At 58.6% G+C, this 132,177-nt stretch overlaps 5 protein-coding genes across 23 annotated transcripts; 1 reads left to right on the top strand and 4 right to left on the bottom strand.

The window, feature by feature from the left end:
* Positions 1-26,930: 26,930 nt before the first annotated feature.
* On the bottom strand, positions 26,931-77,649 carry RHPN1 (rhophilin Rho GTPase binding protein 1). 3 transcript variants are annotated; one of them, XM_066379624.1, is made up of 16 exons: positions 77,102-77,649; positions 75,531-76,030; positions 34,081-34,196; positions 33,488-33,616; positions 33,135-33,210; positions 32,463-32,540; positions 31,901-32,025; positions 31,394-31,560; positions 30,926-31,119; positions 30,307-30,463; positions 30,116-30,226; positions 29,569-29,763; positions 29,112-29,188; positions 28,777-28,923; positions 28,503-28,664; positions 26,931-28,107 (listed from the first exon to the last, which is right to left on the bottom strand). In XM_066379624.1, exons 3-16 carry the CDS (start codon positions 34,107-34,109, stop codon positions 27,949-27,951), a joined length of 1,806 nt encoding a protein of 601 aa, XP_066235721.1. In that variant the 5' UTR covers positions 34,110-34,196; positions 75,531-76,030; positions 77,102-77,649; the 3' UTR covers positions 26,931-27,948. The 3 variants fall into 3 exon arrangements, with proteins under 3 accessions (XP_066235721.1, XP_066235720.1, XP_066235719.1); XM_066379623.1 differs by having other exon boundaries at positions 76,547-77,619; XM_066379622.1 differs by lacking the exons at positions 75,531-76,030; positions 77,102-77,649 and adding an exon at positions 39,210-40,412.
* On the bottom strand, positions 70,587-89,206 carry LOC136401433 (zinc finger protein GLI4-like). Of its 5 annotated transcripts, XM_066379671.1 has the most exons (6): positions 88,053-88,275; positions 87,612-87,773; positions 85,417-85,618; positions 83,634-84,549; positions 82,935-82,938; positions 70,587-71,661 (listed from the first exon to the last, which is right to left on the bottom strand). In XM_066379671.1, the coding sequence occupies exons 1-6, from the start codon at positions 88,080-88,082 to the stop codon at positions 71,158-71,160; spliced, it is 1,818 nt and encodes a 605-aa protein (XP_066235768.1). In that variant the 5' UTR covers positions 88,083-88,275; the 3' UTR covers positions 70,587-71,157. The 5 variants fall into 5 exon arrangements, with proteins under 5 accessions (XP_066235768.1, XP_066235764.1, XP_066235765.1 ...); XM_066379667.1 differs by lacking the exons at positions 70,587-71,661; positions 82,935-82,938; positions 88,053-88,275 and adding exons at positions 88,297-88,439; positions 88,893-89,158 and having other exon boundaries at positions 83,513-84,549; positions 85,417-85,533; XM_066379668.1 differs by lacking the exons at positions 70,587-71,661; positions 82,935-82,938; positions 88,053-88,275 and adding an exon at positions 89,165-89,206 and having other exon boundaries at positions 83,513-84,549; positions 85,417-85,533.
* A 1,085-nt stretch (positions 89,207-90,291) lies between these two features.
* On the bottom strand, positions 90,292-101,025 carry ZFP41 (ZFP41 zinc finger protein). 9 transcript variants are annotated; one of them, XM_066379682.1, is made up of 5 exons: positions 100,467-101,006; positions 99,978-100,320; positions 96,309-97,641; positions 93,879-94,008; positions 90,292-92,358 (listed from the first exon to the last, which is right to left on the bottom strand). In XM_066379682.1, the coding sequence occupies exon 3, from the start codon at positions 97,458-97,460 to the stop codon at positions 96,864-96,866; it is 597 nt and encodes a 198-aa protein (XP_066235779.1). In that variant the 5' UTR covers positions 97,461-97,641; positions 99,978-100,320; positions 100,467-101,006; the 3' UTR covers positions 90,292-92,358; positions 93,879-94,008; positions 96,309-96,863. The 9 variants fall into 9 exon arrangements, 8 of the variants coding, with proteins under 8 accessions (XP_066235779.1, XP_066235780.1, XP_066235777.1 ...); XM_066379683.1 differs by having other exon boundaries at positions 99,978-100,295; XM_066379680.1 differs by having other exon boundaries at positions 96,309-97,615; positions 99,978-101,006.
* A 3,370-nt stretch (positions 101,026-104,395) lies between these two features.
* Positions 104,396-107,067, bottom strand: GPIHBP1 (glycosylphosphatidylinositol anchored high density lipoprotein binding protein 1). Its single transcript, XM_066379677.1, has 4 exons — positions 106,649-107,067; positions 105,921-106,073; positions 104,906-105,019; positions 104,396-104,801 (listed from the first exon to the last, which is right to left on the bottom strand). Exons 1-4 carry the CDS (start codon positions 106,770-106,772, stop codon positions 104,542-104,544), a joined length of 651 nt encoding a protein of 216 aa, XP_066235774.1. The 5' UTR covers positions 106,773-107,067; the 3' UTR covers positions 104,396-104,541.
* Positions 107,068-118,457: 11,390 nt separating this feature from the next.
* Positions 118,458-121,439, top strand: LOC136401442 (lymphocyte antigen 6H-like). 5 transcript variants are annotated; one of them, XM_066379695.1, is made up of 4 exons: positions 118,458-118,811; positions 119,386-119,483; positions 120,137-120,286; positions 120,547-121,439. In XM_066379695.1, exons 2-4 carry the CDS (start codon positions 119,417-119,419, stop codon positions 120,780-120,782), a joined length of 453 nt encoding a protein of 150 aa, XP_066235792.1. In that variant the 5' UTR covers positions 118,458-118,811; positions 119,386-119,416; the 3' UTR covers positions 120,783-121,439. The 5 variants fall into 5 exon arrangements, with proteins under 5 accessions (XP_066235792.1, XP_066235791.1, XP_066235793.1 ...); XM_066379694.1 differs by lacking the exon at positions 118,458-118,811 and adding an exon at positions 118,941-119,069; XM_066379696.1 differs by lacking the exon at positions 118,458-118,811 and adding an exon at positions 118,941-119,069 and having other exon boundaries at positions 119,356-119,483.
* Positions 121,440-132,177: the final 10,738 nt, after the last annotated feature.

Genomic DNA, 132,177 nt, shown 5'->3' with positions numbered 1-132,177 from the left:
AGGCCCAGGGCGACTCCACTGCCCCAGGCCCAGGACGAGGGTGGGTGACGACTGGACTCCACTGCCCAAGGCCCAGGATGAGGGTGGGTGATGACTGGACTCCACTGCCCCAGGCCCAGGTCCAGGGTGGGTGACCACTTAGGTCACTTTAAGAGAAGTTTTACCAAAAGGAGATCAGATTGATGGGGGAGGGGTACAGCTAGACAGTTTGGTAGGAGCAGACGTGGGAAGCAGGAAGGGAAGGGGGTCTCCTCAGCTAGGGTGGGGAGCAGAGGTCTGCAGTAAGGTGGCAAAGGCAGGGACGGGAGGGGCAGTGGTAGGTGACAGAGGGGTGAGGAGAGAGGACCCAGGGCCAGACTGCAGGACAGAGTGGGGCGGGGAAGGGCACGTGCCCCACACCCACACTCTGACCACTCCCTCAGGCTCACACTCCCACCACACACACGTCCGTCCGACCGTCCGTCCGTTCACACATCTTCACAGAGCGCGGGCACCAGCGGAGCAGCAACAAGCAATTCTCCGCTGGCGGGCTCAGCGCCTGCCTAATCCACGGTGACACCGCTCAGCTGCCGAGGGCTCCGGTTGTCACAGCCGATTAGCCTGCGGCCAGGAGGGCACGAGGCTGGGGGCGCAGGCAGGGCAATGGTGTGTGTGTGTGGGGGGGGGGGATGCCAGGCCTAGCGGAATCACACCCAGCGGGCACTGACGTGGGGGGGAAGGGGGAAGAAAGGGCCAGCCAGGGAGGTGGCCAGACCTTGGCCAGTCGCCATTCCGCGGGGAGCGCTCATCCTCCTCTTCCTTTTCCTCCTCTTCCATCCTTGCTCTTCTCCTCCTTTTCTCCCTCCTTCGTCCCCTCCTCCAGGAAGCCTCTGGGCTGGCAGACCCGGCACCCCCACCCTGGGAGGAGCAGTGGGCACAGCCCTGGAATCCTGCTCTAACGAAAAGCTTCTTCCCTGAGCTTCGCCAAGAACCCGCACTTCCCCGAGGCGCTCTGCTCTGGAGCCACAGCCGGGAGCAGGGGCTACAACCTGACCGCTTTCTTTCGGGAGGATCCCAGGGAGCCAGCCCCTCATCTCACCCCCGCCTTGGTTCAACCCTAGCTCTATCTTCACTGCCTGGGGACCCCAAAACGGCTGAAACCCCCATACCCTCAGGGGAACCCCATAGCTTGGGAGGCGACGGAGCAGGGATGTCCTGCGGGTGGGGGAGGGCCGCAGGGGCGTGTCTAACGTGGGCGGGGCTGCGTCGGGGAGTCGCGAGGCGCACGTGCCTGCCTGAGGGTTTTCTCCTTCCCGGTGGTTAAGGGTGCGGGCACGTGACTGACTGCTTTGCACGTGGCAGAGGGAGTCAAGAGGGGGCACTTCCAGATGTGTGTCTGGGTGTGTGAGACGCTCCGGCTGGGTTGCGGCAGGAGGCTCAACGCTGGGACGCTTACTCCGTCCAGGGAGTGAGAGCCATCCCCGCAGGGACGCGCTGGGGCACCGTGTGGGAAGAGGGCTGGTCGCAAGTTAAATGAGTAAATGATAGAGCGGGTCAGAGAGTAACGCAGGTACTGGAGAAAGGAGGAGGAGAAGGAGGGAGCAGGGGCAGGGGAGGTGCAGGGGAGGGAGGAGGGGCGGAGGGTGGAGACAGAGGGCTGACGGAGCAAGCGAGCCCCCTCCAGCAAGTGCCCAGGCGCAGGCTTGCACGGCCTGGCCCGAGTTGAGTGCAGGGGGAGGTTGGGTGAACGTGGTCGCAGGGGTTGGGGCGATGGTGGTAGGGGTGGAGGTAGACACTGGGGCAGATCTCGGGGCCCAGTGGGGGTGGGGACAGTCAGGAGCCTCTGCTTCTCTGCAGAAGATCAGAGGTGGAGCTGGAGCCCACTGCCCTTGTGTAGGGAGGGGCTGACCAGGCGGGGCCTGGATTTCTTCCTCCGTCCCCTGCCCTGTAGCTCAGTCCAGCCGGCAGCTTTCCCAGCTGGAGCAGGGGAGCTGTCGCAGGACCTGCTGCTGGGGCTCCTGGGCATGAATGGTGGACAACCCAGCAGGGAGCACTTGGATGCCCCAGGGCCTGGCCCCTCACCTGCTTGTTTCTACAGAGGGCAGGCCCTCTCGGGATCCCCTGACCACCCATCATCTCAGCCCTCTGGGCTCTGGGGGTGCCGCGGAAGCTGGGCCATCCTGTCAGCCTCATGTCCCCCTGCCCAGGCTGCTGGGCAGACACCAGGGCTAAAGGCTGGCCCCCACTCTAGCCTCAATCTCCTCATTGGTGGCCTGGGGTGTCATGAGCTTAAATTTGGCCCCAGAGCCTCCAACCCCTTGGTGACCAGCACCCCCTCCTTCACCCCACCAGCATCCCAGACTGGAGCAGAGGAGAGGCAGGAGGCTCATCTGGGAACTCCGAAGGGCACTGCTGTGAGTGCAGAGTGAGCAGAGGCCCGGCCCGGGGGCCAGGTTGGGTTGGGGGACAGCTCCCCAGCTCCTCAGGCTCCTGCGTCCCAGTCACCCCCCAACCCACACCAGTGAACAGGGGGTGTCGCTGTCTCCCCATTCTTTGTCCCCATTATGGGGACAATGGAAGAATAAGCACTTTTCTTTCTTCATTTCCCCGCTGTCTGCTAATATCATATTGATGATAATTTCTCTTTAATGGGCTATTTGCAGTAATTATGATGCACTGAGTGAGTAATTGTATCTGACTCCAGTGCCCACCACGAGGGGCGTGGGGGGGGGGCACGGGGCCTGCAGCCCTCTCAGCCCCAGTAGCTTTGCCCTCTGCCTGGGATTGACCCCCAGCCCATGAACCCTGGTGTAGGGGTCCTTCTCGGCTTCCCTCTGGGGAACACAGGCATCTGGAGCCAAGACTCTGGGCTCTCCTCAGCTTCCCAGAGCGGAGAGGGTGTCCTTCCAGGGCAGGGCCCCATAGCACCCCATCAGAGCCTGGGTGGGGCTGTACACCCAGGACAGAGCACCCTACCCTTCCCTTCAGGGGTGGTGCTCCCATCTGAATCTGACTTGGCCTCCATGATTCCCCAAAGGGCCTAGATCTTGTCATGGGGGCACCCTTCACAGGCTGTGCCTGGTGGGCCTCCATCTGTCCTGGGACATGAGCTCTACCAGCAGGGACTTCCAAGCCCCGTTCTGCTACATCCCAGCCTAGGCACACGGTGGGGAGCCTCCATCATTGCAGGGTCTTGCAAGGCAGACACCTGGGGACTGCTGCCCCGGCCTCAATGTTAGGGAGCCACTGCCAGCCCCTCAGACCCTTGTCAGAGACCCTCCTGGGACTCCTGCCTCCTCCCTCACCCCACCCAGTGTTGCCACCCTTCCCGCTCCCCATGCTTGTCTCTCCAGGTCCGTATAACACACCACGCCCAGACTCAGACCCTTGTCAGAGACCCTCCTGGGACCCCTGCCTCCTCCCTCACCCCACCCAGTGTTGCCACCCTTCCCGCTCCCCATGCTTGTCTCTCCAGGTCCGTATAACACACCACGCCCAGACTCAGCTGGGCAGAGGACACTGAGGTCTACTACCATAATTGGGCCCAACTGTGAGCCTGGGATGTTCTGCCTGAGTGGATGTCAGAGGTCAGGCAGAGGTCTGCCCTGAGGCTCTCCATGCAGATGGTGATGTCAGGCCAGGGGAGGAGACACAGGAACCCCGAGTCCATGAAACTCTGTTGAAAACCCCCAGCCCCAACAAACATCCTCCTAGTTCCCTGCCCTATCATCCCTAGACAAGGGAGCTTCCTTCAGACTCACCAGCCTGTGTTTAGGACACAGGCTACCCAGGTCTGTGAGGGGCATTCCCAGGTATAACCTCTTGTGTCTATCACTACCACCACCACCATCATCATCACCATCACCATCACCACCATCACCACTACCACCATCATCACCACCATCACCACCATCACCATCATCATCATCACCATCACCACCATCACCATCACCACTATCACCACCATCACCATCACCACTATCACCATCATCATCATCACCACCACCACCATCATCACCACCATCACCATCATCATCACCTCCACCACCACCATCATCATCATCATCATCACCATCACCACCATCATCACCACCATCATCATCACCATCATCACCATCACCACCATCAACATCACCACCATCATCACCACCATCACCACCATCACCACCATCATCATCACCATCATCACCATCACCATCACCACCACCACTATCACCACCATCACCATCACCATCATCACCATCATCACCATCACCATCACCACCATCACCACCATCACCACCATCATCATCACTATCACACCATCACCACCATCACCACCATCATCACCATCACCATCACCATCACCACCATCACCATCACCACCATCACCATCACCATCACCACCATCACCATCATCACCACCATCATCATCACCATCACCATCACCATCACCACCACCACCACCACCACCATCACCACCATCATCACCATCACCATCACCACCATCATCATCACCATCACCATCACCATCACCACCATCACCACCACCACCATCACCACCATCACCACCATCACCCCCATCACCACCATCACCATCACCACCATCGCCATCACCACCACCACCACCACCACCACCATCACCACCATCACCACCATCACCCCCATCACCACCATCACCATCACCACCATCAACATCACCACCACCACCACCATCACCACCATCATCACCATCATCACCATCATCACCACCATCACCATCATCACCATCACCACCATCAACATCACCACCACCACCACCACCATCACCACCATCATCACCTTCATCACCATCATCACCATCATCACCATTGCTATCACCATCATCACCATCATCACCACCATCACCATCACCACCACCGATATCATAAGTCACGACTTCTTGAATTTTTAAGAAACGCTAAGTGCCAAATAGGCTATTTTTGCCCAGGAAACAGGAAGCAGGGAGATGTCTCTGGGGTTTTCTCAGAGGGCCTCCTGCCTGGCCACTGTGGTTAGTGGTCAGGAAGAACGTTTAATGAGTTGAACAGCATGACCAGAGAGGTGTGGGGGGGGGTTGGCCAGAGCCAGAGGCTGCAGGGAGGAGCCTACTCCCTACAGAGACCCTGAGAGAAGAGGGCCAGGCAGGGGTGTGGCCTCCAGTCTGGAGGAGGGGGGTATCCAAGCCACACACCCACCCTGCCTGGGATCACTTCAGATGACTCCAGTCTGCAGGAAGGTGGCTACAAATAGAAACTTGGTGGCCAGAGGTGGACTGAGGAGAAATCACCTCAGTGGGCCTGGGGGGACTGGATGAGGATGAGGGAGTGCCCCCCACAGGGGAGAGGGTCTCCTGCCTGCCTCCCCTCTCTCTCCACTCATCCCGTGCCCCACCCCACTGCCATGGCCACATTCTCCTCATATGTCTTTTCTGGTCAATAAACTTTGTCTTGGGGGGGGCCTGGGGGTGTGGGATGATAGCCCTTCCCCACCCCCACAGAAACACTCTGTCATAATTAGGCACGTGCAGCCTAATTAAGCGAGTGGTCAGGATGCTAATTAGCGGCTTGATTGAGACTGGAGGAGGGTGAAGGGCAACCCTGGCAGCGAGCACGCCTCCCCCCGGGTCTGCTCTGCAGCCTCAGCCCCGTCCTGCTGGCTCTCTGGGGCTCCCCTGCTCACCCCGTGGTCCTCCTGGCCTTCTCTGCATCTCCGGGCCTCTCTGGCTTTACGGTTCCTCTCCTTGCACCCCCTGGCCCTGGCCTCATGGCCTCACTTGCCCATCTCTGACCACCTCAGACGCGATGGGCCCCTGGCCTCTCTGACTCCCCCTTCACATCCCTGCCCGAAGGACGGCCTACTCCCTTCCTGGGGAGCTCTGTGTCCTGGAGCCCCCAGACACTGGCCCTGGCCGTGAGGGCAGTGTGCTCACCCCTCCTGGCGGGACCCCTGGCTCTCCCCAGGGTTCTGGACCTTGGCTGTCCCTCCCTGGCTCCAAGCAGCCACAGAACAACGGGGGACTGGACACAGCGGCCTAACAGGCTGGTGGCTGTGGCCAGACCTCCACTCTGTTGGAGTCTGTCTCCTCTGAGTGACCCCTCCTCCACCGGGTGAGTAGAGGAGGTAGGCAGGAGAAAAGAAAAGCTGGGGGGAGGTGTGGTGGGAAAGGTTGGGGTCTGTCCTGAGACCTGCAACCATGTTCGTCCAGCCCACAATCCCTGGGTTTCATCCCAGCCAGGCCTGGGGTCATCCCGCTCCACCCCCAGGGTGCTGAGGGCCACACCCCTCCTTTTCCTGAAGGAGCTAGCAGGCAGGCAGGGGAGGAGGGGCCCCCGGCTTGGGGTAGCCACGCCCCCTCTCAACCTCGGTTTCCTCACCTGTCAGGTGCACAAATGAGAGGCCTTCCGCCAGGGCTGGGAACAGCAGCTGGTTCCTATAGTTCTGATCAGCCCGGCCCACCACGGGCACCGGCAAGGGACCAGGGCTGACTGGTGGTTGATCCTGACCTAGAAGACCCGACAGTGTGGCTCTACTTTGGGCTCCACGAGGAGGCAGCGCGCCCTCCCTTCCCTCCTGCTTCTCCCCTGGCCACGCTCCCTTTCGGGCCCCGGGGGCGTCTCCAGGGAGGAGCAGGCGCTCCGCATCCAGCCCCGGGGTGGGGGCGGCGGGACTGGGCGGGTTTTGGACGCAGGCTGGGCCTGGCTTGGCGCAGCTCCGCGGCCCACAGATGGCGGAGCGGTGTTTCAGGGGTAGGTTCCAGGGGTGTCAGACAGCGTCACCCCGGGGGCATCGCCGCCGAGGAAGTGTGCTGAGGCCCTGGGCTCTGCGCGCCAGGAGGGGCCGCGTGCCCGCTGCACCGCGCGGCTGGCTGGCAGGGGAGGTGACACGCCGAGCTGCCACCGCTTCCGGTGCCGGAGGCTGTCCCGACACGCGCGGGCCGTGGACGTGGGAACCGCGCGGGCGGGCACAGCTGTCTCCCGGGCGTCGGGGCCGCCAGTGCGCAGCCACTGGGTTCAGGGCTGGCACTGCCTGCCCCTCCGCCCGCTTGCGGACGCCGGGCCCTCCGGTCCATCGGTGTTCCCGCCGGCTGCGCCAGGATGGCGGGTTAGGGGCGGGCTTACGGGATGCATGCAGCAGCGGAGAGGCAAAGCCGGCACAGGCAGGACTGCAGGGGCCTCCCTAGGGAGGGGGCGGGAGCCTCAGGAGAGAGGTCCCCGGCACGGTGAGGGCTCTGGGGCCGCAGGGGCGGCAGCTCCCCAACCCTCAGAGGCAGCTGAACGCTTGTCTGGAGGCACCTGTGAGGCCCCGATCTGGGTGGTCGAGCTGAAGACCGAGAAGAAGGTGCAGGTGGGCAGCGGGCAGAGCAGAGCCTGGGCTGGGGTTCCCCGAACCCGGGGTCCACCTCCTGTAAGTCTTCCCTCCTGCCTCCTCCTCTCATGGGCGGTGAGCTGAGAGGCTTCTGCGAAGGGGAAGGTGGAAGGTGGAAGGTGGAAGGTGGAAGGTGGAAGGTGGAAGGAAGGTGGAAGGAAGGTGGAAGGAAGGTGGAAGGAAGGTGGAAGGTGGAAGGAACCAGTCCTTCCCCCAGAGACTGAAGGCCAGGTCAGCCTCCTGGGTCCCTGGGCTGGAGAGGACCCCCTGTCCTCCTGGCTGCAGTGAGTGGGCCCTGTGCTGAGTACCCTGGGCAAGGTGAAGGAGTGGGGGCAGGGACGTGGGGGATCCCTCGAATGCTGATGTCCCAGCTGGTCCTGGAGGGAGGAGGGGGCAGTGTCACTGTCACTGAGGGACAGCACTTGGGCCGCGCAGGAGCTGAGGGGTGCTGTGGCCAGGCGGAGTGAGGTCATCCAAGTCAGGCTGTAAGAAGGTTCTAGAGGGCTGTGGGCCTATGGGGCCTCATCCTGAGTCTGCTCCTGAGTGGGGTAACCTGTGGCCCTTGGCTGTGATGGGGACACCCTGGACAAGCCTCCTGGCAAGACAGCCCAGCCAGGAATGATCTGCTCATTTGAGTGGGGGCAGTTGTTAAATGCCCTGGAGGTAAGTGGCTGGTGTGCAGACTGAGGGGGCTGGAGGGGTGGGGGACCTGAAAAGGGGTCTGGGGTCTGGGCCAACACCCTTTTATTAACATAACTTAATTCAGCTCCAGCCCGCATTTCCATGTTTGCTCAAAGCAGTGAAATCAGCTCAATATGTTTCCCCAATCAAATCCGTTTGACCCAGTGGAATACATTTATCACGGATCACCCATCTGGCTGAGAAGGGCGGCTGGAGGAAGGGAGGGACCCACAGTCTGCAGCCTGGGCTTCTCGCCGGGTCCTGCCCGCCCGGAGGCTCTGGTTCTGTCGGAGTCCCAGCCCCGTGTGGTTCCTGAGGGGGGTCCTGGGACAGGCTTCCTTTCTGTGGAGGCCTGCACCCAGTGCCCCCGTGTGGTTCCTAAGGGGGGTCCTGGGACAGGCTTCCTTTCCGTGGAGGCCTGCACCCAGTGCCCCCGTGTGGTTCCTAAGGGGGGTCCTGGGACAGGCTTCCTTTCCGTGGAGGCCTGCACCCAGTGCCCCCGTGTGGTTCCTAAGGGGGGTCCTGGGACAGGCTTCCTTTCCGTGGAGGCCTGCACCCAGTGCCCCCCGTGTGGTTCCTGAGGGCGGTCCTGGGACAGGCTTCCTTTCCGTGGAGGCCTGCACCCAGTGCCCCCCGTGTGGTTCCTGAGGGCGGTCCTGGGACAGGCTTCCTTTCCGTGGAGGCCTGCACCCAGTGCCCCCCGTGTGGTTCCTGAGGGCGGTCCTGGGACAGGCTTCCTTTCCGTGGAGGCCTGCACCCAGTGCCCCCCGTGTGGTTCCTGAGGGCGGTCCTGGGACAGGCTTCCTTTCCGTGGAGGCCTGCACCCAGTGCCCCCCGTGTGGTTCCTGAGGGGGGTCCTGGGACAGGCTTCCTTTCTGTGGAGGCCTGCACCCAGTGCCCACCTCGGACCAGGAGGGGTTGGCGGGGTACAGCCTGCTGTCACCGGCCCCGGTGACACACGCTGCTCCACCCCAGGCCCAGGGGCAGGCCTGGGAATGTGCATGTTTACAAACACCCAGAGATCCCCCCCAGTGACTCTGATGGGGGACATTTGTCACCAGGACAGGCATGCAGGAGGCCAGACCTTGGGTGGGGTCGGAGGGGCAGGCTGGGATTGGAGAGCAGTGTTGGTCTTGCAGGAGGAGGCATCCACAGACAGACAGACGGATGACTGGGGATTCTGGACCAGGCGGGCCAGGCAGATGCTAGAACAGCCCAGAGGCCAAGAACCTGCCCAGAATAGGCCACTCAGGAGTTTGGGGAGAGATGTCCAGGGGCCAGGCTGATCATGTGACTGGGTTGCCAGGGCCTTGAGGAGGTGGAAGGACAGTGGCCAAGAGGGCAGGCTTCCAGATGTCTGTAATGACCTCCCAGATGACCTGCAGCCAGGGCAGAAAAGCCAGAGGCCAGCCCATGATCGGAGATGGCGGGGCCCTGGCCAGGTGATGGTGGGCCGTGCCCCCCACGGTGTCTGACCTCCCTCTCTTCTTCCTCCCCTGCTCTGGCCCTACATGACCCACCTGCTCCCTCACTCCCTTCCTGCACAGGCGTTGTAGGAAGTTATTCCTAACTGGTGGCCTGGGCCCTGCACCGGGAACTGGAGCTGTGGAGTTGGGTTTCAGGCCACTCTGCTGGCCATGAATAATGTAGCTGGCTGAGATTGGAAGGTGACCTCAGCCCACGGGCGGGGGCATCCCCAGAGCCTCCTGCCTGCCCACCAGGACACTGGGTTCCCAGCTCTGGTCCTGCCTGAGCCTCCAGCTGGCTACCCACCTGTACTCTGGCCTCTGCCTGGGCAGGCCCAGGGTGGGGCAGCTGGGGATTGGACACCCTTCTTCTACGTGGAGAGGTGGGAGCTTCCCTGGTGGGTCTCAAGGTCCTTGTGGCTTGTCCCTCCAGGGCACTGAGGAGCGGACAGGTCATCAGGATCTGCTGACACCTGAGATGTGTCATTCCCCTCCACCCAACCCCACCCCCGCCCCTAAAACACACACCAGCATGAAACTTCCAAAGTTGAGAAGATCCTTAAAGCTTGGGGACAGAGGTAGGTCACATATAAAGAAAAAACTAGAAAGGAGAGAGACATTACTCAGCCAACCCTCCAGGGTAGTGGAATCAAGACATTGCAGGGTGTACAAAATCGCCAAGGCTGCCTTCCGTGCACCCTCCCTGAGGAAGTGAGCAGACGACCTGAGAGACAGCCAGGAAGCGGGAAGACAAGGATTCCAGGAACGGGGACTCAGGTGAGGCCGGGGGAAGCAGCCACAGGACCGTGGCTGGTTGTCCTAGGACAGGGGACAGACAGACTGCAGATAGAAGGTCCAGAAGCAGGGGTCCGGGAAAGCCCACTTCACACTGCGGACATGGACTGTGGGACGACCGCCACAGAAGTCGGGGACAGAAGTCAGTGAGCTTCAGGGAGAGGAGGGAGGGAGAGACAGAGAGAGACAGAGAGACAGAAGGAGGGAGGAGAGACAGGAGCAGGGGGAGGGGTTGGGGAGAGGAGAGGGATGGACTCTGGGAACGGTGAGCCCTTGGACATCACAGCGCTCGGCTGTGGATGGAACGCACACTGTCGACATCACAGCGCTCGGCTGTGGACGGAACGCACACTGTCGACATCACAGCGCTCGGCTGTGGACGGAACGCACACTGTCGACATCACAGCGCTCGGCTGTGGATGGAACGCACACTGTCGACGTCACAGCGCTCGGCTGTGGACAGAACGCACACTGTCGACGTCACAGCGCTCGGCTGTGGACGGAACGCACACTGTCGACATCACAGCGCTCGGCTGTGGATGGGACGCACACTGTCGACGTCACAGTGCTGCAGATAGAACGCACACTGTTGACGTCACGGCGCTCGGCTGCGGATGGAACGCACCCTGTCGATGTCACGGCGCTCGGCTGTGGATAGAACGCACACTGTCGCGGCAACAACCAAGCACGACGGGGCGCGCCCATTGCTGACGATGAGGAGGAAGTGAGCAAACCAGGGGTGAGGGGCAGAGACTCCTGCTTGTGGGAGGAAGGTGACTGGGACCCACTCACGTTGAAAAAATCAACAGTCACGTGTGTAAGTTATTTAGAAATATGGCGGAAACACTGACAACACCGCATGCTGGCGAGGACGTGGAGCAACAGGGACTCTTGCTAATGGTTGGAACGCAAAGTGGCACAGTCACTTTGGGAGACAGTTTGGCTGTTTCTTACATGTTCTCACCAGACAATGCCGCAGTGTGCTCCTTGGTATTTACCCAAGGGAATCAGAGACTTATATGTCCACACACAATGCTCACGGATGTATATAGCAACTTTATTCATAATCGCCCAAACTAGGAAACGACCAAGATGTCCTTCGATAGGTGATGGATTAACGAACCAGTCCATGCAGATGGTGGAATGTTAGCACTAAAAAGAAAGCGCACCTGACCTGTGGTGGCGCAGTGGATTAAGCGTCGACCTGGAACACTGAGGTTGCTGGTTCAAAACCCCAGGCTTGCCTGGTCAAGGCACATATGGGAGTTGATGCTTCCTCTCCTCCCCCTTCTCTCTTTTTCTCTCCTTTCTAAAATGAGTAAATAATAAAAAGATATTAAAAAAAAAAAGAGTGAGAGAGAGCTGGCCCTGGCCAGTTGGCTCAGTTGGTTGGAGCATCATCCTGAGATGCCAAGGTTGTGGGTTCAATCCGCAGTCCGGGCACATATGGAAAGCGACCATTGAACGCACAACCGAATGGAAAAGCAAAAAAAGACACAGAGGAAACTTAAATGCATACAACTATTGTACATAAAAGAAGCCAATCTCAAAAGGCTACCTACTGTGTGAGTCCAATCAAATGACATTCTGGAAAAGCAAAACCTGGAAGTCAGAAACAGGGCTCGGGGCGGGGAGGAGGAATAGATAGGGCACCGAGGACTTCAGGGCAGTGAAACACGGTGGATACATGTTATCATACATTTGTCAAAACCCATGGAATGTACCACACCAAGAGTGACCCTAATGACAACTGTGGACTTCATGTATCAATATTGGCTCATCAGTGGTCACAAAACAATCACATTCACTCAAGGTGTTGGGGAGGGATTGAGATGGTATACGGACACAACCTTCTGTTCGTTTTCCTGTAAATATAAACTGCTTTAAAAAAACCTATTAGGCCCTGGCTGGTTGGCTCAGTGGTGGAGCGTCGGCCTGGCGTGCAGGAGTCCCAGGTTCGATTCCCGGCCGGGGCACACAGGAGAGGCACCCATCTGCTTCTCCACCCCTCCCCCTCTCCTTCCTCTCTGTCTCTCTCTTCCCCTCCTGCAGCCGAGGCTCCATTGGAGCAGAGTTGGCCCGGGCGCTGAGGATGGCTCTGTGGCCTCTGCCTCAGGCGCTAGAGTGGCTCTGGTCGCAACAGAGCGATGCCCCAGATGGGCAGAGCATCGCCCCCTGGTGGGCATGCCAGGTGGAGCCCGGTCGGGCGCATGCGGGATTCTGACTGCCTCCCCGTTTCTGGTTTCGGAAAAATACAAAAAAAAAAAAGAAAAAAAAAAGTTATTAATTTTATATATTTATCTGTAGCTATCAAAGGAAACAGACGATGGCTCTTCCCCCACCAGAAGGGAGGGAGAGAAGGGGGATCTCTGAGGAGCTGGGATTCACCTCGCCGACCCCAAGGGGACCCAACCCTTCTCCCAATCCCCAAGTCACAAGTGGGGACACAGGCAGCACGTAGGACCTCCCGGGGGGCTGGGGCTGGAGATGTGTCCCCCTCTGCTCTCTCCCTCTCCCGTCTCTGAATTTCTATCTGTGTCTCTGTCTCTCTTTTCTTCTCTCTCCCCATCCCCCCCTTTCTCTGTCTCCCTATCTCTTTCCCTGAGCCCTCTTCCCTTTCCCCACCCCTGGGTCGGGCTCCGTGACAAGCTGATCAATTGCTCATCATGGCTCGCAGGAGGTTCTAAGTCAAGTGTGGCATCTTAATCAGCGTCCCGGCTTTCCGGGGCGCATTGACTGCCGGCCCAGCCTGCTGCCTGTCTGCGGACAGATTGACTGGTCCCCTGGCCTCTGCCTGCCTGTGGGGCTCCTGACCAAGTCTGGTGGCAGAGGAGAAGACCTGGCAGGGGTTGGTGAGGGAGTGGGCTTGAAATGCAGCCCATGAGGACCCATCCAGCAGAAGCAGCACCTGTCAACACCCCTCTCCCATCTCAGGTCAGCCCCCCACCCCCAACAGCCACAGGGCTCTGCCTCCCTCACACCCATGTGATGTCCCTACAAAGGGCAGAATGCACCCATCACCCTGCTGACGCCTGGCTGTCCAGCCTGATGTCTGCCCACAGACACAGCCCACAGGTCAGATGTAGCCCACAGGTGCCTCCCCTGCACGGCAGACAAGCTCTTGCCTCAGGACATTTGCACATGCAGGTCCCGTGCAGTTTGTTCTCCACACTGGATTTCCACAGACAGAGGGAGGAGACAGCCCTTTAGCCCCCAGGGCTGTGGGGACACTCACTCTCCCGCCGGCCCGGAGGCAGAGGAGTCCCCGAGGCCTGCACCCTCCCAATCCGTCTTCACAGGCCCTCAGTGCTGCTCTCTGCTCAGGCTGACACAGGTGACTGCACTGGCCACCCACATGGCCAGGGGAGAGGCGGGCAGCCAGCTCTCAGGCCTGCCGCACCCCGTGGCAGGCCCCATCTCCCCACAGCACCTTCCCCTGCTACACTGACGACCTTTGTAACTGCACATTGATTCCTGGGGCCCCTGTCGCTGCCTCTGCACCACTGAGTAGGGGCCCAGGGAGCCTGTGGTCTGATGTCCCCCAGGACCCCATATTTTTGAGCCTCTGACCTGGCCGTACCTGAGTCAGACCCCTAGCCTGTGGGCAGCACCCCCCCCAGCTGTGAGGAAGGGTGCAGCCCTCAGAGGGCCACAGTAATGGTGGGGTTCAGGGTGAGACCCAGCAGCCTGGTCCCCTCCTCTGTCCCACAGCCTGCCCTGGGAGACCTATGCCCCCAGCAGAGATAGGCAGGCCCAAGGTCAGTGGCTGCATATTGACAGCATCTGTCCACCCCCAGGCTGACGGGAGAGGGAGGGGGAGACTCGGCTCGATAAGGCCCATCTTGTGAGACAATAAATTTGGCCATTGACCCAGCAAGCAGACATCGATAAATGAATGGTTAATATAAACATTGTCCTTCCCAAATGAATCAGGGCAGCAGTGTTGGGGCAACAGGGCAAGTGGGAGGTTGAAATATGGGGAGGAAGCTGGCAGGGGTCAGTGCTGGGCTCTGCTCAAGGTGGGGTGGGCTGGGGGTGCAGGGACAGGCAAGGGTCAGCGCTGGGCTTCGTTCAAGGTGGGGTGGGCTGGGGGTGCAGGGACAGGCAAGGGTCAGCGCTGGGCTCTGCTCAAGGTGGGGCGGGCTGGGGGTGCAGGGACAGGCAAGGGTCAGTGCTGGGCTCTGCTCAAGGTGGGGTGGGCTGGGGGTGCTGGGTCCCCTGGCACTTGGCAGGTGTTCAGAGGGCAGCTGGGTTCACCAGAGAAAAAACCCAGGCCCAGTGGCATTCACTTCCCAGGTCAACGGCAGCATGATTTCAGGGTGTCCCATGCTCACTTGGGGGAACACTTACGCTAAGAACGAGCCTTGCACCTGACCAGGCGGTGGCGCAGTGGATAGAGCATCAGACTGGGACATGGAGGACCCAGGTTCGAGACCCCGAGGTTGCCAGCTTGAGCACCAGCTCATCTGGTTTGAGCAAGGCTCACCAGCTTGAGCCCAAGGTCGCCGACTTGAGCAAGGGGTCACTCGGTCTGCTGTAGCCCCCCGGTCAAGGCACATATGAGAAATCAATGAATGAACAACTAAGGAGTCGCAACGAAGAATTGATGTTTCTCATCTCTCTCCCTTCCAGTCTGTCTGTCCCTCTCTCTGACTCTGTCTCTGCCACAAAAAACAAACAAACAAACAAACAAACAAACAAAAAACCGAGCCTTGCTTATCCCATTAGTGTCAGTTTCAGACACGGAGACTCTGGCGGGAAGGGGAGTCTTGAGACCAAGCATCCAGGCAGGGCCCCGGCCGCCTCAGCCACTACTCAGCCCACCAGCCTCCCCGAGTGAGGACCAGCAGGCCCGGGCATGGGCGCGCAGTGGGCGTGGTCCTGGAAGATCGTTGTCATAACTGTGATTGTTGTCATCACTTGGTGGCCCTCGCCTGTGTGGCCCCTGCTTCCCCACTGGGGAAGGGGAGGTTGCACACGGGAATTGACTGCTTCCTGGGGCTGGTGGACATTGGCCACTTTTGTGAAGGGGACCCTGTACAGTGGGGACCTGGTTACCTCCCTCCAGCAGCTGGGAGTTCCCAGTCCAGGGCTGGCACCGCCTAAGGAGAACCCTATAAATAAATCACAGCCTGCCGGGCAGTCTTAACCAGGGCAGCTGCTGCGCCTGCCAGGCCATCTCCTACACCCAGGGCCTGCCCACCGCCTCCGGGAAGACCAGCCCCTCCTCCCTGGCCTCCTCCCTCCTCCCCACGGCTCAGGCCAAGAAGGCCCGTGGCTGCACCCTGTCCCAGCCTCCTGGGATCTGACCGCCCTCCCATGCACCCTTGAGCCCAGGTGATGAGTGAACGGAGGCCCAGAACCAGAGCAGGGCCAGCCCCGGGCCCCCCTGGTGGGTGGGCCGTGGGGGTGTGTGCTGCTGACCAGCGGACCCTGGCTCCCCGTGGCCCAGGCACCCGCTCTGGCTGCCACCAGGGCTGGGCTGCGGTGCAGGGTGAGGTGTGGTGCTTGGGAAGCTGCCTCCTTTTTTTTTCTTTTTTACTATTTTATTTATTTATTCTGTTACAGTGCGGGAGGAGAGAAAAGTATCAACTCATAGTGGCTTCACTTTAGTTGTTCATTGCTTGCTTGACATTATGTGCCTTGACTGGGCAAGCTCAAGGTCTCGAACCAGCGACCTCAGCGTTCCAGGTTGATGCTCTATCCACTGCGCCACCACAGGTCAGGCAGGAGCCATCTGTTTTTGACATGCTCCTCAGTCTTCCATGATGTCCTTCCTGGGGTTCCTCAGTGGGGGCTGACCTCAGAGGCCCCCACCCCAGACCGAGGTGGAGAGGGCCGCCTGGTTGATGGGGACCTTGGATGCGGCCCCGCCCCAAGCTGGGCAGACAGACAGGAAAGTAGCTGTCACCACCTAATGGGCCCCATGACAGATAGGATGGGGGTGTTGGGGGAGCTTCCGATCTATCCTTGCCCTCAAGGAAGTACCGGAAGCAGGAAGAGGTCAGCACAGGGCTCTCGGGACCCAGGGCACAGAGCTCTGCCCCCAGCCCCGCTCCTGTGGTGCTTCCGGTGGCCCTGGAGGGAAGGAGGCGGTGGTGTAGTGTTGAGGTGGGCCTCTCCTGGCCTCACCGGGATGCTGAGCTCAGCGCCTCTGACCAAGGGCTTTAGGGACCATTAGAAACCCTCTCGGCCGCTGGCCGCCTGGAGACATCAATTTGCTGCTGGACTGTAGTTACCGCTGCCGCCTCCCTCCCCCGCCTCCTCCATCCACCCTCCACTCGTGGGGTCTCCTGGGGCTTCCCAGCCTCCCGGGGGGAGGCCTGCAGCTCTGACCTGCCTGGCCCTCCTTCCAAACCGCACAGACACGCACCACGTGTGGGCCAGCCTGGAGGATGAGCCAAGCCACTGACCGGGGAGGCCAGCCGCGGAGGACACAAGCTGTAGGATCCCACTGAGCGGGCTCCCTGAGTAGTCGAGCTCAGAGACAGGCCGTGAGGGCTGCCGGGGCAGGTGTTCTGTGGGGGCAGTTTCCCTTTGGATGGTGACAAGGTCCCAGAGCTGAGAGGTGGTGACGGCACAGCCATGTGACAGTGTTAGGCTGCTAAGACAGTGAATTTCCTGTTATGTGTATTTTACCACAATAAAAAATTTCAAAATCTAATTGTCCCATGTCCACGCGCTCAGGCCCTCTGCTCACCCCCGTCCATGGAGACCGGACTGAAAGTGCTTCACACCTTCCTTCTACCCCTGTCCTGCCAGGTCCTCCTTGGAGGACTGTCATGGGTGAGGTGGTCGGGACAGAGGGGCCCTGGCTGTGCAGGAGGGTGGGGACTCCAGGCCAGTCTGGGACTGTGGCTCCTAAAGAGCAGGCTCTCCCTGGCCCCAGACTCGGGGGCACTTGGGGAGCCAGTGCTGGAAGTTTAGAATGGACAGGCTGACTGTTAGCTGGATTCCTGGACTATGTGACTCAGCAGGCAAGACCCCCCATTCTGCTTTCGCCAGGGTGTCACCCGCAAGCTGGTGGCTACAGGGTGGGTGGAGGGTGTTCTCAGGGCTGAAGCTGGGACCTCGGCCCCTGCCAAGGCACTTGAGACCGACCTTCAGGGCCATTCAGCCCCACGCTGGCCACCCTGGGCGGCCGCAGCCCGGCAGGACAGGGCACAGGCGCAGGGGGCTGCTGACGTGCCGTGCGGGCGGGGCCCACAGGCAGGTGGAGGGTGGCCCTTGGAGGCCGGGCAGCGGCTGCCAGCCACGGAGGATTTAGGGGGCAGCTTGCTGCGCCATCGATCCACGGCGTCTCCTCCAAGGTGTATAAAACTGCTTGTTCTCCCAGTTAGAAAAATGGCCGCATTCCGGGATAATTGATTGATTTTCCTCTTTAGGAATATTCATGAACACCCCATTCCAAGAACAGGTAAATCTTCGTTTCCAAGCCAACTCAGCCCTGGGGTGGGGGTAGGGGGCCAGCTGGATGCAGCCCCCACACAGCCTCCCTCCAGGGCACAGAGCACGGGCCGTGCTGCCCTCATGGGGGTGGTCACCCACACAAGGCATGTGGGGGTAGAGGCTGGGCCTGCCCGTGGGGGGGTTCCCACTGAAACCCCCATAAAGTGCCCTGAACGGGGCTCAGAGGTGAGTATCTAGTCCACCAAGCCCTAGCTAGATGCTGTGTGACCCTGGACAGGACTCTAAACCTCTCTGGGCACTAAAACAAAAGCTCAGCCCAGCCCCACAGGCCTGAGAAGCTGTGTCAGTGTTCTAGGACGCCTCCCAGCTGCCCAAGCAACCTGCTGACGGCTATGCTGGCCCTGCCAGCCGCTCTTCTGTGGCCCCCGGGAATTGGCCCTCCTCTCTGCCTCTCTCCCCGCCCCTCTCCCTGCACCGGGCTGTTGCAAGCCTCTTCAGTGAGCCTAGAAAACTCCTAGTCATTCTTCGAAACCCTTTGTAGTGTGCCCCTTCCCAGGCAGAACCGTGCCTCTCCTTGGGGTGAGCCTGTCTGGTCCCTGTGCACGGAGCCCTGGAGGCCATACTTGTCACTACGTGGCCACCCTCTCTCCCCCAGCGCAGCCCACGGGGGTGGGGCACCTTCTAAACACACACCTGGTGTCCCGGCTCCTCCCTGAGGACAGACCAGGTGTCTCCAGAGGGGTCGGTAAACCAGCCCCAAGAGTGTTGACTTGTTATCTTATGTATAAAGTATGTACCTGGCCAGCTGAACTAAACACCACGTAGGTTGTGGAGCACACACCCCCCTGGAAACCACGAAGTAGAGCGGGGAGGCCCAGCTCTCTCATCTCCCCACGCCTCTGCTTTGGAGTGGCCGGGACTTCAAGTTCCCGGAGTGGAGAGAACTTAAACGTCAGCCGTGGTCAAGCCTTGGGGCTGAAAGGGGAACTTCTCCCACTTGATCCACCACGCCCCCCGCGCCCCCATTCCTGGAGGAGTGCTGAGATGCTCCCGGGGAGTCAGGTCAGGCAGGAGTAGGGGCAAGGCCGGGGGCCAGGCGGGGGCTCCTGGGTCCTGCTCCCACCCCCCCAGAGCCCAGCACAGGGGAACCAGGATGTGAGAAGCCGCGGGGAGGAATGAGAGAGCTGAGGGCCAGAGGGGAGGGCGGCACGGTTCCGGAGGCTGGTACTAACTCAGGCTGCCCACCCCGGCGACCCCTGTCCGACTGTCCCGCTGCCCTGGCCATAACCCATTCCTCGCTGCCCCTGGTCAGAGGCCTTTCTCTGGTCCAGGAGTTTCTCCCGGGGCCATGTCCTGATTCTGAGGCCTTTCCAACTGACAGGCGGTGCCTTAGAGGTCAGAGGTCACTGTCCCAAAGGCCATGGAGGAGTTCTGGGAGTGAGCCGTGTTGGAGGCCCCTGGGGCAGCCTTGGGAGACCCACCCTCGTGGGCCCTGAAGGCCACTAGGGAGCCGGGTGGGGCCGTGAGGCGGGAGAGCCCCCAGCTGACCGCCCACCTCACTCTCAGCACGGCTTCAGGGCTTGGCCATCATCCTGCCAGGCTCCCTGGGGGCCGGGGGGCGGGGGCGGAGGACAGCACGGGGCCGGACGATCCACTATTGATGAGGAAGGACGGATGGGGCAGGCGGCCTGGGTCAGCAGATCCGCCCGGGGCTCAGGATGTGCCTGGCATTGATCGGACAGACGCTGGACTAGCCAGGCCCAGGGGGAGCGGGGGGCCGCCTGCCCAGCGTGGTCGGGGTGAGTGAGCTCAGATGTGGAGAAGCACACCCTCCCTGCCTCCAGCACGCTCTGCTCGGCCCATGCTGAGGGCTGGGGTCCCTGATGCTGCCCTGGGACGGTCCCAGTGGGCAGAGCTGAGGCCTGGCCCGCACAGGGGAGCCCAAGTTCCTCTGGCTGCAGCGGGCCAGCCTCCTGCCCCAGCAGGGGTCTCGGGATGCCTCTGGCACACGGTTCCTGCCGGGCGGAAGGACCCTCTCACCTCAGACACGGTGGGGATGGGGTCCTGACCCCTGCAAGCTGCTGAGCCGTTCTGAGGGTGTGGGAAGTTACAGACACAAAGGAGAGACAGGTGACCCCAAAGGAGACCATGACAATAGGGGTCCCAGTTACAGAGGGAGGGGGATGCCTACCCCACGGAGCAGGGCTGCAGAGAGGAGAGAGAACAGAGACGAGCTTGGGAGACACAGCCCAGGAGGGGGGAGCAGGGACCCCGAGACGCACCAGAGGCAGCGTGGGAAGTGGCACTGGCCCCAGGGGAGAGAGAGAGAGCAAGGCTGTGACTTGGGCCCCCCAACACTCCTGGACACCCCTCAGCAGCAGGACCAGATTCAGGTCACCTTGTGCTGGGCCCCACCCCGCCTCCTCGCCACCCACCTGGCTGCACCAGCCCGAGTGATTGACGGCTGGCAGCTGTCGCCCGCCAGATTGATGATCGGAAGCCGGCTGGCTTCATGGGGTCTGGGAAGCTTTGGAGCCCGGCGTCCAGCCAGGCCACCCGGAAAACCGCAGACCGCCTCGGCCCCCACCCACACCCACCCTCCTGCCCCCACCTGCACCGCTAATGAATTGGGATTTGATCCACAAGACCACAGCCCACCACAGCTGCGACTGTCTGGCTCCTGCAGGGGGGGCGAGGCGTGGGCCGCTGGAGCCGTGCCCTGAGCCCCCTGAGGGGACGGCCTCGCTGGGGAGCGAAAGCTGCCCGTTTCCCCTGTGCTCGTGGCCTGGGACAAAGTCACCCCTCTGGGCTGTGGCTCCCACTGCTGCACAGGTGGGGGGACCCTAAGCATGCCCCTTCCCGGTACCAGGGCTCCCCTCGGGCTGCCAGTACAGCAAGCCCAGCAAGTTAGTGGGGGGGGGTGCAGGGCTCCAGCCCCCCCCCCTCCGGCTCCAACCTGCCTCCTCCACCCCCCGCTGACCCCGGGACCTGGGGCTCTAAGCCACATCCTCCACCCACATCCTGGCATCTCCAGACCACCACAGCTCCTGCCCTAAACCCACTCCTGAGTTTCACTCCCTGTTCCCCCGCCCCCCACCCAGGACTCCCACCTCAGCCCTGGGTTCTGTTGGCCCCACTCCTGTGGGCCCTGCCTCCTTCCTGCCAGCCCCCAGCAGCCCACCTACTCCTGGGGGCAGGGGCTGGGATGGAGACCCCTCTGTCTAGGCAGCCAGCACCCAGCAGGGCAGGACTGCAGGAGAGGCTCTGGAGATGTACAATAAATGAGTGAAGGAATGAATGATTGAATAAATGAGGTGAGAAGACAGCCAGGAAAACTCGGGAAGGCGGCAGCTTTGGGAGTGATGCCTTCAGAAAAGAGCCCACTTATATATATATATTAAAAAAAAGGCTGTACGATGGGGCCACGGGACAGGGACACAGAGGGGACAGGGAACAGGCAGGGGAAGGGGTGGACCCCGGGGAGAGAGCTTCCAGAGTCAGCTGTCCTGCCAGAGTCCCGGCCTGAGGACACCTCTTGCGGAGCTGGGTGTCAAGGTGACAGGAGGGACACTGGTCTCGCCTCCCCGAGAGGGGCCAGCAGGAGAGGGGCTGCAGAGTTCTCCAGGGCCCATGCAGCTGTCAGGGCAGCAGAGTTTGAAGGCAGGATTCCAGGACAGAGGGGGAAAAAAGAGATTGCCAATTTGATAAAACAAAACAAAACAAATAAAAACAACTAGCATCCTTCCCAGCCATCGCAGGTCCCATGTCAGCACAGAGGGTCTGAAACAGCCCCTCCTGGACCTGGCTTCTACCTCTGAGAGCAGGGGTCCCCAAACTACGGCCCGCGGGCCACATGCGGCCCCCTGAGGCCATTTATCCGGCCCCCGCCGCACTTCTGGAAGGGGCACCTCTTTCATTGGTGGTCAGTGAGAGGAGCATAGTTCCCATTTAAACACTGGTCAGTTTGTTGATTTAAATTTACTTGTTCTTTATTTTAAATATTGTATTTGTTCCCGTTTTTTTTTTTTTACTTTTAAATAAGATATGTGCAGTGTGCATAGGGATTTGTTCATAGTTTTTTTTTATAGTCCGGCCCTCCAATGGTCTGAGGGACAGTGAACTGGCCCCCTGTGTAAAAAGTTTGGGGACCCCTGTCTTAGAGTGAGGGAGCCCCCTGGGCCAGTGCCTGACAGAGAGTACCAGGTCTCCTGCCTGTCCTGCATGCTGTGTGACATGGGACAGTGCGGGGCCTCCACCCAGACTTCTCCAGTGACGTGGGACAGTGCGGGGCCTCCACCCAGACTTCTCCACGGCTCTGCAGCCCAGCTGCTGTCCAGTTGGTGGGAAGGAAGGACAGGCATGCCCCAGGCTGTCACCACAGCTATGTACCCACGACCGCAGGTTCCCTTGTCACGCACACAGAACCCACCCTGCCCCCCGGCCAGCAACACAGTCACCCGCTGCACGGCCCCCGGCCACGCACCCACTGCCACGCTGCTACCCCTGGGACCGCCTTAGCCAACACCCCAGCCAGTCCCCCGCCCATGCAGCCATGGACATCACCACTGCCCACACTCCAGTGCCATGTCTCCAACCTGTCTACCCCAGCATCACCACACCACCGCCTCACCTGTCTACAGGGGCCCCGGGTCTGTGTGTTGGGGGTCAGTGGCTGACTCAGCCGGATGGTGGTGCAGGGCTGGGCCGCCGCCGCGGGGCCTGGGGTCAGGTGGCTGGATTCCAGGGGGGTGGGGGTGGCAGGTGTCAGTCTCAGAAGTAAACACTGTGGGGTGATGAATGGCCCGGCGGGAGGGGCCGGTATTTAACAGCAGCTGTGGATCTTGCGGCCCCGCCTGTAACTGGCGCATTATGAAGGCTAATGGATTTTTGAGGCCAGATTGATTTTTCATTAATTTGGTAAAAATCTTTTTCCTCTCCCCTATAATTCTGTCTTAAAACGCTCCCCCTGACAGCTCGATAAGTCACTCTTGCCTTAATGCACGTCTGGCTCAGCCATCCTGAGGCTGGGGGGAGGGAGGGAGGAGCCGGGGGTGGGGGAGGAGGGGCCGGCAGCCCTCCCCAGGTAAACACTGCATCATGCTTGCACCCTCTCCTCCCTCACCTCCAGGACCCCTGAAAACTGTACAACCTCAGGGACAGAGTCAGCAGCCAGAGACAAGGGAGAAACTGAGGCAGGGAGACCCCACTCCCCAGGGGTGGCCAGTCAAGGCCTTCTGCCTGACCCTAGAGGGGCTGACCTTGATTTCCAGCTGCCCAGGCCTCTGACCCAGCCTTCTCCCACCTGCTCAGGGGCCTAGCAGGGCCTACGTGCACCCGGGCCCCGGGCTGCCTGACCAGCAGGACCCTCCCCCCTCCTTGACCCCACACACACCCCCGTCCTCCACAGAGACCGCAGGCCCTGCACTCACCTGGCCTGCAGCCCCAGCCCCCAGTCCTCAGAAGGGCCGGCCCTGGGGGTCTGGAGATGGGGACACAGGGCTGACCACTTGCTCTGCTGCCTCCTCTACCCTCCCCTTCCTCCCAGTTCTCCGCTCCCCCCCCCCCCCCAGCAGCTCCGGCCTCTGCTCTCTGGGACATCGTCCTGCCATCTTATTCTGGGCATTCCTCTTTAAAAGTCTCCTTCTAGCCTTTTCTCGGTGTCTCCAGACGGACCCCTTCCAGCCCCAGACACACCAGCGGCTCCCTGGATGATACTGCAGCAAGAGAGGGGCGGTGGGGATGGTGTGGTGGGGTCAGCCTCTAGCTGGACAGCCCCAAAATACAGGTGTTCAGGCCACTGTGATGCAGGGTGGTCCAGCCTTGCACCTCAGAATCTAGGAGGGGGAGCAGCCTCCCCAATGTGGGGACTAAGTCCATTATCTAATCCAACCCCTGAGGTTCCGTCCCATTCTGTCCATCCCACAGAGGACAAACTGAGGCTCAGAGGCACAAGGACTTGTGTGAGTTTGGTGCAATGGTTTCCTGTGGCTGTTCTAACAAAAACCCCCGTAAACGTAGAGCCTTAGGTCAACAGAAGTGCATCCTCTGCCTGCTCTGGAGGTGGAAGTCTGAGATCAAGGTGGCTCCAGGGCAGGACCCTGCCTGTCCGTTCCAACATCGGGGACTCCAGGCGGTCCTTGGCTCTGACTCCCACCTCATCCTCACAGTATCCTGTCTTCTCCTGCCTTTAATTACACATGTAAAGACCCTTCTTCGCCCTGGCTGGTTGGTTCAGCGGTAGAGCGTCGGCCTGGCGTGCGGGGGACCCGGGTTCGATTCCCGGCCAGGGCACATAGGAGAAGCGCCCATTTGCTTCTCCACCCCCCCTCCTTCCTCTCTGTCTCTCTCTTCCCCTCTCACAGCCAAGGCTCCATTGGAGCAAAGATGGCCCAGGCGCTGGGGATGGCTCCTTGGCCTCTGCCCCAGGCGCTAGAGTGGCTCTGGTCGCGTCAGAGCAACGCCCCGGAGGGGCAGAGCATCGCCCCTGGTGGGCGTGCCGGGTGGATCCCGGTCGGGCGCATGCGGGAGTCTGTCTGACTGTCTCTCCCCGTTTCCAGCTTCAGAAAAAAAAAAAACAACAAAAAACCAAAGACCCTTCTTCAAACAAGGGCACATTCACAGGGTGGCAAATCTTTGGGGCCCCCATTGAGCCCCCTACAGCCAGGCAGCTAGTCCAGCAGAGCTCCTGCCATGGGCTCCGAGCTCAGGCCCCTGCAGAAGAGCACCCGGCTGTCCAGCCTCCTCCTGGCCTCCACCTCCCACCCACCCCTGCCCCTGCGGAAGGGCCTCTTGAGAACCCGCCCTCCCAGCCACTCTGGGAGTACTGCTGCTTCTCCCGTTCACTGCCTCCCAGGCACCCCACCTCTGGAACCCCGGGCCCCGGGGGCCACACTGGCTGGCTCCCATGTGGCTGCGCAGCTTTGGGCCGTCTCATCTCCTCTCAGACTTTGCCGTGGGTCCCTGGTGCTGTCGCCTGTGGGTTCAGCTCAGGGCCTCACATCTAGGGACATGGAGGGCACCCTGAGGCTGCTAAGGTAGAGGGGCCTGGGCTGGGCAGCGAGGGAGAGAATGGGGGACCAGGATTGTGGGAAGAGGGGAGCGGGGGTTATGGGAGCCTGGCAAAGAGTGAATTGGGAAGGGGCAGGGGGCAGAGGAAGGCTGGGAAGGGGGGAAGGGGCCCCCGCCCGGTGGCCCTCCCCCTGCTCATCCCTGTGGATCACTGCGTCCGTCCGTCCGTCCGTACCCGCCCCTCGGCCTCCCAGGCTTCCTCCCTCCGGTTCCCTTTCGCCTCACGTCTCTCCTCACATTAATCTCTGCGCCCGGCTCACTGCTGACCCAAGCGAAACGGAGTTTGCCTTTTCCCCTCTCCGCAGTTTTCTGTTGGCAAAGCAAAAAGGCTCCAGCGCGCTCTCACCCCCGACCTCCCCGCCCAAGGGGGTCCATTCTGGAAAATGAGACGTCCGCGCCTGGGCCGCCGCGCCCCCAGAAGTGCGCTCAGGGGCGCACGGACTCGTAGGCGCCGCGCAGGCACGCACCGGGAACCTCAGCCTGTGGTCCCAGCACCTGCCCGCCCGGCACACGCGCTCATGTCTGTCCGCGCAATCCTACTCTCTCCCACGCTGTCCACGGGCCCTGCTCCGTGCTGGACGTCAGGGAGCCAGGTAGAGTCTTGCTGCTGCCTCCGCGGACAGCACACGTGTGGGACACTTTGCCAGGTTGCTAAGTCTGCCCCGGTATTCAAGGAGCTTGTGATGAGTTGATGCAACCGCTGCTCAGGGCACATGGCCTGTCTGTGACACAGTGACAACCAGCGATGTGGCTGGGCCAGAACATGGGGGCTAAGCCCGAGACATGAGGTGTGGCCATGTCGCGACGGTGAAGAGGTGCCAGCAGGGAACACAGCGGGGCAGAGAGCACAGGCGAGGACAGCTTGGGGCTTCCCGTGTGGGGACAGGCATGTGGGAAGGGACCACATTCCCTGACAGAGCACAGTGGATGGGCACCAGTAGGCACACATCCATTTTTACACACTCACACCCACACGTGTGCACACCCGTGAACCCGCCTGGGTCAAGGCAACCAAGGCCACTTAGGAAAGATCTTTGCCCTAGCAGGCTCTCATGAGCACAGCCCCCTCGCCAGGGTTGGACAGGCTCCCACCCCCAACACACACAGGGCAGGCAGTGCAGGCCATGACCCACTGGCCAGTGTTGTGGGTTCTGCCAGGCCCAGAGCCGTGCCCCTGGCCTCACCCCCCAGGTCTCCTGGCACAGAAGCCGATTCAGTCTGGGGAGAGGCCGGTGTTTGGGGCAGGGAAGGGGATGGAAGAGGTAGGTCTAGAAGGCTGTGCTTCGCAGGCTGTCTGTGCAGTGGGGAGGGGTATGGTCCTTGAGAAGGGTACCCTCCTGGAAAGGCTGGTGTAAAAAAGTGGGGGCAGGTGGCAGCTCCGGACCCCCCAGCTCTAACCAGGCCCCAGTGCTCTTGGGACCAGAGGGGCTGGAGGAGGTGGGGAGTCACTGCGTTCTCCTGAACAGAATCTGCCAGCCCTGTCATCCGCGATTAGCAGGTAATGGCCTACTTGATGCACAGATTTTTTAATCAAATTAATACGTGCTGAGGTGACCTTGGCTGGTTCTGCTGAGACGGGTCTTCTCCCAGGAGGGGCAGGTAGGTCGTGGGGGGGAGGGGACACACACACCTACTGTATGTCCCTGGCCACACCCACTCGCCCCTGCACTCCCACTCACCCATTCCCACCCCAACCCCCACCCAGGACCCTGGCTAAACGGCAGTCAAGAGAGGTGATGGGCACAGGGGCCAGGTCCTACGGGCTGCTCCTGTCTGGGGAGCCCACAAGAGACAGGGTGTACCCCAGAAGGGAGCAGGGAGGAGGGAAGGCGGGGTCTCGGCCTGCAGGGGGGCGTCCTTTCTCTTGAGTCTGTTGCCCGCCCCGCCCCAAACCCGCTCCTGCGGCTGTTTGAGCGGGCAGCAGCTGCCCCCTGGTGGCCACAGTGACCCCCGACCTGCTCGGCCCCAACCCCAATCTGCCCAGACCTGCCAGCCAACGTCCACTCCAAGTGGCTTCTCCCCCCTCCCTTTGGGCCCAGGTTCGGAGCCGACCTCGAGGGGCTTGGGGCAGTGTGCCCGTCCACGTTCTCTGGGGCTGTGCCCCCCCCCCCCCCCCCCCCCCCCCCGTGTATGCTCCGCCCCGCCCATGAGGGCTCACAGCCCGAGGAGCCCAGCAGTGCCACAGGGCGGGGGAATGCATGGAGCCTGAGGCGGGCAGGGCGGGCTGGGCGCTGGCCCTGGGCCCAGGAGGATGACATGCCTTAAGGTGGGGTCAAGGAGGAGCAGCTGCCCAGACTCCAGGGCAGGGCCGGTATGAGGAGGGGTTGCCGGGGAAACCAGGAAACCGGCAGCAGGTGCAGGGCTGGTGTGAGATCTAGGCTCTGCCGGGACGCAGGGGAGCTGGTCAGGACCAGCAATGGACACGGGAGGACGGAAGCAGAGAGCAGCCCCTGTTCCGTGGACCGGGGGTACAGTAACAGATGCCCCAGGAGGGAACCCTGGCTGGGATCCTCTCAGGAGGGAAGGCCGTGCTGCGGGCACCCTGGGTTGCTGTGGGAAGGGCTGTCCAGGCTGTGGGGTAGGAGCTTGGCTTGGGGGGGACCCAGCTGAGGGGAGTGTGGGCAGGGGAGGGCGTGTTAGGGGAGGGGAGAAGGCAGGAGACAGGCCAGCTGAGGGACCTTGGAGCCCACTGCTGACCCATCACCCCGCCCTGCCCCAGCTCTCGAAGATGGCTCCTTCAGGCCCTGAGACAAGGGGCTAGACAACCCTCACCCCACCTGGGAAGTGCCTCCTTGGGACAGCGTAGCCCAGAGGCTTCCTCCTGACCCCTGGACTCAGTGTCCAGGGTGAGTGACATTTCTTGTGTGGGGGTCACCCACACTGGTTCCCCACACTGGGCTCAGACACTCCTCATCGGACAGTCTTTAATGGACAGCTCAGGCACTGAGCTGGGTGCAAACTGGCCTGAAGGTCCTCAGTTAGGGGGGGACACCCTGTTCCCAGCCAGCTGGAGACCACACTGGGACCCCGCTGTGTGGGGAGCCCGCCCCTCACTCACTGCCTCCCTGGGGGGTGCCCCTCTGGGTGGAGGGCGAGGCTGGTGCAGCTCAGGGCTGGGGGTCCGGGGGAGCCCGCCCCTCACTCACTGCCTCCCTGGGCACCCAGAGGGCGAGGCTGGTGCAGCTCAGGGCCGGGGGCCCGGGGACAGCCTCGCTCCAGTCTTGCCCCGCTTGGCCTTGCGGCTCCAGCCAAGGAGGGGCCTGGGGCTGGTTCCTGTGGGCGCTGGCGTCTCCCATTCCTTCTGGCTCCTCAGAAGCCCCCGCAGGGCTGCCCGGCGGTCCCCCTGCGGTGGGACAGAGACATGCAGCTGTCAGCAGCCCCGGCTTGGCCTACCTGTGGCCAAACTGGTGAGTGTGACAGGAGGAGGCAGTGGTGTCAGGGGCATGTTGAGGGTTCAGGTGAGGGCAGCCCCACAGCAGGGTCCCCACAGGCAAGCCACACTGGGGTGGGTGGCAGCCCTGGGACAGAGCCCCCAGGGCTGCGGGCCTCGGAGGGGTGGGCTGGGCTTCCTCCAGGCTGGGTGGAGGCCGCAGCACAGGTGGCCGCTGGGAGGGCAGTGCCCTGGAGGCCTGTGCGGGTGTCCGGGGCCTGGTGGGCCGGGGCCTGTGGGGCTCACCGTGCCGGGGGGGGGGGCTCACCGTGCGGGGGGGGGGCTCACCGTGCCGGGGGGGGGCTCACCGTGCCAGGGGGCTCGGCGCTGGGCAGCAGGCTCACCACCTGCAGGCTCACGCCCTCCTCGCCCACACCCTTCAGCTGGGCCACCACCTCTGCGTGCTTCCACCACTTGCAGGGCTGCCCGTTCACAGACACAATGTAGTCACCCTCCTGCAGGCCGGCTGCCTGCGGGGACATGGGGACAGTCTGGCCTGGAGTCCCACGTGGACACCTCCCTCCCTGCTCCTGGCCACAGGCCATCTGCCCTCACCCACGGCACTGGGCGCTGGGCCCTTACCGCAGCGTGGCTCCCAGGAAGGACTGCAGCGATGAGGACGGGCGAGTCTCCCCGCAGGGTGAAGCCAAAGCCATCCTCCCCTCGGGTCACGTGGACGGGACCCACCAGCCGCCAGCGGTTCTTGGCTGAGAACACAGACAGGGGCCCCTGGGGGGCATCACAAGTCAGAGGCCTGGCTGGGCGGCCTCCTTGGCGGAGCCCTGGCCTGTGACACCCCCATCCCCATCTCTACATCCTAGGACGGAACTCAGTGAGCGGCCAGGCAGGGCTGAGTCACCGTCCTGGGCCGGTCTGGGGGCCTCACCCAGGACAGTGAAAACGGGCACGGCGCTCACCAGCCGGTGGAAGATGTCAGCCACCTTCACCCGGGAGAAGCTCGGTGCCCGGACCTCCGGCCTCCGACACGTCTTAGCTGGAAGGGCGAAGGGGAAGGGAGGGCAGGTCTAAGCCCGAGGCTCACGGGCCCCCAGGCCCCCGGGACACAGCAGTGGTTCAGCCGCAGGGGAGTGGGTGACGCTGGTCCCTCCTGGGTATCAGTGGGAGGAACCTCAGGTGGTTCCCCAGGTGGACACACTGTCCCCAGGTAGTGCGGAGCTGCTGGGCCGCTGGCCTGGGGGCGTCTGTCTCCCTGGCCACAGCTCCCCCTGGGGACATGAGTCAGACGCGGGGAGGGGAGCACAGAGCCAGGTGGCTGCAGTGTGGGCGCCCCCCAGGTCCTCCTCCGGGGCTCACGGCTGCACCTGGACTGGCATGCCCAGGGCACCCCCCTCCCCAGGGGGTGTGGCTGCTCACGCTGGATGTCAGGGGCCTCGATGGCTTCGAAGAAGTCGTCCTCCAGGTCCAGCTCCGAGTACCTGGCCAGCGAGCGCCGCAGCGCCTGGACCAGCACGGCCTGCAGCAGGTCCACCCTGCGCAGGGCGCGGCACACGGCATGCAGCCGCAGTGCCTCCTCCTGCCCCAGGATGGCGCGCTTCAGGTGGGCCTTGCCTACAGGGGACGTGGCCGGCCCGTTCATGTGACTCACAGCCCGCCTGGCCCTTCCAGGCTGCCCCAGCCTTCCAACCCCGGCTGCAACCTGAGGAGCACTCACCCTGGGGGTCAGTCCAGGAGGGGCAGCCAGGGGTGAACGGCTGGGCTCGGGAGGTGCCCCTTCCTGCAGGGGCCCCTGCTCTGGGTGTCACCCACCAAGCTGGGGGCATCCAGGAGGTGGGTTGGCTACCCCACCCACCGGCTTTGGGACCCCAGGCCTGCCCAGAAGGGGCGGTTTGTGCATGATGGTGTGGGGCGGGCCGCTCAGCCTCCCCACCAAGGGCCCCAACACCCTCCCACACGGCCTCACCGAGCTTCCTGAGCCCCTCACGCTCCTGTGGCAGCGCAGGGCAGCCGGGCTCTGACGGTGCCTGGGGCCCGAGGAAGACCTGCTCTGGGGCCAGGAGCTCCAACTCGGCCGCTGCGGGGTCAGAGAGGGCCGTGAGCCCTTCCGGGCCGGGGCCTCTGCCAGCACACAGGCACTCGGGGCGGGGCACTCACGGGAGCCGTCACAGAGGGCCATGGCCGCGTGGAAGTGGGCCAGGGCGTGGAAGTGCTCTGCCTTGACATGCACCAGCGTGGTCCAGGCGAAGGGCACGTAGTCTTGGACCGGGGGCTGGGCCATGGTCTGGTGCACCTGCTTGTACTCGGCTGCCACCTGTCGGGGCGCAAGGCAGGGCAGTGGGGACTCCGGAGGGACCTCAGGACACACCCAGCCAGGCCCCGCCCAGCAGCCTCAGCACCTGCTTCTCCCCAGCCTGGGGCCTGGCCGCCACCCGTCCTGGCCAAAGTCCTAGCAGCCCTGCACCTCTTCCCAGGCTGAGCCCAGCTCAGGGTCTGCTGTGTCCCCCAGTTCCTGCTGTGACTGGTGCTGTCCCCAAGGCAAGGCCTCTGGACCTTGGGTCCTGACTAGCCCCACAGAAACCACAACACCGGCTTTGGGAACCAACAGGAGACACAGACACTGCACACAGCTGGGATACTGACCTCCCTGGCCCCAGCCCAGCACCTGCTCCAGGCCCTCCTGCCCACCGAGCCACGGCAGCTTGGCCAGGTCCAGACTAGGGTGCTCAGGGGGCTTGTCCAGGCCTCCCTCGGGACAGGGGCGGCCTGCCCTCACCTGGGCAGCCTCCTGAGCCAGACGCAGCTGGGCCGCGCAGTCGTGGGAGGCGGCAGGCGCTGGCAGCAGGAGACCCTCGAAGACACACTCCTGGGCCTGGGCGGTCATGAGTTGCTCCAGCATGGAGAGCGAGGCCGGGCTCATGTCAGGACTCGGTGCGTGGGAGAACTTCTCCCTCAGGAAGCTGAAGGCCCCTGCAGAGGGGATGCCCACACCAGCATGACAGGGTCACCTCACGCCCCTCAGCCCTGGCTCAAACAGCACCCCTGCACCCAACACAGGGGCTGCAGGCTTAGCTCCTTATGCTGAGGGGCCGACCCAGCCAGCCCCTAGCTCCCCAGCTCCGGCCCCAGAGAACAGTGGCCCCTGGCACACGCAGACACATGCGTGTCTGGCACACGGCACCCGGCACACGCAGACACAGGCGCCCCGCCCATGGCGGGGGGTCAGGGGCGGGGCTGCCCTCACCAGCAGCGCTCTGAAAGGCCTCCACTGCCTGGCTGGTGCCCTCGGGGCAGGAGCGGTCCTGGCGAGCCCCGATCTGGGTGTGGAGGGCTCCGATGTTGAAGAGCACGCTGCCCTTCTCGAAGGCCAGGGCCCTCTGCTGGGCCGGAAGCCCGGTGAGCGAGTCGTACCTGCAGGGTGAGGTCAGCCTGGGTGGAGCTCCATGGCCACAGCCCGGAGGACTCAGAAATGGGGTGCAGGCAGGGGGGGCCCCGGGCACCCCACTCAGCCCTACCAGTGGGTGCAGGCAGGGGGGGCCCCGGGCACCCCGCTCAGCCCTACCAGTGGGTGCAGGCAGGGGGGGCCCCGGGGCACCCCGCTCAGCCCTACCAGTGGGTGCAGGCAGGGGGGGCCCCGGGCACCCCGCTCAGCCCTACCAGTGGGTGCAGGCAGGGGGGGCCCCGGGCACCCCGCTCAGCCCTACCAGTGGGTGCAGGCAGGGGGGGCCCCGGGCACCCCGCTCAGCCCTACCAGTGGAAGAGCAGCCCCAGGCTCCGAGCAGGGGACACAAAGCGTGCATCCAGCAGGCACAGCTGGCTGTAGTAGGCCATGAGCAGCTCCAGGCCCGCCTCGTTCCGGCTGGGAGTCCGCATGGCCTGGGGGGCAGAAGCCAGCTGGGCCCCACTGTCCTGGCCCATGCACTGCACGCACGCCACCCTGGGGACCTCCTCGGACATCACAGCCCCGCAGAAGCAGCCAGGGCCATCCTGGGGCACATCTGCTCTTCCGGGGCTGCTCTGGGCCGTGCCTGCTGCCCCAGGAGACTATGGAGGGGACACGGGAGGGACAGGCAGGGTCCCTGGGGAGGGGACAGACATGGAACAGCCCTTCTCGAAGGGCACAGAGCCCTCTGTATGTCGGGGTGTGCTGGCGTGCATACAAGCCCACGGTGTGCCTGTGACTCCACTGCCCCTGGAGCTGCCCCAAGGTGGGGACTCCTGCGGTTAAACATCTACACTGAGCTCCACTCGCTGTCCCTGAGTCTCAGCCACAAACTGGGTCGGCCCGTCTCCGGCGGGGTGAGCCCACTCACCTGCCGCAGGTCGGCTAGCTCTTTGATCTCTGCCTCGTAGGAGGTGGCATCCTCTCCAAAGTGCCCAGAGATCAGCTCCTGGTGGGGGAGAGGGGGAGGCAGGCACTGGCCTTCCCTGGAGTCTCCAGGCCCAGCGTGGGGGAGACTCCCGGCGGGGGAGGCCCCGGCCCTGGAGAAGGGCTGGCGTGGGGAACCCCCCATCACAGCAGCCGTGGGCCCAGAGACTTTGTGCTTGTTCTACTTGAATCCCCTCATTGGTCCCTGTGTGGCAGGTACTGCGTGCCACTTGACAGGTGAGGACACAGGTCCCTTCCCGCTGGGCCTGTGGGCAATAGCCAAGTGGTCCCAGGCGGCAGCTCCTGAGAGCCCGAGGACCTGGGGAACCAGCGAGTTTTCCAAACACGGGCTCTGCCTGCAGGGTGCAGCCCCAGCTGGGGGGACCCTCAGAGCGAGAGTCGGGAGACCCCGTGGCCATCCTGGGGCTTCTAGCAGGACGACCAGCTCTGCCACACCCATCCTACATGCGGGTCAGACCCCTCCTCCCTCAGGGCCCCCCGCTGCCTCATCTGTGTAATGAGATGGCTGGACCAGGAAGCCTCCAAGAGCCCGCGCCCCAGACCTCAAGGCAGGGCCCCGTTCCCCAGGCCCCAGGGTTCACAGGTCAGCACTCACCTTCAGGGCTGCAGACCAGTCCAGCTCCTTGGTCTCCTTCAGCCCCAGGGGAATCATGGGGACAGCGATACCTTCACTAGAACCAGAAGCACAGAGTCCAGACTCTAAAGCTGGACCCCACTGTCCCCGGAAGCCATGGCGCTCCTGCTCTACACGACACACATCCTCTCCCCAACTCTGAGACACACCCTCGCACACGCCACCCGCATACCCGCACACGCCACCTGCACACCCCACCCGCACACCTGCACACGTGTGCACACCACCCGCACACGCCACCCGCACACACGTGCACGCACACGCCACCCGCACACGCGTGCACGCACACGCCACCCGCACACGCGTGCACGCACCTGCCGGGCCCGTCCGCGTCCACGCTGCAGTTGAGCTCCTCCAGCTCCTCCTTCAGCAGCTGCAGGCTGGAGTTGACGTAGCTCAGCTCCAGGGCCACTGTCTCCCTGACCCGGGTGTTGCTGGTGGCTCTGAGGAGGCCAGGCTAAGGTGAAGCGGCAGCCACGGAGGTGGGCACATGCCCTGGGCCATGCTACATCGCCCGCCTGGCCTGAGCTCTGGAGCCCGCTTCCAGGGGGCAGCAGTGGGGTCTAGGGCCCATGAGATGCTCTCCCCCTTCTCCTGCGTCCCCTGCAGCCCACGCAGAGTCCTATCCATGTGTGCATGTCCTGCCTCTGGCCCAGGACTCCCAGGGTACAGCCGCCCTCTGCCTTGCCCTGCCCCTGAACGCAGCCTGGGCCCTTTGCAGACACTCCAAACCCACTTCCCACTGGCCACGGTCACCTGCTCATGCATCTCTTTTTCCGATCTGACCAGAGCAGGCACTGCCTGGGTCACTGCCTTACCCTCATTGCCCAGTGGGGGCCTGGCCCTCAGGGGCCCTCCGGGGGCAGTGTTACTGCCCTCTGGAGGGTGGCCGGTGGCCGGGGCTCACCTGTAGAGGTTCTCAGCGCCGGTTCGCATCCGTAGCTCCTTGTTGATCTGCTGGTGGATACGGGCCCGGCGGTTCTGCAGGCGGCTGCGCAGGGTCTGCACTGGGGTCTCGCAGCCCTGCAGGGAGGCCACAGGTCACATGTCACAGGTCACAGGCCAGCTGCCTCTGTCAGCAGCTCACAAATGCCCGGCACCCCTGAGGGTGGGCCAGGGGTCTCCTGCCCGTGGGGAAGGGGTTGAGCCTGCCTGCCTGGCTGGGGTAGATGAGCGGGAAGCCTGGGTAGGTGGCAGTGCCAGGAAGAAGGGCCGTGGGCCAGGGGAGACACGGTGGGTGTGGGACGCAGCAGTGTGATCGGGCTCTGGGTCTCAGCCCAGCCTGGATGCCCAGTAGGCTCTGGGAGTCCTGGGTAGGAGGCAGCCAACCCCTCACACTCACCCTTCTGCACTTTGGTATTTCACCTACGTTGCCCCCACAGCCTGCCCCGCCCACACAATTATTCCCGCACACCCCCAGGCGGGCAGTAGGAGGTCCGGGGGCAATGCTGACTCCAAGCCTGCGAGCTGTTGAAGGCTGGCCCCTGGGCCCACCCCTCTGTGTGGCAGTTGGCCCGCGCTGACCCTGTTACTGGGCTCCGTCCCAGCTGGCTGATGACTCGTGAGGACCCTCTGACAAGGGCCCAAACCACAGGTCCAGGGTCACTAAGCTCACAGACCTCGCTGCCCACAGCTCCTCCCCGCGGACAGGCAATCCTGGAACGTCCGCTGGTGTTTCGGCCCCAGGTGAGGAGCCTCGAGGCTCTTAAAGCAGCCCCGTGCGAGCTCCTCGCCACGGCAACACTGCTTACGGGGCGACACTCAACGTAGGGCGTGGGGAGTGGGACCCTGAAGCGTTTTCAGGCCCTGGCAGGACCCACCAGCAGCTGCCGTGGCCACCATGCCTCCTCCTAGCTATGTGGGCACTTCTTGTTCTGGTCAGTCACCAGCCCAGGAATCAGGAAAGACTCCCCAGAATTGCCTTCCCTGGTCAGTGTCCACTGAACCTCAGGACAGAGCGGGGGATGAGGACACAGGGCCTCGCAGGACACTGCCCCAAGGGCATGGACAGGAGGAAGGTTTCATTCACGCAGCGCTAACCTCAGCCTCCCTGCTGTGTCTGCTGTCTTCCATGTATCTGAGAAGCATGGCTTCTTTTCCTCGGTATGACCCCCACTGTCACATACAAGGCAGTTTCAGACCCTCTGGGGGCTCTAGCACTTGAAGGGGGCTCCCTAAAAACAGCCTCACACCCTCCCATAGAAAAGGCTGCTGGTGCATAGCCATCTTGGCTTATGGCCCAACATGTTCAGACTCCAGTATTCAATCAGGGAAGACTTCTTGTAGAAGGAGGCATTCTTCTGGGACTTGAAGGGCAGGAGGCTGCCAAGGGGTCCTTAGATAACCGGAGAGAGGGGATATGTCCCCCACTGGACACCAGGAGAAAGAACGGTGGTGGTGGACGACTCCCGCTGTGGGACCCTGGGCAAGCCCTCAGGTAAGGGCTGGTCTCAGGGTGGCTCCAGACAGAAACAAGATGGGACATGGCTCTCTTCTCTCACTCTGCTGGGCGAATGTCTGTCTTCCCATTGGCCTGCGCCTCTTCTCCACAGCGCCCCACGCCCACCCTGTGCAGGAGGAGGCCTGAGCATCTGGGGACTAAGCTGCATCTTTCTCCTCCCAAAGGTCTGAGTGCAATACTCCAGCAGGTTCTCAGCACTCTGGGTGAGCAGCCATGGTCATCTGCCTGGGTGGGGGGGGGTGTTGAGCTGGGCAGGGGCTGCGGGCTCAGCAGGGCTGCCCTCCCAATCATGGTTCATTTGGTCTCCAGTGTTGAGTGCTCCTGCAGAGACGTGTTGGTAGGGGAACCCCAGCCATGGAGCCAGGTCCCCTCTGAGCTCTGCAGCACCCCCTGTGGCCTCGATCTCAATGCTCGCCCCAGGCCAGGCTGGGTGCAGTGACCTTGGTGGGAGATGTGAGAGCAGGCGAGCAACCGAGGCCTGGTCTTCCCTGCTAGACAGACCCAAACGCCCTGCTCAACTTGTCGCCCACACTGAGTGAAGCCGGGCCTGGTGGTGAGGGGAGGCCCGCAGGGAGGGCACAGGGGCCGAGAAGTCAGCATCTACCCCATCTGGAAACCCAGCTGGGTGGAAAGGAGTGGGGAATGGAGAAGTGCCCCCCCACACACACACACACTCTCTGCTACAGCCCTGACAGGACAGACCTAGAGGCTCTGGCTGCCCGGAAGCCCGAGGCCTATGGCCCCCAGCAGCCCAGAAGGAAACGGCATGGGCGGAGGCCAGATGGGGAAAATTAGGAGACCGTTAGCCAGCTCAGGCCAGGAACAAACAGCCCGAAACAGCCCCACACCCTCCACGGGCTCTGCCTGCCTCCACCGGTTCCCAGGGAGAGGCCTCCGTGTCTGGCAGACCAGCTTCCTCCTCTCGGAGCCCTTGATTCTGCTGCTGACATCACCAACCTCAGAGACCCCATTCTCTCCCTCCCCTGCATAGACAGGACTGGGTGCCCCAAGAGGGAGGAAGCCCAGCACCCCCACCTCTGCTGCCCCAAGAGGGAGGAAGCCCAGCACCCCCACCTCTGCTACCCCAAGAGGGAGAAAGCCCAGCACCCCCACCCTCTACCTCTGCTGCCCCTCCAAACACTGTTGGGGGGACAGAAGCCAGTGGGCACTGTGCCAGGACGTGGTGGCTGCAGCCACACACACACACAAGACGGATCACAGACTGGGCGACTCAGGGCAGCCGAGTGCCCCCCTCCGATGTTCACTGGGCACTGGTGGTTCTCGGACACCTTCAGACAGGCCCCACTCCCTGAGCCCCTTCTAACTCAACTGCTCTTCAGTGGGCACGTACCTGGTGCCGGTGAGCTCCCGCTGGACACCAGCTCTCGTTAATTTTGGGGCAGAGACACTGCCCACACTGGTCTACAGGGGCTCCAGACCCAGGTGTACCTTTCACAGGAATGGCTAACTGGACCTGTCCCGACTCTGAGCATTAAAACTGGTATAGGGACTAGCCTCAGTCCAGCCTGGCGTCAGGGGTCAGGTTAGACTTTCCAGGTGGCAAGAAATACCAGAGCAACAGAACAGAAGAGACTGTGAGTGTGTAGAGTGTCACTCAGGGTTGAGCAGGGCTGGGGTCCACACCACACCCCCACCAGGTCCCAGCCTGGGGTCTCCTTGTCCCCCACCAGGTCCCAGCCTGGGGTCTCCTTGTCCCCCACCAGGTCCCAGCCTGGGGTCTCCTTGTCCCCCACCAGGTCCCAGCCTGGGGTCCACACCACACACCCACCAGGTCCCAGCCTGGGGTCTCCTTGTCCCCCACCAGGTCCCAGCCTGGGGTCCACACCACACACCCACCAGGTCCCAGCCTGGGGTCTCCTTGTCCCCCACCAGGTCCCAGCCTGGGGTCTCCTTGTCCCCCACCAGGTCCCAGCCTGGGGTCCACACCACACACACACCAGGTCCCAGCCTGGGGTCTCCTTGTCCCCCACCAGGTCCCAGCCTGGGGTCTCCTTGTCCCCCACCAGGTCCCAGCCTGGGGTCCACACCACACACCCACCAGGTCCCAGCCTGGGGTCTCCTTGTCCCCCACCAGGTCCCAGCCTGGGGTCTCCTTGTCCCCCACCAGGTCCCAGCCTGGGGTCTCCTTGTCCCCCACCAGGTCCCAGCCTGGGGTCTCCTTGTCCCCCACCAGGTCCCAGCCTGGGGTCTCCTTGTCCCCCACCAGGTCCCAGCCTGGGGTCTCCTTGTCAGGACACTCTGACTGCTGGGTATCCCAGAGAGAAGGCTGGGAAGTTTCGGCCCCCTTTCCAGGAGGGCAGTTGGGCAGAGAGCCTGAAAGTGCTGCCCACTGAGCCCTCTGGAACATCTTGTGTGAGCAGTCTCCCAAACACTCCATCCAGGGTGCCCTCTCCAAAGGCCACCTGCAGGCCTGTCTGCACTGCAAGGAAGTGAGTTCACAGAGGGCAGGTGACAGGCCTCCTCTCTCCCCAGTGCTCAGGCTGCGGTACTACTGACCAATGCTGTCCCCTCCGAGGGGTCTGGTCACCATCACATGACCAGTAACCTGGAGCCCATGACCCATCTGACACTCTTCTACTCCTCCCTGGAAGGTCTGGGCCGCAGGCACACGGAACAGAGAGCCCGGGGTGCACTGTGCCATCTGACATGGGAGAGAGAAGAGGAGCAAAGCACCATCGCAGGTACAGGTGCCACCGCTGCTTTGTGGCACCAGACTGAATGACCTTGGGGGCATGGGTGCCTAACTCTTGGTATGAACACTGGGGCAGCCTCGAGGTGACCCCAAGGGGATTCTCAGCTTCTGTGCTGCAGATTGAGGCAGCCAAAGCACCCTCTCTTTCCCAGACACAGAGCCGGCAGATCTCCACCCCCACGGCCCTTCCAGAGCAGAGCTTCCCCCCTACTGCTGGAAACGGTCCACAGACCACAGTCAGCACTCCAGGGTTAGGGACTTCACAAGGTGGAGGGTGTGCGAGGAAATGACGCAAGGACAAACTCCCCAGCCCTGAAATCCTCCAGTCATTTCATGTACCTAGGAGTGTTCAGCGGCCTGTAGCTCAAAGTTTCATCAGATACGGAGGTGAGTGCCCAGGGCAAGGCTAGACAGCTCTCGGGAGAGGGAGGTTTTAGGGAAGGCGGAATGACAAGTGCAAGAACATACCCGCGGGCCCTCGACGTCACAGACCAGAACCCAACACCTGCCAGAGAAGGGAGGGAGCCCAGTGCGTCGAGAAAACGCTTAGCTGGAATTGCGCTACCCCATTCCGGAGTCGCACAGGGCGGGCCTCTTGCCTCTTCCCTGCATGTGACCCCGAACAGGCAAAAGAAGAGCCAGCCTAGGCGGGCATCGCGGGCTCTGACCCTCCTCCGGGCCTCAGTTTCCCCAGCGGGACGCCCAACTTGCCTCTTGGAGCGAGCGAGGTATGGGAGACGGCCGCCGGGGAGTCTTGCATTGCCCTCAGAAAGATGAAGCAGCGCAAGACGCGCAGCCTCGTGCCCGCTCGCTCCGGGCGCCCTCCTCCCGGCAGGTCCCCCGGCCCCGCGGGCGCGCCCACCTTGCGGACGCTGCCGGCCGCCTGCAGCCGGGTGCTCTCCTCGCTGGCGCCCGGGCCGTCTCGCCTCTCTTCGGGAATCATCGCCGCCCGCTGCTCAGGCCGCGCCCGCCTGGAACCCGAGGCCCGCGCAGGTCGCTCCGGGGCGCCGCGCCGGGTCCCGCACCTTCCCCTCCTCCAGGGTGGCGGGCCCCGCGGGCAGGAGGGGCGTGGCACCCCGCGCGGAGCGTGCGAAACTTGCCGCCGCCCAATTGGCGACCGCAGCGGCTTCGACGGACAGGAGCACCGACCAACCAGAGAGCGAGAAAGGTGGTGGCTCCGCCGTCGAGGTCCGCCCATCCACCAGCGGAGTCCCGGGGGAATGCGGTCACCCCTGGCAACCGCCCGGCCCGACGCCGAGCCACAGACACGGGGCACGCATTGCGCATGCGCCGGCGGCCGCTGGGTGAGAGACAAGGTTAGCGGCAAGAGAAAAAAAACACAAAAAACCCAAAACGTGAAACTCGCGAACTGTGCCAGTCCCGACCGCCTCCGCGAGTCTCCCGGCGCCGCTTCCGTGCAGAGTCCACGTTTACCGTGCAGTTCTGTCCCGTCCCCGGCAACAGGGACCCTCCAAGGGGCTCGTCCAAAAATGTTCAAAATGAGGTTTTAACGGTTTTGAAGGAGTAGGCTCTGGCCTGGCCCCACCCCGGGTGGGCGGGTTCCGTCTGCACGGTCCGCCGTCCTGCCCCCCCAGAACCTGCCACTCGAACCTGCTTCCAGAATCATTTGATGTCTAGAACCTCTTCAGAACCGACTGTACAACTGGCCTGCTTCCAGAATTGGATTCTTCCCTGAACCTACGCTCCCTGCAAGGTGCCCCAGCCACGCGCCGCCACCCGGGGCTTCTCCTGTCTTCCTGGTGACTCTGGAACCAACTTCCATTTCCTGTGGGCTCATCTCACCTAAGAACACACACCCTTTGTCGGGCAGGAACACCAGAGTAGAAGCAGAAGCTAATCTTTGATCAGATTCCTCTAAAGTTCCACCCTGGCTCATCCTAACCGCTCCCACCCCCACCCCACTGCTGGGCCTGGGTGCTGAGCCCGGGCTGGTTCTCCTGCCACGTGCGCACCTGATTCTGCCTTGCCCCAGAGCTAAATCCTGTAAGCTAAGCTCCTCTGCTTTGCCTGGCCACAACAAAACATGACGGTTTTATAACTCCAGGAAACAGAAAGAGCTGTGCAGGAAGTAAAAAGTAATGACAGAGTATTACCTGACTGAGCTGTGTATTTCTTTTTCATTGCCATAATAATGTAATCGAGGCGTGTCCTGACATCCCGACCCCAGGACCTATATACTTCATAGTCTATTACGTGAGTCTGTTAGGAAGAGGTGAGGGGGAGAAAAGTGGAAGATGCTGAACCTTCATCCCCTTAAGGCTAAGTCAACAGATGAGGCCTGAATTAGAAAGTTAAATTCCAGAAGCAGAAGCATGTTGTTCAGAGTCATGGAATTCAATGCCAAGTCATCAGCTCGGGAGTTATTAAAGGGGTTGCTCCTGGTGAGGGATGGTAGGGCCCTGGGGGAGGCAGTTGTTTTGTTAAGCAGGTCTTATGAAACTATGTACCTTCCATAGCAGTGGATCCCAGAACTTGTTTTTTAAAGAGAAGATGTCCAGAAATTGACCACAAAAAAAAAGACACAAAATAAAACATAACCATTTGGAAGTGAAAAGATATTTCTAAATAAGGTTTGAATGAAAAGAAAGTTAAAAGAAAACCACATTATATAATAAGATTACATATAATTAACAATATATACATAACATTATGTGTGTATGGAATGAGCCAAAGGAAATTCTATAAACTCAGATGGGTTTGTTGCTAAAATATATATATATAATAAAGTAACCAAATCAAAAGAAAGCAGTAGGAGGAAATTACTAAAGATTAAAAGCTAACAGCCACATAGCAGAAAAGTTGAGTGTTTGGGGAAATAAAAAAAGGTTGAAAAACCCTCAAGGGGCTCAATAGGGAAAAAAAGAGTTTATCTGAGCTCGGATACACCTCTGCCCGCACAAGGCTGGGATTCAATGTGGTGGCTCAGCCGGGCCAGTGAGGTGTTTGTGGTTTCCCCAGACCCACACTCAGAGGGAGAGGCTGGGGGCATCCATGCCCGGCCTGCCACGTGACCTCAGCCTCGCAGTGGAGACATGGCTACTCCTCTGCTGGATGTGTTCTGTGTTCCAGGGAGGAGAAGAGGAAAGCAAACGCCTACAGATGCCCTCTGAATTTTGCCACACGGCCACAAGTGATTGGTGGCAGGGGAGGCAGGAATGTGTTCTTCCAGCTGGCACGGTCGCTGTGCTCGACACTGTGGGCGTTCTGTCTGTCAGGAGAACAACGAGAATGGATCTGGATTGGCCACGAGGAGCGGTGGCCTTGGAGCAAAACGACAGACAGGAAAGGCAAAGGGAGAACTGAGCCTGGGAGGGAGGTAGATGGTGCACACTGTAAGAGAACACTGTGAAAATGCGCTAGAAGACCCAGAGAAAAGAGGTGATTCTGTACCCAACGTAAATGCTTGAAGTGGACCCAAGGAAAGGAAGAGACTGGGGGTTATCCATTGTGCAGGGAGGGAGTCTTTCTTACCCACAGGAGCAGACGCTCTCTCTAGGCTGGTCCAGCGACTCCAGCCTGTGAAAGGGACAGCACAGCCCACCGAGCTAAAATGCCAGAATCTAATGAGAGGCCACATGTCCTTCACTGTGGATCCGTTTCACCCACACCATCAAGCTCTGGCCCTGCTGGTAGCCCAGCCCTGCCTACGTTGCCCTGTCCCCGTCATTGCAGAGTTCCCGTCTCCGCCTTTTCCGTGAAGGCACGAGCTCCAGGGAAGTAGGGCTGGTCTCCGCTCCAGAAGGGGTAGACCCCTGGTCGGCAAACTGCGGCTCGCGAGCCACGTGTGGCTCTTTGGCCCCTTGAGTGTGGCTCTTCCACAAAATACCATGTGCGGGTGCTACCTCGATAAGGAATGTACCTACCTATGTAGTTTAAGTTTAAAAAATTTGGCTCTCAGAAGAAATTTCAATCGTTGTGCTGTTGATCTTTGGCTCTGTTGACTAATGAGTTTGCTGACCACTAGTATAGACCAGTGGTGACAGCCAAAGTGTGATGAAACTATGTATGTGGGGGTACTGCATGTCAGGGGCAGGGATGTGGAATGGCCTATGATGGCAGGCACACCTGCAAAGCCACTGTCCAGCCTCAGACGTCAGTGGGACACCACCATCGGCAGTAGTCGCCTTTGTCTCTGTTTGTTTGCCAGTGGTTCATCTACACCAGTGGTCCCCAACCCCCGGGCCACGGACCGGGCCATTTGGTACCGGTCTGGTACCAAAGGTTGGGGACCACTGGTCTAGACAGAGGACTGTGGAGAGAGCAGCCAATTCTACAACCCCCCAGGCCTGGGTTTGGCCACTTTGAAGACTACCTCTTCCTGGGGGGGGTGCTAAAGAACTTGGATTTCATTCATGCCTCTGGGATCAATCCTAAATGTCGGCAGACTTGGTGAAAAGCAGTGGCACTTCACGTTGTCAGCTCCTCAGTCCCGAGTCTCCCCATTAGGTGAAAGCACTGACTGCCTGCAGTCACGTTTTTCTCAGAAGGAGGCGCAGGACTGGGGCCCCGCCCGACTTTCCCTTCGCACTTGTCTGCTCACCCCGGCGGCCCGCTCAGACCGGAAGTTCTGGAAGGCGCCTAGACTGAGAGGGGACACGGTGTAAATTGAAAAACAAATAACCACAAGTATGAAGAGAGCATGATAGAGAGCCGCGTGCACGCCGCCTGTCTGTGAGGGATGGAGGAGCGGCCGCCCAGGACCGCGGAAGCCTTAATCAATGGTGGTAATAGCAGGCCATGCATCAGCCCGGGGAGAGGAAGCAACAGAACGTGAGAAATGAATTGTTTGTAAATACAATCAACAATTCCGTGTTTGTGAGAAAGCCATTCATCACTCGGAAACCACCTCTGGTGAAAGATGCACCTGGCTTCCCGGTGAGACGGGGCCATTAATCCCACCCAAGTCACGGGGCGCTCGGGGCTGTGGAAAGTCCCAGAGAACAGACACACCTATTTGTTCTTATTTGAAGACAAGTTGACAGTCATCCGAAGGGTGGGGGGATTGCCCCCAGGAGCATGGCCTCGCAGTGGGAACAATATAAGAAGCCCGCTCGGGGAATGGCTTGAAGCCCCTTCTGCCAGGGCTGGGCGGCCCTGCGTACCCACCACACTCTGGAACCTTCCCAGGTCATGTCTGTGCTCTCCACCCTGCCACACACTCTGGAACCTTCCCAGGTCCTGTCTGTGCTCTCCACCCTGCCACACACTCTGGAACCTTCCCAGGTCCTGTCTGTGCTCTCCACCCTGCCACACACTCTGGAACCTTCCCAGGTCATGTCTGTGCTCTCCACCCTGCCACACACCACGGCATAAAGACGGGTCTCATCACGGGCTGACACGTGTTCCAGCACCGAGGCCTCCCTACGCTCTGGGCACCTCCCGCTGCTGAAGGACCACCTCGGGCTGGGAGAGGTAGGCTGCTCTGGAGGGCAGAGGCCAGGAGCCCCGCTGAGGCTGCAGACAGAGACATGTGGGCGTGGGGGGTGTGGACAAAGGGCTGTTTTCACGGTTTACAAAAACCCATCCACGTCTGGGGAGTTCTGCTCTAGGGAGAGTAAAGAACGGGCATGTCCCTTGGGTGTGGGGTCAGGGGAGGGCCGTTCTGTGGCCTTTAACAGAGCTGCGAACAGTCTGACCACAGTAAGAGAAGGCAGGGGAATGCGACACAGGCAGGGCATACGTGGGGTTGGGATGGTGCACCCCCCCAGTGAACTGTTTCTGGGTGTTGGTGGTATTGGCAGCAAGGCCACTACTCAGAGTAGCCTAGGCGGGGGTGCTGGAGGCCCCAGGAGGGATGGAGGAAGATGAACCAAGGCCTGGGGGTGGGGCTTCCTGGTCAGCTTTCTAGAGGGGTCTGTGGCTGCTCAGAAGGTGGAGGGCTGAGTTTCACCAGGGTTTACAGGGGTGAGAGGGAACTTTAAAGAAGGATTGTGCCCCCTCGATAGCCTGTGACATACACAAGGAAAAAACTTCATCCCAAGCCCTTATTCATTTGTGACCTAATAATCCAGGAAGCTTCAGCTTCTGGATGGAGATGACTCCGCTGTCGCTACTGAAAACCTTGTTGTCCCACTGTTTTGGACATAATTTACAAAATATTTGTAAATTTGACACCTGCCCAGCCAGTCCACTGACGACAAGGCTCTTGCCCCAAATCTGGGACCACCTCTACAATGTAGCGACCCTCAAAAATATATATCATCAGAAAATATGCATCATTTATTTACCAAGCAAAAAAAGGGGGCATTATTCAGTGGAACCAAAGCTTCCTTCTCCCTGAAAACCCGTTTCTATTTTCCACGTATGACTAATTTTTAATCTCAGTGACTGAGCGGTAATGCCATTGTCACTGATGCTGACAATGGGGTTTTTTAAGAAGCATATGATAGATGTTGCCTTCACGGTGTCCTTTTTTGGTTATTGTTCCTGTGGCGTTCTGAATAAAATGAGTTCAGCCTCCTTGCGGCTCTAGTAAATCGGGGCGCAATTGTAGATTAGATGCCATCTTTATGCAAAGCGGCCGCCGCACGTACTGGGAGGCCGTCTACCCGACAGAAGGCTGCTGCTGTCTGGCCATTATTCACCAAAGCAGGAAAACAGCTATTTACCTAACGTCCATTTGTTAAGAAGGCAGGAAAATGGCATCTTTAATAACTTCAAACAAAGGCACTAGAACTTATAAAACAAGGCAAACTGTAAAAGTAAGGGGAAAGTGTGTAACTGCCTCCTGTTTCCCCGAGTGTATGCTTTTAGGCAGATTTCCTGTCCTGAGATGGGGCTTCAGGGTCAGAGGACAGCCCCACCCACGCATCCATGCAAATCCTCTGTTCCTGCCTCCCACCATCTCCCTGCCAACTCCCACTGGACAGAGGCACTGAGCTCCCCACAGACCTCCCTGCCCGAGGCCGTCCTGCCCACTGAGGCCAAGTTATCTCTAAAAAGCAATGGAAGCATGTCGGTGTCTTACCTAACCTGACAGAACTCCCCAGTGCCTGCACGATGACACCCACGCCCCACTGGGCCTTCCCACAGCACCCCCGTGCCTCCCGCCACAGGGGCACACATGCACACAGGTGGACGCACAGACTCAAGCCAGTGCTCTCAGTGCTCTGCCCACATCTCCTCCGGCACTGCCTGCCGCCATGCACTCCAATTCCTCCTGCGGGCACCTGCAGCTGACCTCCCCAGAGGGCTTCTTGCAGTGCCCAGATGTGCTGACTTGTGCCTGAGGCTCGCTGGAAATGCTGGGGTGTTGGTGGCCCTGAACCAGCCCCAGCCAACGACCAGCAGGAGGCTGTAAATGGAGACCGGATCTAACTCACTCTGGAGGTGCATTCTTCGTTCTCCCGGAGGCCCCAAGATGAGGCGAGCCCCCAGCACAAACCGGTTCCTCACCACACCTGGGACTGGACTCTCGTGCTTCACCTCCCCACTCCCCTTCCTGTGCTTCCTGAGCCCGCCCCCCAAATAAAATATTCGCATGAAGGCTCTGCTTCTGAGGGAACGCAACCTTAGACACTCACACACACGGGCCACCCACAGCTCGGTCCCAGCCATGTGCTTGCTGTGTCCTTGTCCACAGGTGTGAGCCTGGTGTCCACAATCCACTCTACCTCTGGCCAAAATCAACTCAACTTTCAAGGTTCAGCTTGCATATCACTTCCTCTGACTCCCCAAACACAGTGGCCCCGATGTGCGTGCAACCCCCCCCACGTTTGGGCTGCTCCCCGATCTCACTGCAGCACACACTGGATTTCCCTCGCACCCCAGCCCCCAGCGCAGGTCCGCCCTTCGGGGTGCATAAAACGCTCACACATGTACTGCCAGCTGTAACAGCACACATTCAACAGTTTAGGTGAGTTTCTCTCAAACTTCCAGCTAATGTTCAAATAGCAAAAAGCATGGCGTCCCTATTTTTTCTTTTTCTTTTTTTGTATTTTTCTGAAGCTGGAAACTGGGAGAGACAGTCAGACTCCCGCATGCGCCCAACCGGGATCCACCCGGCACGCCCACCAGAGGGCTACGCTCTGCCCACCAGGGGGCGATGCTCTGCCCCTCCGGGGCGTCACTCTGCTGCAACCAGAGCCACTCTAGCGCCTGGGGCAGAGGCCAAGGAGCCATCCCCAGCGCCCGGGCCATCTTTGCTCCAATGGAGCCTTGGCTGCAGGAGGGGAAGAGAGAGACAGAGAGGAAGGAGGGGGGGGGTGGAGAAGTAAATGGGCGCTTCTCCTATGTGCCCTGGCCGGGAATCGAACCCGGGTCCCCCGCACGCCAGGCCGAGGCTCTACCGCTGAGCCAACTGGCCTATTTTTTCTTTTTTTTTTTTAGCAAGAGAGAGAGAGGGACAGACAGACAGGAAGGGAGAGAGATGAGAAGCATCATTTTCATTACGGCTCCTTAGTTCATTGATTGCTTTCTCATATGTGCCTTGACCAGGGGGCTCCAGCTGAGCCAGTGAACCCTTGCTCAAGCCAGCGACCCTGGGATTCAAGCCAGCAACCATGGGGTCACGTCTGTGATACCACGTTCAAGCCAGCAACCTCAGGGTTTTGAACCTGTGTCTTCAGTGTCCCAAGCTGACGCTCTATCCACTGTGCCACCGCCTGGTCAGGCATACTTTTTACATTTTTTAGGTGAGAGGAGTGGAGATAGGGAGGGAAACTCCTACATGCACCCCCCCCACCGGGATCCACCCAGCAATTCCCATCTGGGGCTGATGCTCTAATCAACGGAAGTATCCTCAGTGCCTCCGCCCAGGCTGGAACCAATCAAGCCAGGGGCTACAGAGGGTAAGAGGAAAAGGAGGAGAGGGAGGGGAAGACAAGCAGATGGTCACTTCTCATGTGTGCCCTGACCCAGACGTCAGCATGCCCAGAGCATGTATCCACTGAGCCAACCAGCCAAGGCCAATGTCCTTATTTTTTGAGGACACTGAAGTCCCGTGAGCTTTAACAGTCGAAAGCCACGGAGCCCAGTGTCTGAGGGCATGGGCGACGCTGGTGCTTGGCTCATCCCAGGGTGGCGGGCCCAGCTAGCTGCTAACCACGTGAGCAGAGACACTGGTGACCCTGTAGATGCTGCAGGCCCCGCCCCTGGCCATCCCCCCACCTCTTCATGACCACATATGCGCATGCGCCACCCTGCCTGCCTTCCCTGCGGCCCCTGCGGCAGCGTCTTCCACGTGCTGGCACGGCACGTGAAGCGGCTGCGCATGCGTAGACCTGGTCGCAGGCGTCAGTGGTGGTGTCATCACCGGCTTCGGTGCGGTCGTTTGGTGGGTCCCAGGGACGCGTGAGGAGCTGTGGAGGAGGTGGACCGGGTCCTGAGGGTGCAGGGGTGAGTGCAGGACAGGTGGGCTGCGAATGGGGCCCTGGCGTTCCCCTCGGTGACCCGGTTCTCCTTGGTGAACCCCTTCTGCTCGGTGTCCCCGGGGGTGCTCCCGGTGTGTCCCCTCAGCACCTGGTGTCGCCGTCCCCTCAGGGTGCGCCCTACTCCTTCCATGTCCCCCCTTCTGCACGACTCTCCGTGGCCCCTGGGGGCTCCTATGGACACCCCCCGCTCCCCAAGGCTTCCTGCCCTGGAACCGAACCCCTGACTCTCCGAGTCCCCGCCAGACCTGGCTGGGTTTTGCAGCCCGAGTTCGCGCCTGCCTTCTGCCTCCATGTCACCTGGCAAGGGCTCGTCGCGTCACAGCTCGAGTGCGCAGCTCTTGTTTGAGTTTCACTTGGTCGGACGCCTGTAAAGCTGTGTGTAGCCCTCGGAATGGGCAGACGGGCTATTTCCAGCCTGTGCCCGCATTCGGAGTGTTGACGGGTATTATTTAATGAGGACGTGAGAAACCTGGGAAGCTGTTCAGACCCACTAATTAAGCTTCTTGGAGAAACGAATTACATACAGTGGGGTCAGAGTGACGGGACCAGGGTTAGAACTCAGAGCTCCCAGCCTCGGCGGTTCTCCGGGCTGGGGGGTTGGTGGTCGCTGTGTTGCTGTGTGGACTCTGGCGGCCGGACCTCCAGCTGCAGGCAGGACGGGCCACGAGAGCTGTCCCTGCCACGTGGTCAGGCTCTCCACACCCGCTGCCGCCTTGTGTGCCCTCTCACAGTTGGAGGCCACACCACTGCAGCTACAGAAGAGGCGATGGGAGGTGGTCAGGTGCCCGGTTTGCACCAGTTCTCAGAGAAGGATGCGGTTGCCCTCGAGAGGTAACATTTCTTTGGGGAAGAGGTCGCCTTTGCGGGGTGCTTGGTGACTTCTGTTAATGGGCTCAGCTCCTGTCCCGGCCGAGTCTGACTGTCGCATCCTCACACTAGCGGAAGACGGGTAGCGCTGTGCGCAGGCAGACAGCAGCACAGGAAGCCTCCAGCGGGAGTGTGGTATCAGCCGGGGGTGGATGGAGGGGGTCTTATTGCTTCTCTAGAGTTTGACCTGTTGCATTGGCTTTGCATTTCCTTGAGAGTCAATTAAAATATTTTTTAAAAGATTTTACCGGCCCTGGCCGGTTGGCTCAGTGGTAGAGCGTCGGCCTGGTGTGCAGAAGTCCCGGGTTTGATTCCCGGCCAGGGCACACAGGAGAGGCACCCATCTGCTTCTCCACCCCTCCCCCTCTCCTTCCTCTCTGTCTCTCTCTTCCCCTCCCGCAGCGAGGATCCATTGGAGCAAGGATGGCCTGGGCGCTGGGGATGGCTCCTTGGCCTCTGCTCCAGGCGCTGGAGTGGCTCTGGTCGCAACAGAGTGACCCCTCTGAGGGGCAGAGCATCACCCCCTGGTGGGCGTGCCGGGTGGATCCCGGTCGGGCGCATGCGGGAGTCTGTCTGTCTCTCCCCGTTTCCAGCTTCAGAAAAAAAAAAAAAAGATTTTACCGACTGATTTTAGAGAGAGAAAGGGAGGAGGAGGAACAGGAGCATCAACTCATAGTTGCTTCTCACATGTGCCCTGACTGGACAAGCCCAGGGTTTTGAACCAGCAACCTCAGTGGTCTAGGTTGACACTTTACCCACTGCGCCACCACAGGTCAAGCAAATATATATACGTGTGTGTGTGTATATATACATGTATATATACATATATATTGTATATATTTGTTATTAAAAGGAGAGAGAGAATACTGAGCAGATAAAGCTAGAAAACTGAAAAAAAATAAAAAAATGTAGTGACCAAACCAAAGAATTCAGGGAAGAAGTGGGAAAAACCAGATTTGAATCTTTTAGGAGTTGTGATGTTTCATTTTTAAACCCACTGTTTTCAGCATGTTCCATTCTTCACTTTTTTTTTCTTTTTTTTTTTTAAAGATAATCTCTTTCGACCTATCTATTGGGTAAGGCAAACTTCCACTTACTAAACACCTGTTCTTCTAGATTCTTTTTTTTTTTTTTTAATTTTTTATTTATTTATTCATTTTAGAAAGGAGAGAGAGAGGAGAGAGACAGAGAGAGAAAGGAGGGAGGAGCAGGAAGCATCAACTCCCATATGTGCCTTGACCAGGCAAGCCCAGGGTTTCGAACCGGCGACCTCAGCATTTCCAGGTCGACGCTTTATCCACTGCACCACCACAGGTCAGGCTTCACTTTTTTTTTTTTTTTTTTTTACCCATAAACCTTTCTTAGTGTCCATGCCATTTTGATATGTTAAAAAACATGTACTTGGCGTTCAAGTAAAGTACATTTATTTCCAGTTTTAGAAGGTGTGCTGCCTCCTGCACAGAGCGTGCAGATTGGAGGCAGTTCCAAGGGTGGGTTTGGACATTCAACTTGAAGTCCTTGACACGCCTGCTGCCAGTCGCTAAGTTCTGTCTAGGGACCAGGCAGCCTTGGGCTGGGATGTCAGGGTAGCCTGGGCCTGATCTGCTCAAGTCCTGAGTGTCACATTTGGTCTTCCCAGGGCCTGCAGGCAGGACACATTGGTGTTAGTCTTAGTGTCTTAACAGCAGGTCTAACCGTTTACTGTGATGTGGAAATGCTCTCAGGGCGTGAAACTCTGTTATCTTGTGACTGGTAGCAGCACTTGAAGAAAGAGAGCCTGTTTTCCACAGTGAAAGAAACTCCCAGCCAGGATGATCCTGTGGTCAGGTAAGGGTTCTTGTCTGTCCCTTCCCCTGTGCAGGAGGTGAGGTGGGGCTGGCGAGTGGCTCGTGAGGGCAAGTGGCATCTGGCCTTTGCAGTGGAATCAGGTCCTGCATTCCCTTTTGAAACCTGGTCTTTGCTTTCCTGAGGCAGGAGTTAAGAATCCGGTGGAACTGTAGAGTGGTTGGTAACAGGAGCTGCTGTCTGACAGGCAGGAAATCAATCTCTTGCACATTCGCGGGAGGCTGAGATGAGAGGCCAGTCCTGAGGCCTGGCCCTCCCTCCTCGTCCATCCTCTTTGTGGTTTGGTTTGCTGTTAAATGAATGATCTTGTCAGAAACCATTGTAAACTTGGTAACAATCAATGTAACCACATCTTTTTCAAAGCATAGAACCAAAAATAGTTGAAAAGGTGTTAGCACATACTGGGCTGGCCTCTCCCCCTCCCCCTTGTATCAGATGATGGTGTAAACAGCGTCCTTTGTGCCACAGAACAAAGAACAGACACAATGGAAAAACTGGTAGGTTTTGCTTTAGAAAAATTTGGTGCCCTAAATAAGTGGCTTTGTGTCTCTGTTCATAGTGACCGGAATCAAAGTTTCAGAGTCAGGTGGGTTTGAGCAATGTTGTGTCAAATAGGATTTCTGTTTTAGACTGAAGCCCCTGGCCTTGGAGTACAGGAGCTGTTTCATTTGATGTTTTCTCTGAGTCATATCACATGGTGGCCACTCGTTTCCTGCAGTCTGCTCTCTGGAGAGGGGACGGTCGGTCCTCCCTTATCCCGTTACCTCTGCTGTTTGCTGGGTCAGCCACGCCCAGCCTTTCCCCTTCCTGGCCCTACTAGTGGGAGCCGTGTGCTCCCTTCTAAGTAGGAACATGGGGACAGACCCACACCTTCCGGGTTGCTGGTTGTTCAGATTGTAGAAACTGGGATTTTTGTGGCGAACCTTCGCTAGTGTTAAACGTTGCTGAAATTTTACAGAAACGCTTGGTCGGCCAAACAGATGTGTGAGTGGCCGGATTCACCTTGTGGGCCAGCAGTGTGCAGCCTCTGTGATGTGGACGGAGGCAGAATTTCTCTCTGTGTCTGAAGTTCTCTTCCAAGTCTGCTTTTTCTCTCGTGGAAAGTGTCAGAAAGTTATGGAAACTTTTTTTTTTTTTTTTTTTTTATTGTGGTAAATCTTATATCACCTATATAAAACTCATAATTTTAACTATTTTAAGGTGGACAGTTCAGTGGCACCACATACATTCACAGTGCTGTGCAGCCTAATCCCAGAACTTTCTCCTCACCCCAGAAGGAAGGCCCATCCGCTCAGGCCGCTCTGCCCCAGCCCCAGCCCCACGGGCCTGCGCCCTCTGTCTCTGTGAGCTCGCCCGTGCTGGACGCTTGACAGAAGCAGATGAGACCGTGCTTGTCCTCGGGGTCTGGCTGTGTCCACCTGGTGTCTGTGAGCTCGCCCGTGCTGGACGCTTGACAGAAGCAGATGAGACCGTGCTTGTCCTCGGGGTCTGGCTGTGTCCACCTGGCGTGTTCTTGAGACGCGTCTGCACTGGGCCTTTCGCGACGGGAAGAGTCCGCCACGCTGGTGCCATGTTCTGCTTTTCCATCCGTCTTTTGACGGACTTTTTGGGTGGTTTCCACTTTTGGGCTGCTGTGCACATTGTTGCTGTCAATGTTCACGGACAGCAGGTCCTGGAGTGGCATCCTCTTGTTCAGCGGCATGCATGTTAGAACGTGGGTGAGAACAGGGGGCGCGTCCCTCCGGGGCCCTGTCTGTGGGGTTTGCACGTTCACGGACAGCAGGTCCTGGAGCGGCAATCCCTTTGTTCAGCGACATGTATGTTAGAACGTGGGTGAGAACAGGAGGTGCGTCCCTCCGGGGCCCTGTCTGTGGGGTTTGCATGTTCAGCTTCTCCGTGCTGGACTTGTTTCCTCTCTCTCGCTCTAACCGTCCGACTGGGTGTGAAGTAAGCCAGGCAGGCCTGGGCCCCGTAACCTAGCGCCTGGGCACCCCCCAGGGGGCCCCGTTGGCGTGCCAGCCTTGGAGTGACCGCTCTGCTCAAGCTGGTGACATCTGGTCTCGGTTTAGTTTGGGTCTTGTTTCTGAGTATGTTTTGCACACTGCTCTACTTATTTAAAAGTTCCTTTTGAGGACCATTTTGCTGAATTGACTATTTCTGGGCTGTTGCAGTCCTGGCAGGGACGGCAGTGGGCGTGTGGACGGCAGGGGGCTGGCTCTGTGGCCTGCTGTGGGCAGGGGCGGCCCGAGCAGCTCTTGCAGCATGCACCTATTGCTGTGCTCAGCCTGGAGCCTGCTCGTCTGCTCCCGTTGAACACTTGCCTTTCTTACTGACTATGCATGTTTCAAGAAGAGAGATAACGGCATTGACAAGACTGGAGACATCGACAGATTGTTTTGAATCTTTTGCGAGTGAGCAGCAGGCTTACACGTTAATGCGTAAACTTGTGTTCCAGATCTGCACAGACCAGCAAGCCAGTGAGGATGAGCTTCCCTGCGGGCGGGTCTCACGACCCGCTTTACCAGCTGGCGATGTTTCTTTTTGCAAATATGAGTTGACAGTGAACGGACTCAGGACTTTATTGTAGAATGAGTCGGTAGGGTCTGGATGGGGAAGGGGCCTCAGAATAGCTCCCCTTGTGCCCTGCCTGTGGTGTTTGTGCCCGGGAATGGGTGAGCCAGGGCAGGGGTCCCGCTGTGGCCACCCATGCACTGCTGTGGGGCCCAATCCCCACGGGGCCATCGGGCTGAGGTGGAGGGACGCTTTCTGAAGCTCAGTGGCAGGCAACAGAAATGTGGCCTCGGTTTGGGCGCCGTTCTTAAGGCATCCTTGTGGGGAGGATGGGTGTGTGTGTGTGCGCGTGCGTGTGTGCGTGCCAGGCCACGTGAGGCTGCCACTGCAGGGCCCTGGGTGCCAGCTGGTTCCTTTCCCCTCCAAGCGGGCAGCCAGCCCTCATCGTGGGGCCCTCTGCCTTGGTGAGCTGGGGTGGGCACTGCCTGTGGTGTGGGGCCCTCTGCCTTGGGTGTTCTCTCTGTTCTGGGCAAGGCTGAGGCCACGAGGAGGTGCTGGAGATGGGGTAAAGCTGGCCCTTGCTGGACGTGAGGTGGTCCCTGAGGCGGGGTCCCTGCTAGCTGTGCCATCAGGTACCCTTGGGGAGGGAGACGGCACTGGAGCAGACACCAGCCAGGGGGAGGATGCGGAGAAATTGAAAAGCAGACAGAAGAAAAAGGAAGAAAGAATATTGGAAGAGAAAAGGCCAGAAGGGCTTGAGGATGGGGGACACGGTGGCCGTACAGAACCATCGGCCCGGAGAAGGGCAGCAGGGACGGGGGACACGGTAGCTGTACAGAACCACTGGCCCCGGAGAAGGGCAGCAGGGACGGGGGACACGGTGGCCGTACAGAACCACCGGCCCGGAGAAGGGCAGCAGGGACGGGGGACACGGTTACTGTACAGAACCACCGGCCCGGAGAAGGGCAGCAGGGACGGGGGACACGGTGGCCGTACAGAACCATCGGCCCGGAGAAGGGCAGCAGGGACGGGGGGCACGGTGGCCATACAGAACCACCGGCCCGGAGAAGGGCAGCAGGGACGGGGGACACGGTTACTGTACAGAACCACTGGCCCGGAGAAGGGCAGCAGGGACGGGGGGCACGGTGGCCGTACAGAACCACCGGCCTGGAGAAGGGCAGCAGGGACGGGGGGCACGGTGGCCATACAGAACCACTGGCCCGGAGAAGGGCAGCAGGGACGGGGGACACGGTGGCCGTACAGAACCACCGGCCCGGAGAAGGGCAGCAGGGACGGGGGACACGGTGGCCGTACAGAACCACTGGCCCGGAGAAGGGCAGCAGGGACGGGGGACACGGTGGCCGTACAGAACCACTGGCCCGGAGAAGGGCAGCAGGGACGGGGGGCACGGTGGCCGTACAGAACCACTGGCCCGGAGAAGGGCAGGCACATGGACACTAGCCACAGGAAGAGGGGGCCTCAGGAAGGGGTGCTGGGCTGGGCTCCAGAGCGGAGGGGCCACCACGTGGTGACAAGACAGGAGCTGAGAACTGCACAGAAGAACCACAGATGGTGGACGCAGAACCAGGTGCAACAGGAGGGAGAAGCCAGCAGATGCCACACAGGCAGAAGCAAGGGTGGAGAGGAAACAGGTGAGGGAGACGCGGACGGGAAAGACACACGGGTTGAAAAAATTAAGAAAGAAAATGATGAAAAGTTCGGTGGTGGCAACAAAAAAAGAGAAGACACACAGAATAAGAAGTCCAAGTCTGAGACTGGTTTTCAGGAAAGAGCAGAAAAGGAAGCAGCGCACAAGGGAAGCCAAGGGTCAGAGACTCGGAGGGGCGGAGCCTGCGAGCAGGGTGCAGGCGGGAGATGTGGTGAAGGGCGAGAGGTCCCCACTGCAGGCTCAGCCAGGAAGAAGACGCGGCAGAGAAGGAAGTGCAGAAAAGGAGCAGTGTCCAGAAGCAGGGCAGGGGCAGCATGCAGGTGGAAACGGAGGAGGAGCTGGTTGGTGCCTGGGCCACACTGTCCGGAGGGAGAGAAGAGGAAGGGGACGGTGCAGCCCAAGGGACTGACAAGGGGGGAGACTGCGCCTCTCCCAGCCCCGCCCTCCTCAGGGCCCCAGGACCTCTGGGCAGTGTGGGCAGTGGGCGTGGGTGGGAAGAGGGATGCCCACTCTGTGTCCTTCCTGCCCTCTGGAGCCTGTCAGGAGGCACGGTGGAGAACTCCAGCATGTTGGGGGTGGAGTGAGGGAGCGGCCTTGGTTGCATTTTTTCCTAGGTGTTTTCTTTTCTGATGTTATTGTAAGTGGAGCCATTTCTTTTTTCTTTTTTTTGTTTTGTTTGTTTTTTCTGAAGCTGGAAACAGGGAGAGACAGACAGACAGATTCCCGCATGCGCCCGACCGGGATCCACCCGGCACGCCCACCAGGGGGCGACGCTCTGCCCACCAGGGGGCGACGCTCTGCCCATCCTGGGCGTCGCCATGTTGTGACCAGAGCCACTCTAGCGCCTGGGGCAGAGGCCACAGAGCCATCCCCAGCGCCAGGGCCATTTTTGCTCCAATGGAGCCTCGGCTGCGGGAGGGGAAGAGAGAGACAGAGAGGAAGGAGAGGGGGAGGGGTGGAGAAGCAAATAGGTGCTTCTCCTGTGTGCCCTGGCCAGGAATTGAACCTGGGTCCTCCGCACGCTAGGCTGACGCTCTACCGCTGAGCCAACTGGCCAGGGCAGTGGAGCCATTTCTTAATGTTTTTCTCAGTTGTTCATTGCAGGTGTAAGGAAAACCGATTTTTGTCTGTTGATCTTGTGCCTGCAGTTGTTGAATTAATCTATTAGCTCTCATGGTTTTTTCATAGTCTTTCAAGTTTTCTGTATATAAGGTCATGCCACCTGCAAACAGAGACAGTCTAGTTCTTATTCAATTTGGATGCCTTCCTGTCACTCCCTTGCCCGTGTGCTCTGCGGGGCCACGTGGGCTCGCACTGGCTGGAGCCGACGTCCTGTTCTGCTCTGCTCTGCTCTTGGGGAAGCAGCCTGTCTCCACCTCTGAGCAGGCTGGGCTGCCCTGTTCCGGGTGGAGGAAGCTCCCTTCCATTCTAGTTTGTTCCTGTGGCTTTTTTTTTTTTATCATGTTGGATTTTGGCAGGTGCTTTTTTTTTTTGCACCTGTTTAGAGATTCTATAGCTTTTGTCTTGCCACATCCCATTTATAAACCTGAGCCCTCAGAATCTGAAAACAAAGCGGCCTCAGGATTCTTTTGACAGAACGGTGGGCCTGTGCTAGAATTTACTTTCCGATTTTGAAAGGATCATGAGACAGAAGATATGTAGACCTTTAGACACAGCTGGCACAGATGAGCCATAAGAAATGTCAGCCGCCGTGGTCCTAGCATGTGTCCAGCCACAGCTGCATGGCTCATTCCAAAATGTCAGTGTCACCCTGGGTGCCAAGAATCCGGCCTCTGCCACCACACAGCTGTACCAGTGGTTCCAGCTACTAGATGTCAGTGGGAATGGAAGAGCTACGGCAGTAGTGACAGTTAACCAGGGTGTCTGGGCAGTTCGTCTCCATGAACTGCCCCCAGGTGATCACAGTAAGTGCCTGGGCCGGCTGTGTGCACCAGGGGTGGGCTGCACACGAGTACACTGGAGACCTTCCCATCTTCCCGTAGCCCCATTTTATAGATGGAAACTGAGATGCAGGGGAATCGGCCGCCTGCCCAAGGGTGACAAGTGGTGGAGCCTCAGCTGGTCTTGTGGCCCATGTAAGAGTCTCGATAGCGCTGGGTCAGAGCGTGAGGACGGGGCTGGACTTGGGTCCTGGGGCTGTCCGCATTGTCGGCAGGCTGGACCGAGTAGGCAGGGAAATGGGTGGAGGCGCAAGACCTGATGAGGGGACAGTGCGCCTGGGAGCGGCCCAGTGATGCGCAGCCGACTTTGTGCCAAGAATATGCCCCACCCACCCACGAGCAGGGGCGCCTCCCCGGGCCGCCCTCCGGGTCCCTGCCGGGCCTGCCGTCTTTAGGCGTAAGGGTGGGGCGCAGGGCGGGGCCTGGGGCAGCGGGGGCGGGGCCTCCGGGAGCAGGTGCCATGCGGGTGGGCAGGCTCTGGCTCCGGCGGGCTGGGGGCGGGATCCATACGGACGGACGCCGCCAGCAGCCCCTTGCCCCCGCTGTGGGTCTGCACAGCTGGGTGAGGCGCAGAAGGCGCCGGCCACGAGGGTGCCGGGGTGGCGTGGGCACCTGACCGCCACTTCCGGCTGGGTGGAACTGAACGGGGAATGGGGGCCCTGCTGGCGCCTTGCCCTAAAGTTTCTCAGAACAAATGGTAGGGTGCAGGGGTGGGGGCACTGATGCTGCGGGTGCGGTGTGTACCTCCCGGCCGGGCGACTTCCTGCCCCAGATGGACAGGCCCTGATTCAAGGGAACCCCTGCTTGGGGGTCTTCTCTGTTTTTTGTGTTAAGTATAATTACCCGCGTTGCCGTGTGTGTGTGTGTGTGTGTGTGTGTGTGCACACACCTAAGCCCCGGGAGGTTTGGTTTAGATCTCACATGTGCAGTCTGAGACTGCTTCTCGCACCCTGCGGAGGGCCTCAGTTCCTCTGTGTTTCCTGGGACACTGGGGCACGTACCATGGGTCCAGTCCCCCTTAGTGGTCATCGTGCTCTGTGCTGAGACTTCTTTCTGCTGGCAGTGCTCCCAGCCTCCTTCCTGGGAGATGTGGGGGTGCTGTGTGTGTGTGGGTTCTCCTGGGAGCTGCACACAGGAGTTCCTGGGCCCAGAAGGCATCGCCTTGTGGTCTAGCCAGCCCTCCCTGTGCTGGGCATCCTGAGAACTGTTAGTTCATCCAGAAACTCGCCCCGGGACCTGTCTGCCTCCAGCAGCTCCGGCCTGCTTTCTCACCGCGGTCCCTCTAGGTGGGAAGGTGCTCATGGTTATCTTGGTCCCTCCGACCTGGTGGCCAGTGACCCAGAGCAGGCCCTTGGTACACCTGTAGGGCCTGGGGGACAGAGGGACCTTGCTATGGTGCCATACTGGGCCTGTCCATCTGCCTCCAGAGCCAGCTCTTGTCTGTGGTGGGACGCTGACTTGGGAGGATCTGGGCCAGTCTGGGGTGGGGCCTCAGGGATTATGTACGGCCGGTGTTGGGCCAAACAAGTTGTTCCCACAGCCAACAGCAAGCCCCTGCCTAGAGCCCACGAGGCTGGTGCCCCTAGGTCCCCTCTCTTCTGGCTCAGCCCCTGGAAGGCAGGGCTCTCCAGCATGGAGGCCTTTGTTTAGCAGGAAATAGTCACAGAGTACAAACAGCTGTGGCTCCTGGAGGAACTCGGTGGGGCCCTAGACGTTCCGCAGAACTCGGGGGGCGCCTCTGAAGGGGCCTAGTCGGGGAAGGCCGCGGAGGAGCCTGCCTGCCCTCTCACACCCAGCCAGGCTCCTGCCCGTCCTGACTGTGGCTGCCCAGCGGAGGGGGCGGCGTGCTTACACGACTAGGAGTGTGGTCTGAGGTCAGGCAGGTCAGCCCCAGCCAGCTCACCTGAGCAGGTGAGCACCTGCCTGCCCCGCTCCATACAGTCAGGAGGGAATTCACAAGGGACACAGAAAGGGCTTGACCCCGGCTCGCGTGGGTCTTGTCCTCTAGGTGGGAAGAGAGGCGTCCTGACAGCGAGGTGGAGGCGGCTGGAACACGGGTCCGTGCTTCGCCCCCTCCTACGAGCCCCTTCCTGATGGCGTTCGTTTCTGCTATGACGGTGGGCACGTGTGCCCGGATGGGCCAAGGAGTGTCCCATCCCAAGACCTGCTTCCACGCCCCCTGACCACAGAGAGCCACCCTGGACCCCTGCGGCTCAGCCCACCTCGTGGGGCCCAGGCTGCCCTGGCAGGCAGCGCCTGGACCTCTGCTTAGGCGCTGGGCAGCGGCAGTCCGGGCTTTGCCTCTGAGTGCCTGCAGCCAGCATCTCCTCAGCAGCCACTGGTGTGTGTGGCCTTGGCCGGCGTGGCAGGATCCCCGGGTTCCTTGCCCCTTGCCCCTGCTGTGTCCAGAACCGGCCTCGGGCCTGCTGCGCGGGAGGACGGTGCAGCCCCACCTGCCCGTCTTCTGCTCACAGGAAGCCTATGAGGTTGAGCCCAGCGGCTGAAGAGGTTGCCACTTTTTATGGGAAAATGTGGGATCATGACTACAACAAAAAAAGTTTTCCAAAATAACTTATTCAGCGACTGGCGAAGGTGTGCACTGCAGGTGCTGGGCTGCCCTGGACCCACCCCTCGGGGCCCAGCGCGTGGGCTGCTGACTCGCAGCCTGAAGCACTCAGTGGTCACCATATGGTCAGGATGCCTCGTGCTCTAGAGCCGTGGATTTCAACCTCTTTACACTTGAAGACCGGTGAAAACAGAATTATTTTGGGGATGGCTAAGGCAGAAATCACCCTGAGCATAACCAAATTGACTACGATCACTGGCTCTGTACCCTACATACATTAGGGTGGCTGATTTTTTCACGGACGGGCATGGAGTTTCTGGCGGCGGGTCTGTGGTCAGGCTGTTGAAAAACACTGCTCTAGAGGGTTCCAGTCTGGTCACTTCTCTCTCCAGAGAGTGGGAGGAGGCAGAGGGGTGGAGCCAGATCAGGGTGGCCCTTACCCAGGTACACCTCAGCATGGGAGGGCTCGGGAGGCAGAAACATTTGGTGGGAAGCACTTTGAGACAAGTTTATTTATTTTTTTCTTATTTAAAAAACTAGAGTTCAGCTTGCATCTGGGCTGATCTGAATAAAAGCTCTGTGGAGTTTTCCACGGGCACTGGTGGGGACTCCACCCCTCTGGGCTCCTGTTAAGCAGGGCACATGTCCATGTCCCTGCCCACAGCTCAGCCATCTCTCTGGGTCTCTGCAGAGAGCTAGGGTGGGTGGGTGGGTCACGGTCAGTCGGGGCGTCCAGAAATGGCCCAGCATTCCCAAGCTTGTGTGGAGCTGGGTTCGGGGTGGACCAGGAGTGGGGCTTGCATTTGCATTTCTCTGAAGACTGAAGATACTGGGTATCTTTCTGTGTGCTTATTTTTATGTTTGCTCTTAGGAATTTTTGTCCATTTAAAAGATGGAGTTACTTGCATATTGCTTCCGGATTTGTAGTTTTCGGGTGTGCGCTGTGGACACGAGTCTTCTGTCTGGTGTGTACTGTGGGTGTGTCTCCCAGGCGCCTGCCTTCACCCTTCTCAGTGGGGTCTCGGTGACAGGCGAGTCTCACTTACCAGGTGTTCCGCTGACCAGCTTCCCTTTATGTCTCCTGCTTCTGTGTCCTGTTTGAGCCCTTGGTCAGAAGGGTGATGTGTGAGTCTGTGGCTTGTTTTTCGTTCTCTTAACAGTGTCTTTTGAAGGTCAGAAGGTTTTTGTTGTTGTTGTTTGTTTGTGTGTGTGTGTGTGTGTGACAGGACAGAGAGAAATACAGGGACAGACAGGAAGGGAGAGAGATGAGAAGCATCAATTTTTTGTTGCGACATCTTAGTTGTTCATTGATTGATTTCTCATATGTGCCTTGACTGGGGGGTGGCTACAGCAGACCAAGTGACCCCTTGCTCAGGCCAGCGACTTTGGGCTCAAGCTGGCGACCTCGGGGTCTTGAACCTGGGTCTTCAGTGTCCCAGTCCGACGCTCTATCCACTGCACCACCGCCTGGTCAGGCGAAGGTCAGAAGTTTTAATGTTGGTCAAGTTATTTGTACCGTTTTTAGTGGATTGTGCTTTTGGTGTCATGTCTAAGGAATCTTTGCTGAACCTAAGACCACAAAGATTTTTATCTTGAAGTTTTATGGTTTAAGCTTTTACACTTAGGTTTGTGTGCGTGTAGGCCTGCCGTGTGAGGTGATGTGGTGGATGTGAGGGGAGGCCCAGGATCCTTCCCTTCCCTCCCTTTCCCATTGATAGAGAGAGAGAAGCATCAGCTCATCCCACTTAGTTGTTCTGTGTAGCTGTGCACTCACTGGTTGCTTCCCATAAGTGCCCTGACTGGGGATCGAACCCTGTAACGCTGTAACCACCTGGTCAGGGCCCCAAGTTCATCTTCTGAGCGTGGTGCCCACCCGCCCGCATGGGGCCTGTGCCGCCTGTCGCTTGGGAGGCCTGGTGGCTGTGGGGTGGCTGCCCAGCGGCTCCGCTTTCAGTTGCTAACAAGATGGAAACAGCTTGGTTGTCATGCAGCCAGTGGTGCCACGCCAGCCAACCTCCACAGTGAGACCCAGTCCTCAGCCCTGTGTGGCTGTGCACGTGGGGTTGTTCTTTAGACAAGGTCATGTCTCAGAAAGCCACTGGGAGACACCAGGACCGCAGTTCACTGTCCACCTGGGCTACCTGCTGAAAAGCCACTCTGGGTGGCATAGCTGTGGTGGGGTGGCCTGGTGTTCTCTGCCCAGAGTCCATTCTTCCTGCCTCTGGAATGTTATGACTGTCCCTGTGGAATGGGCTACCAGCCCACGGGGGCGCCCCTGCAGTCTGGTGACCGACATTGGTGTTTCCCAGGCGTGACTGTCCTGGCTGGACGCCGAGAGCTCATGTTCCTGTGGATTTGGGGCAGGAAGTGACGGCAGAAGAGAGGAAAGTGATCATGCACCGGGACAAGTGTGACTTCACAGAGACCCACAGACACTTTGTGGACAAGGCCACGGCCTGGAAAGCCCTGCCCAGGAGGAGGGACAGGTCAGCCTGCCATGGGCGTGCCAGGCCTAGGGGCCTTGACCGCCTGGCTAACCCAGCTGGGTGGGGCTGTCCCGGGCTCGCCTCTGGCACTGCGGTCTCCTCTCTGCCCCTGAGGCCGCATGACACTCTCTTCTCTCAGAAGCTGAGGAAGAGGCAGAAAGGTTTCAGCAGGAGTTCAGACGGGCACTGTGAGAAGATAGGCAACTTCAAGCCTGAGCCCCGGCTTGTTCCGGGGCTGCGGCGACCGGCCCGAGATGGGGATGCTGAAGAGAGCGATGCCCGAGGACGTGACCACCAACTGCAGCAGGTGCGTGGACGCGGCCCGTTCCTGTTTGACCTTCTGGTGTCCCACGCTGGGCACGCCACTGTGCCCGTGGCTGTGTTTAGCTCGTGCATGAGGTCCCACCCCACCACGAACGCTGTGTTTCCAGCATATTTTTTCATATTTCAGAATTTCAAGGGAGTGTAGTGAGTGTGGAACTTTCTGGAACAAAGTCACAGTAAGTGCGCGGGCTGCGCTCCCTGGTGGTGTGTGTGCAGCGGCACCTGGTCGGGGCTGGGCCTGGCCCAGGGGGGCTGTGAGGCCTCCCGGGCAGCTGCCCTGGTCTTCCTGTGAGCGGACAGCTCGGAATGACCTGCCACATGCCTGGCAGTTCAGCTGAGAGAGGAAGAGGGGTGTGGGCAGCCAGCCAGGCGGCCCTCGGCCGAGACTCAGGCCGACCCGCCCGGCTGGCCGGCGTACACCACAGCACTGTCCCCGAGAGGGTTCTTTCCAGAGAACAGCAAGGACATCCTGGCACTGCTCTGTCTGGGTCACTCTTCTGCTGCAGGGACTCCACAATCCCCGAGCCCCCAGTGGAAGGAAGTGTGCTGTGACCCCAGGGTCACCTGGCTGGAGGACATTCACAACTCCATCCAGTGCAGCCAGTGCACCCTGCTGGACCAGCTCCCAGGGACCGCGAGGCCGCTCCCGGGCTCCTGCCCTCAGCACTCGGCTGGGCTGCGCGCCGCCCACCTGGGGCCACTGGTGGTGGCGTGGGGGCCGCATCTCCTCTGGCCTGTGGCGGGGATCGGCAAGCCAGTGTTAAAACTGTCCCCAGCGACCACTCTTCTTAAAACAGGATTTTAGTTCCACTTGAAACTTACTGAGCTTAGACTCTGCTCCCAGCCTGACCCCGCCCACAGGGACGCAGATGGCAGGGTCCCCAGGAACTGGACTCCTGGCCGTGTTGGGGGGGAGGTAGCTTCCTGGAGTTAACAGGAGCATGAGGGGTTTTCTCTGCTGTTCTCTTTATTTGGGGCAAGAAAGACTGTTAGAAGTATGAAGTGGCTCGACGCTTGAAAGGGGTGGTGAGCCAGATCCGTGCTCCATACCAGGCCAACTAGCAGTCATGAGATGTGAAGACGTGGCAGTGAGCTGTGGCCCTTGACTTCATCGACAAGGTGGGGGGTCCCTGGCTTTCCGGGGCCTGCTCCCAGAGCAGCTCTGTCATGGAGGCCTGGCTGGACAGGCAGCGCGGGGCGCTGGGACATGTCCCGAGCAGAACCTTGGGCTGATCAAGGGGCGGGCCTGTGTGTGCACATGTTTACCTGTGCGTGTGATGTGTGCGTCTGCCTGTATGCGGGGCCTGCGTGCTTGCGTGTGTGTGTGCCTGTGCATGCAGAGGCACCACTCCCAACGGGCCCACCTCCCTGGCTGGCGCTGAGGGCGGGGAAGGAGGAGGAAGGCGAGACTGCAGACACGGTGGGCTGCTGCTCCCTCCGCGTGGAGCACATTCAGCTGCACCCAGAGGCGGACGGCTGCCCACACGTTGTGGGATTCGACTTCCTGGGAAAGGACTCGACCTGCTCCTGGGACAGAGTGCCTGGGGACCGGCCCGCGAGTGTCCCTGTGGGGGGCCCAGGTCAGGGAGCGCAGTGGGACTCATGCTCTGGCATGTGCCCTTCAGCTCTGGGTGGTCTTCCGCCGTCTGCCTGAGTCATCAGGGCCTGAGAGGAACGCACACCCGCTGCCAAGCCTGTTGCGCTGGGGGCAGGCCTGCTGTGTAGGGCTCACGAGGGGGGACACATCCCCAGGTCAGGCTCCGAGGCCGGGGTGTCGGCCGTGCAGAACGCCCTCCCAGACTCTGGGCAGAGCCATTTGTGCCCCTGGCGACCAGAGGTGCTTTCTGTCCTTGCGTCTTGGCTCATGGCCGTGTCACTCCAGCCTCTGCCTGTTGTCACAGGGCCTCCTCCGCCTCTTCCTCCTCCTGTCTGTTCTCTCCTGTGAAGACAGTCTCCTTGGTCCCACACAAACCCACTGTGACCATGTCATAACTGGTTACACGTACTATTTCCAAACAAGGTCCCAGCCTGAGGTCCTGGGAAGGATGTGAACTTGAGGGGACACTGCTCACCCAGGTACCCTCGAGAAGGGTCTCTTGGCCCACTGGGCATGCAGCGAGCTGCGGTCTCCCCTCTGCACACAGCTGGGGTCAGGGGTTGCTCCCGTTAGCTGACCTCCACGCCCATGGCTGCAGCCTGGCCTGTTGACCAAGGGGTGGGTGAAGCTGGGAGGCTGGTGGGTTCTGGCATGTGAGGGGTCTGAGTGAAGGGAAATCATAGCTCGGGGAACATCCTTTCCTTGGGGACTGGTGTGTTCAGAGTGACGGACACCATGTCAGCAGTGCAGGACAGACCCAGCACCCACTATCTGCACTAACACAGCTGGAGGACACCCGCTGGGGGGGGGTCCTGCCCAGGCCACGGTGGCCAGCTCTGAAGGCTGCCCCAGGGCACTGGTCACTGGGGGCCACAGCCAGGGAGGGGAGTGTGGCAGCACCCCCCCAGGTTCCGGCCTGCGTGGTGGGGGTGGGGCTGGGCGGTTCTGTCATGCACACACCGTCAGGCGTTCTGCAAAGTGCTGGCGGGGGGTTGATGCCCGGGCTTGTGTTTGCCTCGCAGTCCTGGCTGCACCCTCACTGTGTCCTGTGTCCTCATGTGGGCGGGGGGGGGGGGGTGTGTGAGGGGGGGCCCTGGGCTCCTGCTGGCCGTGGTGTCCCCTCTGCAGCAGTCTCTGCTGCAGGTGCACAGGAGCTTGCAGCTGTCCATGCAGAACGAGGGCCCAGCCTGGAAGGAGGCGCAGCCCGGGGAAGAGGGAGGAAGGGCCGGGGCCGCTTGAGGCGCTGGCGAATGAGGCCGTGGTCTGAGCAGGTCGGGGTGAGAGGCGCCCAGGCCGCGAAGGGAGGGCGCCGGCCCGTGGTCGGAGGCGGACGGGACTGTCCTGGGGGTGCCGGGAAGAGCGGGTGCATGAGAGGCGCTGAGCGAGGAGCTCGGGGTAGGGGTTTGGGGAGCGTGCGCTCAGAGGCGGGAGGGGAGGGCTCTGGGCACATGGACCCTCTCTGACAGACTGACGGTAAGTCTGTCCCCCTAACACAGCGGCCTCGGGACACAGGGACCCAGGGCAGTTCGGCCCGTTTGTGTCTGGACAGCCCACCTGATGGACAGGGCAAGCCGGAGCGCTAGTTCTAGAGCACCCGTCGCACGAGAAGGTGGGGGCTGCCCTTACCCCAACCCCCAGAAAGAGTGTCAGGAAACATCCCGAAGAAACCGCGACTCCAGACCCCGCCCTCCCCACACGCAGACCGCCAGCCTGAACAAGCACGTGCAGGAGCTGATGGCCGGCCTGTAAGCCAGGGAGTTCCGGGCCAGGAGCGGCTGGGCACTGCTGGGAGCGTCCAGGCCGAGTCCTGACGCCTGCGGGGCGGTGTTTCCGGCTGACGCCCCAGCTCCGCCTGCTGTGCTCTGTGGGCCCCTGGGGCAGGGTTCTCTTGGCAGGAGCAGCAGTCATCCTGTTCACCCGTGGCCGCTCCTGTGTCAGCCGAAGGTGGCATGGCCGCCAAGTCCTGTCCTACAACTGTGTGAGCCGGGCTGTGGTCCACTCCCAGGTCCACTGCCAGGACCTCCGAGAGTTCGATGCAGAGCTTCCAGGCAAAGGTGAGCGTGGACATGGCTCTCACTGTGGGGTCTCTGGGTGCTCCTGAGAGTCGGGCTGTGCAGGGCCCATGCGGAGGGGAGAGCTGTCCGGGGAGGGCCAGCGGTTGTCCTGCATGGCTGTCTGGTGTGGAACGGCCTCTGGTCCTGGAAGGTCAGTGAGCAGGGCGCTGGGGCAGGTACTATGTTTGGGGCTCTTGGCCTGACCCTGTCCGTGGCCCCATTGTCTGGTCCAGGCTGGCTCAGCTGGGCCCTCTCAGGGTGTTGGGGTCAGCAGGTGGTGGGCGGGACAGGTGTGGCCCCTGTGGCTCCTTCCTCTGCAGATCCAGGTGAAGCAGCAGCAGGTGGCCGAGGCCCAGGAGGCAGCGAGGGGGGCGAGGACGGCCCACGAGTCCAGGGGGGACAGCAGGTCCAAAAGGTGATAAAGGTGAGTGTGCTGAGGGTCCAGCCCTTCCGAGTCCGGTGGCTGGCTGTGAACTTCAGCTGTCCCCTTTGGTTCCCCTGTGCTTTCCAACCCTTGTTTGTGACTTTAGAAAAAAGTACAGGTTGTCACCTGTGTGGGTGGCCCGACCGTGACTGAGTGAGAAGTGCAGACAGCCAGGGAGCGGCAGGCTCGCCGTGTCCCGCAGACGTGCTGACTTCTCTCCTGTGAGCTTGGTTAGGCCACCTGAGATGTCACAGGCAAGCTTGCTAAGAGACGGTGCCAGGGCTCTGGGCACATGGACCCCTCTGCTGGGCGCATGGCAAACCTCCAGACCCAGTACGGACTGTTTGTGCAAGAGGTTTGGGCTCTGTGTCACTCATCAGTCAGGGTGACGGGGACCTTCCTGAGCCTAGACGGTCAGGCTGCGGTGACTGTCTTCCCACTCCGTGTAGAAGTGCAGTCGGTGCTGGGTGACGACCTTGTCCTGTGGCTGCCGAGCCTCCATGGCCAGGTGTTCTCAGTTCCTCAGGATTGACCACCACGCCGTCTGCAGGGGGACGGCTGACTTCTTCCCGTCCAGCCTGGCCACTGTGGCTGGACTCTGGCTCGGTGCTGACAACAGGTGACAGGAGGGACACGCGTCAGCGCCTGGTCCTGGGGCAGAGGTGCCACGCCCACCGCAGGGCTGTCAGCTGGGGGTCCCTTAGATGGGCTGAGGACGCCCCTCTGCCCCAGGTGCGGAGGCCTGTTTGCCCGCGGAGGGTGCTGGGCTGTGTCAGGTGTGATTCTGCCAATGTCGAGACGGCTGTGTGTGGTCTTCCTGCTGCTTGGTGTCACGCTGATGGTTTCAGGTGTGGACGTCCGTGCATCTGCGATCGGTGCTGTTTGCTGGGGAGTCTGTTTACCCGTTGCCGGGTCAGGTTTGCTCCCGCCGTGGTGAGGTGTCTGCTTCTCTACAACAGATAACAGTCCCCAGTTTCTCGTGAGGCCTTTGGCTTCCGCATCCGGGCCGTGCTAGACTCAGGGAGGAGGGAAGTGTTTTCTCCTCTTTTGTGAAACCTTGTGAAGAATTGGTGCTAGTTTTTCTTTAAACGTTTCAGAATGCACGTGGGCTGGGCTTTTCTCTGTGGGAAGTTGTCACAGGTTAGGTGGCTTGACCTGCTGCAGGCCCGTTCAGGTTCCGTGTCTTCTCCAGTCTGTCCTGGTGGCTTGTGCCTGTCATTGGGCCTCGCACCTGTGGGCACTCGGTTCAGTGTCCCGTGTCTCCTGCTGGTTTCTGGGACAGGTCCCTTTCCTTGCCAATTGTGGCTGTGGTTCTCAACCGTGACAGGCCCTGAGGTGCAGGGGGTGTTTGTGACGGGCATGTGGTGTGACTCTCTATGCGGGAGCTCTAGGAATCTGGTCTGGACTGGCTCCCCTCCTGCCCTGGGCTCCGGCCTCCCGGGCTGCTGCGTCCACACCCTGCGTGTGAGCCGGCGCTGCCAGCCGGGGCCCAGGATAGTCCCCTCGCCAGCTCCCTTCAGAAGCGGGAGAGGCTGCCGTGGAGGCTGGAGGAGCAGCTCCTGACGCTGAGCACTCAGGCTACAGACGAGGAGGAGAGCCAGTCGGTGGCCCTGGGCACGTCCAAGCTCAACTACCCCAACCCCAGGATCAGCGTCACCTGGTGCATGGGCCCCAGTTTAGTCCCCAGTGTCCTTGTGGTCAGTGTGGGTCCTGCCTGTGACAGGGACCTGACTGACGAGTGTCACTGAGCCCACCATCAGGCCTTCCCTAAGCTCTGGGACGGTGGAAGGCCTGTGGCGGCTAGGAGGGTTGGGCCGCCTCTTTGCCCAGGGATGTCCCCTGAGCCTGCACCCAGGACCTGCCCCCTCCGTGCCCTCTGCTCTCCGACACCCCGGGCCTGGCCTCCACCTCGAGCTCTTCCTGAGATTTGCAGTCTCTGTGGGTGGAAGAGGTTCAGGGTGCCCGTGGAGATCTACAGTAAGACAGAGGGCGGAGTTCACCTGGGCACTTGACATGCTGATGAGGACTTGGGTTCTGAACAAGCATCTCTGTGTCTCACTGGACCTGACTGGCTTTTCACTAATAAGGCAGCGGTTGGGACTCCCTGGGGTGAGATGTCTGGCTGCAGGCGCTGGCTGTCCCAGACCGCAGGCCTCCTCTGGGACTGGCAGCCCACCTCTGCTGTGTTCCCGCAGGGGGCAGGGCCCGCTGACGGCCCCGGCCTGGTGGAGCGGTGCTCGCAGGTCCTGACGGCTGGAGAGGCCTCTGAGCGACACACCCCTCTGCCCTGAACCCTGGGCTGGGACCTGCTCAGACCCCCCACCAGTGAGACAGACCTGAGGGCCGAGGGGCCCCTGGGGCTCGACAGCAGAGCCACGGGCTCAGGACGGTGGAGGACACTCACTGACCAGTGGAGACGTCCGCACAGGTCCAGACTGTCCCGTGTGGTGGTGCTCGGCAGTGTTTTCAGGCCCAGAACATCCGTGGTCTCGCTCTTGACTGTTCGTGAGACTTTCAGGAGCTCCTCAGTTAAGACCTCTGGATGGGAGCCCGAGAGGAGTGGCCCCAGAGCACAGGGCGAGGAGACAGCACCCGGTGACAGCAGAGGGGTGGCCGGGGTTGTCATGCCACGCCCATGGGAGGGACTTTGACGTGTGACTGTCTTTCACTCCCTCCAGTCCACCCAGGACCACAGCTGTCTGGCTCCCGAGCGCACAGCTTGCCCTCAGCACTTGGTGGCTTGAGGCTGCTGTCCCTGGTCAGAGACCTGTGAGCTGAGAAGAAAGATCACCTGCCCCGATGCATCTGACACTTCCCAAACTGCGCCCCCTGCACCCCCACAGGGGACCCGGCCACCCTCTACGTCAGCGAGAATCCCAGTCCAGCCCTGGCCAAGCCTTGGACGGGTGCTGTGTACCACGTGGGACCCTCCTTGAGTGGCTGCTGAGACCAGCCTCAGCTCTGTGTCCTGTGCCAGGCCCTCTAGGGCCAGTGTCCTCACCTGCACATTCAGCATGGCCCCAGCTGATGCCATTGTCCACTTGGAGACAGGTGGATGTGCCCATTGCCCCAGACCACCACCTCCTAGGGTCTAAGGGGGAAGCTTTCCTTTGAAGCAATTGCTTTGCCTCCTCCCAGTGCCCAGGAGGCACCATGTACTTGTCCCTGCGGCCGCCCTGAGGGTCTCGGCTCAGTGTAGAGGCCCCGAGCTGCCCGCACCTCACCAGGGGCCCAGGTCAGCGCTGAGTCCACTCTGGGGGCAGCTCCGCCCCCACATGCTGCACAGCCCTAAGCTCCCATCCTAACTAGGTGTCAGCAAGAGCCCTAGATTGTGCTATTTTGTGAGTTCCAGCAGCTACAGGGCCCCTAACCATTCACGTCAGCAGTTAGCCGGGGTAGGCCTTTGCCACAAGCTGGCATCAAACCATGGCCTGGCCTGGCCTGGCCTGTGGTGGCGCAGTGGATAAAGCGTCGACCTGGAAATGCTGAGGTCGCCAGTTCGAAACCCTGGGCTTGCCTGGTCAGGGCACATATGGGAGTTGATGCTTTCAGCTCCTCCCCGCTGTCTCTCTCTCTCCTCTCTCAAATGAATAAAGTAAAAATTAAAAAAAAAAAAAAAAAAGATTTGTTTAAAAAAAAAACAAAAAACCATGGCCTGACCAGGACGTACTGCATTCTGTTGCTGGACCCAGGACTCAGGGCCAGGCCTTTGCTCAGGTTTGTTTCAGTCATTACCATAAATGTTCAGTTATGTGACCTCAATTCATTTTGGCTAAGTTTTGTGAGAGGCACCAAAATATTTTCTCCAACAGAGACGCCCTCTCCCTTCCTGTGTGGCAGATAACACGGGCCCCCGCACCGTCCTGTGAAGTGAGCTCAGTTCTCCTGTAGGCCTCAGCCCAGGGTTTTATATCGCACATTTCTCTCCTCTCCAGCTACAGACGCAAAGCCCTGTGAGGAAGCACGTTTCCTACACCCACCTTCCTAGTGCACGTGACCTACGAGCACACTGCACCTGTGGACTGTCTCCCGCAGGGCCCACGAGGGACACCCTGCCAGGAGCCCACTTCCCAGCCCTCCTGTGCTGCCTGCTGCGTCACCTCTGTGGGACAGTGGTGGGGTCACAGCGGTTGCTGTCTGCCTCACCCCTAACCTATGAGGTCCTGAGTGCAGATGTGGTGGGCAGACAGGAAGGTGCTTAGGAAACACCTATTCAAAGTACAGAGACCCTAAACTGCCTCTTGTGCTACTTCTGCAGACTCCTAGACCCTGGGAAAACGAGTGAGCTGGTGCTGGCCGCCCCTCTGTGCCCACCTGCCTGGCCCCCATCCCCGTGGCTGTGTCCCATGCCAGGCCTGCCTGGCCCCCATCCCCGTGGCTATGTCCCATGCCAGGCCTGCCTGGCCCCCATCCCCGTGGCTGTGTCCCATGCCAGGCCTGCCTGGCCCCCATCCCCGTGGCTATGTCCCATGCCAGGCCTGCTACGAGGGGCTCACCCTCTGATGGAGACCCACAGACCTAAACACACAGGCTCAACACAGAGTAGAAAGTGCTCCTGCCCTTTACAACGTGCTGTGGCCGCTGCCACACGACGAATCTCAAGAACACGCAGAGGAACGAAGGCACAGGCCCAAGCACGTCTGTCGCAGTCTGTTAACATAAAATCCTAGGACAAGCAAAACTAGCAACGGAAGTGAGCTCACGCTTGCCCAGGGACGGGGGTCGACTTGGGGGTCGGTGTAAGGCACGTCCTCGGGTAACTGTCTTGACAGCGTTCTGGTTACAGAGGTTGACACGGGTTACATTTGTCAATCTTGTAGAACCAAACACTTGGGGGTCTACCTACTTCACTGCATGTAAGTTACACTTTGGGGGGGGGGAGAGGACCAGTGCTACGAGCATGAGCAATTTCAGTGGATGCCTCACTCAAATGCCCCCTCCACTTTCCACGCACAAAGCCCGCGTGTGTTCCCACGGCCCTGCTCCTCCGCTGGCTGCTCCTGGCCAGGGTGGCCGCAGACATAACGAGGACAACCACACTGACCACGGGGCGGCCGCGCCACCCTCCCGTTACCACGTGCGGGGCGAGGCGCACGAGGCCGCCCCGCGCGTGGTCACTCCCGGCTGTGGGTCCGCTGGTGCTGGAGGAGATGGAAGCTCAGGCGGAAGGCGCGGCCGCATTCGGCACAGCGGAAAGGCTTCTCGCCGCTGTGGACCCGCTGGTGGCGGAAGAAGCCCGACAGCGCCCGGAAGGCGCGGCCACAGTCCCCGCACTCGTAGGGCTTCTCGCCAGTGTGGATGCGCCGGTGCTCGCGGAGGAAGGAGCTGCGGCTGAAGGCGCGGCCGCAGTCCCGGCAGGCGAATGGCCGCTCCCCGCTGTGCACGCGCTGGTGCTGCAGGAGGTTGGAGCTCTGGCTGAAGGCCTGGCCGCACTCCTTGCACACGTAAGGCTTCTCCCCGCTGTGGGTCCGCTGGTGCCGGACCACGTGCCAGCTGTGGATGAAGGCCTTCCCACAGTCACTGCACTCATACGGCTTCTCCCCGGAGTGGATGCGCTGGTGCTTGACCGCATCCGAGTAGCACTTGAAGCTCTTGCCGCAGCTGCTGCACCGATGCGGCTGCGCTCGGCTGGGGCCCCCGCCCTTGGCAGCAGAGCCTGCATCCAGGGAGACGCCTGGAGCAGTTACACGGTCCTCAACTGCCACGGGTCCCCGCGGGGCCTCGCGGGGCCTCTCTCTAGCTCCCTCCTCCCCACAGGGGTCCAGAGAGCCCATAGCCTGGGGGCCCCTGGTGCAGTCCCGGAGCCCTCTCTCCATGGTGTCCCCTTTCTCCAAAGCCGCCTGCCGTGGCGGAGCCCCGTGCTCAGCAGCCTGGCCACCACCTGACGCCTGTGCAAGGGAAGCCGGAAAACAGGATCAGGGGTGTGGCTTTAGACAAGAGAAAACCACCAACTGCACACAGTTGTTCTCCCTCTTCTTCCTCTGTGGGGACAGGAAGGGACGAGGGACTGGAGAGGATGGGTCCGGCTCCTTCCCTGTGACTCCACGAAGGCCCGAGCCTCCCCTTGTCGGCCTAGTCCCAGCAGCGGACGGACCAGGCCCCAGTGCGCCTGCTCGGCCACCTGGCCTGGGATGCAGCACAGAACACGTGGCCCTGGGCCGAGGCCTTGAGGACACACACCCGGATTCCCACGTGCCGCTCTGGCCCTGGGTCCCCAAGACAATGCTGTCCTCGACAAGTCCCCATCCCCAACCTGCCCATCTCGAAGGGCTCTGTTCTGTGCAAAGAAGATTCCTACTTGGACATCCCCGGAGTGAGGAACAGCCCATGGGGATGGTGGAGCTGCGAGTCCCGGCGGCCTTGGCGGGTGCGGCCTTGGCTCAGGGCACAGAGCAGGTGCCACTCAGATGAGAGCATCAGGTCTATTGGGAGGCTGGTGGTCACTGTAGTACCATGGGGCTCTCCTGTTACAGGTGCCACAGGGACCTCGGGAGGTGGCACACGACAAGGACAGGGCCACCTGGGCAGGAGGATACCTTTCTGCCTGCTGGCGGCCAGGGGCCACGTAGGTTCCCGTGGACCTCTAATAGGGGGTGTGAGAGCAGGATGAGCCCCCAGGGGGAGCGCGACCATGAACACGCTCCGGAGGAGGAGGGTCTGTGGTGGGAGGTGGCGCTGCCCTCAGCGCTGGTCACATGACAGGGCAGTAACAGCTACAACAGGAAACAGCAAGTCCTGGGCTTTGACCACCCGGATGTGGCCTTAAGCCTCAAACTCTTCCTCGTCCCCTGCTCTGAGCGGACATTGCTGGGCCCAGAGTCAATCTTGTTCTTAGAAGTCCCCAGAGGCAGGCGGCCCAGGATGCCGGGTGGAGTGGGAAGGTGAGGCCTGCAGGTGCTGTGTCGGGGACAAAGTCTGGGGGCAGCTGTGTCCTCTGTGGTTGGGCTGAGGAGCCCTGACTCCTGAGCTGTCCCTGCTTCCTAACCCCAGGACAATCCCCCCTCCCCCCAGAACTCCTCTGGCCTGGCTGCCCGCCCCTCACCTGCATGTGTGTCCGTCAGGGTGGCCCTCTGACTACGTCTTGGAGACCCAGGCCAGGGCTCCCCTCCCTGCAGACATGCCAGGGGGGGGCACCTGCTTGGGCAAAAGGAAGAAATGGGAGAGACAAAGGGGGGGGGGGTCAGGGCTCCACCCGGGTCCTGAAGGAGCCACCTCACCTGCATGTCCACCTGCCACTTGGTCAAGGTCCTGACCGAACAGACACCCCGGGGACCAGTGTGTATGTGGTGGTAGCTCCCTGCCCGCCACAACAGCAGGGATGGGTGGGTGTCACCTGCTGGCCCCTTGCACCTGGACCCAGCCCAGCACCTTCAACCCGTCCTCAAAAGTCTATAAAAATATCCATGGGTTTTTACATTTTCTTCATAATTATGAAAATTTGAACACAAAAGTAAATTGCGTGAACAGTACAATATTGGATTGAGAAACAATTTTGCTAATTTGACACTAAAGTCTGATAGACTCAAGCACACAAGAAAACTTAGTGTTAAAAATAAACGAAGGTGCCCTAGCTCAGCAGTAGACGTCAGCCCAGTGTGTGGAAGTTCTGGGTTCGATTCCTGGACAGGGCACACAGGAGAAGCGCCCATCTGCTTCTCCACCCCTCCCCCTCTCCTTCCTCTCTGTCTCTCTCTTCCCCTCCCACAGCCGAGGCTCCATTGGAGCAGAGTTGGCCCGGGCGCTGGGGATGGCTCTGTGGCCTCTGCCTCAGGCGCTAGAATGGCTCTGGTTGCAGCAGAGCAACGCCCCAAGATGGGCAGAGCATCGCCCCCTGGTGGGCATGCCGGGTGGATCCCGGTTGGGCACATGTGGGGGTGAGTCTGCCTCTCTGCTTCTCACTTTAGAAAAACACCAAATAAATAAATAAATAGGTAAGTAAGTAAATAATAAAAACAAATGGAGCGCCTGACCAAGCAGTGGCACAGTGGGTAGAGCGTCGGACTGGGATGCGGAGGACCCAGGCTCGAGACCCCGAGGTCACCAGCTTGAGCGCAGGCTCATCTGGTTTGAGCAAAGCTCACCAGCTTGAACCCAAGGTCGCTGGCTCAAGTAAGGGGTTACTCAGTCTGCTGAAGGCCCACGGTCAAGGCACATATGAGAAAGCAATCAATGAACAACTGTGTCGCAATGAAAAACTGATGATTGATGCTTCTCCTCTCTCCGTTCCTGTCTGTCTGTACCTATCTATCCCTCTCTCTGACTCTCTCTATAAAAAAAAACAAAAACGGAGTGATGGTGGTGGTGGATATTTGTAACATAAAGACTCACACATTTACTATATAAAGACTGCCCTGCATACTGAGAAAGCAAGAAAAATTGGTAAAAGTCATGAATGGGTAACCCACCAAAGAGAAGCGGCCAACGTATTTTTAACTCTGTCCCACCTCATTAGCAATTAAGAAATGTAACTTAAGGCCCTGGCCGGTTGGCTCAGTGGTAGAGCGTCGGCCTGGTGTGCAGGAGTCCCGAGTTCGATTCCCGGCCAGGGCACACAGGAGAAGCGCCCATCTGCTTCTCCACCCCTCCCCCTCTCCTTCCTCTCTGTCTCTCTCTTCTCCTCCCGCAGCCAAGGCTCCATTGGGGCAAAGATGGCCCGGGCGCTGGGGATGGCTCCTTGGCCTCTGCCCCAGGCGCTAGAGTGGCTCTGGTCGCCGCACAGCGACGCCTCGGAGGGGCAGAGCGTCGCCCCCTGGTGGGCGTGCCGGGTGGATCCCGGTCGGGCGCATGCGGGAGTCTGTCTGTCTCTCCCCGTTTCCAGCTTCAAAAAAATACAAAAAAAAAAAAAAAGAAATGTAACTTAAAACACCAGTTTTAGCCCGGGCTGGCTTCTCAGAGCATCACCCCAATACACCAAGGTTGCGGGTTCCCCAGTAAGGGCACACACACAACTCAACCAATGAGCGCATAAATAAGTGGAACAACAAATCAACGTTATTCTCTCTCAAATCAATCAGTTAAAAAACACAAAACATTTCCTACACTGAAAGCAGTAAACACTTAAAAACGGCAGCACCTGCGGAGCAAAGAGACTCAGCTGGTTCACCGCTACGACACAATTTGCATAGGTCTTAACGTCGTACTGATCCCACCCCCGGGAACCTCCCGACACTGAAATCGCGATTTATCTACACGGAAATTTTATCTCCAACTTACAGGTGAAATCTTGGGAATTACGTAATTCCAAATTAAAACAACAACAGAGGTTAACCCACCCCAGCAACTGGGAACGCAGTGACCCCTGGCGGCCGTCACACAGGCCGCAGCCGCAGCCGCAGCCGCAGCGCCATCTCCCCGCTCCCACCTTCCTCAGCAGACGTGAAGCTCTTAGTAAGAACCCAGGACGAACACACAGCCCCACGTCGGCCTCACGGTCGCGCTCACCCGGTCCCAATGCCAGCCGCCTCCAAACGGGCACGCCACTACTCACCTGCAGCCGCCGCCGAGGGTCCAAGCAACTCTGGCCGCAGGTATTTCCGGAGACGCTCTAGGCTGCCGGAGGACTGTGCGCTAAACTGCCCTGAAGGCCGTGATGCACGCACTTTCTGTGGCGCTCTAGGCTTCCGAAAAGGACATTCCACTCAGCTGCCCTGAAGGTCGCTGGGCAGGCACTTCCGGAGACACTCTAGGCTGCCGGAGGACTGCGCTCCGCTGCCCTGGAGGCCACGACACAGAAACTTCCGGCGACGCTCTAGGTTGCCAAAGGACTACTCTCCTGCCCTGGAGGTCGCAACGCAGGAACTTTCAGCGGCGCTCTAGGCTGCTGTTCGGCTGCCCTGAAGATCACGACATGGGAACTTCCGGCGACGCTCTAGACTGCAAGAGGGCTGCTCTCTGCTGTCCTGGAGGCCACGATGCTCTAGGCTGCCAGAAGACTGCGCTCTACTGCCCTGCAGCCCTGGACACAGAAACTTCCGGTGGCGCTCTAGGCTGTTGGGAGAAAATTACACTCAGGCCTGACCAGGAGGTGGCGCTGTGGGTAGCGCATCAGACTGGGAGGGATTCAGGTTCAAATCCCTGAGGTCGCTAGATTGTGCACAGGCTCATCCGGCTACAGCATGGGCTCACAGCTTGAGCGCGGAGTCGCTTGCTTGAGTCTGGAATCATAAACATGACCCCATGGTCTCTGGCTTGACCCTAAAGGTCGCTGGCTTAAGGGCTCACTGACTTGGATGTACCCCCCTACCCGTCAAAGCACATATTAGAAAGCACTCAATGAACAACAAAGATGCCACAATTTGGAATTGATGCTTCTCTCGCTTAAGAAAAAAAAGAATTACACTTGGCTGCCCCGGAGGCAGCCAGGCGGGCACTACCGGCGGCGCTCTCGGCTACTGGGAGGAAATTACACTCAGCTCTAGGATGCCGGAGAACTGCGCTTAGTTGCCCTGGAGACCCTGACGCAGGTACTTCAAGCGGCGCTCTAGGCTGCCAAAAAGAACTTACACTCAGCTGCCCTGGAGACCACGAAGCAGGCATTTGCGAGACTTTTAGACTTGGTGACCTGCGCTCGGCTGTCCTGGAGACTGTCGCGCAGGCACTTTTTGTGATGTTCTAAGACACCGGAAAAACGCGCTCAGATGCCTGGAGGCCGCGTCTCCGGCACTTTCTGCGACGCTCTAGGCGCCCGGAGGACTGTGAGCTTGGCGTCGCTGGAGGCTTGGGCTAGGGAGGGCACTTTCCTCGTCACTAGGCGTCCGGGGGTTGGGATGGGAAACTGTGCACTTGGCTGTCCTGGAGGCTGTGGCGTGGTCACTCCTGGCAAAGTCTTAGGCCGCCAGAGTAGTGTGCGCCCAGCTGCCCTGGCAGGCCGCTGGGCTGGCGGCCAGTTCCCCGGCGGCGCCTCCCTTTGAGATTCTTAAAGGCAGCTTTCTTAGCTTGAGCTCAGGGCTCCTCCTTGGCCATTGTCCCAGCCGTCTTCACAGCAACCCCGCCCGCCTTCCCACCCCCACCGGCCTTCCGCAATCCCCGACCCTCGGCTACTCTCCACTCCCCACGCACCTGCCCGGCGCAGCTAGCTCTGCCGTCTCCCACCCGGGCTCCACCGCTCCGTCAGGGAAGTAGGTCGGGATCTGACGAAGCAGGGTTGACTGCCAAGTCAGAGAATGAACGAAGTTGGCGCTAGTGGGGTGCGCCGGGGGAAGGAGGCCGCGGAGTCTCAGGAAACCTCTCCACGGAGAAGGGGAACTCGGCGGGGGGCGGGGCCACAGACCCACGCTGCGGGCGCGGCCCCGTCGCTCGGCCTTCGGCCCTCGTGCGCACTACCCCCACATGCACCGTTAGCCTCGCACCGTGTGAATCGCTTGGTCTGACGTTAATACCCCCGAGGCAGGTGCTGCTGTGTAGACGAGGAAATTTGGGTTTTCAGGGAAGGGAGCTGGTAAGGCAAGCCCCCCCCCCCCCCCCAGGCTGCGCTGTGCTAAGGGACACCCAGAGCGCACGGAACTCCATATCACCGAGGGTCAGTGCTAACGAGGGCGGGGGCTCTTCCCGGCCCTTATTGCCCAGAGCGTCTCAGGCACCGCGGGTTCGAGGCCAGGGGCGTGCAATTCTGCCACCACCTGGAGGAGACGGAGCCAGGAGCGCGGGACCCAAGCAGTCTGAGCTCGCAGCCCGTGCCGGAGCAGTTACCTCTTTGGCCCAGAAATAGCTTCGGGACACAGGAGCGGGGCAACCGAACGCAGACCACAGGCGCAAAGGGTGACCTGGCAGGACGCGCGCTGCGTGCCGGCAGAAGCGGAAGCAGCCCCGCAGCTTTCCTGGGGCCCTGCAGCCTCCACCACCCCGCATCTTCGGCACCGCTCGCCGCAGCCCAGCCCCGCGTCACTGCTGGCTGCCTCAGTGGACACTTGTGTGTCCACGCCCACCACATACTGTCTTACTTACTTGTAATAAATTATTTTAAAACATTAAAAAAAAAATACTCCTGGCCTGTGGTGCACAGTGGATAAAGCATCGCCCTGGAATGCTGAGGTTGCTGGTTTGGCCCGGGCTTGCCCAGTCAAGGCACAGACGCGCACCCCTCCCCTACCCCTCTCTCGCTCTCTATTCTCTTTAAAACAAATCAATCAAAATCTTTTTCAAAAACCACATTACACAAAATCGTTTTTCTCCACATCCCTCTGGTCTCTGCCGGCTGCTCCGCCCGCAAGATATTCAACACGAAAGCCTGGCCGGCGCTCCGAGCCTCTGTGGCCACCCTCCGCTGGGCAGTCCACGGCCACTTCCCAGCTGTGTTCGCCACGCACACAGGGCCTGCCCTGCCTCTTATCCTACCGCGTAACCAAGGAAGGTCCCCTCCTGTGCTCAGCCTGTGATCCTGATCACTACCTGAAGCTCAGAGTCCGCAGAGCCAGGCCGAGCCCAGGGCTCAGCCAAGTGCGGCCACACCGGGCCTGATCTGTAGGCCAGCAGGTGGCCCCCGGGTCTTGCACTTCAGTGGTTGTCAATATAGTCCAGTGTGCGCGAGTCTTGCACTGCCTGACCCTTCTCAAACACGTCTGCGGCTTGTGCTCCAGTTCCCACCCGACACAGATTTGTCTCTCCCCCTCATAGGGATGGCCGAGGGACCACTGCCTGGAGGCTCCCTCCGAGGTCCGGAGGCCGGATGGCCCCTTGCTGTGAGTGGCACCGTGCCCCTCTGTTCCTGGCCAGGCCAGGTGTGCTTGGAACCTGGCTGGAGACAGAAACGTGGGGCGGGGCAGGGAGCCGCTGACTCTGAGGAGGGAGGTGGGTGGCACTTTAGATCTGAGGCCATGGCCTGGGGAGAGGTGGCCCCAGCAAGGGACGCAGCAGAGCTAACCACAGGGCAGAGAGTGGAGTGTGTGTGTGTGGGGGGGGGTCCGCCCCGCCCCCACCCTCTGCTGCCTTCCCACAAGGCAGATCCCAGCAACTCAGGACACCGTGCGATAGTTCCTCAAATTACAGTGAAGAAATTATGAATGGCATCACTAACACAACGAAAAGAGCTCAGAGGAAGGATGCCATTGTCACAGGAAGACATTATAGAACAGCAGAACTCAGAAAGAATGGATTGCAAAGCCTCCCCAGTCCCTTGGTAGAGGCCATCGGGAGCTGTCTCTGGGAGCAGAGGGACCAGCTTCAGGTGAGCGTGCACCTGGCTGACACCAGGAAGACCGCAGCCGGTGAGACCCGAGAGGGGCCCCACAGCGCTGTGCCCGGATGCCCAACCCCTGGGATCTGCATGAGCACGAACGGGCAGTTTGAGAGAGGGTTCCAGGTGAGATCCCCTGGCGGCCTCAAGAGCAGAAAATCTAAGCTCAGTGAGGGGCAGTCTCAGCACAGTGAGACCGAGCAGCTGGGTAGGCTAGTCCCCGCCGGCACTGCCAGTAGTCAGGGAGAACGGACCTTCTGGGCTGGATGCATGTACACAGAGACACTCACAGTGCTGGGCCCCGGGCTCAGGAAGGAGGAGACTCGTGGAGGCGGAGCAGCCCCCTGACAGTGGACAGCCGTGCAGGATGCATGTACACAGAGATACTCACAGTGCTGGCCCCCGGGCTCAGGGCTCAGGAAGGAGGAGACTTGTGGAGGCGGAGCAGCCCCTGACGGTGGGCAGCCGGACAGGATGCATGTACACAGAGACACTCACAGTGCTGGCCCCCGGGGCTCAGGAAGGAGGAGACTCGTGGAGGCGGAGCAGCCCCTGACAGTGGACAGCCGGACAGGATGCATGTACACAGAGATACTCACAGTGCTGGCCCCCGGGCTCAGGAAGGAGGAGACTCGTGGAGGCGGAGCAGCCCCTGACGGTGGGCAGCCGTGCAGAGAGGGCGGGACAGAGGCCGGAGCAGACCCCCTCAGGAGCGGCTGGCGGGCACTGTCAGAGTGGGTTCTGAAGCAGAGCAGGAGTGTGAAGGGAACCGCAATGGGAGACAGCATGGCGAGAGACACGGAGGTGAGCACTCCCGGGGGCCCGGGATGGGGAGGGGCTTGCTGTCCTGACACACTGGAGCTAAGAAAGGACACAACAGGTTTGGGATGGGAAAAGTGGCCTCATGAAGTAAAAATGGGGTCAATGTAAACATATTCACATTGAGAAACTATTAACTATTTAGAATTTTTAAAGTCATATTTGAAGTACAAGTTAGAATAGTATACTAAGATTTCATTGTACACTTAATTTATTAGTAATTCTTCCTTAAAACATCTTTTTTTGTAAAAAGGTAGTGTATTAGTAATGGTTTTTTCCTACAAGAAGAAATCAGAAGTGAAAACCATGGTATAATGAGGTCAAGCGAGGGACATGGCAGGGTAGATGTGAGGGCTCCTCGCTCAGCGGAGGAGAAAAGAACGATTGATGACCAAGGAGAGGGACGTGGGGGACAGAGGAGACACAGGCAGGACACCCCCAGACGGTCCTCTTGGAGCAGAGGACCAGAGGAGGGGCCGCAGTGGAGCCTGCTCTTCAAATACGGAACGGGAGGAAAATTCTCCAGCAAGGAAGACCTGAGTTGTCCATCAACAGAGCAGGAGAGCGAGGCCAGGCCAGTAAAGCAAGACCCCACTACTGGCTGACGCAGGATGAGACCATACGGGGTGACTCTGGGAACCGTGCAGAGCCCAAGTCAGATGCAAAGCAGAACGCAGGTCCTGCCTCCACGTACCTGGAGTTCACCAGCTGCGGGGCCGCGGAGAAGCCCGAGCAGAGGTCGCCTCGGGGGACCAGCCGTGCTGTGACGGCTGCATTAGTGAGTGGAGGGCTCGTCCTCGATGGTTACCGCAGACTGGGGGGGAGAGCGCGGGCTCAGCGCCCCAGGTCTGGGTTCGAATCGCAGCTGTGCTAAGTCCTCTCTGGGCCTGGGTCCTCGCCTGTAAACAGGGTGCAGGAAACGTGCACGCCTGGGCAGCACCGGGATACGGTGTCAGCGCTGCTCCCGGCGAACCCGAGACGGTCAGGGCACAAATGTTGCTGCAGGAATTCGGGGGGACGCCGGCACCGACTGTCGACCACCGCAGAGCCTAAACCAGGTGGGGGGGGCGCTGACACCCCCTGCTGCTGCGACACGTGGTTTCTCTTCGGGGTGTCCTCTTGTTCCTACACGTCCCACACTTTCTTCAAAGAGAATGAATGACTGTTACAATGAAACCAACTCCCAAACCTACTTACGGAACCTGTTTAAACTCGGAGCTCCTCGAGGACTAGACTTCCGTTTCCTCAGCGCAGCGGGGAGGGGCCCGGGCAGAGCCGAGGCGGCTGCGCGGAGTGACCACGGTGTCCAGGCCAGGCCTGTGGCCCGAGGGTCCGGGGCCCGAGAGGGCAGTCCCGTGTCCCCGTGTCCCCGGGTCCCGGCCTGGCCGGGCCGCCTCGGCGGACGAAGCGGGAGGTGCGATCACAGCGGGTGCCGGCGCTGCGGGCGGCGGGGCCGTGCGGGCCCGTGGACGGGTCCGGAGGAAGACAACCCCCAGGACGGTGGGATGCGGCCGGGCGGTGCCCAGAGCCCGCGCTCTCTCCCCAGGGGCACAGCGGCCTGGACTTCAGCCCGTGGCCGCGGCGTCGCGGAGACTCCGGGCGCGGCCGGGCTGGGAGCCCTGCGTCAGGCGCTGGGGGCGAGGGGACAGCGGAAGGGAAGACCCAAGGCCGGGCGGCGACCCGCGCAACGGAGTGAGGCGCCCGTGGACCAGGCGACCCGGACCGAGGCGGAGTTCGAGGCGGAGCCGGAAGCGCGCGCCGCGCCCGCACTAAGCCCCGCCCCGCCCCGCCGGCACTTCCGGGCGCTCTAGGCAGCTCGGAGGACCCGCTGGACAACCGTCCCGGCAAGAGCTGGGCCACCGGCCTGGGGGGCCAGCTCGGGGTACCAGTCGGAAGGATCAGTTCGGGGGATGGGCCTAGGGGGCGGGAGGCCCGGGGCGCGGACTCCGGGACCGGGAGAGCCGCAGGGCGGGCGACCTGGGCGCGGCGCGCGTGCCCGGAGCTGTCCGAGGTGCTGGACGGGGCGATGGGGCTTGGGGACGGTGCCCATGAGCGGAGACTCGGGAAGGGAAGGAGCGAGGGGACCTGCAAGGCCTGAAGGGCTCTGAGGCCTTAGGAAGGGCTTTAGGAAGCAAGCGAGGGGCATCCAACTTACGACTCTAGAGGACCTGCCTGGTCTATGGTGGGCGAGGGAATGGGGAGGCAAGGTCCGGTGGTTGGAGTGGCTGGGGGGAGGGATGGCAGACGCTGGCTCGGACTGGAGTGAGAACCTCACCGTCCACTGCTAGGGAAAGCCCACTGTGACCCCTGAAGGAACTGAGTGCTTAGAAAAGAGCCTGGGGGCAGGAGATGGACCTTGGGCATGACCACGACCTTCACATCCAAAGGCTCTTTGGACAAGCACAGCCAGGCTATGACAGGCCCAGAGGGCAGAGCTGGGAACAGAAATCAAAGGGCAGATTCTGGCCCAAGCCGGAGCTGTCCTGCAGTTCAAGTTGCCTGTCCAGGTGATGTCTGAGTAGGACCACGACAACTGCGTGTGCAGGAGCACCTGCTTTGAGGATGAGACCAGAAATTCCCAAACCTGGTGCACTGTCAATATCATTGAGGGTGTTGGAATGAAATCCAGATTCCCTGGAGAGGGCAGGTGGCTCAACCACAGACTCCTATGGACCAGCTCCTGCAGAGAAAACAAAACCCGAGATGCCAGGCACTCCTCAGTGTGGGGTGGGGTGGTGCTGCCCTGTCCAGGAGAGAGCAGGTGGGGAGTGGGCATGTGCTGTTGACACTCTGGCTGTCCCCACTCAGCTATCTTCCCAGAGCTGGCAGTCCGGTTGCTACAAGGCAGACACAGATTTGAAGACGGCCTCCACCTGCTAAGAGGGTACACCTGGGCCCCACCTTCCTGGGCAGTGCAGAAGCAAGAAGACAAACAGAGCAGGTCCAGGGACCTGCTGCATGGAAAACAAGCTTCATGGATTCTCCCAGATAAGGGAGGGGACTGCAGTACCATGCCCAGAACAAGAGCCAGCCTATCCTGGCAGCCCCTTCCGGGGTCTCTATCTGGAAGCACCCATCTTGAGGTGGTCGACCACGCTCTGGACGTGGCTCCAGATAAGACACGATGTTTCCAAGCCTCAGTCCCAGGTTAGCTCAGACAGCCCCCTGTGGCTCCAAGAGGTTTCAGGGGTCCCCAAACTTTTTACACAGGGGGCCAGTTCACTGTTCCTCAGACTGTTGGAGGGCCGCCACATACAGTGCTCCTCACTGACCACCAATGAAAGAGGTGCCCCTTCCGGAAGTGTGGTGGGGGCCGGATAAATGGCCTCAGCAGGCCTGCATGCAGCCCGCGGGCCGTAGTTTGGGGATGCCTGGAATGGACACTGTTAGGGTCCCATGTCACTTCTCCCCACCCCCCAGACAGGCCCTCAGGGAGAGAAAGTAGCCCCATGGCCTCGCCCAGGTAGGAGCTGCTCTGGTTTCCATCAACTAAAAAGAATTTATTAGGGACAGTCGGTGTGCAGTGCCAGCTGTGAAGGGTGAGAATGCCAGAGTCCCCCCCTGCAGCTTCCCCCTCGAGGCTTGGCTGTGGCTCGCTACTCCCGGTAGTGGACCCGCTGGTGCTGGATGAGCTGCGAGCTTTGGCCGAAGGCCTTGCCACAGGCGCCGCAGGCAAAGGGCTTCTCACCGGTGTGGGTCCGCAGATGCCGGAAGAAGTGGGAGCGCCCGCGGAAGGCCCGGCCACAGTCGCCGCACTCGTAGGGCTTCTCGCCCGTGTGGATGCGCTGGTGCTCGATGAGGACCGAGCTCCATATGAAGGCCTTGCCGCACTGGCTGCAGGCGTACGGCTTCTCGCCCGTGTGCAGCCGCCGGTGCCGCGCCAGGTTAGAGCTCTGGCTAAAGGCCTGGCCGCACTCGCCGCACTCGTAGGGCTTCTCGCCGTTGTGGGTGCGCAGGTGCTGCGTGAAGTGGGAGCTATGGCTGAAGGCACGGCCGCACTGGCCGCACTCGTAGGGCTTCTCGCCGGTGTGGACGCGGTGGTGCTGGATGAAGCCCGACCAGCCGCGGAAGCGCTTGTCGCACTCGCGGCACGCGTACGGCTTCTCGCCCGTGTGGACGCGCTGGTGCTTCAGCAAGAGCGAGTTGTACTTGAAGCTCTTGCCGCAGGCCTCACACCTGTGCGGCTTTGCGCTCCGCGGGCAGCCCTGCCCAGGTCCAGGGCCTGAGCCCCGGCCCAAGTTGTCCCCTGGCTCTGGACCACCCGCAGTCCCAGAGGCTCCTTGCGGCAGGCCAGTCGTGCACCAGGCACCCCTCTTCCGAGGGCAGGACGTGGCCCCTGACGCTGGGCCTGCTGGCTGCTCCAAGCTGGGCTCCTGTCCCAAACTGCCCCCAAATGTGGGTCTGCGGGGAAGACTCCTCAAAAGGGTCCTCAGCGTCCTGCCACCCTGATCCACCTCCTCTCCAGGATCCGGCAGGCGGGGAGATGACAGGGCCTGTTCGGGCTCTGACTCAGAATCTGAAATGACAAATGGAAGAGGTAGATGGCACCCACCAGTCCAGCTGCCCACAGGGCCATACTGTGCTATTCTAGGTGACAGGACCAGCAGGGGGTGCCACGGTGCCAGGGACCAGGCAGAGAGCTGACCTGGGCAAAGGCCTGACAGGAGTCAGACTCAGACCTAAGCGAGCACCAAGTTCCCTGCTCCGGGGTGCTGCCCAGACCCTGGCAGAGAGGGCTTTGCCCTTCTCCAAGGAGGCGCCTTCCACAGCTCCTCCAGAGGCTGGCCAGCCAAGGTCAGGGGCAGATGCCTCTCAGTCCAGCTCCTTTGCCCTCCTTCCAGGGACCCTTCTTCAGACACTGGCAGGATCTCTGGGGAGGTGGCTGTACCAAGCAGACATTCCCAGGGCTTCTCACGGGCAGAGAAGTGAGGGTTGGGGGGTGAGCAAGGAGCTGAGGGCCTGGATGAGTGCAGCCCCAGCCAGGCCGTGGGAGACAGGACTGCGAACAGGAGCTTGATTTGGGGTACAAGCAGAGGTCAAAGGCACGGCACAGCAGAAGAGGGGCCTAGGGGCTCCCAAGTTGTTGGCCTGTGGGGGCAGCAGTGCTGGGTTGGAGACTCCAATCAGACAGGCAGGTGGATTTGGGGGGTCTGGAGCTCCGGGGAGGGGTCTGGGCTGCACTCACAGCCTCAGGAAGGGTCAACGAGTGGACTGAATGGGGGAAGGGCCGGGGGGGCAGAAGTGAGCTCTGAGCCAGGGACAAGTAGGCCCAGGACCCCGGCGCTGGCGGTGCCCAGAGAGGTGACACTGCAAGGAGCCTGGCAGGTGGCCACAGGTCAAGGTGCTCCTGGGCCAGCCCCCGGGGCAGGCTCTGTTCGCTCACCTGGCCAGCAGGTGTCCCTGCTGATCTGGACCTCCTCCACGTCTTGGACATCCAAATCCAACAGCTCCTCCTCCTGCCACGGCTGGGAGAGCACCTCCAGGTTGCAGCTGGGGGAGCCTGGAGGTACAGGGGGGCTGGAGCTCATCTCCCTGTCCTCAAATCTGGGAGGCTCTCTCAGCAGCCTGCAGGGTGCCAACTGCTCCTAGGTCATGACACAACATGCCTCCTGGCCTCCCACAGCACCCCCCCCCAGGACCTGCTCAGTTCCAGGTACAAGGGCCTGCCCGGGGGCCCACATCTCTTCTTCAGGGTCAACCCTGGTTGTTTTCATTGTGGGCAGGGTCGCCCTACTTCTGTTTCTAGCACAGCACCGGGAGGGCTGAAGCTGCTGGCTGCAGCCCACACTGCCTCCCACTGGGCAGTTTCAGGCACCTGGACGTGGCTCAGGGCCTTCTGGGCTCTTGCTGACGGAGGCTGGTTTTCACTGGTGGAGCTGGGTCAGGGTGGCCCACCTCTGCACGGGCTCTGGGACTTCAACCCGGGCCCCCGCCTCCTCATTCTGCAAGGCTGGCTTGGTCGGCACATCCTTTAGGACAGCCCCTCTCCAGGCTATGTCCTGCTGGTCCACTTCTCCTACAGGAGGAGCCATGGCTTGCCGGGCCCAGCTGGGAGTCAAGGGCGTCTTGAATCAGACCGATAAGATGTGAATCCTACTGGCCCCCACCAGCTCATATCTGGCCTTCCATGTCTCCACCAAAAACATGGGGGCAGGAGGTCCTACCTTGCCAGGCTGTTTTGAGAGTGACATGAGAAACTGGAGGGAAAGTATGGACCTCAAAGTCCTGACTGCATAAGGGGCAGGGAGTGCAGCCCCCAGGGGCACAGGGCTGTATAAGGGGCAGGGAGCGCAGCCCCCAGGGGCACAGGGCTGTATAAGGGGCAGGGAGCGCAGCCCCCAGGGGCACAGGGCTGTATAAGGGGCAGGGAGCGCAGCCCCCAGGGGCACAGGGCTGTATAAGGGGCAGGGAGCGCAGCCCCCAGGGGCACAGGGCTGTATAAGGGGCAGGGAGCGCAGCCCCCAGGGGCACAGGGCTGTATAAGGGGCAGGGAGCGCAGCCCCCAGGGGCACAGGGCTGTATAAGGGGCAGGGAGCGCAGCCCCCAGGGGCACAGGGCTGTATAAGGGGCAGGGAGCGCAGCCCCCAGGGGCACAGGGCTGTATAAGGGGCAGGGAGCGCAGCCCCCAGGGGCACAGGGCTGTATAAGGGGCAGGGAGCGCAGCCCCCAGGGGCACAGGGCTGTATAAGGGGCAGGGAGTGCAGCCCCCAGGGGCATAGGGCTAAGCGCCCAGCGCAAGATCCCAAAGCCAGTGTGGAGGGAGAGGCCGCTGGCTCAGCAAAGCCTGTCCGCCATATGCACTTGGTGGCGTCCAGGTTCTTTCTGGGCAGTGCCCAGTCCATCCCCAACCCACACCCTCCAGCCCGGCCCAGCACGGGGATAGGCAGGGGCCAGAAACTAGGCACAGCACAGGGTGCTGCTTGGAGCTCCCGTCCTGGTCCTGGACTAACCTAGCAGAGACCCATGTTCCTCAGCTGTGTGTGACCTCATGCCACCCCAGCCTCTTTCTTCTGTTAGTGCCTGCCTGAGACGGCTGCCCCTGGGCTTCGAGATGATTCGCCCAGACCTTGCAGAGCCTGGCACTAAGCTCAGTTGCTGCTCCATGAATCTCAGCTGTGACAAGGGTGAGGTCAGGCCTCTCGTGGGATATGGGGGCATGGACAGAATCCAGGGACACCATGTGTATGGGGCTTGGACATCCTCCCCCACTGGCTACTTCCACACCTTGACAACCCCAGACCCTGCCAGGGGCGTGGAGTAAGGTCCGTGGGGTCCCTACCCAAACCAGCCTGCCCAGCACTCTGGACACGATTTTCAAAGGTGTGAACAGGGAGATGACTCACTCCCATCACACAAGACCCAGGCATGGAGGCTGCTTCCCTTTTTGCTCCTGACATCGCTCCAGAAAGAAACCCAGTTCTAGGGACTGCCCCTGAGGAACCATTTCTCACAAAGCTCGGCCCCCAGCCTCAACTAAGGCTGCTTAAGCCCTGACCCAGACCTGAAGGTGCAGGAGCCCCAGCACACAGTGAGCTGCCTTGGGTCCCGCCCACAGGGTCGGGGGTGCCGGGCGAGTACCGTGTTGAGGACTGTGGAGGCGAGGCTGGGCCTCCTGGCGGTGGGCTCCAGGGGTCCCCAGTGATTCGAGACTGACAGGGGACGGGACACGAGGGGGCTCCTGACAGTCCCCCAGGGCTGCCATCGTTCCCAAGGCCTGATGAAAGTGTGCACACCTGAGACCTGGGGAAACAAAAACCATGGCAGGATGAGCGGTTGCAGGAACAGGAACGCCCAGAGGCACCACGAGGGGCCTGACGTGCAAGCTGATCCGGGTCCCTGGGATGTTATTCCATGTGACAGCACCAGCACAGCTGCAGACACCGAACTGAGAAGCTGTCCCAAAAATGGCCTGGAATGTCCCAACCCACAGCCTAGTCCACAGGAAAAAGCACACTTGTTCTCCCAGAAAAACCTCCTGAACCACAACAGGGGACCCTGGGGGACATTGAAAAACTGAACCTCATCTCCTGGAGCATGAACATTCCGCATTAAATCTCAACGAGACGTTCCCGAAAACGAAAAGCCTCTTCCTCAGACCCTGCAGAGGCTGTAGGTGGTGACCTCTGTCCCTGCCCACGGCACTCTGAGCCTATTTTGGGGGGTGGGGCAATGTGTCAAAGACACTTTTCTTAATTTGGTTGTGAGAATGGCTTGTGCGATTTGATTTTTCTTTCACTGTGACGAGGCAAGCAGGGTTCCTTACTTGTGGGTGAAGAAGGAGACATGAACAAGTCAATGCACACTCTGCAACGGTGGCAGATCACGTGCTTCAAGGAAGCGGGGAGGCAGCCCCAGGGCTCTCAACAGTGTCCGGATCTTCTGGGTCAGCTCCCGCGAGCCTCGTCCCTAACGAGAAGGGTCGTGGGCAGCCAGGTAAGCGGACACAGTGTAGGGCTGCAGTCGTGACATCTGGATGCAGGTCCTCAACACCCTACGTCACACCTGAAGTCAGCTAGTTACCTGCCTGGGGCTTATTATCTGGCAAAGGGCATGCTCAGCTCTACCCTGGCTGTCTGAGCGAAAGTGGCAGACACGCTGGACACCCACAGGGACGCGAGCACAAACTCTGAGCGCAGGTTCCAAGCCCACGCTGCTGCAACAGGCTGAAGGCGGAGCTAATGCCACCAGCCCGGGAGCAGACCTTCCTCTGCTCTCTCTCTTCCCAGCTCGGCGCCTGTGCCCGGTGGGAAAGGGCCCGACCTCGGGGCGCTCAGCGGCAGAGGGCAGCCTGCCCTGGCTGGGGTCAGGTGCTCAGACTCGCTGGCCTCGGACCGGGGACTTCTTGGAGCCTCAGTTTACCATCTGCAAAGTGCGCAGGACGGTTCCCGTGCCTCGGGTTCTGGGCGCGTAGGGGGGCGCCCCGCAAACGAACACGGCGACCGCCAGGGACCAGCGCGCCCACCAGCCGGCGGAGGCCTCCTCTCCGATCTTGGGCGACCACCCGCGCTCCCCCAGGCCGGGATCAAGGTCACGCGGCCGCGGCTACGAGGTGGAGTTCGTGGTGACAAAGCGCGAGCGCAGGCAGTGCCGGACGCCCCCGCAGTCACCGCCCCTGCCTGACGGCCACTCACCTTCGGAGCCGGAGGTGGCCGCCGCGCCCGCGCCGACCGGAAGTGAGCCCGCGCCCTGCCCCGCCCCCGCCGCGCGCACTTCCTGGCCGCTCTGGGCGCCGGGAGGACTGCCGCCTTCGTGGCCCCCCAAGCTCGAGATGGGAGCACACAGATAATTCAGTTGTTTTTAGACGTGTGGTCCACGAGCGTGGACAAGGCGGCGGGGGCCTGAGCCTCACCATTTCCCCTCTTCTGTCTGTCCCTCCCGCTCTCCAAGCCCGGCCACCCTGTGTTGCCCCGCTGGAGTCGTTTCGGCGGGGTGTGCGGGGACCTGTGGGCTCTAGGTACTCCCTGCGGAGACTTAGGCAATCACTGTTTTCCTTACGCCTCTGTCCCACCTTGGGGGACACCCGACCCCGTCCCCTGCCAGGCTCCTCAGCCTGAACGGGCATCTCGTCAAGGAAGTGCTCAGGTTTCTGCCGAAAACTGCCTCCCTTAGGGTGCAGCTGCTAAAGGCTGGCCGCCAGCTCCCCTGACCTCCAGGTCTAGTCCCATCCCCACCGCCCAGCAGCTTCCCTGACGCCACCCACCAGGTGCCAGTAGCCCCTGCCCTGTTGTGACAACCAAAACACGTCCCTAGGCGTTGTCTATGAGCCCTTTTGGGAAGCTGACTCGCACCTACTAAGGACGGCTGCTCTGAGGCAGGCAGAGTGAGCAAGGGTGCAGGAGGGGACGACCCCAGCTCTTCACAATTCAGGACCTGAAGCGGACAGCCCCGGGGTCCCAGGAAGCAGGACCGGTGCCTCCCGGATCCCTACAGGGGGTATGACTGCAGGCACCAAGAAACTGGCAAAGCCAAACTTAGTTTCTCAGGTATGGAGGGCCACCAAGGTGGCGTCTGCAGAAGGACATGGTATCTTGTCACTTTAGGAGGTCACTCCCATCCTGTTGGCATCCTTTTCTGCCTTATGTGTTTTCTCTTAGGAGTTTGGTTAATGTGAGACCAGCGCCTCAGAGACCCCTGAAAGGCAGCAACCAGCTGGGTCTCTGGCTCTTCAGGTCCACGCTAGCTTTCTCCTGGGGAGGCAAGAGCACCTCCCTGGGGAATCCTGACTGCACCCCCAAGCTGCAGAGAGATCAAACAAACTCAGTGAAGGGGTCAGGAGAGATGTTTATTACAGGAGAAAACAGGCACCAACACGCAGCAGGATGGGAGGCACTGTGACGAGTATGGGAGGCAGTCAGGGACTCAATGGGAACCAGCACAGTGGCATCTAGATTGGGAGATCACATGAACGTTAGGCCACAGGAAACCACAGAAAGCAAAGAGAAGATTCACCTCATGTAGGCCACACTTGCTTAAAAAAGGACTGAAGAAGTAAAGGTATTACAAAGTAAAAGTTCAACAACTTTGACTAGTTGGAAAGTTAAATTTCTGGACAATAAAAATAACTGGTAAACACCAGACCAGTGAGTGTCTGCACCACCACAGGCCTAGGATGACCAGCTGTATGAGAGCATTTAACAGCCCACGGCCACCTGAAGCCACCAGGTATGTGGGCCCAGACGCACTTCCCAGGGGAATGTAAGGTGCAGGCCAATAAACAGAGTGTTCAAGCTCATCAAGAAACAAACACACCCAAACCAAAAGGCACGACACTGAAAGCAACAAAACCAGAATGCCGGTGGGTAAGGCTGCACTGACACGGGCACATGTGGTGTGATGGGGACGCCTGTGGAGGGGTGTGTGTAGCCCACACCGGGTGCCCCAGTGCTGAGATCAGGGCGTGCACTGGACTGGAGATGAGGCACCCTGGGTGCTCGCCCAGAAGGGATGACGACTTCAGGCCTCAGAAAGGTCAGGACATCTGCAAGTGGCTTTGGGCAGCAGCACCAGCCCGGATCCTGTAGGGCCCTGGTCAAAACGAGGACCACCTTGCAGGCCACCTAACAGGTTACTGGAGTTAGTGAGCAGGAATCCAGGAGACAAAGAACTCTGAACTCGGTACACAGATGTCCTCAGGCAGTGAACCTGGAGGCCACCCTGGCCCCTAGCCTGTTCCTTCTCTGGTTCAAACACTGCTTCCTTGGGCCTAGGAGATACCCTCTTTACCCCGCCATCCCAATTCACTGAGAATTCTGTCCTGCTCCATACAGATGTCTACGTGTCCCCAGTGCCATGAACTCCCTGGTGCTTAGGCTACAGGGCCCAGCCCCTATAGTCCTGTCTACTCTGCAGTGTGTGGAGTCTAGCTCACTTGCAGAGGTGAAGAATGATCACATCTTGGTACCCAGATTGGGGACATGAGATCACTAGAAATAAAGCCCAGGTGACACCCTGATGCAAGAGCAACCAGAGGCCAAAGTCACTGCTCAGCCCCTGCCCGTGGGGGAGGCCCAAAGCCCCACCTGCTCTGTGGCCTTACTGCCCGGTCTCACAGAGCAGGCTCCCCACCTGTCCTCAAACTGAGGCCGGCTGAGGCCTGTAGGGACAGATGCTGGCATGGCTCACAGAATGCCAGCATGAAGCACAATCAACATCAAGTCCCCGGGACATCTGCAGGCGTCCCCATGTCTGTTAAAGGTCCTCTGTGGCCTCTGCCCTGACTCCAGGTCACCCTGGAGCCACCCCTGCTCTCTCTGTGCTGGACCATGGTGGAGCCAGAGGTGTGACCCAGACGTGGGTCCGAGGTCACTGATGGACATCTTCCTGTGACAGTGGGGAAGCACCCTGAGACTTGGGGTTCTGAAAAGGCATTTGACGGAAAAGGCAGGGACGGTCTCAGCCTGCAGTGTTCCTACCTGGAGCTCATGCCCAGAACGCCCGGCTGCAGGAGAGCCGGGGGCCCCCTGGAGGGGGCGAGAGCACACCTTCAGGTCTGCCCACTGTAACTTTTTAGCCTTCGGAGGGTCCGAGGACCCCGCGAGGGCCCTGCAGGTATTCCCAGTTCTCCGTTTCCGGGGCCGTGCAGGTGGAAGGCTGCCCTCCGCTCCCCTGTCCGCAGGCTCCCTCTCAAGTGTGGCTTTTCCGCGGGGAGACAGCCCGCTCCGCGCCCGTGTGCCTGCCTGTCCCTCAGCCTGGAGGGTTCCTTTCTTCTCCTCCTTCTTGATCTCTGTTCCTCCTTGGAGCTCAGGAATGTGGGAATTTTCCTGTTAGTTTTGAGGTTCCTTTTCATCAGGACTGTCTTGCTTTGGGGGTGGTCTGTTCTCACAACCTGAAAAGGACAGGAAATACCTCTGAATAAATAAATAAAGAAGCAGAATTAATGCCTGGCTCATTTGTTAGGAAAAAGCCAACCATGAAAGTAAGGACCTGGCTTTAAGCACGTGTAAACTGAGGCAGCAATTACAGGGAAGAAGAGGGGGGGTGTGGCTTAAACTGTGGACCCCACACCTGGAAGGCAGGAGTGCTTGCTTTTTCTGAACTTAAGAAAGTTGGGCAATATGTCAAACATGCAGACTTAGGCTGTGTATGATGAAATGGACCGCGATGCATTGAACACCCATCCGCCCTCCATCCAGTTTAGGAGGCAGACACCCTAACACCTGAGTCTGGGGGGCCTGTCTGCCCACCTGAGGAAATGTCCTCTTGCGTTTGAGGGGAGCCACGCCTTTCTCTCGGGTTTTACTGCCTGTGTGTCCCGCATACCACAGCATTAGTTCTGCCCAGTTTTCCACTTGATAAAATGAAAACCATATTATGTGTCTCCTGTGACATACTCTGCTCAGCTTGAAGTCCTTTCAAAGAACCAACCTGTACATCTTTAACTGTATCAGCGGTGCTCATTCCCATGTTTAATGTCTGTCCTGTTGTTTCCTCCCTTCCACGCCGAGTTTCTCCTGCTGTTTTTATAAAGTTGGATGCATAGCTTATTGATCCCCTGCTTTCCTGCCAACCGTAGGTGAGCACTGAGGGTGGGGCTACAGCTTCTGTTTGGTATTGGCTCTGGTGAGTGGCATTTCCACTATTGCCAGGGTGAAAGCATTTTATAACTTTCAGTATTTTTTTCTGAGTCAAGTTATTTGAAGGCTCTCTTTTTCCTGGAATGTGAGTGAGTTTCATTTGAACAAGAAATGGATTATTTGAACAGAGATGGATCTGAAAGCCCTGGCTTCAGCGCTTGGGCGAGAGAGAACTCGGTTCCCTATCCCCCTGGGGCACCTGCTCTGGCCACCTGTCTGTGTCACAACAGTTCACTCAGAAGCGATGGGAAAGAGCCCACCTGCCTGCCCAAAATGACAGGAGGCCAGAAAGACTCCTCTCTGCTTTAGTTTTGAATGTGTGATTTCTCTCATCACTGTAAACTGTATTTTTAAAGAAATTTCCAAGTGCACTATTTTGATAAGGTATTTTCCTGTAGTTGTTTTCCAATTGAAGGGAGCTGCTGTCTCCTCCAAAAGGCATCAAAGGCATGATTACCTCCAGTGCACGTGAGCAAATGTCCCCTCCCTAAGAGCACAAACATGGGACAGGAGCTGACATTCGTCAGACAATCAGGCTGAGCCAGCGCTGACTGGGGACCTCACATATGAAGTTACTGCGTTAGGGTAACTGCCCCATTTCACATCTGAGGAAACCAAGACACAGGAAGGTAAGCAACGAGCCCAAGGTCCCACACCTCCAAAGTGTGGGGTCAGCTTATGCCCTTGACCACCTGCGTCCTCTCCAGAAATCAGAGGCATCAGACTAGCATGCTTTTCCTCTCCTGAGAAACTAGCAAGGATCAGGACCCACCTGCCTACGGCCAGAGGGGCCAGCGGAACCTGCCGTCTGGGCGCGGGGGGGGACGCCTACACAGCAAAACCTGGAAGAAGGTGTTTTCCAGAATCCTCTCCGCCTGCCACTCCCCTTCTCAGGACCCGTCCTGTCGGCCCAGAATGTGGAGAAGATATTTATCACAGCATTATTTAAGACCTATTCCAGAAACAGCCTATATGCCCTTGTTAGGAAACAGTTAAATCCCCTTTTCTATTCAAGGGGTCCTTATGCAGCCATAAAATAATAATGCTTCCTATGGGTAATAACATGGAATAACCCAGAAAGTAACCGTTTCTCTAGAGCAGGGGTCCCCAAACTACGGCCCGCGGGCCGCATGCAGCCCCCTGAGGCCATTTATCTGGCCCCCGCCACACTTCCGGAAGGGGCACCTCTTTCATTGGTGGTCAGTGAGAGGAGCATAGTTCCCATTGAAATACTGGTCAGTGTGTTGATTTAAATTTACTTGTTCTTTATTTTAAATATTGTATTTGTTCCTGTTTTGTTTTTTTACTTTAACATAAGATATGTGCAGTGTGCATAGGGATTTGTTCATAGTTTTTTTTATAGTCCGGCCCTCCAACGGTCTGAGGGACAATGAACTGGCCCCCTGTGTAAAAAGTTTGGGGACCCCTGCTCTAGAGTATAGTGGGCTCATGTTGTAATGTACAATATATATTCTGTAACAGTGTTATATATAATTATATGTGCCAGGGTGCTGTAACAATTAAAAACCAGGGTGGTTGCAGAGGCCCCCAGGACAGGTGTGCGCTGTGGCTGTGGCTGACATCTGCGTGTCCACACCCCAGGCCCCAGCCTCCCTGGCTCATGGAGACAAGCAGCAGAGCGCGCCAGCTCTGAGCACACCCCCCTCCGGCCCCTCCCCATGGTTCCTTTCCACCTCGTGCACCAGGTTTCCCTGCCAACATTTAGTTCTGAAGGACTTTACAGCTCACGAGGTACGGCGTGAACTCTCACAGGCCCTTCATGGAGAACAGGCCGCATGTGGCCCGCCTGTTTCTGTAAGCAGAGCTCTGCTGGCACACAGCCACGCTCATCAGCTTCTGTGCTGTGGGTGACTGCTGTCGCACGTCACTGCAGAGCTGAGGAGTGACGGAGACCTTATGGCCTCAGAGCCAAGAACAGGCACAAGTGGCCTGTACAGGAAGAGTCTGCTGACCCTTGCCCTGGATCCAGGACAGGCACAAGTGGCCTGTACAGGAAGAGTCTGCTGACCCTTGCCCTGGATCCAGGAGTGACCGACACTTAGCCAGTCTGCTTCGTCCCTCTCAGTGCATGTCCATGGGGCGCTGTCACTGTTTTCTGCTAAACAGAATTGCAGACATGACCCTGTGCCTCTGAAAACCTAAGTGCACATCTTTTGTGACAAGGACGTTGTCTGGGTTGGCCAGAGGCCATGATCAGAGTGGGGGGCTGTGAAATTGACACAGCTCTGCCACCCAGTGGACTGTCTAGACCCTAGGTCTGCAAACATCCCGGGGAATGTCCTTTCCTGCACCCTTTCCAGCACAGGGTCACTCGTCCTGTCTCCCTTAAGCGAGCTGCAGCCACCTGCTTTTGAGCAACTTCGCCTTATCAGGTCTCATTTCCGGGACAGTGAGCACATCATGGGGCGGGTGGGTGGGTGCTGGGTGGCTGTTTATTCCCCAGCACACCGGGGGCCAGGCCCACCCAGGCAGAGGTGTCATAATGTCCCAGCTTCTAGAAAGATCAGGAGTAGAACTCTCACAGCTCACCCGGAGCACCTCTCCTGCTGTCCGGCTGTGGCTGGAGGAGCTGGACTCCACCCTAGCCAAGGCTTCTTGTAAAGACAGAGTCCCCACAGACGAAGGCCATTATTAGTCTTTTGGGTCCTAACAGGTGAAAATGTGGGTATCAACATTTTCCTATAAAAAGCCATATTATCGCCTGACCTATGGTGGTGAAGTGGACGACCTGGGATGCTGAAGTCCCAGGTTCAAAACCCAAGGTCACTGGCTTGAGTGTGGGATCATCCACATGACCCCATGACCACTAGCTTGAGCCCAAAAGGTTGTTAGCTTGAAGGCCAAGGTCATTGGCTCGAACAAGGGGTCGCTTGCTCTGCTGGAGCCCCCCAGTCAAGGCACATATGAGAAGCAATCAATGAACAACTAAGGTGCCGCAACGAAGAATTGATGCTTCTCATTTCTCTCCCTTCCTGTCTCTCTCTCTCTCGCTAAAAAAAAAAAAGCCATATTATGTCCTGGTCGACAATCACCTCACCCCCTACGTAGATTCTGGGACAAACGGCACAGCCCTGGACAGCCCAGAGCCCCGTCCAAATCACTCCTGGAGGGAAACCAAGGGTGGGCCCAGCACGGGGACTTGACCGGGGGGTAGGACCAGGCACAGAGAAGGGGAACTAACCTGAAGGGAGAGTGGAGCCCTCGGGGGCAGGGCACACAGCCCCGCGTCTGGAGGCCTCCTGCGTGGCAGATGCAGGCTGGGTCAGAGCTGCTGTCAGCACCCGGGGACCCCAGCACGTGGCCAGGGCTGGAAGCTCCCATGCGGTAGCGTTTAGGCCCGAGGAGCGGTGTCCCAAGTGGCCCATCTGGGTAAGTCAGGCCACGTATCTGGGATGATGGCTGAGCCAGCAGGACACACAGGGGGTCCAGTTCCTGGGGACAGGGTGGGAGCTTAGTTCAAGGGCTTGTGCTCCAGCCCAAGGACAGTCACTGCAGCCAGCCAAGCGGGAGTGTAGGGGTCTGGTCCGGTTCAGAGGGCACCTGGGTCCTTGTAAAAGTACTGCTGTAGAGCTCAGGGCCACAGACCTCCTGCCAGGCTGCATGGGGACAGGCTTGGGACCCAGCAGGACAAGAGTCTGCAGATCAGCGTCTTCAAAGGAGCAGGTGAGAGGGCCACAGCCAGAGTGGATGCCACGGCAGAGGCAGCCGGAGGTGCTGAGTGGACAGCGCCCCGCGCTCAGTGCTTCTTCCGGGGGTGCCGCTTCCGGTGGCGGATAAGACACGAGCTGTAGGCGAAGGTTTTCCCACATTCCTTACATTCATACGGCTTCTCCCCAGTGTGCGTTTTCTGATGTTTCAGGAGATTGGAGCCACAGTTAAAGGCTTTCCCGCACTCACTGCACTTAAAGGGCTTTTCTCCCGTGTGGATTCGCTGGTGTTTCGTGACGTCAGAGCTGTGCCGGAAGGTCTTCCCACACTGGCCGCACTGGAAGGGCTTCTCTCCCGTGTGAACTCTCTGGTGGCGGATGTGATCGGTCTTGTGCTTGAAGATGCGTCCACACTCACTGCACTCGTAAGGTTTCTTTCTCTGAAAAGGAATGAATACGGGAACCCCCTCAAAGTCATCTTGAAATGAGGCATCGAAAGCATCAAATATGTGGGCTTCGTCTTCAGGACTCAGGCTGGGTTCCTTACTGTGCCCTTTCGCCAGAGCGCTTCTCCTGTTGGGCGCTCTCCCTCCGGACACCTTCTCGTCTTCAGCAGCGTCCCGTCGCACGACTGCGTCCTCCTTTGGGCTCTGAGTCTTCTTTTTTTTGCCTGTGGGCTTTTCCATCTTTCTCTGCTCCTAGGAGTGGAAGAGTCATGGGAAGCCACTAAGGGTTACAGAGGAAGGCTGGGGCACAATTCTCCAGCCTTGCAGACTCCTTCCTTTGTAATCACTTCTTCATAGATGTCTTGTTTTAGATACAACTCTTCACTTCTCTGAGCCTGCAATCAAAGCTCGAACAGAAAATCTGCAACAGAAGGAAGAGTGGCACCTGTCCCTCAGCGCTGAAGAAGCCAGACCGTGAGCATTAAATGCACGTCTGGAAAGACGCAATGAGCTCTTTCTGCACCAAGGGACTGTGGGCGGGTCTAGGGAGTGTCCAAAAGTAAGGGGGGACGGGGCCCAGGGAGACATGGCCCGTTCCCTCCCCTGCTCATGTACTGATACCTGGACATCTTTTTTTATTTTTTTTTACAGAGACAGAGAGAGAGATTCAGAGAGAGGGATAGATAGGGACAGACAGACAGGAACGGAGAGAGATGAGAAGCATCAATCATCAGTTTTTCGTTGCGACACCTTAGCTGTTCATTGATTGCTTTCTCATATGTGCCTTTACCGTGGGCCTTCAGCATACCAAGTAACCCTCTGCTCAAGCCAGTGACCTTGGGTCCAAGCTGGTGAGCTTTTTGTTCAAACCAGATGAGCCCGTGCTCAAGCCGGTGACCTTGGGGTCTTGAACCTGGGTCCTCCGCATCCCAGTCCGACACCCTATCCACTGCACCACTGCCTGGTCAGGACTGACACCTGGACATCTAATGAGCATCTCAAACTTAACACCTGATTCCCCAGAACCCCTCCCAACTCTCTCAGATCGGTTTTCTCATCTCTGTCAACGTCATCAGCGTTTACTCAGTTGCTAACTAAGGAATCTTCTTCCTCTGCCAGGGGACGAGGTCTCCACACCTCTGTCTAGTAGGGTCTAATGTATACTGTGGACCAACACCTGCACTGTGGTCCCCAAACGCGTTTCTCAATCCTTCTCCACTTCCTGTATTTGGGACCAGACAACATTGCCTTTGGAGCTACAGGCTGAAGGGGCTACACATGCCCCTCATGGAAAGTACCTCCCATCACCTAAGGCCTGGATTCCAAGCTGCATGAAACTCAGGGCTGGCTCCCTGGTGGCTGGCCCTGTTCCCAGCCTTGCCCCAACCCTCTCCTCATGGTCCATTCCCCACACAGCAGCCAGTAAACCCCATCACGTCCCTGATCAAATCCTCAGTGGCTTCCCCCACTCCTACAAGCCCTGTTCCCCCCTGCCCCCTTCGGCCCTGGCCCATCACAGGGCCAACCTCTCACTCCCCTCTAGCCATCCAGTCTTGTTTAGGTTTCCACACATGCCCAGTCCCTCCTATCTCAGAACCTGGCTACTTCCAGAAACAGGCCCCGAGAGCAGGCACTGGTGAGACTGGACCCTCACTCATTCAGAGCTCAGCTCCGAGGACCCTTCTTAGAGAGGTGTCCCTGCCCTGACCGCCCCTCCCCACTCACTGCTCCTTCATGCAGCTCTAGTTTTCCTTGCAGCGTTTCACCTGAGCTGACTCATCCAGGGAGGGCCCCGGTAAGCAAATAGGATCTTGCCTGTATGGTCTGAAAATCCGTTATTCCTGCTCCCAGATTCCACCTAGAAGCAGCCCAGTTTTACAAGTTCAAACAGGAATCAGTTGGGCCCAGCGACAGGTCAGGCCCAGGGGCTGCACAGCCCACACAGCATTTGTCAGGAACCCTCATCTGTCTTTTCTGACCGCCCCCTTCTCCGTGCCCACTACCGGAATTCCAGCACTGAGCCTTCACAAGCTCAGGCTCTGTAACTGCTAGTGAGGGTAACCTATACCAGATTAGGAGACAGCACTGTCTTCTGAGCTCCGAAGAAAGCAGAGCACGCCCTGAGTTCTCAAGCCATCCCTGCAGAAGGCATCCTTAGCAGAAGAAACCTCATGGCTGTGCTGGGTACTCTTATCTGCAAGGGCTCCACAATCCTGGCCGGCTGTCTCACCCCAAAATGTGGGACTCCGGGAGATAATATTCCCAGTGACAAAGGTGTTAAGGTATAAGTACTTTGAATTCTTTGTTAGGTCAAAAGTGGGTATGTGAGCTTTTCCTTTCTCTCTCATGCACAGGCTCTACATAAAATGACTGCATGGCTTCCCCATCTTGACAAGGAGTGTGAGAGTCTGGTTTCTTCTAAATGAAGTGTTCGGATACACCCGACTTGAATTCAGGCAAACATCATTCTGAGAGTTCTCCTGGAGGTGGCTTCGGGGAGGAGACTGTTCTCAGCATCAAGTGGGAGCCAGAAGTGAGGATGAAAGAAGGTGATCTGGGCTCAGGGGAACATGCAGAAAGAAAGGGGCATCTCTGCTGGGGAAGGCAGAGAATCACAGCCTCACTCAACCAGCCTGCAGTTTGAAGCTGGGGTCCAGTTTTAGTGAAAAAAAAAAAAAAAGAACCAATACGAAAGCACAGCGAACAATGGTGTCCTGGTCACCTGCCGCTCGCTCTCCAGGGCGGGTGTAAACTCACCTTGGCTCTTGTGGACACCACTCGGACCCTGCACTCTCCGAGCTTGACATCTGTGCCGGAAGCCTGCGTGGGGCTCCTCTGCGCTTCAAGCACCGTTCCCCTCTCAGGATTCTTGTCGCTCTTGACAATGAAGTGGCAGTCTCTCTATGAGGCGTGGGTTATTGAGGGCAAGATTGTGTCTTTTTTATCCCCAAATCCCTGGTTATTCGTCTAGAGCAGGTACTTATCGTTGCTCAGGAAAGTCTCCATTATCCTCTGCCCAAACCAGGTTGTCAGGTGCTTCACAGCAGAGACTGGAACCACTCACTTATCTCCGTGCTGTGCACACGAAGGAATAAAATCACTGTTGAAAACGGAAAAGACCAGAGATCATCGTCCGGGTGCTCTTATGTCACAGGCCTGTAGACACAGCGACTGCTACGGTGGGTGACACAGACAACTCAGTCCACGTTGCCAGAGCGGATGAGTGTCCCAGCCGGGTGCTGGTACCTGCTGTGCAACTTCGGTGTTTTTCTGCTCTCTGGACCGGACCTCTGGGAACATGCAGCTCTGGGCCCCCCGGGAAACCTCGCTCACCCTCTCTCCTCCCCCGCTGCCTGCAGGAGCTCGGGTCTCAGGGAGAGACCGCATCACCAGTGGGTTTGGGACCCAGGGGCAAACGTGCACTCAGTCTGCTGGACCCTGGACTTCAGCGGCCAGCGGCTGTGCTGGGGCCGACGCGAGGGGTCCGGGTAGGGCAGCGCCCGCCCACGACAGAGCCTCGCCTGCCGCGCGCGCGCAGGGCGCGGGGCGACGCCTTCACTTCGGTTCGTGCGGGGCTGGTCCTAGCGCAGCCTCGCCCTCCGCCCGCGGCGCCTGGAGCGGAGGGCGGGAGGCCACCACCCTGGGCCGGGGGGCCCACGCCACGCCGGAGGGACTCAGGGAGTCCGTGGCTGAAGGCGGTACGGGACGAAGCGCCACTCGCGATGAGCACTCAGCCGGCTCTCCGCCGCCGCCCAGCGGAGCAGCCGGGTCACAGGAACAGCCCGCCGGAGCCACGCCCCTTCCGGTGCCGCTCTAGGAAGCGAGGCTCCCGGCCTCTCGGTGGTGCGCCGCGGAGGGCTCGGCCCGCCGAGCCGGCCCCTCCCGCTCCCCTTCGGTCCCGCAGTCGCCCCTGCGCCCCCTCCTTCACCCCTGCACCCCTCACTCGTCCCAGCGCCCCACTCATCTCGGGTTTCTCTCTGGCAGGAGTGATGACGGTGAGTGAGGAGGAACCACGAGTGGAGGCTTTCCCCACGTTACTCCATCCATAGCCCACCCACTCCCTTGTTCGAGGCGGGAGACCCAGCCCTGGTCCCAGGCAAGCCCGCTCGCTGCCCCTGAACACGACCCGGCGCTTCCCGCGTCTCCCTGGGGCGCCTCCCCTGGCACTGAGGGCCTGCGTGCTGGACAGCGCCTGCCGCGTGGAGCGCGGGCTCCCCCAGCGGGACCCCCTCGGCAGTCAGGAGCCTGTGATGCGCACAGGCCGGCAGTGTCCGGGCCCCCTCTGCTCCGGAAAGTTCCTGGTAGAACCGGTGCGCTGACCTGTCCCGGTCCGTCGGCCCCTGCAGACCCCGGTCGTCACGGGGAGTAGGGGGCACTGCTTGGAAGATCTGTCCTCAGGAATGTCCTGCTTTGGGTCACCGCCTCATCCTCACCCCATTCTCAAGGTCGATAACAAGGGCGGGAAATGCAGCCATGGCCACCTGCTTCCTGTGCTGGCAGAGGGAACTCTTGAGGAGCCAAGACTGGGTGGGAGGAGGTGGGGGGGGAGCAAAGAATGGCAGGTGACCCAAGGGGTGCACGCGGCACACAGAACAAAATGGATCTGGGTGAGGGTGGGAGGACGGAAGGGGACCCAGGGTTTTGGGGGAGAGTAGAGGCTGCATGGGAGGGGTGCGTAAAGAGGGTCTGTTCCTCCTGTGACCCCGGACCCAGGAGGCCACTGGCTCCAGCTGGCAGGTCGTGAGGGCCCGGAGAAGAAGAGAACACAGTGTCCTTGCTGAGTTTACTCCCAGTGTCAGGGCTGGGTGGGGGACACAGGGCCTTGATGTGACCCCAGGGGCTGGTTTCAGGGTGTGGGTGGTGAGGCAGCTTGGGAAGTGATCCTTCAGCCCAGAGGGCCGACCCGATGCCGGGAAAAGGAACAGGAAGGACAAAGGACACCTCCACAGGTGAGAGCACAAGAGCCTGAGCAACCCCCCGCCCGCCACACACACACACACATACCCACCCAGGGCTGGAGCAGGGGCCTGGACACAAGGAGGCTAAACAGCTTGCCAGGATACACAGCCCGGAAGAAGACAATTCAAACTTGGGGCCTGGCCAGCCTGTCCACCCTGGATCCTTGTGGGCCCCTTTATTGTCTTGGGGTCCCCCAATCACACTGAGGAAGAATGAGAAGCCTCAACAGCATCTGAGTGGCAGGGCTGAGCCCTTACTCAAGGCCACCAGGCTCTGGAATTTTCCAGAATCAGGCTCTTGAGGGCCAAGCACCTGCATGTGCCCAGGTGAGGGGATGTGTTTGGGAAGGCCACCTGCCTCCTCTGTACCCTTGGGCAGGGGTTGGTTTGAGTCCAGTAAGCACTGGGAGCCCTACCTGCTGGCAGGACCCCAGCACCCTGCAGAAGAGGCTGTCCCAAAGCAGGAGCCCCAGGCCAGGGCAGCCCCTGTGGCTTTAGACTGAATCTTCAGCCCCTCTCGCACAAGGGCCTTAAGGGGGTCAGCTCTGGGGGTGTGGTGGGTGGGATCTGTGCACTCAGGCCTCTGCAGGGGTGACAGAAGAATTCTGTGAATGCAGGTGACAGCGCCCAGTACCTGATAAAGGCAGGCAGGTCAGACTTTGACTAATGAGGCTTTGAATCATAAGGGACTCCCCATGAATGTGCGTGCAGGTGGCACCCGGTGCTTCTGGATTCATATTGACAACAATAGCCTGTGTTTGCTAAGTTCTTACTCTTCTCACTGTGGCCCTACTGGGGGCTTCCCTACCCTCCCAGCTGGCAGATGCAGAAGCCAACTGGGAAAGTGAAGAGGTTCGCCTGGAGTGTGATTTGGAGGGCGTGGGCCTAACACTTGAACCCAGGCAGTGTGATCCCTGAGCTGTGCTCTTATCTACTGTGCCTTAACAGAAGCTGTGTGTGTGTGTGTGTCCATGAGTGTGTGCACGTGCATGGGTGTGTGTGAGCGTATAAAAATGCAAGTGACAGAGAAACCTAAAACAACTAGGTTCAGCATGGCAAAAGTTCATTTCTCTCCCAGGTAACAGGGTCTTGGGTCAGGCAGGTAGTGCAGGCTGGCACAATGGTTCCGGGTCATCAGGGACTCGGGCCCCTTCCTCCATGCTGCCCTGCTATTCTCAGTGTGCTGCCTCATGGTACAAGTGGATGCTGAGCTCCAGCCAACAGGAAGAAGGCAAGCCACCTTCACCGAAGGTGCTTCCCACCTCCACCAGCTACTGTTGAAAGCAGCTTGGGGCCCTGGCCGGTTGGCTCAGTGGTAGAGCGTCGGCCTGGCATACAGGGGTCCCGGGTTCGATTCCCAGCCAGGGCACACAGGAGAAGCACCTATCTGCTTCTCCACCCCTCCCCCTGTCCTTCCTCTCTGTCTCTCTCTTCCCCTCCCGCAGCGAGGCTCCATTGGAGCAAAGATGGCCCAGGCGCTGGGGATGGCTCCTTGGCCTCTGCCCCAGGCGCTAGAGTGGCTCTGGTCGCGACAGAGCGACGCCCCGGAGGGGCAGAGCATCGCCCCCTGGTGGGCGTGCCGGGTGGATCCCGGTCGGGCGCATGCGGGAGTCTGTCTGACTGTCTCTCCCATTTCCAGCTTTGGAAAAATACAAAAAAAAAAAAAAAGAAAGAAAGAAAGCAGCTTGGTGCAGTCAAGAAGGCTAAGTGTGCAGCAGACAGCACAGCTCAGCCAGGGCAGATACTGGTAACACAGGGACCACGCCACCCCCTGGCCCAGGCGGGGCTGGGCTCTCCTGCCCTGCACCTCTTCTCAGGGACCCACAGGCCTGTTCCCAGCCCCTCTTGGCATGCTACCCCCCTCCTTGCCCCCGCTGTCCTCAATGTACGCCCACCAAGCATGAGCTGCTGTCTGGAAAGTCCCACCTCAGCCCCCCCTCCTGTCTCCCCATTTCTTCTCCTCTCCCAGCCCTCCTTTATTCTCTGCACCCCAACCCCACCCCAGCCCCTGCAGCCTCCCTCTCAAAGCCTCCCCTGAGGTGGGTTGGGAAGCAGACACGGGTATGGCGGCAGGAAGCTGGGGAGAGAGCGGGGTGGGGTCCCAGGCGTGTAGTGAGTGGCTGAGGCCCATGTGCTGATCACCCATCGGGCACAGACAGTGGGAGAGGAGGGAAGGATACCAGGCAGGGAAACTGAGGAAGTGCAGACAGGCTGGGAGGAGCCGGGGCTGGTGCCTCACATTTATTCTCCAAAGCTGGCGGGGTGGGTGGGGGCGGCAGGAAAGGATGGCAGGGCACAAGGTGCCGGCCCTGGACGGGGTGCCAGGGAAGAGCAGGGCTGGAGTGAAGAGGGGCCAGCCCCCCTCAGCACCCTATTGCCCCGAGGCTGGGGAGGAGGCTGAGCAGGAGGGTGGTGAGCACAGTCTCAGGGCCACCCTGGGGGCCTCCTGCCCTGCTGCCCTGGGGGCCTCTTGCTCCACCACCCAGCTGGCCTTGCCAGGGTGGGATGTTGCAGAGGCTGGTCTGGCAGCAGGTCATGGTCACCTGGGTCCCTCCTACATTCCTGGTGACAGGTTCACATGTATCCGCACACCACACCGCGAAGGTGGTCAGAGGACCCGACTCTGGGGGGAGGTGGTGGAGAAAGGGTGAATCACGCTGGACGTCAGGGACAGGACGAGGCCCCTCGAGGGCCGTGTGCCTGACAGGCGCCAGTGTGGCCACTCACCAGTCTCCCCTTGAGAGATGATGGTCTTGCAGAATGAGTGGCCGAGGGGGCATCTCTGCGTCCTGTTGCAGCGCTCCCCCTTGTGCAGGCTCTGGCAGGAATAGCACTGCAGCCCTGGGAAGGGTCCCCAAGCCCACAGCTCGCCAGTCCAGCCTCTTCCCCTCCAGGCCTCCTCCCAGTTCCCATCCCCTTCCCGTCCCCAGCTGGTCCCCCGCAGAGCGAGCCCTGGGAGCCTCCCTGCCGCCCTCCTGATGACTGACCAGCAGCGCCCACACTGGCCAAGGCCTGGGCTGGAAGAGCCCACCGGGAAGCAAAGAGGGTGGTGCTGGGTGTAGGGATGGACATGCTGGGGGGGATGTGGAGGGACGGGGCACACAGGGCTGTAGGGGCAGGGGTGGGCTGGGTGCTAGAGATGTCCTCGGCTTTCACACTGCACATGGGAGCAGTGGACCCCAGCCATCTGGGGTTGTGTGTCAGGATGAAGGGTGTGTGGGGGTATTGCTGACTGTGTGCTCTGTTCTAAGCCTTGGTCTGGCTCCCTGCCTCCTGCAGGAGCCTGTCCAAGCCCTCGCCTCAGGGTCGTCCCACCTTCCCCTCCCTGTCCTGCCCTCCTGGGGCCAGACTGCTCATGTCTTTCTGGTCAGAATCAACACCCAGGGCCTGTGCATCCACTGGCCTCTCCATCCTGGGGCTCCGTTGCTCCCATCTCTGCTTGGTGAACTCGGGCTCAACCTCTCTGCTCCAGCACCACCGCCCTCCTCACTTGGGCTCCTCTAGCCTCCCTACTCTGGGTGGCAGTTGAGGGTGACAGGAGGGGTGAGGGGCATGCTGAGTGCCAGGCCCCCTCCTGCCCCCTCCCCCAGCCTGCTAGAAGGCAGGCTCACGGGTGGCCTGCACCTGTCTGTCCATCCGCGTCCCGCCAGCAGCCCCACCCAGCCTGGCACTCAGGAGCACCCACAACAAATGCTGGAAGAGCAAAGTGGGCGCCTGCAGCCGGGGTCAGGTGGACGGGTACCTCTGTCCCTGCTGCCCGCCGTCATGCCGGCCTCCTCGTCCTCGTCCTCCTCCTCCTCCTCGTCTTCCTTGTCGTACTCGTCGTCGTCCTCCTCTTCCTCCTCCAGCCCCAAGTCATTGTCATTGTCCTGGTTGTCCTGCACCTGCCCTCTCCCTGGCCACGCAGGGACGCCTGTAAACCTCCACTCCTCGGGTACAGAGGACACACGCTCGGAGCCCGGTGCCAAGCCCCCCACCCCTAGATCTACCCTTTCCCCAGCCCTCCCCCCTCCCCCCACCCGCCGTGGAAGCTGGTGAGGTCCCTGGGTGTCCATCTGCCCCGGCCTTCTCACCCGAGTGTGGCCGGGCACTGTCCTCACAGCGTCCGTTGCTGTGGCTGGCCCTTTACGGCAGCTGCCCTGCCCCCCACCCACAGAGTGGCCTGCCCATTGTACAGAAAAGGAAACTGAGGCTGGGAGAGAAGAGGGAACCCCGAAGCTTGCGTTTCAGAAAGACAGTCGGCCTGAGAGGAGGGGAACCCACGCCCCTCAAGGACTAGCTGGGGCTGAGGCCGTGGAGACTTGGAGACCTGTGGGAGCCCAGGACAGCCCCTGTCCATCTCCCTCTGGCCTCAGAGTCCAGCTTAACCCCCTCTCTTCCCAAGCCATGTTTTGTCCTCAGACTGGGGGTGCCTGGGGCCCGACTATGTGGTCGCCCCATTGCTGCAGGGTTGCCCCTTGCCCTGGGTACCTGGCTGCCTGCACAACAGCAGGGCGAGCAGGAGAGCCATGAGCGTCTTCATCCTGCAGGGGCCGTGGGTCTGCGCTCTGTCCTGCTGGGTCCCTGGATCTGTGGGAAGTGTGACAAAGAGCATGGCTGGGTACTTCCTGGAAGCCCCTGGGCCCTGCCTCCTCCCCAGCTCCAGCCTCAAACAATTGGACAGTTTCCCTCCTGGACTTCAGGGACCGGGGACGGGAAGTCACTGCGATTCGCTTAGGGAGTCCTGTCCACCTGTGCTGCTCTGCCCTGGTCTGACTCATTGGCCTCCATACCCCAGCTCTGCAGGGTGGCCTGTGAGCCTGGCTCAGGGCTGGGTCAGCCCCTGACAACACTGTCCTGTGTCTGGACGCCGCAGGACGTGGGTCCAGGCCCTGCAGCCACAGGAACTTGGTATCATGGGCCCTCCAGCCGCAGAACACTGACAAGACACCCTCAGCCCCGAGTCAGCTCACTGACATTTCATGGTCTCTTTGAGAGTATTTTAAATAAAAACACAATAAACGTCCTTCCAACTACCCTCACTATGCCCTCCTCACGCCCTCACCACGAGCTCACCCTGCTCAGCTGTTACCTCCTTGGGGATGGCCTTCCCACTGCTGCCCACCCCAGACCCTACCCTTCCCTGACCTGCCCAGGGGGGTCTCTCACTGCTCGGTGGTCCAGGGTGAACCTGTCGCCCCCTGCTCACCCATGACCCTCAGTACAATGGGAGAGGCCTGACTGCCGCCTGCTTCCACTTCCCGGTTCACCCCCCCCCCCCGTTTTCTTTTAACGGCAGGGGAACAAACAAGTTCTCCATTTTATAAAGTTTATTCTTACCGACTTTTAGAGAGAGGAAGGGAGAGAGCGAGTGAGAGAGAGAGAGACAGGAACATCAATTTGTTCCTGTATGTGCCCTGACTGGGGATTGAACTGGCAACCTCTGTGCTTTTGGATGATGCTCTAGCGTTAGCCAACCGAGCTATCCGGCCAGGGCATTTCTGCCCAATCTTTAAAAATTGTGATAAAATGTACATAATATACAGTTTGCCATCTTAACCACTTTTTTCTGTGTCCAGTTCAGTGGCCCGACGCACAGTCACACTGTTGCCTGACCGTCACCACCGTCCTCTCCGGGGCTTTGCCATCTCTGCCCCAGCTGGACACCGATTCCCCAGCCCCCCGGTGACCACTGCTCCACCTTCTGTCTCTGAATCTGGCTGCTCGAGGGGCCTTACACAAGTGGAGTCGCGCAGGATCACCCTTTCAGGGATGGGCGTATTGCACCGAGGGTCTCCTTGAGGCTTATCCATGCTGTAGCAGGTGTCAGGGTTTCCCCCCTGCTTAAGGCCCAATAATAATAAGTCGTGGTACGGCTGGACCTCATTGTCCACTCATCCATCTGTTGGTGGGCACTGGGGTTGCTTCCACCCTCTTGGCTGTTGTGAACATGGGTGTGTGACATCTCTTCAAGTCCCTGCTCTGGTCCTGTTGGGCGTGGACCCAGAAGTGGACTTGCTGGATTGCAGGGCAAGTCCATTTTTAGGTTTTGGACCGGGTCCTCTCCTTCTGCACGTAAACCCAGTTGAGTCTCTCACATTAAAATAATAATAATAATAAACTCTTGAAAAGCCCCCTCTTTCTTTAATTTTCTACCCAAACTCCCTCCCCATCTTCCTGGTGGCAACATCTCCCGTGCCAGGCTGAGCTGATTCCCGGGTGCTCCATCTTCTCTGCCACCCCAATCCCGGGCTTTCCATGCAGGAAGGCAGGTCAGAGCACCCAGAGGCCGGCTGGGGCTCCACATCCTCCCCACCCACTAACCCTACCCCACTGAGGGGCGGTGGGCCAGCCCCCTCCCCCCAGCTGTCTGGAGCTCCAGCTGCTGCGCAAGAAGGGCATGTCATGTGTGTCCTTTACTTTATCTCATTAGATATCAATCTCCCTGACTGACGTTAAAATAACTCAAACCGACTATGCAGGGATTCTGTGCAGCCATGGAGAGGAAGGAAGAAGCTCATGTCCTGAGCCAGAAAAATATTTCGTGGATGAAGCCAGGGCCGGGGCGTGCACACACGTGCTGCTTTCTATGTGAAAAGGGAGGAAATGGGCTCCGTGTTCCGTTCTGGAGACTGCGCTCTGTGCACCATTCAGGGCTGCAGCCGCAGGCCTCCTGGCTGCCCACTGGGCCCCTTCTTCAGAGCTGGCAGGATATTTGGGCTATCCCCAGACACTCCGGGCCACACTCACCTCTGCTCTCTTGTGTGACAGGCAGCATGGGCGGGCTGCCAGGGAGCTGGCCACTGGGCAGCACCTTGCAAGTTTCAACCCAGGGGCTGAGGTCTTGGCCTTGGTCCAAAGGCTGCAGCCCTGTGGCTGGTGAGGGTCCAGACCAGACTCGACCTCCGGCCCCTACAAGTCCTGTCCTCTGAGCTAGACAGACCCTTCCGCTGACACCCAAAGGCCTGTTCTCCTCTTCTCCTGCTCGGCCTGGTCCTCCTGTGCCTCATGGCCTGACCCCCAGCTTGTGGGTCCCCACACTGAGCTGGGGAGAACTGCGGACCTCCTGTGTCTCCAAGCAGGCTGGAACTGCCTGGGGGCAGCCTTCCTTGACCGTGTCTGTGTCCCCACTGGCCACTGGGTCTGGCCCCAGTGGAACTTGTGGGTGCGGGAGAGAATGCAGCTTCAGGGTGACCACACCCAGGGCGTCAGGGAATCAAGGCAGAAAACACAGAGGTGCGGAGCTGGGCTAACGCAGGGCACGTACGGAGGGGCGGCGGTGGCTGCTTGCTGGGTGAAAGCATGTCTGAAGTTCTAGGGTGTTAGAGCTGGTGGACGTCACATGTGGGATCATGCCAGCCCCCCTTTTATGGAGAGAGACTCAGTGTCCAGGAGAGGTGTACCCAGCTCAGAGCTGCCCTTCTCCCAGATGCCCAGGCTAGTGTTGATTTTTTTTCTCCAGTTTTTCAATTAAAAAAAAAAAGAGACGATTTTAGAGAAAAATTAAGAGGAAGATACAGATATTTCCTATATACACCCCCCATGAAGAGCTCATTCCTGATTGACATCCCTGCGGGAGTGGAACCTTTGTTACAACTGATGAGCCCACACTGACACATTGTGGCTACCCCAAGCCCGCAGTGTGCATCGGGGGCACTCTTGGTGTGTACATAGTATGGGTTTGGAGAAATGTGCAATGCCACGTGTGCATTATCCCAGTATCATACAGAGTGTTTTCGTTGCCCTGAAAGTCCTCTGTGCTCACCTGTCCATCCTCCCCAGCCGCTGGCCACTGCTGCTGCTACTGCTGTGTCTGGAGTGTTGCCGTATCTGGGAAGTCGTGTAATTGGAATCATATAGTATGTTTCCTCTTCAGACTGGCTTCTCTACTTGGTAATAGGCATTTAAGTTTCCTCCAAGCCACACGGCTTGATAGCTCTCTCTCTCTCTCTTTTTTTTTTTTTTTTTTTGTATTTTTCTGAAGCTGGAAACGGGGAGAGACAGTCAGACAGACTCCCGCATGCGCCCGACCGGGATCCACCCGGCACGCCCACCAGGGGTGACGCTCTGCCCACCAGGGGGCGATGCTCTGCCCCTCCGGGGCTTCGCTCTGCCGCGACCAGAGCCACTCTAGCGCCTGGGGCAGAGGCCAAGGAGCCATCCCCAGCGCCCGGGCCATCTTTGCTCCAATGGAGCCTTGGCTGCGGGAGGGGAAGAGAGAGACAGAGAGGAAGGAGGGGGGTGGGGGGTGGAGAAGCAAATGGGCGCTTCTCCTATGTGCTCTGGCCGGGAATTGAACCCGGGTCCCCCGCACACCAGGCCGACGCTCTACTGCTGAGCCAGCGGCCAGGGCCTTCTCTCTTTTTTTTATAGCACTGAATCATATTCCATTGTCTGGATGGACCACAGCTTATGTTTCTCCCTCACCTGCTGAAGGACATCTTGGTTGTTTCCAGTGTTGACGATTACGAATAAAACTGCTCTGAACATCCGTGTGCAGGTTGCTGTGTGGGCATCAGTTTTCGTCTCCTTTGGGTAAACGCCAGCACTGAAGTTGTCTCTCAAACGCCCATCCTCCTCCTCCTTTTGGTGACCCACCCCCGGGGATGTCGGCTTTGGGAAGGGGGAGGTCTGAGACCAGGGCTGGCACCTCCCTATCTCACCTACAGGTTTAATGGGCTCCTAACACTCCCGGGGCCAGTGGTGTGCAGAGCCCTATGGTGAGGGCTTCCGGGATCTTTGGGAAGTGCCTTCCATCGTGGAAAGAGAAGCCTAACTCTGCCACCTGAGTTCTGGGCAGCCAGGAGCCAGGTGGCAGCTCCTTAAGAAGCTAGGTTTGGGATGAAGTTGATAGGACTGAAAACAGAGAAGAGAGATGGAAAGAAATGGGTCCTTGATACCAATACTGAGTAGCTGACCCAAACTCACCCCAAGTCCAATCTCCCAGGACCTCCAGTTCCTTCAGTCAATCAAGGGGCCCACTGTAAGGTGCAAAGAGCCAGCTTCCAGCTTCCACCACGCTCTCTATCATAAATGTTTTCTATTTCACTAATTGCTGCAATTGCCTTTATTTCCTTCCTTCTTTCTTTAGATTCATACTTCTCTCTCTAACTTCGTGTGATGGATGCGTAGCTAAGGAACTTTCAGCCACCTCTTCTAATGTCTGCATTTAAAGATGGCAGCTCCCTGCAGAACGGAATTTCTTGTGGTGAAGTGACCTTCTTTATCTGAGTAATCATTTTTGCCCCCAAGCACACACTTGGCTTTCTTTCCAGGACAGTTTGTCTTTCCAGGAAGACCTGTCATCCTTTTGCAGGTAATACAGTTGCTGATAAAATTGTTAAAATATTTGTTATGTGCTGCCATTGTTTGCTCTGAGGAGACACCCTTCCTGCCCACTACCTTAAACCCCCAAAAGGCAGAGGGTCGGCAGGTGCCCTGCAGCCCTCCCACAGGCGGTGGCCGGCTTATTTCTCCCGGGAGTCTAGCAGTCTCTTTAGGCCCTCTTCTCACTTGTTCCGTCCTTGGGTGACAGCCTGGGCCGTGTGATGTTTACTCATCTGCCACCAGCTCCGCTCCAGGTCACCATGTCCCTGCTGTCCTGGTCACTCCCCTTGGCTAGGAACATGAGTCCAGTGGGTTCAAGGTGTTCCACTCTGCTCCCCAGCCATGGTGGGCTCTAGGGTCCTTGACCTCCTCACTTCCAAGGCCCTTTCCCTCTGCTCCACCTCGCCAGCCCCTCCAGTGGTCACACCAGCACAGCCCCTCTTGGCCACCCGCCTCTCTGCCTCCAAACCTCAGTCCTCAGGGGTGAAGTTGGGAGGTGGATGACAGGAACCCTGTAAGATGCTTCTGTGTTTCCTAAGAGTTAGAAGGAGGGGGAGGGGAGGTCCCTGCTGTCCACCCTCCTACCTGCCATCAGGGATCTCAGGAGACACCTCGTCCAGTGTCCCTCACTGCCCATCCCCTCCCACCTCAGCCCTTCTTTTCCTGGTGAACAATACTCTCAACCCCACTCCACCCTTCTCTACAGCTCCCGGAAAATTGCAGACCTTGCTAACTGGCTTCAAGCCTCCAAGGGTCAAAGGCAGAGGGTCGAAGGTCAAAGGCAGAGGGTCAAAGTTCGAAGGCAGAGGGTCGGTAGATGCCCTGCAGCCCTCCCGCAGGCTGTGGCCGGCTTATTTCTCCCTGTAGTCTAGCAGTCTCTTTAGGCCCTCTTCTCACTTGTTCCGTCCTTGGGTGACAGCCTGGACCGTATGAGGAGATGCCCTTCCACCAGCACTGACCACGACCCTGCCTGCCCCTCCCTGGTGTGCCCGTTATCATGAAGAAGGTTCCTCTGCTCCCAGCAGACACCAGTCTGTTCCTCCTCACCTTTCTTCCCCAGAATTCTCTACCTTGGGTGACTTCTGCTCCCTGGCATCACACACCCTTCTCTGCAGCGCCCTGCAAGCCGGCCAGCATCTGGGGCTCCTCCCACCCACGTCCCACTTCCCGTCCCAGGGGTTGCAACAAATCATAAACTTGGTGGCTGAAAGCAACAAAAAAGCTCTCTGGGAGAGCCCTTCCTGCCCTTCGTGGTGCAGGAGACTGTCCTCGGCTGCGGCCACACATCGCCAGTCTCGTCTGCACATGCCGCGCCCTGTGTCTGAGCCACGGGGCTGCCTGTCTTTTCTCTTATAAGGACACTGGGGTGGCTTCATCTCCACATCCTTACCTTAATGACTAAGGCTTAATCCATTCACCTTAATCCTTACCTTAACCCTTTCCTCAAATAAGGTCACAACCACAGGTCTGGGTAGTAGGGTACGAACACCTCTTTGGGGGCCACCATTCAGCCCAGAACTCATCCTGTCCCCCTACTATCCTGGGGGCCCCTGGAGGTCAGGGGTGCTCTCCATCTCAGAGGGCAGCGGCCCCTCGGGAAATGCACTGTGGGAACAACGGGGTGTTGCTGTTGACCCTTGGCTGGCCCTCTCAGTATGCCAGGCAGTCGGTCTTTTGGGAAACAACCCTCCTTATAACGGTCAGCAGCTGCATCCACAATCTTGAAGGCATAGAGGGATTCTGATAGTGTCACCACAAAAATACTAGGGAGGGAGCTCAACTGTCCATCTCTCCATGACCCCAACCTAGCCCTTTTCCCCACCAGGGCCTGATTCAGAGGGCTGTGCACAAGATCAGACATGGGCCATGGCTAGAGGGTCGCCCAGGGGCACTTGCCGGGATCACCTAACAGGACAAGATCCATCCGCCCCCTCGCCAGGATCTGGGCATATGGGCAAGGTCAGGCTGGGCAGAGGGAGGTCAAAGGCCAGGAGCTGTTCAGACCGAAGGGGCCAGGGCCAGTCACTTGTTCTGCTCTTATCCCCTTAAAGAGAGCCCTTTCTCTTCTTAATCATGCAGGATTGTTATTCTTGTTTGCAAAATCCTGATAGGATGAAACTGACCCATAAACATTGGGAAGAAGGCAGAGTAGCTTGGAAACAGGATTGGAATCTCTGTTTCCCCGGCAACCAAGCCTCGCGTAGGAGAGCTCAGGTCTCTGCTCCATGGGGAGCAGGCCCAGAGCTGCGTTTCCCAGGGCCTGGCTTCACCGTCTTAAACATGACTCTTTGGATATCTGTCCTCTGCTTCCACTGCCCCAATCATTCTCAACCAGGCCCCACACACCTGTCTTGTTTTTTGCTGCATAACAAATTACCCCCCCAAATTTAAGGGCTTAAAACAGCAGCATTTATTGCCTCACAGTGTCTTGAACAAAGTAAAGAGAACTTGGGAATGGTTTCAAGGTCAGAGATCAGTGATGTCTGCAGAAATGGGAATAAGAAGTGTTGTGGCCACAGACAGACATCACACACACACACACACACACACACACACACACACACATTTATTTTAAAGAATTGGCTCACGTGGATACAAAGGTTAGCAAACTCAAAATCTGCAGGGTAGGTCAGCAGGTAGGAGAGTCAAGAGGAGCCAATAATTCAGTTCAAGTTCGAAGGTCATTTGCTGGCAGCATTCCCTCTTGCTCAGGGAAAGTCAGTCTTTTGGTCTTTTGTTCCATGGCTATATAGTCACCCAGCTCGCGAGCCACATGTGGCTCTTTGGCCCCTGGAGTGTGGCCTTTCCACAAAATTCAGGCCTTCAGCTGATTGGCTGAAGCCCACCCGTACCATGGAGGTCAATCTGCTTCACTCAGAGTCCACTGACGTCAATGTCGATCTCCGTTATTTTCTTTCAAGCACTTTAAAGATACTATTTCACCATCCTTTGGCTTTCACTGTCGCTGTGAGATTCTGCTCTCAGCCCCGCTGCTGTTCCTTGAGTTGATCTCCCTTCCTTTCTGGCTGATTTAAACTTTTTAAAAAATCTCTGGTGATTTGCAGTTTCATTAATTTTGCACCTAAGTGTGAATTTTCTTTTTGTTTATTTTATTGAGTATACATTGTGCTACTCTGTAAATACTTATCTTTCATCAGTTCTGGAATATTCTCAGGAAAAAATCTCTTCAAATATTAACTCTCTGTCCTTTGGGGCTTTATCCAGACTTATATTAGCTTTTGGCACACTCTCTTTTGTGTTTTAACTTCTTTTTTCTTTTTCTTTTTTTAAGTGAGAAGAAGGGAGCTAGAGAGACAGACTCTTGCATGTGCCCCAACTGGGATCCACTGGGCAACCCCGTCTGGGGCTCATGCTTGAATCAACGGAGCTATTCTCAGTGTCTGAGAGGGAGAGAAGGAAAGATGGAGGGGAAGAGAAGCAGATGGTCACTTCTCATGTGTGCCCTGAATGGGAATTGAACCTGGAAATCTGCATGCCAGGCTGACCCTCTATCCACGGAGCCAACTGGCCAGGGCTTTTAACTTCTTTTTTCTATTTTTATCTCTTTATCCCTTGTGCTACATTTTTTTTAAGAGAGGAAGAGAGATAAAGAAGCATCATTTGTTGTTCCTCTTAGCTGTGCACACCATTGATTGCTTCTCATATGTGCCCTGACAGGGCTGGTGATCTCAGGGTTGAACCAGCACCCTTGGGAGTGAGCTGGCACTTTTGGGATTGAACTGACACTCCAGGATTGAGCCAGTGACCCCGGAATTGAACTGGTGACCTTGGCATTCTGGGATGACACTTTACCCACTGCACCACCAGCCACGGTCCTTGTGCTACATTATTGATAATGTCTTTAATATTCTCGTTCACAAATTCCTTCTTCAGCTGTATCTAATTTGATGCCTAACACATTTGCTAAGTTTTTTTTTTACAGCTGCTTTATTAAAGTATAATCCATGTACTGTAAAATTCACACTTTTAAAGTATACAACTCAGTGGTTTTTAGTCTGTGCACAGACTTATGCAACCATCATCACTATTTTTAGAATATTCTTATCGCTTGAAAGGTATCCCCTTGACCCCTGGTCAGCAAACTGCAGCTAGCGAACCACATGCGGCTCTTTGGCCCCTGGAGTGTGGCCTTTCCACAAAATACCACGTGCAGGCGCTACCTCGATAAGGAATGTACCTATCTATATAGTTTAAGTTTAAAAACTTTGGCTCTCAAAAGAAATTTCAATCGTTGTACTGTTGATATTTGGCTCTGCTGACTGATGAGTTTGCCGACCATTGACCACTAGCAGAACTACCCATTCTTTTTCCCTCTCAGTCCCAGGCAGCTACTAGTTTACTTTCTGTCTCTTTTAGATGTTTCTATTCTGGACATTTCATATAAAAGAAGCCATACAATATCTTCTTCTTCTTTTTTTTTCTTTTTAAAAGATTTTATTTATTGATTTTACAGAGAGGGGAGGCAGGGAAGTGAGAAGTATCAACTCATAATTGTTTCACTTTAGTTGTTCATTGCTTGCTTGTTGTATGTGCCTTGACTGGGCAAGCCTAAGGTTGGTTTTTGTTTTGTTGTGTTTTGTTTTTACAGAGTCAGAGAGAGGGATAGACAGGGACAGACAGACAGGAACGCAGAGAGATGAGAAGCATCAATCATCAGTTTTTCATTGCGACACCTTAGTTGTTCACTGATTGCTTTCTCATATGTGCCTTGACCGTGGGCCTTCAGTGGACTGAGTAACCCCTTGCTGGAGCCAGCGACCTTTGGATCCAAGCTGGTGAGCTTTTGCTCAAACCAGATGAGCCCCCGCTCAAGCTGGCGACCTTGGGGTCTCAAACCTGGGTCCTTGGCATCCCAGTCTGATGCTCTATTCACTGGGCCATAGCCTGGTCAGGCAAGCCTAGGGTTTCAACCAGTGACCTCAGCGTTCCAGGTTGATGCTCTAATCATTGCACCACCACAGGCCAGGCAACATATGCTTCTTCTTCTGTTTTTATTTATTTTTAAGAGTTTTTTATTTAGAAATTAAATTTAACCTGACCCAGGCGGTGGTGCAGTTGATAGAGCGTTGGACTGGGATGCAGAGGACCCAGGTTTGAAACCCCAAGGTCGCTGGCTTGAGTGCAAGCTCATCTGGTTTGAGTGCAGGCTCATCACCTTGAGTGTGGGGTTGCTGGCTTGAGTGTGTGATCATAGACATGACCCCATGGTTGCTGGCTTGAGCCCAAGGTCACTGGCTTGAGCAAGGGGTCACTTGTTCTGCTGAAGCCCCTTGGTAAGGCACATTTGAGAAAGCAGTCAATGAACAACTAAGGTGCTGCAATGAAGAATTGATGCTTCTCATATCTCTTCCTTCCTGTCCCTATCTGTCCCTCTCTCTGTTTCTCTGTCACAAAAAACAACAACAAAAAATTAAATTTAATGGGATGACATTAATCAATAATAAGAGTACATAGGTTTTAGGTAAAATTTTCTACAGCATTTGCACTGTTGATTGTAAACTTCTATATTAATTTTATTTTCACTTAGCATAATTTTTTCAAGGTTTCTGCTGACCTTTTAATTTTGATGAAAAGTTTTTCATTCTTAGAGGTCCTGTTTTTTTCAGGTAAGTATCGTCAATTTAAAAATATATTTATTTATTTATTTTAGAGAGAGAGAGAGAGAGAGAGAGAAACATCAATCTGTTCCCACATGTGCCCAGACCGGGCACCAAACCCACAATCTTTGTATCTTGGAACAAGTCTCTACCCAACCGAGCTCTCCAGCTAGAGCCATGGTCAGTTTTTATAGTATTTCTTCCTTTATATATCTTAAACCTGTAAAACAAATAGGTTTTAATAGTCTATATCTGATACCTCCAATTTAGAAAGTTAGTGGGGGGTTAAATATCACTCGTCACTGCTTCTGGAGGCTCATTTCCTTAGGATGTTTGCTAGTTTTTTACTTTGGGCTAATATTTGAGTTCTGTGGGCTCTGTGGGAGCCCCAGCCGGGGAGTCAGGGTTGCCTGTCCACCTGGTTCTTTGCCCTCGCTCCTTCCGAACAGCAGGAGAACGGTGAGGGATACAGGTTTTGGAGCCAAGTGCTTATAGGCTCTCCCCTCAGCTGTGGCCCTGGTCACGTGTCATTGTGTGACCTTGGGCAGAGAACTCAACCTCTTCCCTGCTGTGGTTTCCTCATCTACAGCACGGGACTGATGACAATATCAGGAATGTTGTGAGGCTGTGTAGTGAGATCACATCTATCAAGGGTTTAGAACACACAGTACGGGCCTCAATGAACGCTATCATTCACACATCTCACAACGACCTATCAGTGATCATCATTTGTCTAATGTAAGATTCGGGGTGGAGGGGGCAGAAACCCTCTTCTCATCTTGTTGTCCCAGCCCTAGGGCAGCGCTAGGCCAACAGTGGGTACCCCATAAATATTTGCAGGACAAATGAGGGCAGGACAAAAGGAACGACCACACTTTTGCACCAGGGCTGCGGTTTATTCAGCGCCCAACAAAGACACATACCAGGCACAGGGGACGTCAAAAGCTTGGCGGTGGGGGTGGGGGAGGCGAGAGACAAAGGTGCGACAGCAGCAGCCCCCGCGACCGGCGGAGGGCCTTGGTGTCCTCTTGCCCAAGGTGTGGGACTTGCCCTCCAGGTGTGGGTGTGGTTGGAGACGGCAGTCCCCTGGGGCGGCTGTGCTAGTCGGGGTCGCCAGGGTGCTCAGGGCAGAGCAGCCCCGAACAGTCGGAACCTTGGATGGGAATGGGGAGGGGAGGGGACCCAGGGCTGCGAGTCTGTGAACCAGGACCTGCACCATCACCTTCGCCGGCTCCGTCCCTCCCCCTCTGCGTCTGTGTGAGCTTCACTTCCTCAGTAAACGTTCTTGCGAAAAACTGCACGAGGATCTCAGCCAGCAGAGGGGGAGGGGATCCTGCCCGCGCCCGGGTAGGGGGAGGTGGGGACGGTGGAGCGAGCGGGAACTGGACGGGGACGAGCGCGGGGCCCGGGACGGCCCGGGACGGCCGGGGGGAGCGACCCGGCTCGGACCCCGGCGCCGCGGAGGTCCCCGCGCGCCTCCCGCCACCTCCTCCTCCGCGGAGGTCCCCGCGCGCCTCCCGCCACCTCCTCCTCCGCGGAGGTCCCCGCGCGCCTCCCTGCGCGCCCCCGCCCCCCGTGCGGGGTCTGCTTCTGCGGCTGCGTTCCCCGAAAGACGGGACTGCGCCCGCGTTCCGGTCCGCAGGGGGACGGAAGGACACAGCGCCCCGCGCCTCCCGGAGCATCGGAGCGCCGACACCCTCGAGACCTAAGTGAGCCCCCTAAGCCCTGGCCCGCGCTCCACGCTCGGATCCGCGCTGAGCGCTGACGCGAGGGAGGGAGAGGCGAACGCGGAGGGCTCCGCGCGGGGTCCCCGGCACCCCAGCCCAGGGGTGCGGGGCGGAGACGCGGTGTGAGCCCCTCCCTCCAGCAGCAGGGACGGTTCCCCCGCTCCTTGCCCTGCCCTCTCCTTTCCCGACGCACCCACCGCTCCCCAGGGAGAAGACGCGCCGTCCCTCCTCATCCCACAGGTGTCGGGCGCGCGCGGTGGGTGCATCTCGGCCTCGGGCGCGCGCGGTGGGTGCATCTCGGCCTGCCACCCTGCCACCGTGCCGGGAGCGCAGACCTGCTCTAGCTGGAAGGGAGGCTGTGATGGTGGGCGCTCCGGGGGATGGTCTGGGGGTGGGCTTCTTCGAGCTTAGGGACGACCCCTGCCGTGGCTTCCCGGGAGGAGGTTGTATTTGGAGGCCAGAAAAAGAGAGGGTTCTTCGGCCGGGTCAGGAGCTGTGTCTGCTGACCGAGGCTTCTCCCAGCCAGGCCTGAGCCCCAGACGACCCTTGTCCACAGCTCCCGCGCCTTCGCCAGGTCTGCCTGGAACATGCTGCCTGAGATCATGAAGGGCCTCGGTCTGGTGCTGCTGGCGGCTCTGCTGTGCTCTGAGCCTGGTGAGTCCCGGGGCAGCTCTCCCAGGGTGGGCCACGTCCCTGGGAGAGCTGGGCTGTGGGTCACCATCCTCTGGACCACACTCCCTACTGGACTCCTGCGACCCCAGACGCCCTCTCCCTGGCTGGTGCTGCTCCACCTCCAGCCACGTGGGTCCCTCCCTACTCCTGAGGGGACTGAGGGGCTTCCTCGGCTGTTCCTGCACCATGCCCCTGGTTCAATGCAGAGGTTCTGTGCTCCATTAAGAGCCCCAGCAGGCCGCCTGTCAAGTCCAGTTTGGTCCTTGGAAGCTTGGAACAAACGAACGAACTGTGCCTTGGGAGGGGTAGGGGGAGTGTGTGAGGAGGTCAGCGTGTGCAGGGGGGCACCTTAGGTGTGAGGTAGCTGTGTGTGCGGGTATACTCGTGCATGGGGCCAGGGAGGGGGCCTCGGGGCATCCAGAGTCCCAGTTGTGGGATCCTCCCTGTAAACTACTGGGAAGTGACACAGGTTCTTCCTGGTGCCAGTCTGGCCTGGTCACTGCCGGCCAGGGGGTGCCCAGCCTTCCCCAGCCCAATGGTTCTCCCAGCAGAGCCTGCAGCAAGCAGGTGGGGAGGATGCAGGGGCTGGCCTGGCCTGCGCTTCTCCAGTCCTCCTGTGTCTCCGGTCTGTCTAGCTGATGGTCTGTGGTGCCAGGAGTGTACACCGACCAATGACAGCCACTGCACCCCAAAGAAGTGCCTGCCCACCGACACGGTGTGTGCCAGCGTCCGCATCACTGACCCCAACAGCAAGCCGCCAACCGGGGAACAGTTATCCAGCAGCAGTAAGCCAGCACCTGAGCGCGGTAGGGAGTTTTGGGGGGTGGTCTCAACCTCTGTGGCTTGCTATGTGACAGCGAACAGCAGCCTGTCTGGCCCTGGGCCCTCCATGTCATTGGGGACAACGTGGGTGGGCTGGGAGCTTTAGCTCTGCTGTTCTGGGGTTCTGAACCAGGGCCTGGGCTGGATCCCAGGGCGGGGCGGGGCGCAAGGCAGAGAGGGCCTACCTGGGGCTCCAATTTCAGGCTCCCTTCCTCTTCTCCAGACAGGAAGGACCATTCCGTGAATAGGATGTGTGCCTCATCCTGTGACTTCATTAAGCGGCATTTTTTCTCAGATTACCTGATGGGCTTCATTAATTCTGGGATCTTAAAAATAGACGTGGAGTGCTGTGACAAAGATTTGTGCAACGGGGTGTCCAGGGCGGGAGGCAGCCCCTGGACCCTGGCTGGGGGGCTCCTGCTCAGCCTGGGGCCCATCCTCCTCCGGGCTGGGCCCTGAGGTCTTCTCCTTCCTGAAGGGTTTCTGACCTTGTCCCTGGGGCCTGTGGCTGCCCCTTCCTCAGCCTGGCTTGGCTGGGGCTAGGGCAGACTTGGTCTGGCTCCATGGTCTGTGGTCCTCATCCCTCCCTGTCTCTCCACCAGTTTCCAATTTCAGCCAGCAGGACAACTCCAGGACACAGGCATTGGCATCGGCGTTGCCGGGTGGGTGGGGTGAAGGCCAGGGCTGGGACCTCCAGGTCTTTAAGGGAAGCTGAGCGGAACCGAGCCAGTCCCAACCCGGCAGCCTAGCTGTGAGGGCATCTTCTAGAGAAATACAGTCACTTCTGAGTCTAGAGACCTGGGTCTGAGCCTGGGTGTGGGTGTGTGTTGTGGGGGAGGGCTCCCGGCAGAGCTGGGAGTGAGGGGCTGAGGAAGAGCAGGCAGGCCTGGGGGCTCCGGACGCTGTGGGTGCTGGGCTGCCTGGGGGACCTCGGGCCTGGTGAGGCTTGGGAGCAATGGGGTGGGGGTGGATTAGAGTTGAGATGAACAAGGTTACTGGGTGGGCCTGAGGGTGAGACCCTATAATCATTTGTGTTCACTGCAGACACCAGCCACACACGGGTGCACACAGACTCACACCAGCACACGCAAATGCAGTGGCGTGCACACACACAGCCTGCTGTGCCCACAGAGCGGGGCACCTTCATCCACACCCACGCTGGTATTCACATGCTCACTACCTTAGGCGTGCACACACCCGGACTGGAGCTCTGCCTCTTAACCAGACAACCCCCTGCTCCATCCCTGAGGTGGGCACCACCATGGGCAGGGTCCTGAGGGCCAGCTTTCTGAGCAGGGGCTGTGGAGGATGGCACGGATGGGCTGAGGCACTTTGGGGTGGGAGGAGGCAGGAGAAAACCCCTGAAAGTAAGTCCTGGCCCTTCTTGCTCCAGCCGTGGATCTGGGGTCCCATCCCTGTGCCTGAGTCCAGCCCAACCTCCCTCACCCACTGTCTATGTGGCTCGTCCTGTGGCCCAGGCTTACACACGGTGGCCACTCCAGGTTTACTCTGGGGCCTTTGTCCAGTTCTTCCTTGTCCCTGTGTGGCTGACCCGGGCTCCTTGGAAAAGACGATGGTTCCATTAAGAACTGGCCTTGACCTCCTTCCCAGACTCTTCTGATGAGTCATGGAGAGGGATCTGGGGGTGCCGGGTAAGTGAGCAGGAGAGGAGAGCAGGGTCACTGGAGACTGGTGTCAGCCCTGCTGGTGGAGACGGCCGAGACACGTGGCTGAAGGTGGTCTGCCCTTTGTTTGAAGTCTGTCCTGCTGCTCTGTGATGTGCCCCGTCCCGCCCCTACGTGAACTTCAGTAAAGTGTGCTACCCACGGCTTGTGTCTGGTACTTTGGGACCGTAGGGTGGCGCTACTACCACAGTGGTGACCTAGGACAACTTGCTTAGGGGACACATGAGGAGAAGCTGGAGGGTTTGGGGATGCTGGAAGCTGGCACCTGTGATGGGGGGCAGGGAGCCAGGAGGTCCTGGGAAGATACCAACTGGCCACCCCCTGGGATGGGGTTCAGACCAACTTTCATGCCAATCTTTGCATGCTGAATTTACTATTTGAGGAAGGTATTTAAAACAGAAAGAAAAAAGAGGGAAGCTCTCCTAGCTCTTTTAAGAATGAAATAGGATTAGAAGTGAACAGGGCTTGGGGCAGGGGTGGGGGTGCAGCACAGCGTCCAGAGCCCAGACGCCGTATCTCAGCTCCCACTTTCAAGCTGTTGGGTTTGAGAGCTCCAGCTCTCAAAGCATTGGAGTGTTGTTCTCATCCTCCCAATTGTGGTTTAGGGTTGCACTCCACAGCCTGGGGGAGAGGTTCAGTTCAGCAGGCATGTGGCTGTGCCGATAGATCGTGTGCCACCTGACTCTCAGGAGTCCATCAAGGACTTCTTTCCGGGTCAGCACATCTAGATGGACCTTTGGATTTGGGTGTCTGCTGAGTATTTCCACGAATGGATGAACTGGAAATTATTTAACTGCCTGTACCTGGGGGCACAGGGGTCTGCTCTCAGCAACACTGCCGTGACCATCCTTGTCCTCACATCCTTACGGACTCACACGATCATTTCTACTGGATCGATTTCAAGAAGTGGGCGGCTGAGCCAGAAAGGATATCTACCTAAAAACAAAACAGACAACTCTAAAGAGGCTGTGTCGAGTCCCAGCCCCGCCTATCTCTCCCACCCTCACTAGCGGCGGATGTTATTCAATTCTAGGGATGTTTGCCAGTCTGGGAGACAAAAACTCGAATCTTGTTGAATTGCCATTTTAAAAATGATTAGTGAGATGGACCTGTCACATATTTGTCAGCCATTGTGTTTCCTCTGTAACAGGCGGATCACATCCTCAACTCATCCTTCTGTTGTGGCGTTTGTCTTTTCTATTGATTTGTAGACCATTCTGTGTATTAGGAACACAGTCTTTCCCATGGTGTACGTTCTGCAAATATTTCCGTGTGACTTTGTTTTGGTGTCTTCACTGTGTATATATATATATATGTTTATATGCATATTCTTAGGTTCCACGTGGTCGAATCTAATTGTTCTTTTGTGGTTTCTGGGTTTCAAATCTTAGAAGAAACACCTCTGCCTTTATTTTATGGAAAACAGTCCTCTATATTTTCTTGTAACATTGTTACAAATGTGGTGACTATGTTCAGATATCCTATCCACCTGGAGTTTTATTACGTGGCAAAAGGCAAGGACTTCTTCCAAAGAAATGGCCAATTTTTCTCAATGCCATTTATTCAGTAAGTAGTCCTTCCCCCGTTGATTTAAAGTGCCACCTTGACAATAGAATGTGTTACCTTGCATGTCTCTGACCCGCAACTTGTCAGAATCCCGCCAGACTCTTTGCCCCGGGCCCTGCCATGCCGGTTCGTTTCTGGCTGATTCACAGCACGTGTTTCTGGCTGATTCACAGCACGTGTTTCTGGCTGATTCACAGCACGTGTTTCTGGCTGATTCACAGCACGTCCAACAACTGGTAGGCAGCTGCCGCTCCTGGCTTTTGTTTTCAGAAGATTGTTGTTCCACCTGACAGTTTATTCTTTATTTATTTATTTATTCATTCATTCATTTTAGAGAGGAGAGAGAGTTAGAGTAAGAGAGAGAGAGAGAAAGGGGGGAGGAGCAGGAAGAATCAATTCCCCTATGTGCCTTGACCAGGCAAGCCCAGGGTTTTGAACCGGTGACCTCAGCATTCCAGGTCAACGTTTTATCCACTGCGCCACCACAGGTCAGGCCTGACAGTTTATTCTCACAGACGAATCTTTGAATCCATCTGTCCAGTTCCAGAGTCATGCTCTCGGGATTTTGATTGGAATTTCACTCATTTGGGTATGAGATTGAGACGGGATGGTGCCCTGTCTGTTGTACGTCTCCCGCTTAGGGACCCGATGCAGCTCATCGTTTATGGAGCCTCCTAACAATCTCCCTCTGGACACTATCGTTTCCTTTGTGCACACCTTGAGTCTTCGTTGATATGCTTATTGCCGACCGTTTATTCTTTGTGGTGTCTGTCATAAGCGGGACTCCTCCTTTCCTTTAAATCGAATTGTCATTTTTGGTGTGGTGAGTTGATGTTTTTTATTTTCTTTGTGGTGATGTTTCCAGCCATACTCTCCCCTCCTCCCAGGTCCCATTTAAGTGGGATGACTAGGGCCTGACCAGGCGGTGGCGCAGTGGATAGAGCGTCGGACTGGGATGCAGAGGACCCAGGTTCAAGACCCCGAAGTTGCCAGCTTGAGCACGGGCTCATCTGGTTTGAGCAAAAGCCCACCAGCTTAAACCCAAGGTCGCTGGCTCCAGCAAGGGGTTACTTGGTCTGCTGAAGGCCCATGGTCAAGGCACATATGAGAAAGCAATCAATGAACAACTAAGGTGTTGCAACACGCAATGAAAAACTAATGATTGATGCTTCTCATCTCTCTCCGTTCCGGTCTGTCTGTCCCTGTCTATCCCTCTCTCTGACCCACTCTCTGTCTCTGTAATAAATAAATAAATAAATAAATAAATAAATTTAAGTGGGATGACTAGGGAGGGATTGAGAGGTGGACAAGGCCGACAACTGATGGAGCCTTCGATTGCTGGAGACAACCTACCGTGCCACCACAGGCGTCTCTGATACAAATGCCGAGGCAGAAAGAGCGAGTCTTTAGAGAAGTCCTTCAAAGCACCACAAGACAGGGAGTGGAAGGGAGGGAGGGACCTATCTCAAACCTGGAAGAGATTCCCTGGGCTGAGAAGGGGAGGGTTTGGCAGGAGAGGAAGGGAGGTGGTCCTGAGGAGCAAGACTTCAGCATGCTAATGGGCCAGGGTGGTTCTCACAGGTGAGCCACAGACAGCCTCAGTCTTCCACACTGTGGTGTGGCCCCTCATTTTGACACCACTCTGGAGAAACAGAGACAAGTTCTACATCGACCAAGACGTTGGGTCTCTGCCATCCTGTTAGAAGAGGCTAGAGCAGGGGTCGGGAACCTATGGCTCACAAGCCACATGTGGCTCTTTTGATGGCTGCATCTGGCTCGCAGACCAGTCTTTAATAAAAAATAGTAATAACGTTAAGAATATAAAATATTCTCATGTATTACAATCCATTCATTTGCTACCGCTCATGTTCATGGTTACGGGTGGCTGGAGCCAATCACAACTGTCCTCTGGGACAACACCAAATTTTTATTGGATAATGCATAACGTACACAGGTTGTTGTATGGCTCTCATGGAATTACATTTTAAAATATGTGGCGTTCATGGCTCTCTCAGCCAAAAAGGTTCCCGACCCCTGGGCTAGAGAGAAAAATTGTTATAGAGAGAATGAAGTCACCTTGTTCACCTGGGAGTGGGAGCTGTGCTCACATGCTCAAGTGCATCAGCTGAGTCCCCTGCGTCAGCTGGCAGGGGTTTTCCTAAGGGACTCTGTTGGGGGCACTGAAGGAGCCGGGCGGGCAGGCTGGGCTCTGCCCTTTGCCCCTCCAAAGCTCTTGTTGGTGGCATCTTGTTGCATGTGTCTCCCTGGCAGAACTGAAATCATATAACAACACCTTAGGGACCAAGAGGCTGCAGAAGGGAGTTCCTGAACTCCAGAAAAATGGGGTCTACCACACAAGGGACTACCAACAATCTGCAGCAGGCGCTGGGGTGGCTTGGGGGGCAGCCACGAACACTTTCCTATCCACCTCCTCCTAACTCCATTATCAACACAATCATTTCTCAAGTTCTACAACCAGAAAATCGACAGAGGAAGGTAGTTTTGAGTCTGCTTTCCCAGTCTTTTCATTGCTTATTTAATTTTTGTTTCTGTTGCATTAGCTGGGACCTGCAAACGCACAGTTGAATAATGGTAGAGACAGGGGCATGTCTGTGGAAGGTCTTTCCTCTTGTGCCTTGAATTGATGTTTAGTTTTGAATTTGAAAGTTAGCTTTTATTCAATTTAGACCCTTTTTAAAAAATATTATTAAGGATCTTTATTATGCTAAAACATAATTGTTGATTTTTCAATTGAGTCTTTTTTTTTTTTAATCGAACTTACTAAAGTTGACTTTATTTTTTAACTGGATCTATTGGGATGACCTGGGTTAATAAAATTAGATAGGTATTTAGACTCATTATTCATAGTCCAATTAAAGGTTTTTATTAGAAATGGCTGATGAATTTAAAAGAAATACCCTTCATCATCTATTGATCTGACCACATCCCCCCCGCATGTAGTTGGTGAGCTGACACAGTGGGTTATTGTCAGATGTCCTAATGGGGATAAAGTGCAGTGGGGGACAGTGTCGTATCGTTTTAAACCACTGCCAGGTTCAGATCACCAGTGTGGGGTTAGGGTGTTTGCAGGGTAGGAGAGTCGGATCAGATTCATGATGGAGGTTTGTCTCTTGTTTTCCTCTGGACGTCTTTACTGGAGGTGAGCTCAGGATTCTGGCAGCCTGGCAGAACAGACTGCTCACCTCCCCCAGCACCTCCTCAGTAGGAGTTAGGGGGCTCCATAACCAGCCTAAGGTGTCCCCAGGATCAGCAGGTGCTCTGTGACCTCTCACCCCTCCCTGCCCTGTGGGTGCTAGGCCCCTCACATGGGGCTAAGGCCTGTCCCTCTGGGAACATCTGTCCATCTCCTTCTCCTCTGCACTTGATTGAGTCCAGGTTAGAGACCTTTTTATGCCATTTGACATCTAGGAAATAGATTTGGAAGAGATAAGACCCTGACATATCCAAATCTTCACTGAATTTGCAGGAAATGGCTGGTTTCCTACCACCCACTTGCTGTGTGATCTTGACCAAATTCTGCATTTACTCTGAGCTTCTGTTTCTGAATCTGTGAGGTGGGGACTCGCCCAGCTCACGGGGCAAGGTTCATGGTGGAGGGGCAGAGCTCGGAGCCTGGGCCTCTGGCCCCAGCCTGCCAGAATGCTAGCCTTGGGAAGTGAGACGGAAAGTGGGGCGGAGTGTGGGTGTGGGGGAGGATGAATGCCCCCCCTCAGTTCTCTCCTTGGGGCTTTGGGCTTGTGTCTGACCCCTCCCCTATTCCACCCAAGCCTTCCTCCAAGCCCCTCCCTTTTCCCTCCCCTTTTTTGAGTGGTGTGGGGCGGCTGGGTATCAGAGTCATGGATTTAGGTCCAGGATCTCAGAAGGGCAGCTGGTCTCTGAATGGAGGTGGAGGAAGGGGACTGGAGGATGTGACAAAGGTTGGTAGGGCCATGGGATGTGGAGACGCTGAGAGGGGATGGTGGGGGCAATGGGACCCATATTTGATGGCAACTGAGTTGGAGACAGTGAGGACTGGAGGTGCCCATGCCTGGCCTTTGGAAGGGCCACCCACGTGAGGGGCAAAGGTGAAGACCAGGTTGGGACAGGTGGAACTAATGACCTGCTCGGGGCTGTCTAAGGTGAGCTGGGGGACCCAAACACAGCACATCCTGGGGGATGAGGGCTGAGAACAAGGCCACTAGGCCCAGGAGGAAGGTGTCTGTGAGCGGGGCAGGCATCATATCACCGACCTGCGTCCTCAGCCAGTGGCTCTCCTGACTGAAGTTCCAGAATTCCCTGGCAAAGGCCGAGGCCCGCCCCGCTGTGCCCAAGCCCCGCCCCGCTGTGCCCAAGCCCCCACCCACCCCCACCCTGATTTTGATTAGAGGGGGCCTTTACCCTCAACACGGACTGGTCAAGATGGCCGGATGCAGTCAGAGGGCACTGACTGAGCGAGGGAAAGCAGAGGAGGTGGGAAACTTGCTGAGTGGTCAGCCAGGCGACCCCAGTGATGGTCTGGGGGGTGGGTGGGAGGAAGCAGTGAGACTGAGCTGCCAGATGGGGCTGGGGTTTGGTCTTCATGCTGCCTTTGCCTGGGAAACACTCAGCCATTTTGTCTGGCTTGTGCGTGAGCCTAGGGCTGGCACTCCTGTCCTCCTTATCTCCACCCAGGTGGGCTGCATGTAGGTGGCTACTTTTTCAGAGGTGGGATCCTGGTCTCGTCCCTGGGCAGAGACTCGGGAACTGGGCCTCTCAGTTCAGCCTCTCAGCAGGCAGGCAGTAATTTTGAATGAATGAATGAATGAATGGATAAAATGAAAAACAAACGAATGAATGAGGGATGAAGAGTAACAGTTGGAGAAGTCATGAATCTTCAGTTAGTGAGAAGAGGGTTTCCTGTCTGAGGAGTGACCTGAGAGAGGGGGTGGACAGGTGCCAGGGGAAGGGGGTTGCGACGGAGAGAATGAGCCCCCTTCTGTGGGCTGGGGCCCCCAGGGTCAGCATTTCCTGTCCACCCCACTTTCCCTGTTCTGAAGGGAAATACAGGGTCCCTGCTCAATCCACTCGGAGCACTGGGCCCCTGTTGCATAACTTAGGGGCCTGAAGAACACGTTTGCCTAGAATTCAAACAGACAGAAAGACAAGCGTTCATGTTTGTGAGGTGACATGGTTTGAGGTCTTGACCCAAGGAGGCGTCGAGGGGAGAGCTGGTGTATGTGAGGGGACATGGCTGGGAAGGAGACTTAAGACTAGCTAAGCAAATTAAGTCGTTCTTGGTGAATGTTCCCAGAGCACCATGCAGGAATCACCATGGTTACCATGCCTTCAGATCCTTGGAGTTGTCTCAGAAAACCCTCGGCTCAGGCCCAGCATTCCATTTCTAATAGCAGTTGCAACAAATGAGCCACACTGTTACAAAAGAGTGTGGAGGAATGCCAGCAACACGGAACTGAGTGGACAAGTCCCAACAGATTGCAGACAGCTGGTCCCCATACACAGAGTGCTTTAGTCTGTTGTTTGTGAGAGTCCAGCTTCATAGAAGATAATGCTCTCTATCATCCCTCATCCATCTGTCATCTACCTATTCTATCTATGTATCTATCTATGTATCTATCTATCATCTACCTGCCTATCTGTCATCTACCTATTCTATCTATGTATCTATCTATGTATCTATCTATCATCTACCTGCCTATCTGTCTATCTATCTATCTATCTATCTATCTATGTATCTATCTATCTATCATCTACCTGCCTATCTATCTGTCTATCTATCTATCTATCATCTACCTGTCTGTCTGTCTATCTATCATCCCCTGGGAGAAGAGAGCAAGTTTTGAGGTGGAGGAGCAGAATGGGTCTTGGGGAGGAGCAGGGACCACAAGTATGAGGACAAGTCCCCCTGAGGTGGGCTCAGGACAGTGATGTCCGAGGTCCAGCCATCGTGATGCTTGTTTTATAAGTTTCCTGGGGCTGCTGTTGAAAATGACCACAGCCCTGGCTGGGTGGCACAGTGGATAAAGCATCGACCTGGGCACCAGAGGTCATGGGTTCCACCCTTGGTCAGGGCACATACGTGAAGCACAACTAAATGGAACAACTAAGTGCAGCAACAAGTTGATGCTTCTCTCGCTCCCTTCCCCACCTCTGTTTCTCTCTCTCTCACTCTCAAATCAATGAAAAAAACTAAAAAAAGAAAAAAAGAAGAAGAAAATGACCACAAATGAAGTGGCGTGAAACAACAGAAATGTATTTTTCTGCCGTGCGGGAGGCCAGCAGTTGAAATTAAGGTGTCGGGGGGACCGAGGTCCCTCTGAGGGCTCTAGAGGCTAATCCTTCTTCATCCCCTCAAGCCTTTGGGCACTCCTGACATTCCTGGCTTGTGGCCACATCACACCAACCTCTGCCTCCATCGTCACGTGGCCTCTTTCTCCCTGAAGCTCTGTGGTCCCCTTTCTGTCTCTTATAAGGACACTCATTGGATTTAGGATGCCCCCTAATCCAGGATGGACTCACCTCAATCCTTACCTTACCCGCTCCTGCAAAGACCTTGTTTCCAAATAAAGTCACACCCTGCTTTCATGTTTCATATTGTGTCTTGAGGATCCTGGGACACAGGAGGAAGTAATATTAGGAATTTTTAGAATTTAGGCATCTCATAATTATTCATTTATTTTGTCCCCTATCGCAGACGTAGTCGTCTCAGGATAACAATACAAAGGCCATCACCCGCCATCTAATTCCTGAGAGCATTCTAAATCCATTTTGGCAGCCCCTTTACATTTCTTTTGTGTGTGTGGTTGTGATGCATCTACGCTGTCTGAGCAGAGGCGTTACATTTTATATGAACTCCCTTCGAACACGTCATCCACCCCGGTCCTTCCTGCAACGGCCCCGTCTTCAACCTGGATTCTCTGCCACCTTTCCCTTCCAGCGGACTTCTCAGAAACAGCTCGTGAGAACAAGACTCCCGAGCTCATCCTGGTTGAAAACAGCCTGTCAGTTTTGCTGACTGAAAACCCTTGAACCACACATTCTCTCTTGTATTCCAAGCATGTCCCTCACTTTCGTGCTGCTCTGGTACCGACTGCGGTCTGTGCCCTCGCCGTGCTGCAGGCCTTGGGGATGGGTGGGTGGGTGTCCTTCCTACGACTCCCTCCGAATCCCTGACGTGAATCTAATCTGATCCCCACCTTGGCCGGCCCCTTGCATTCCAGAATCTCCTTTTGTTTGCGAAAACCCTGCCTGCCCATGGTTTCACTCACACCCAGCCTCCTCCAGAGGTCGCTCACCCCTGTGATCCGCTGACAACTCTTAGAAGCAGCCACTTAAAGAACTGGGGCAGCAAATGGGTGGGAAAGAGGCTGGGTTTGGAGTCTCAGCAGCATCTTCCAGGAGCAAATGGGAAGAAAGGTAGCGGGAAGCAGACGGGACTCTGAAATGAGGGTGTGGGGAGCCCCTCCGGGCTGGCCGGTGCTGTGCATGCGTGTGCGTGTACATGTGTGTGTGTGTATGAGAGAGAGAGAGAGAGAGAGACAGAGGGAGAGAGAGAGAGGTGGTGGCCTCAGTGCATTCTGCACTGTGACCCTAAATGTCCATCACCTGGGGACCCATCAGTTGTAGGGTCAGCTTCTTGTCCCACCTTCCCTGAACCAACCCTTGTCCCAGCCTCATCCATTATCCATCTGTGGGATGCATGTCAGTCCCCGCCCTCAGCTTTGCTCGGAGCAGATCTTGAGAGTGAGGGGACCCATGGTGTGTTTGGAAAAGGCTCGCTCCTGAGAGCACACCTGTGTCACACGTGGGCACACCAGTCCCTGAACACAAGAGTGCACAAGGAGAAGGCTGTGCTGTTCAAAAAACCCATGTCCACATGTGAGCAGCAGCACTTGTGGGGCTGCCTCCACCACCTATCTCCCCACTCTGACCTGTCCACACTGTCCTGCAGTGACCTCCCCTGGCTCTTACACCTGGCGCAGCCCAGGATGGCCTCAGGGTCAGAACACAGGCCTTGTGAGGAGAGGACCTGGCTAAGTGGTGGGCACAGGTATCCAACCTACCTGTCCCTTCTCCCTGGTTCCCCCTCTCCTCCCAACTCACTCCCACCTTCTGTCTCCTTTGTGCCCCCCCCCATTCCTCAGATAGTTTGACTCCCTCTGCAATCCCATTCCACTGCCCTCCTGGACCAGCCCCCTTGCCCTGGGCTTTCGTGGCCACTTCAGAATATGTACAAAGTGGCAAAAATTCTGAGTCGCCGCCCAACATGCATGTTTCCAGCTGAACCTGAACAAGGAGAGGCTATTGCAGACGAGTGTGCTTCTCATGGTCTATCTGGTGCCACAACTTTGGCATTTTTGTTGGTCATTTTGCTGTTTAATATAACCCCTGGACATCGGGGTGAAGTGCTTCCTAAGTGTGAGAGGGCCGAGAGGGCCTTGTGGGGAAAATGTGGGTGCTGTAGGGGCTTTGTTGGGGCAGGAGTTATGGCCTGTTGGCTGTGAGTTCAATGTTTCTGAATCTACAATGTAACTAAGTAAGGTGTCTTTAAACAGAAACACACATTAAACAAGGCTACTTTTGTTTCCAGTTTTGTTGAGATACTT

Source organism: Saccopteryx leptura, chromosome 3, assembly GCF_036850995.1.
Source record: "Saccopteryx leptura isolate mSacLep1 chromosome 3, mSacLep1_pri_phased_curated, whole genome shotgun sequence".
Lineage (NCBI taxonomy): Eukaryota > Metazoa > Chordata > Mammalia > Chiroptera > Emballonuridae > Saccopteryx > Saccopteryx leptura.
Note: the sequence above shows the minus strand (reverse complement) of the source record. Positions and strands in the feature narration are given on the sequence as shown.

Excerpts from the sequence above, each read along its gene's own strand:
- RHPN1 (XM_066379622.1), bottom strand. The coding sequence starts at position 39,545 with ATGGGCGGACCTCGACGGCGGAGCCACCACCTTTCTCGCTCTCTGGTT. Across the intron at positions 34,197-39,209 it reads CGGCCGGCAGCGTCCGCAAG|GGCTGCGAGACCCCAGTGCA; the intron begins GTGGGCGCGCCC and ends GCCTCCCTGCAG. Across the intron at positions 28,924-29,111 it reads CTGACATCTTCCACCGGCTG|GGGCCCCTGTCTGTGTTCTC; the intron begins GTGAGCGCCGTG and ends GATGCCCCCCAG.
- ZFP41 (XM_066379679.1), bottom strand. The coding sequence starts at position 97,460 with ATGGAAAAGCCCACAGGCAAAAAAAAGAAGACTCAGAGCCCAAAGGAG.
- LOC136401433 (XM_066379671.1), bottom strand. The coding sequence starts at position 88,082 with ATGCGGAATGTTCATGCTCCAGGAGATGAG. Across the intron at positions 87,774-88,052 it reads TTCATGCTCCAGGAGATGAG|GTCTCAGGTGTGCACACTTT; the intron begins GTTCAGTTTTTC and ends TTGTTTCCCCAG. Across the intron at positions 85,619-87,611 it reads CCTCCACAGTCCTCAACACG|GAGCAGTTGGCACCCTGCAG; the intron begins GTACTCGCCCGG and ends GTCATGACCTAG.
- LOC136401442 (XM_066379695.1), top strand. The coding sequence starts at position 119,417 with ATGCTGCCTGAGATCATGAAGGGCCTCGGTCTGGTGCTGCTGGCGGCT. Across the intron at positions 119,484-120,136 it reads TCTGCTGTGCTCTGAGCCTG|CTGATGGTCTGTGGTGCCAG; the intron begins GTGAGTCCCGGG and ends CGGTCTGTCTAG. Across the intron at positions 120,287-120,546 it reads GGAACAGTTATCCAGCAGCA|ACAGGAAGGACCATTCCGTG; the intron begins GTAAGCCAGCAC and ends CCTCTTCTCCAG.
- GPIHBP1 (XM_066379677.1), bottom strand. The coding sequence starts at position 106,772 with ATGCTCTTTGTCACACTTCCCACAGATCCAGGGACCCAGCAGGACAGA. Across the intron at positions 106,074-106,648 it reads GCTGTTGTGCAGGCAGCCAG|GGAGAGGGCAGGTGCAGGAC; the intron begins GTACCCAGGGCA and ends CTGCGTGGCCAG. Across the intron at positions 104,802-104,905 it reads CATCTCTCAAGGGGAGACTG|AGTCGGGTCCTCTGACCACC; the intron begins GTGAGTGGCCAC and ends ACCTCCCCCCAG.